The sequence below is a fragment of the Sus scrofa genome, chromosome 18 (genome assembly GCF_000003025.6).
Source record: "Sus scrofa isolate TJ Tabasco breed Duroc chromosome 18, Sscrofa11.1, whole genome shotgun sequence".
Lineage (NCBI taxonomy): Eukaryota > Metazoa > Chordata > Mammalia > Artiodactyla > Suidae > Sus > Sus scrofa.
The window spans coordinates 18,462,863-18,600,110 of record NC_010460.4 but is presented as its reverse complement, the minus strand read 5'-3'; the positions used below and the strand labels follow the sequence as shown (position 1 = coordinate 18,600,110).

The following is a 137,248-nucleotide window of genomic DNA, read 5'->3' as shown; positions in this document are numbered from 1 at the left end:
AAGATTTTGAGATAGCTATGTCAAAGAATGAGAGTATACAGGAGTTCAGGTGTGTCTCAGTAGGTTAAGGATTCAGGGTTGTCACTGCGTGGCTCAGATGGCTGCTGTGGTGTGAGTTTGATCCCGGGCCTGGAAACTTCTGTATGTGACAGGTGTGGCCAAAAAAGAAAGAAAAAAGAGAAGTATGAGAGTATATACATAGGAAGTGTTTGAAGAGGGGCTGGGGAGTAGGGGAACTGGAAACCATGGCTACTTGGTAGATAGTCTCAAACTCTAAACCTCTGCCCTCCAAGACTGGGTGGTGTGGTTCGGGTGGAAAGAGAAACCAGTAGAATAAATTTAAACCAATAATAACAGCAATAATAATAATACTGATAATACATGACATTTAGAGCTCGCTATATGCGAGGCACCAAAGTAGGCCTTTTACAAGGATTAATTTACCCTTCACAAGCCTGCATCCAATCTTACGGGTGATGAAACTGAGGCTCAGAGAAATGAAATGATGTAATCAAGGTCATACAGCTGGTGTGTGTCAAGGACCGGATCTTGGGATTTGTCTGATCACTAAGATTTTATTTTTGCCACGATAACACATTATCCATGTTCTTTTTTTTGTTTGCTTTTTGTCTTTTCAGGCCTGCACCTGCGACATATGGAGGTTCCCAGGCTAGGGGTCAAATCAGAGCTACACTGCCAGTGTACACCACAGCCACAGCAACGCCAGATCTGAGCTGCATCTGCGACCTACACTGCAGCTCACAGCAACGCTGGATCCCTAAACCCACTGAGCGAGGCCAGGGATTGAACCCGCAACCTCATGGTTTCTAGTCAGATTTATTTCCGCTGTGCCACGACGGGAACTCCATATTATCCATGTTCTTTTTTTGTTTGTTTTTTTCTAGGGCTGTGCCTGCAGCATATGGAGGTTCCCAGGCTAGGGGTCTAATCGGAGCTGCAGCTGCCAAGCCTACACCAGAGCCTCAGCAACACCGGATCCCAGCTGCGTTTGCAACATACACCACAGCTCATACAACGCCGGATCCTTAACCCACTGAGCAAGGCCAGGGACCAAACCCGCAACCTCATGTTTCCTAGTCGGATTCGTTAACCACTGCGCCACGACAGAAACTCCTATCCGTGTTCTTAATGGAGAACAATTAGATAAGAACTTGAGTTTTCTCATGGTACAACAGGGTGAGGATCGGACATTGTCACTGCTGTGGCTCAGGTTCGATCCATGGCCCCGGAACTTCTGCATGCTGTAGATGTGGCCAAAAATAAGAGAAAATAACTTGAAAGACCAGACACGAAATACCAAACTAAGCCCAGAGACTAGCGAAGGACTGTTAATGGAAAATGGAGCCAAGAGTCAGAAACTGAGCCGAGATGGGAGCAGTTGAGTAAGGCTGGGGAGGGTTCACGCTGTTGAGTGGAGAGGCCTTACAGGATCATCTTGCCTCATCTGCAGTGGTTAAGCCTGGTCAACTATCGGTAGGTCAGGCAGAAACACAGCCTGGGCTTTTGAAGAAAAAAGGGGAAATGGAAACTTAGCTGGTAGGGTTGGAGAAGGCAAGAACGAGCTTTGCACTGAATGTTGAGGAACAGGAGGCAGTCGTGACTAGAGCAGTGAGAGAGATGGCCAAGAATTTGAGAGGAGAATGGGGAGGGCACTGTGGGAAAACAAGATAGATACATCTCTTCCCCACTGTTACTGACCCTCCCGAGTTGGGCCCCAGTTAAGGGTCCTTGTGTCGGGTGTCGTGTCGTCGGCGCCAACAGAATGAGATTGAGTTTGGTTCAGAAGGAGAGCTTTACTCTTTGATCAAGGAACGGAGAAGTGCAAATCGTGCTCTAGAGTCCCCACGACCGTAACAGGCCGTGGGCGGGGCTGCTTTATAGGGATCTCTCCGCAGGGAGGGGGTTGGAGAGCTTGCAGCAGGGCACAGCTGCTCGGCCTAAGGCTCCACATTGCGGTGCCGATGCCGGGCGCAACGTCTCTGTGCACCGCCCAGCGTCTCTGCGCACGGCCCGCCGCCGCCGCCGCCGCCACCGCCCTGTTGACCTGCGGTTCGTGTGCAGCGCTTCTTCACACGGCCCTCCGAGCTGAGGCATCCCTGCTGCCGTTTTGTACTTGGAACTCTGGGCTGAAGTGCTGGGTGCGAGGTCCCTGCAAGCGGCGCCCTTTGAGCATTTGAAACTAGATTAAGCACAGCACAAAGGAAACGAAAGGAAAAAAAAGGTTAGACTTTATTACCCAGATTCTATTTTCATTTCCCGCGAATTTTTAGTGAGCTTTCCTGGTGACACCACCACCAACTCTTTCTCTGACGAAAAATCGCCCAACAGATTCTAGGGTAGTGTTTTCAAAACAGCGACCCGTTAATAGGTTGTGAAATCAATTTAGTGAGTAGTGACTAGCATTTATTTAAAAATAAGTAGAAAATAACAGACCATCGCACGTAATAAGGATTAGTTTTGTTTCAGTGTGTGTGTACGGAGTCTAATCAGTGTAAAATGTGTTTCTGACTATGGTAGGCTGGAAAAAGTCACTGCTCTGGAGTTGTTTTCTTTGTGGACTTTCTGTAATAGCCAACTAGTCCATGAAGTTAGTGAAGGCAGGTGTGTCACTCCATGCATCCCTGATGGTTGTGTGCTAGTAATTAGTAAATCCTCACCCACACTGTAGGATGGACTGTCTAGATTAGTGAAAAGTTTGAATTAAATTGTACAACTTTAAAAGAACTTCAGATTTATTATTTTCCAATAAAGTGGAAGCAAGCTAACCAACTGTTGCCTGGTACACAGGGGTGGATTTTGCCTTGGTGAATAAACAAGAGTAATTTGTAAGTGACATTTCAAAGAAGCCTTAGAAACAGGCCAGCCTTTGTTTAAATCATAATTACCCTGTTTGTATGTAAAAGGATACTTCTAAAGCTTTTCAAAACAACTGGTTCTTTTAAGTAGATAATTATTCCCTTTCCAATCTTGTTTACACTATTCAGAACTGCAGTGAACTCTTTTTTTTTTCCATAGATAGTACAAAGGTTAAGTTCAGCCAGCCCTTCCTCAAATTATCACAAATTCCCAATTAGTGAATTCTAAACAGGGTTTCCCTGTAACAATATACCAAAGACTTGTATGATGTGTTCTTTATTGCTTTGAATAACATCTGACAAGTTTCCAAGTACCAGGCCACCTGGATATTCTCTATCTGTCAGGAACATGTGGTCACGGAGGCGCAAGAGAGGGTAAGGAAATACAGTCGGGCACAAACATGCAGGGACAGTGAAGGAGACAAAAGGGAGAAAATGCCCCTCTTTTTTTTTTTTTTTTCTTCCCTTTTAAAGTATCTAATACTTGTCAACTGAATAGTACATTTATAGGCACTTTTTAGTATAAAAAGAGCTGCCCTTTCTATCTAAATTTAACAAAGCTACAGATGAAAATAGAAAACTGAGCTTTTTTGTATGTAGACTGGAAGTTATTAGAGAGGCCAGAGAAGTTGGCAGAAAAAAGGTGTAATATGAAAAAAATTATAATTGTCTTTTTTGGCTTAACTTATTTCCCACTGCAGATTTCCACTCAGGGCACTCAGTGCAAAAGGAAATGCATGAAATACTTAAAAAACAAAACCAAAAGTGTTATAGTCCCAGGTAATAGTGTTTTCTAGTTCTTTTATCTTCTGAGCTTGGCCTCTTTCACAGGCGGATCCTCAAGCTTCCTGATTACAGGGGCCTGTTGTCTATAATTGTCTTTGTTTATTAGGACTCTCTGTCACTATGAAGTTTCATGTACTCAAAATCTTGATTTAACATCGAGAACATCAGGCAGGGAGCCAACTCTGCTGCTAATTAGTGTAAATCAAAAGGGGGAAGCAGGGAGATAAAAACCAGGTCCCAGTGGAGGGGTCTGCAGCCAGGGTTAGTAAGACCAAATGGCAGGTCAGAGAGTTGAATGAGACAAAAGGGCTTGGAGAAAGGCGATTTAGGGCCAGAGTCTTTTTTGTCTCTTTTCTCTGAGCACACCCCCTTGAGATGCAGTAAGGGTCTGTGGTAGCCTCCATTGATTGTTTTCCTTCCGTTCCAGCAGCTCCCCCTTTTGTTCCATTGTTGCTCTTCCCTTCCAAGACTTAGGTCCCTGTTGGTCTAAGTCAACCAAGGCAGTGCCTTCCGCTTGTCAGGAAGTTGTTCATGCATGGGCATGTCATCTCATTCTGGAAAGTGAAGTTTGATGGTGGGGACATTCTGAGAAAAGTTTTTTCAAACTTAAAAAAGACCTGCGCAGGAACAAAATGGTCCCTTTTGATTTGGTGGATGATATTGAGTCTGCACATGATAACTGCAACTGTGACAGCTACCTGTGTCCATGAGGGCGTTACTCTAAACCTGTTGTAGAGAATATGGAAAAGCCTAGGTCCTGAGCTATTGAATTAGCAAATTCTGGAATCATTCTACTTTTGTTTTCTTTTTTCATGGGCACTCCTGTGGCATGTGGACATTCCCAGGCAAGAGGTCAAACTGGAGCTGCCGCTGCCAGCCTACGCCACAGCAACTCGGCATCTGAGCTACATCTGCTATCTATGCTGCAGCTTAACCCACTGAGTGAGGCCAGGGTTCGAAGCCAGATCCTCATGGACACTATGTTGTGTTCTTAACCTGCTGAGCCACAAGAGGAACTCCAGAAATCATCCTACTTTTATTTTATTTCATTTTATTTTATTTTATTTTATTTATTTCTTTTTGCCATTTTCTTGGGCCGCTCCCGCGGCATATAGAGGTTCCCAGGCTAGGGGTTGAATTGGAGCTTTATCCACTGGCCTATGCCAGAGCCACAGCAATGCGGGATCGGATCTGAGCCACGTCTGCGGCCTACATCACAGCTCATGGCAATGCTGGATCCTTAACCCACTGAGCGAGGCCAGGAATCGAACCCGAAACCTCATAGTTCCTAGTCAGATTCATTAACCACTGAGCCACGACGGGAACTCCTCATCCTACTTTTAGACTTCTTGTTGGGCAAGAAAATTTCCCTTATTAATAGTATTTTAGGAGTTCCTGTCATGCCTTACTGGTTAATGAATCTGACGAGCATCCATGAGGATGCAGGTTTGATCCCTGCCCAGTGGGTTAAAGATCTGGTGTTGCCGTGAACTGTGGTATAGATCGCAGATGCGACCCGGATCCTGCATTGCTGTGGCTGTGGTATAGGCTGGCAGCTACAGCTCCCATTCGATCCCTAGCCTGGGAACCTCCATATGCCTCTCTCTTGGCCCTAAAAAGCAAATAAATAAATAAATAATTTAAGTTGGCTTTTCTGTTACTTGAAGCTGTTATGGGGTCTCAGTCATCTTTTACACTATAATTTTTAGAGCAGCTCCTTTCACCTATTATAAGGTGCTCAGATGTTAAATACTGAAAAAGTACATGTACTCCTTTGATGGGGCCTGTGGTGCTTATGGTGAGAGCTGTTAATAACTGAGAAAAGGTCTTTATAAATGTGGACTTTTTGGATCGACTGCCTCATCCCATTTCTTTTCCAGGAGCTTCCCCCTGACCCCCCACCCCTATTATCATGCATGTTGTTACAGTGTGTTCCTTCCTATTTCCATCCCTTCCTCCTGTCCAGGCATTGATTACAGTAGGACTTTCCGAATTTCCTTCCTTTCACATAGATTGGGGACCGGGGAAAGCAGCAGCAGAAAAAAGTAAAGCAAAAAAGGACAGAGAGATGCCATGGAAAAGTTCTGATGGTTTTCAAGTCTCTGGTTCCAGTTAATTTCTAAGGCCCATCTCTACCCACTAGTAGGCATCATGACACTTCACTAGCAGACTCTTCTAAGTCCCCCTTTTGGTTTATGCTAGCCCAAGTGAATTTCTATCACTGGAAACCAAAAGAATCCTTAAAACAGTGGTGTGCTGGTAAATGTTTAACAATCAGTTCTGATTGTTAAAAGCCCTGATTTTATAGCCTTTGCTGATTTCTATGATATAAATACTCCCACTGTTGCTTATTTCAAGCTACCAAAGTGATAGCACTGAACGTGGAGCTGGGAAGAGACGAGCACATTGGCTCTGCTGAGCTGGTCTGAGACAGCTCTAGCACACCACTGCCTAAAGAATACAGCATACAACATGCTTTTCAGAAAGTCCATGTTAAATGAGAGCTTCAGAAATATATACTGATGGCTGCTAAACTTGGAATTCTGGTGTTAAAATCTTTTAATGAATATTAAATGTATAGCGTCTTGGGGCTCAGGGAGTAAAGGAAATAGGATTAAATTTTTAAGTATTGAAAAAATACTTTTTTTTTTTTTTTAGTATAATAATAATTTGGGTGTATTGGGAATAGGTGAGAAGTATGGATCTTGGACTAAGGAAAGGAAAGAGGCTGGGAGTGTAGCCTAGAAGATGTGGAAGAAGGTGGCCAGGCCTTGACAAAAAGGAGAATATCACCTTCTGCAGGTGAGGAGGGACATTCTAGGGGTTTCTCATCCTAGCCGATGCTACCTGGTTGGTACCCCAGGCCACCACACCAGACAAAGGACTAAATTAAGTCATTTGGCTATCTCCTATAAAATCTCCTGCCCTGCCCTGCTTTTGTCTGGAGTTCCTTTAAAGAGGGAAAAGCCTTTTTTTTTTTTTTTTTTTTTTTTGGTCTTTTTGCCATTTCTTGGGCCGCTCCCGTGGCATATGTAGGTTCCCAGGCTAGGGGTCTAATTGGAGCTGTAGCTGCCAGCCTACGCCAGAGCCACAGCAACCAGCAACGCTGGATCTGAGCCACGTCGGCAACCTATACCACAGCATACGGCAACACCGGATCATTAACCCACTGAGCAAGGGCAGGGATCGAACCCGCAACCTCATGGTTCCTAGTCAGATTCGTTAACCACTGAGCCACGACGGGAACTCCGGGAAAAGCCTTTTTATTACACAATTAAAGATAAGAAAGTGTTACATGTATATGCAGAGTTGGAGTAACACTTTATTGTTAATGAAATCTAATCATCAGTAAGTTTGGCATCAGATCCCTCCTTTTGAAAAGAGGAAGTTGGGAAGGGTGGGGAAAGATGGTATCAGGATCTTAAGAAGCCCCTGCCAGCCTAGCCTCCTTCCCACATTTGATTCCTCTGCCTGAAATGCCAGTTACCAAGTCTTCAAATGTAGGACTCTTCAAATGTTGAACCGATTCTCAATTTTAAGACGAATCTTGAAGATCACCTTTCTAACATTTTCTGTAGATCTCCTAGAAAAGTTGGGTTCCCACAGTTGAGAATTCAAATAACACAATTATGTTAAAAATATAAAAAAAATTCTACCCCAAATATGATAACTGCTGGCAGTTCAATGTATATTTATTTCTTTAGCCTATCATATCTTGTTTTTTTTTTTTTTTTTTGTCTTTTGTCTTTTTGTTGTTGCTATTTCTTGGGCCGCTCCCGCGGCATATGGAGGTTCCCAGGCTAGGGGTTGAATCGGAGCTGTAGCCACCGGCCTACGCCAGAGGCACAGCAACGCGGGATCCGAGCCGCGTCTGCGACCTACACCACAGCTCATGGCAACGCCGGATCGTTAACCCACTGAGCAAGGGCAGGGACCGAACCCGCAACCTCATGGTTCCTAGTCGGATTCGTTAACCACTGCGCCACGACGGGAACTCCTATTTCTTTAGCCTATCATATCTTGTTGTCATGAACCCTAATCCTTCCTCTCATGCTTTTGCTGTTCAAAAACTGGAATGTTTGAGGAGTTCCCGTTGTGGCTCAGCAGAAACAAGTCTGACTAGTAGCCATGAGGTTCTGGGTTTGATCCCTGGCCTCACTCAGTGGGTTAAGGATCCGGTGTTGCTGTGAGCTGTGGTGTAGGTCACAGATTCGGCATGGATCCCTTGTTGCTGTGGCTGTGGTGTAGGCCCCTAGCCTGGGAACCTCCATATGCGTGGGTGCTGCCCTAAAAGGCAAAAACAAAACAAAACAACAACAAAAAACTGGACTGTTTGGACATTATTCACTGACACTCATGAATCCCAGAACTCGGATTTTTATATTTGGGCTCATGAGTGAAATTTCAGATAATTGCATTGTTTAGTTTCAGTGACATCAATAACTTTGTGCCCTAGTGTTTGTACCTCTATTTGAATAGTTAGTCCTTGACATTTATACGTAGAAAAATGAATGTGTTGATGTTAGTGATAAGGAGAGTAGATTTTATAAATTTAGTTCACTTGAGACAAAGCTGGAAATCATTAGACATGCTGGAAGGGGTGCATTTTAATATCACATATTTGGCCTTAAGCCTATAGACTCTGCTCATTTGTGGGAAAAAAGAAAGATAAAAATTAAAGAGCATATATAATATACTGAAAAACATATTCCTGAAGAATACATCTGAAAGGCAATGTGAACTAATTCCTTATATAAAAATTAATTCCAGATGGAACAACATTGAGAGATTAAATAAGGAAACTATAAAAATACTAGAAAATGCACTAGTTAAAAGTTTCTTGGAGTTCCCGTCATGGCTCAGTGGTTAACAAATCTGACTAGGAACTGTGAGGTTTCGGGTTCGATCCCTGGCCTCGATCAGTGGGTTAAGGATCCGGTGTTGCCGTGAGATGTGGTATAGGTTGAAGAGGTGGCTCGGATCCCGGGTTGCTGTGGCTCTGGCGTTGGCCGGTGCCTACAGCTCCCATTAGACCCTAGCCTGATGGTGCAGCCCGACAAAAAGACAAAAAAAAAGTTTCCTAATCTCAAGTAGGGAAGACTTTTCCAAGCACAGTATAAATATGCCGCAGGTGCAGAGCAACAAAAAGACAAAAAAAAAGTTTCCTAATCTCAAGTAGGGAAGACTTTTCCAAGCTCAGTATAAATATGCCGCAGGTGCAGAGCAACAAAAAGACAAAAAAAAAGTTTCCTAATCTCAAGTAGGGAAGACTTTTCTAAGCACAGTATAAATAAAATCCCAGAAGCCTTAAAAGAGAAGACCAATACTTGGACTGAATAAAAATATTTAAACTTTTGGAGAGAAAGAGGATAAAATAAATCTCAGTAAATGAAGTGAAAAGACAAACTGGGAAAAATTTTTGTAACAAAATTGGGGCAAACCCTAATATCCCCAGTATATAAAGAGTTTTAAAAATAAAACCAAACCAGTTAGTAGAAGAATGGTCAGGGTATGTGAAAAGAAAGTTGACAGAAGAGGAATGACAGATGACCAAAAAATACATAAAAAGGTGCTCAACCTCACAAAGAAATACAAAATAAAATGGTAAAATATTTTTATTTTAGATTGGCATAGATCCAATATTTGATTATACCAGTTTTGGGAAGCTGGGGGAAGCAGGCCCCTGCAAACAATGTTGGTGGGAAAGAAAATTCATATAATCATTTATATTCCTAGGTTTATTTGCAGTACAACCTAGGAATATAAAAAAAATGCTCACACTTTGTGACCTAGCAGTTCCATTCATAAGAATTGGTCCAAAGGAAATATCCTTTTATATGTACAAAAAAATGTGGATACATACTTAAGAAATTTTTTTGTGTGTGTGTCTTCTCTAGGGCTTCTCCCGTGGCACATGGAGGTTCCCAGGCTAGGGGTCTAATTGGAGCTGTAGCCGCCAGTCTACAGCTGGCGGGATCCCAGGATCTGAGCTGTATCTGTGACCTACACCATAGTTCACAGAAACGCCGGATCCTTAACCCACTGACTAACCCATGGATGCCAGTCAGGTTCATTAACCGCTGAGCTACGATGGGAACTCCCAAATAATTTTTTTTTTTTTTTTTTTTTTGTCTTTTTGCCTTTTCGAGGGCTGCTCCCTCGGCATATAGAGATTCCCAGGCTAGGGGTCTAATCAGAGCTGTAGCTGCCACCCTATACCAGAGCCACAGCAATGCAGGATCCGAGCCAAGTCTGTGACCTACACCACAGCTCATGGCAACGCCAGATCCTTAACCCACTGAGCAAGGGCAGGGATGGAACCCGCAACCTCATGGTTCCTAGTCAGGTTTGTCAACCGTTGCGCCACAAAGGGAACTTCCCCAAATAATTTTTTTAAACAAATCAGGAGATTGTTTTTATTCTTCAAAAACAAGTTTCTTGACATTAAAAAAAAATCTTGATGAAAATCTTCAAAGGAAATTGCTAATTACAAGCCATGTCACTATCATCTTTTTAAAAATTTTGATTCTGTAAACTGCATATTCAAATGAAATGACTGCTAAATTCTACAGCTTTTTAAAATTACATACCTATTGCTATCATTTGGAAAATTCATTGAGAGAGTATAGATGAGAACTTAGCCAAAAATTTTAAAATACATCTTTTTGGATTTTCTCAGGGAAAATAGCCTTCAGCATTGCATTTTCTGTTTGAGCATATATGGTATCTCCCCTGGGCCTGGTATTCTCCATGTATGACAGGAATAAGTGTGAAAAAGTAAATGTAGCAAGTATTTGTTTTATTGAAACCTTTAGAATCTATATCTGAGGCTAGGTTGACACTAAGCCCAGGGATTTGTAAAGGCCAAGCCTTCCCTCTCAGGTTTCAACCCTTGGTATTCCCTATGAGTTGAGAAAAATCATGATTTTGCCTTTGTGTATACGTAAATGTATGTGTTTTTTCCTCTCATTTTAAAATTATAGTTGATTTACAATATTGTGTTTGTTTCAAATGTACAGCATAGTGATTCAGTGTTTTTGGAGATTATATACTCCATTATAATTAATTACAATATAATGGGTGTAATTCCTGGTGCTGTATAGTATGTCCTTGTTGCTTACTAAATATATTTTTAAGTTAAAAAGCAAGTTGGACATTATGTATAGTCTCAAATTTTGTAAAAGAAGAAAATAAGCTAATTAATATAGGCACGAAACAATTTTGATAAAAATATATATACCTAGCTGGTAATAATCATCAGAGATACAGATTGGGACCGGGAGGAGGGGCAACAAGAGAGATAGTCACTTTTTTGCTGTAATTTTCTGCAATATTTGAATGTTTTAACCATGAGAATATTACTTTAGAAGAAGAAATATAAAAATTATACAAAGGTAATACAGGAGTGTTCCTTATGCTTTAAAATAGTGAAAAATTAGATGCTATAAATAAGGAATTGGTTCAATAAATTACAGTATATCCACATTGTGGAATATAATTTAGCTCTCCCTAAAATATGGTGTCATTTTGCACTTATAAAAATAACCGGTAATAACAGTATGTTTTTTTATAGCTCAAATTATTAATTATCTCTGGGGATAACTTAACATTCTGAGTTATTTCAGTAATGTTTCAATTCTTTTTTTTTTTTTTTTTTTTTTTGGTCCAGTCTGTCACTCTATGTCTTTTGTCTTTTTTTTCTTTTTTTGCTATTTCTTGGGCCGCTCCCACGGCATATGGAGGTTCCCAGGCTAGGGGTCTAATCGGAGCTGTAGCCACTGGCCTACGCCAGAGCCACAGCAACGCAGGATCCGAGCCGCGTCTGCAACCTACACCACAGCTCACAGCAACGCCCGGATCGTTAACCCACTGAGCAAGGGCAGGGATGGAACCCACAACCTCATGGTTCCTAGTCGGATTCGTTAACCACTGTGCCACGACGGGAACTCCTTTCAATTCTTAATGAACAACATGAATTACTTTTGTAGTTGGAATAAAGGGCCATTATTTAATGCACACTGAAATTAGGGACTTTGGAGTTCCTGCTGTGGCTGAGCGGGTTAAAAACCTGACATAGTGTCCATGAGGATGAGGGTTCTATACTTAGCCTTGCTCTATAGGTTAAGGAGCTGGTGTTGCCACAATGCAGATTGGATCTGGCATTGCTGTGGCTGTGGCATAGGCTGGCAGCTACAGCTCTGATTGGACCCCTAGCTGGAGAACTTCCATATGCCACAGTTGCGGCTGTAAAAAAAAAAAAAAGATGAAAGTAAAAATAAATATAGAGAAGAAAAAAATAGGAAAAAATATCAACAAAACCAAAAGTTGATTCTTTGAAAAGATTAAATAATCAGAAAACCATAAAAAGAAAAAAATTAGGGACTTTTTGGTACTTTTTGGCTCTTGAGAATGAACTACCTCACTGTTTTATCAGGTTAAGTCTATTGTTTAACTTTTATGTATTAAGCTTTTATATACATTTCCGGGAACATATAATGTGTTTGTTTAGATAGCACTTTCTTTTTTCTCTAGACCAGTGCTGTCCAATAGAAATTTAATGCAGGAGTTCCCGTCATGGCGCAGTGGTTAACGAATCCGACTAGGAACCATGAGGTTGTGGGTTCCATCCCTGCCCTTGCTCAGTGGGTTAACGATCCGGGCGTTGCCGTGAGCTGTGGTATAGGTCGCAGACGTGGCTCAGATCCAGTGTTGCTGTGGCTCTGGCGTAGGTAGGCTGGCAGCTACAGCTCCGATTAGACCCCTAGCCTGGGAACCTCCATATGTCGTGGGAGTGGCCCAGAAATGGCAAAAAGACAAAAAAAAAAAAAAAAGAAAGAAATTTAATGCAAGCCACATAGGTCATTTTAAATTATCTAGTAACTACATTAAAAAATGGTAAAAGGAAACAAGTGAAATTAATTTTAATAATGTAATTCATTAACTCAGTATATCCAAAATGCTATCATTTTGACATGTAATGAATATAAAAATTATTAATGACATATTTTACCTTCTTATTTTCATACTCTGAAATCTGGTATGTATTTTACACTTGAAGCATATCTCAACTTGGATGCTAAATTTTCAACCGTTAAGATGCCCTACCAAAACATTAAATTGTTTTTGAAGGAAGAATATTTTAGTCTGCTTCAGTTTTTAAATTTGAGTTAAAGGTAATTAAAATTAGTCATATTTTATTTTTTTCACTTTTTAATGATTTTTATTTTTTCCACTATCGTTGGTTTAGTGTTCTGTCAATTTTCTACTGTACAGCAAAGTGACCCAGTCACACATGTGCGTGCACACACACACACACACACATACATACATATATATATACATTCTTTTTCTCACATTATCCTCCATCATGATCCATCACAAGTGAAAATTAGTCCTATTTTAAGTGGTCAATAGCCATGTATGACTAGTGGCTACAATCTAAAAAAAAAATTTTTTTTTAGAGTCGAGTTACAATGTTGTGCCAATTTCTGCTGTACAGCAAAGTGACATATATATATGTCACTCTACACATTCCTTTTCTTATAATATCTTCCATCATGGTCTATACCAAGAGACCAGATATAGTTCCCAGTGCCATGCAGTAGGACCTCATTGCTTATCCATTCTAAGTGTAGTAGTTTACATATACTAACCCTGAACTCCCAGTCCATCCCGTTCCCTCCCCCCTCCCTTGGTAACTGCAGATCTGGTCTGAATATCTGCGAGTCTGTTTCTGTTTTGTAGATAGGTTCATTTGTGCCATATTTTAGGTTCCACATATAAGTAATATCATATGGTATTTATCTTTCTCCTTCTGGCTTATTTACTTCACTTGGTTTGATAATCTCTAGTTGCATCCATGTTGCTGAAAATGGCATTATTTCATTCTTTTTTATGGCTGAGTAGTATTCCATTGTATATATGTACCATATCTTCTTGATCCATTCACCTGTTGATGGACATTTAGGTTGCTTCCATGTCTTGTCTATTATGACTAGTACTGCTATGAACATACAGGTGAATGTATCTTTTTGAATGAAAGTTTTGTCCAGATATATGCACAGGAGTGGGATTGCTGGATTATATGATAGTTTTGTATTTAGGTGGTTTGCTGGTGGCAGGTGAGGGCAGCAGAGAGCTGCAAGGGCGGCGAGCTCTGGGGAACCCCAATCTACAGGAAGGTGGGAAAATGGAGTGTTAGGGTGAACCCACACTGGGGACTCACAACCAAAATGAAAGCCAGGCTAGAAAGCACAGCATCAGAAGGGAATGACAGACCCAGCAGGGACCAAGGTATAAGGAAAGATGCCAGGATCTGTGGTTTTCCACCCCACCTTAGAGGGAGGTTTGGTCTTTTCTTTCCTTCTTTTTGTGTACATTATAAGCAAGTTGAAGAAAATTAAAGTTACTGTTAACCACACAGAAAGGTATAGACAAATCATTTGTTTAAATTTTTGTTGTATTTCTTTCCTTTATAATCATCCTTTTGAGTGCAAGTTTTATTTTGAAAGTGACTTAAAAAAAAACCTTAGTATTCTGTAACCATCTTCCCATGCTTTTACATATTCTTAGTATTCTTATAAATTATTTTTAATGGCCCCTCATCTTTGGTTGGTATGGATTTGTTCTGTTTGATTTAACCAGTTGCTAATTAGAAGACACTAGCATTTTTCTGATTTTTCACCATTTGAAACAATATAAGCATTAGGTAAATCTTTGTGTGTATCCATGATGATCTCCATAGAATAAATTCCTAAAAGCAGAATGGGTGAGAGACTCATATCTGTAAGTTTATGGATTTGAATTGCTAAATCCCCCTCTTGGAAGGCTGTAACAGTGTACATTACACTAGAGCCCATTTTCCCAAACCCTCATCAATTCTGGGTGATATTAAAAACAAGCAAACAAAGATCCACTATAAACAAAAAACTGAACAACTTTACCAACTTAATTGGTGAAAAAAGAATGGCATCTCATTTTAAAAATAGCATTTCTTGGAGTTCTCATCGTGGCTCAGTGGAATCAAATCTGACTAGCATCCATGAGGACACAGGTTCAGTCCCTGGCCTTGCTCAGTGAGTTGGGGATCTGGCGATGCTGTGAGCTGTGATGTAAGTCGCAGATGCAGCTTGAATCCTGCATTGCTGTGGCTGTGGTGTAGGCTGGCAGTTATAGGTCCAATTGGCCTGGGAACCCCTCTATGCTTGGGTGTGAACCTAAAAAGACAAAATAGATAAATGAATAAATAAAAGTATTTCTTGGGAGTTCCCATTGTGGCTCAGGGTTAATGAACCTGACTAGTATCCATGAGGATATGGGTTTGATCCCTGGCCTTGCTCAATGGGTTAAGTATCTGGCATTTCCATAAACTGTGGTATAGATCGCAGATGCAGCTCGGATCCTCCGAGGCTGTGGCTGCAGCTGTTATATAGACTGGCAGCTCATAGACCAGCAGCTGTAGCTCTGATTTGACCCCTAACCCAGGAAGTTCCATATCCTGCATGTTCGGCCCTCAAAACAAACAAAAAAGCATTTCTTTGGTTACTATAGATGTTGGACTTAAAAAAACCAATTTTTCCATCTATTTGTGTGTTTGTGTATGTTTGTTTGACCTGCTTTTTTTTTTTTTTTTTTTTCCTTTATCTTTTTCGCTTCCCTGTGGCATGTGGCGTTCCTGGGCTAGGGATCAGATCCGAGCTGCAGTTGTGACCTAAGCTGAAACTTTGGCAATGCTGGATCCTTAACCCACTGTACCAGGCTGAGGATCAAACCTGCATCCCAGTGCTCCCAAGATGCCACTGATCCTGTTGCACTACAGCAGAAACTCACCTGTTTTTGTTATTGCCCATTTTCTTCAAGGTACTTTCTTGTGGAGTTTTGTAAGTGCCGTCCACATAGTGAGAATATTAAACCATTCGAGTACATGCTGCAGATGTTTCCCACTTGCCCCTTGTTTGCCTTTTCATTGTTTTTGCATGTGACTTCCACAAGTTTTTTTATACCCTTTTTTTTTTTGCCTTTTAGGGCTGCACCTGCAGTATATGGAGGTTCCCAGGATCGGGGTTGAATTGGAGCTGCAGCTGCCGGCCTAAGCCACAGCCATAGCAATGCAGGAGCCTAGCAGTGTCTGCAACCTACACCACAGCTCAGAGCAACACAGGATCCTTAACCCACTGAACAAGACCAGGGATCAAACCTGCATTCTCATGGATACTAGTCGGGTTTGTTACTACAGAGCCAAAATGGGAACTACCCAGAAGTTTGTTTTTTTTTTTTTGTTTTGTTTTTTTTTTTTGCTTTTTAAGGCTGTACCCACATCATATGGAGGTTCTCAGGCTAGGGGTCCAGTTGGACCTGTAGCTGCTGGCCTACACCACAGCCATAGCAATGCTGGACCTTTAACCCACTGAACAAGACTAGGAATCGAACCTGTGTCCTCATGGATGCTAGTCAGATTCATTAACTGCTGAACCAAGATGGGAACTCCTCCAGAAGGTAGGTTTGTTTGTTTGTTTGTTTATTTATTTGTTTTTAGTTTATCTATTTTTACTTTTTAGGGCCACATCCTTGGCACATGGATGTTCCCAGACTAGGGGTCAAATAGGAGTTGTAGCTCCTGGCCTGTGCCACAGCAATGCCAGATCCTAGCCGCATCTGCAACCTACACCACAGCTCACAGCAATGCTGGATCCTTAATCCACTGAGCAAGGCCAGGGATTGAAGCTGTGTCCTCATGGATACTAGTCGGGTTGGTTAACTGCAGAGCCACAAAGGGAACTCTGGGGGTTTTTTTGTAAATAAATGTTTTATTTTGGAGTAATGTTTGGAATAATTTTAGCTTTACAGAAAAGTTTCTGAGATGGTATTGAGAGTTCATGTGTACCTCTCATCCCACTTGTTCTAGTGTTAATAGCTTACAGTAGTTCTCCCCCACCCTTATCCATGGGGGATATGCTATAAGACCCCCTGTGGATGCCTGAAACTGTGGATAATACTGAACCCTTTATATAGTATGTTTTTTCCTGTACATACATACCCATGATAATTTTTTTTTTTTTTTTTTTTTGTCTTTTTGCTATTCCTTGGGCCGCTCCCGCGGCATATGGAGGTTCCCAGGCTAGGGGTCTGCCTACGCCAGAGCCACAGCAACGCAGGATCCGAGCCGCATCTGCAACCTACACCACAGCTCACGGCAACGCCGGATCCTTAACCCACTAAGCAAGGGCAGGGACCAAACCCGCAACCTCATGGTTCCTAGTCGGATTCGTTAACCACTGCGCCACGATGGGAACTCCCCCATGATAAAATTTAATTTACAAATTAGGCACAGTAAGATGGTAACAATAATTAATAATAAAATAGAAAAATTATAACAATAGACTAATAAAAGTTATGTGAATGTGGTCTTTCTCAAAATATTTTGTAAAATTTAACACTTTTTCCATCTCAGCTAAGCACTTATTGTGCACTGTGGCCTAGCTTTGAGGTGCAGCATCAAAACTAGCAGGAATTTTCCTTTTTCCTTTTTCACAATTTCATGGAGAGAAGATTCATTCTTACTGTAGACCTTAGCAACTTCAGCACACAATTTATTTCTCTCCTTATTAGGTTGAGAACTTTCATTTTTTCGCTTAAAGGAAGCAACTTTCATCTTCTCTTTGGTATATCCCAATTGCCAATAGCACTCCTGTACTTTGGAGCCATTATTAAGTAAAATAAGGGTTACTTGAGCATAAGCACTGCAATGTTGTGACAGTCCCCCTGACAATTGAGGTGGCTACTATGGGACTAACGGTCAGGTTGTCCTGGACCAAGGGGTGATTCATGACCTGGGTGGGATGGAGCAGAATGAAAAGAGGCTTTTCTAGCTGCTCAGGATGGCATGCAATTTAAAATTATGAATCATTTATTTCTGCAAATTTCCATTTAAAATCTTTGGGTCTTGGTTGACCTCGGGTAGCTGAAACCTTGGAAAAAGAAACTGCAGATAAGGGGAAACTACTGTACATAACCATGGGATATTTGTCAAAACAAAGCAATACTGTAAGTTCTAAATGTTGCCTTGTTCGTGTGTGGCAGAAAATCAAGCAATTCTGATATAATATTCATTTTCCTTTGGTGGAAAATTTGTTTTAAAGTTTGGTTGAAACTTGGAAGACATTTTTTTCAGACACTGATTTTGTGCATTTTCTAGTCAGAACACAGAAGTCTATGTAATCCATAATGTTCTAAAATGTATCATTAATAGTTTACTGATAGAGTTGTAGAACTCTTTTTACTATGAGTAATAATGTTTCTATGTCCAAAGGTATTCAGAGTTTTGATTTTGAAGTACTTTGGAGTCTGGTAACTCTACTGAAGGGTTTAATTTATAGTCCTGTCTCCTATGATTCCATTCAGTGTCTTACTTTCCTTATTAGGCTACTCACTTTCTCCGGTTAAAGGGCAGAAGTGAGAAGTGTGCCTAACATCGTCCTTAATAAGAAGTAACATGCGGTGAGAGCACTTTTCTACAGAGAGCTATCATCTTTCTCTTTCTGAATTGCAGCTTCCCCAGGGATAGGCTGATAAAGCGGTGTTTGGTCTAAAATGGCCTTTTCCTAGAGCTGAGTGGAAATACCTTGGATGAATGGATAGCCCAGAGTGCCTGAGTTGTGACCCCTGGGTCTGAGGATGCCTGCTCTCCCCCTGATCACCCCAGGGCTTTGTACAAGTCACTTCTCACCCTGGGGTCTCATTTCCTCATCTGCAAAACAAGGGAGCTTCAATGATCTCTCTCCATCTGGAGAGTTTCTCAGTGATTCTCAAAAACAGATCTTATGGGGGTTGATGGATATATTCGAGATGTGTGGATTGTGGTGATGGTTTCCTGGGGTGTATACATGTATCAAAACTTTTCAAATGGCATATTTAAAATATATGCACTTTATTGTATCCATATATATCTCAATATATCTATCTAAAAAAACCTGGAAGTTCCCTTTGTGGCTCAGCGGTTAACTATCCCAGCTGGGATCCATGAGCATGAGGGTTTGATCCCTGGCCTCGCTCAGTGCATTAAGGATCTGGCATTGCTGTGAGCTGTGGTGTAGGTCATAGACGCCGCTCAGATCTGGCGTTGCTGTGGCTGTGGCGTAGACCGTAGCTGTGGCTCCAGTTCAACCCCTAGCCTGGGAACTTCCGTATGCCGTGAGTGCGGCCCTAAAAAGCAAAAATAAATAAAAAATAAATGATTTCAACCCATCTTTTAAAAAGATGAGGCAATAGAAAAGATGAATACTCTATTCTGGTAAGGATCTGTTAATATTGTCAGTAACAGAAGCAATAGTGATTTCTGGAGTTTTCCCCACAGCCTCCTACTAAGGCTTGTGCTTTCTCCTCCTCCAATTTCTTTTTCTTTTTTTTTTCTTTTTAGGGTCACACCTGCAGCATATGGAGGTTCCCAGGCTAGGGGTCTAATTGGAGCTACAGCTGCCAGCCTATGCCACAGCCGTAGCAACATCAGATCCGAGCCATGTCTGGAACCTACACCACAGCTCATGGCAAAGCCAGATCCTTAACCCACTGAGTGAGGCCAGGGATCAAATCTGTAACCTCATGGTTCCTAGTTGGATTATTTCCACTGTGCCATGAGGAGAACTCCTAAAATTACTATTTTCATCCATTCCAGGAAATGTTTATTTTCTTCATCTCAGGAATCATCTCTGGGTCTTCCTTCTTTTTTAGAATGCCTGAGGCTCAGGAATGAGGGATCACCCCAGGGCTTTGTACAAGTCACTTCTCAAGAGATCCAAGCTTCAGTTGGATCCCTACTGTGGCTCTAGGCTCATTCCCACTATCTTTTTCAGGGAGAAAAGAGAGCTATCACGTTCCTAACACTTATGGTGAACTCAACTCATTGGGTAGTATCTCTTAGTAAAAATTTCCTTTTGAAAGTGTATTGTAGGGGAGATAAATTCCTATAATGTACCGTTAAACCCCCACCCCGAGTTCTCTACCTTTCTCATAGTTTCTTACCTCCAGAAATCCATACTCTTCTCAGCAAACCATACCTACCCTAAGACTCAGTTCAGGCTCCATCTTTTCCAAGAAGATTTTATTGATTCTCTAAGTTAAATTAATTTCAGTGACTACTGTCTACTTGATAGGTGCTGGGGACATGAGGATGCATTATGACCTCTGCCTTTTGGTTTCTCCTTCCCAATACCCAAAAGAATGAAAAAAACCAGAAACATCATATGTATACCTTTCTTCAGGTACTTCAGATTCTAACCTAGGGATTTAAAATGTGTGCATATAAAGAATTTAACACACAAAGGACAGATGAAAATTTCCTTGTGTCTGTTGGTTGATACTTGCTAGGCTGAATATAATGTATGTGAATGACTAAAATACAATGAAGTATGATTCCTAAAAACAGAATGGTGTATTTTCTATTTTCTCCTTTTGCAGTGAAGAACAAGTCAGATTAATGTAGATCTGTGTTTCCAGACAAGGAAAAATCACACTTATTTAAAAAAATTTTTGCCTAAAAATCAGAATATATGTTATTGTCTAATCTTTGTTTAAGAAAAAGCTCTAAAACATAGAAGTTTGGAAAGATATATACCACATGACTTTCTTTGAGTGGAGGAATTATTGGTGATTAAATAAAACACTTCCTTTTAATCCAAACTTTCTATAACAAGCAATTTCATTATCATAATTAGAAAGACATTTTCATTTTAGGAAAAAGCACAGAAACAGGGACATCAATTTAGTACAAATGCAGATGGATCACTTTAGAAAGAGTTCAAAATTGAATATTAAAAGGCCTTCTGTTTTGTTTTAATATTGAGTGAGGACTGGAACAGCCATATCTACAGGGAGATTCAGCAGATGTGGACTAAGTGATTGCAGTGTTTTAGGGTAAACATTATAAAAATAAACAAATGAGCCAACTAATGGAATGTGATAGACAGGATGCCTGAGTAATTACTATAAATGCTGTGCCCTTTTTCTGTCAGAGACCCAGAAAGGACTTTAACCTCTAGGTCTATTAATCTGGTTTCTATCACTGGTCAGAGTTAGTGGCACTTTGTGTTCTAAATCATATATGCACGATTGCCCTTGATATGCTCTAGCAATTTTGTTTTCTTTCCATCAAAGTTTGTTGTCTCATTATAGGAATGGAAAATGTATGGATTGGTGATATCACACAGGTGGGTGTCTACAACCTTGAGAATTTGATGTGCAGGTGGGAATTTTACCATGTGGTAATTGACTTGTGTTCTTTGACTGCCAAAAGATCTGCTCAGCCATGGTCCCTATAAATCAAGTTCAGGAGTGACACTGAATTTTGAACTCTTAGAAGACCCTTGACGATGAGATTAATCCTGCTTTTTTGGTGCCCTTTTGGGGCACATCTACTGTTGAGAACCATTTGTGGGGTAAGTTGTGCTTACTGGTGTCTGCTTGAATTTTCCACATCTGATTTACAGAGTCTCTCACTGGATTGTTGCAGAATAGTGAGTGTAAGTGGCATTTTCAGAGTTCTTTTAGATTCAGAGAGGGGATAGAGGAAATAATAGGAATGAGTGACTTTAAAAAAAAGAGAGCTGGAGTTCCCGTCGTGGCACAGTGGTTAACGAATCCGACTAGGAACCATGAGGTTGCGGGTTCGATCCCTGCCCTTGCTCAGTGGGTTACGATCCGGCGTTGCCGTGAGCTGTGGTGTAGGTCGCAGACGCGGCTCGGATCCCGAGTTGCTGTGGCTCTGGCGTAGGCCGGCAGCTACAGCTCCGATTCAACCCCTAGCCTGGGAACCTCCATATGCCGCGGGAGCGGCCCAAGAAATAGCAACAATAACAACAACAACAAAGACAAAAGACAAAAAAAAAAAAAAAAAAAAAAAGAGAGCTGAATGACATTTAAAGAAGGAAAGCAAAAGTGAAAACTGCATCCTATTTCTCTTTGTTCTTAATCATTTTCCTGCTGATGATCCAGAGAGACATGTGTGAAAATAAAGCTGTTTGGTCATTTGTCTCAGTGTCATCTCAGCAGGTGATGGGTTATTCCCCCACCCTCCTCCCTAGCTTTCTGGGCTTCATCCTCCATGTCAGCCCAGGTCCTCGTCATCTTCAGATCTAGCGTCCAGGCAGTGGGAGTTCATGAAGTGGGAGGACAAGGGCTGCAGACTTCAGCCCAAATCCAACCCTCATGGATCCATCTTTGCTCCAAAGTACTTTGGTTTCAAAATTCTACAGAGCTTTAGGCAGCATTTCTTGAAGAGTGTCCCAGGGAACTAATGAAGTGGCCAAATAAATTTGGACCCCCAAAAAGTGGACATTCCCAAAATAAATTTGGGAATCAGAGGGTTAAACAAATTACAGAATTTCTAGGAATGTTCACTAAATTAATGTGCACTGTAAATCTATAAGAGGAGATATCTATGTGGCTGCAGCTCTCTTTTTTTACTTTTTTTTTTTTGATCATTGAACTCGCCCCACCTCTTATTTTTTTTTTTATGCTGAACAACCCAAAGGGCTACTACGCCTTAGAACACACACCAGGAAATATTAGCCCGCTGTATTACTTTTCCCAGTGCCTTCTCATTTTAAAGGAGGACTCCTGGGAGTCTGTGCATTAACCAAAAGGAATGAGACTCAAATGGAAGAATTTTCAGACCATCTGTGGCCGGTGGATACTGGGAGGCAGGAGAGCCTTGAAGAGCTCACTTGTGTATTCTGCAGGAGTTCACTGAAAATTGTGTGGTACTTTGTTTCAGATGATCGGGATTCTGGTCCTTTATTATGGCTCTTTGTACCAGTTCCTTCTCCACTGCACATACGGGCAGGGCAGTGACTAGGGAAGTCAGCCTACTCAGAGAAGGGGAGAGAGGAAAAACCGTTGCCATCAAGGAAGGGCTGCAAGAATCTAGCTCTACCACTCAACTTTTTTCTAAGAATGTGTATTTGCTTATTTTACAACTTCTCTTTGCTGCCAAGGTGTCTGTCCTTGATATCCTTTATTCCTCATTGTGTGTCTCTCTCTTTCACACACACACCCACCATGATTTATTGTCTTTAGCCATATCACAAATTTGGGCCACATGAATGGGATTTAGAGATGGAACTCTGATACACTTTAGTTAACAACAAAAACACCTTAGGTCTACCCAGATGTAAATTTAATTCTTTGAACACTTATAAGCACCAAATTAATTATTCTACTTTTTTTTTAGTTCTGGAAAGCAGGAACAGACAAGTTTTAAAAGCCAATGCTTTATGAGCAGCAGGTGTTGTTTGATAAATAATCATTAACTAAAGGAAAGGTAACTTTACTGCAAACTTCCTGCTAGAATTAGTTACAGCTTTTAATTATTACTTAGATAACATTTCCTTAGGGGAAGTAAAGCCGTTCTATTAACTGCTCATTCTGGGGGATGTGGGTCAGTACACTATTTATTAGTTTCTCAGTTGTCAAAGAGATTATTGACTGCTGCATTAACCTCTTATATGTAAAAACTAATAGGAGCAGAAGGCAGCAGGAAACAGTGTCTACGTTTTGTTTTCAAGGTCATGTCTGTGGTTAATATTCTTTACAGACCAAGTTCTTGAGATTATACCAGGGAATGAAGAACAAATAAAAAGTCTGGTGGAACTGGAGGCTGAAGAACATCTTCAGGCTTCTGTTTTCCAGAGTAGATACTCCCCTGTTAGACATGACGATTGAGGTCTCTTACTTTGCATTGTGCCTTGTCTTCTCTGATGAGATGTGTGGATTGCTAACTCATGGAGCTGGACCTCAGAAAATCTAGGCTGTAGGCCCAATTATGTGAAATCGGGCAAGTCACCTACTTCCCTGTGTCTCACTTTCTCAATATAGAGAGGATAAATACACCATTCTTCTATCTCACATGTGTTTTGTAAGAATGACAAGCAAAGTTGAATATGAAAGTTATTTTGAAAAATTGTTGAACACCTTTAATGCATTATTTTCCTCCTAAATAATTTAGAGTATTAATATTCTTGTTATGAAATGAATTGGATCACTTGAATGTCAGTTGTTTAAAAAAAAAACTGCCATAGTTTTAAATAATCTTTATCTTCTGCCAGTGTTAATACCTAACCATATGGGAAAAAACAATATAACACATATGCTGATGCTTGGATATTGAAAAACCCTTTTTGCAATATCATAATGATTCCACAGTGATTCTAGTCTTGAAGGCTTGCCGTAAAGTAGATAGGAACTGATTTCTTGACATCTGTCCATGTCTATTTTCCTGGAATGACCCAGCGATGCCTTGGCCTTTCACCCCTTTCAGCTTGATTTCTGGAAATCACCACCATCCCAGGAGAGACAACCCATGTCCAAGTTCCCTTTGTCAGCATCCAAGCAGTCAAAGGTTTCTTAGAGTCCCAGGGAATTGTTTATTCCATCATGATTGAAGATGTTCAGGTAATTATCCCACAGCCCCCTGTTCAGAGGCTTTCTGGTCCATATACAAAAAAGGTTCACCCTCTTTTACCTTTGGGTACCCTCTGCCAGGGAAGGGATCTGTGGGTGCCACTATGGCCTTCCTACGGTTTGGGCTTCCCTGCAGAGTGGGTAGGAGGGCTTGTCCCTCTTTTTCGGCATTTGGCACAAAAGGGATACGGTGATAAAAAAATGTAATGGAAAGGGCAAAGAGAGTATCTGACATGAATAAAAGTACAAACTGAAGGGTGTTAGTAAAAGTGGGTAAAACTAAGATACTATTCACTTAGTTTTTAATTGGAGGTTACCTCAGACCCTGGGTTCTCAGAGAGGGAGAATGAGCCATAAGACAACCACAGGACTGACTGTCATCCTATATTTGCAGCATCCGGCTAGATTAGAGTCCCACTAATGCCCCATCTCCTTTCAGGGTGCTGCAGAATAAGTGAAAGGTATGACCCCAAAGTCTTTGGGACAAGAAGAAGAATGCTTGGGACTGGACACGTGAATGTCACCATTTCCTTCATGATTGCAGATTCAAATGCATGGCCATAAACTAATCACATGGATGATTGATTTATCCTAGGTTCTGCTGGACAAGGAGTATGAAGAAATGTTAATCAGAGAATGGAATGGTAACTTCAACTTTGAGGCTTATCTTATCTTGGAAGAGGTAGGTGTTTCAAAATGAACATCAGAGAAATGGGCCATACTCTCCTCTGATTCCAAGGCCTATACTTCCACTTGCTGATTTAGTGGAAATTACTGTCATATTATTTCCAAACTTTTCCAAGTTCTCCTAGGATTTCACAACCAATATCTGTGCCACTGCCTTAAGGCAGGATCTAAAGTCCATCTTCCCATCCAGCAGCCACCCCATTATTTGGAACTGTCCAGGAGGGGTTAAGTGAGCACAAAACAGCCTCTCCCTCGCTCCTCTCAAGGCCCCCCTTGCTGATTTCTTACCTGCGCCACCCGTAAAGCCATTTGAGAGCTGTGCTTCATGGCTGCCATTGATGATGGAATCAGGGAACACCCTGATAACCTCTTACTTCCAGCCAAGGGGGGGGGGTTGTCTCCCAACCTGGCAAATGCTCCTAGATGTCATGGCACTAAAGTCTTATGCAGTCTCTCTGCTGTCTTTCCCCAGTTTTGGTGTAAAGAATGCCCCCTTCCTTCTCCTGGGTCACCAGGATAGTGCTGTGCTTGCCTCTTTGTGACACAGAAGTTTTCTTGGGACCCACAGTGGTCTACATGCACTGATTTGGAGGGGAGATTGGAGGGGAGGGGCTAAGGAGATGGGGCTTGGAAAATTAAGGGGAGAGATGGAGGAGTGGAAAGAGCCAGAGAGGAGATATTTAGTAGGTACTGATTACCCAAATCGGCAATTCTAAAGTGCAAAGAACTCTGAAAACAAAATTTGGTGGCAAACCTTGCTCTGACCTAAACTCATTTAGGGGCAAAATCTGACCAGAATTTACTTGCTACTCATTTGTTTCACTGCCAGAAATATTAACATGCTTCAATTAGGAGCACTGCCACATGTGTAAAATACAATGTATCTTCCTACCTTCCTAAATTTGCAAAAAAGAAGAAAAAAATTTTTTTTTTTAAAAATTTGAGCTATGTATGGCCCCTAAAGGTTTCAAATTAGGGATTCTGGACCAGTACAGAGAGTCAGGGAGAAAAAGGAAGTGAAGGAAACAAGATGCTCTCTCTGCTTTGCCTGGCTTCACAAATTGCTGTCTGTGTCCCACGGAGAGCAAGGCTGACAACAGCTGGAGGAGCACTTTTCATGCTGGTCATTCTCCACACACGCCCAGACGTGTCTCCACCCCAGCAGTGGGCACAGCTTGGGTGCCCCAGCTGCAGAGAATTGCAATCAGCCCTGAAAATAGGAGCCGGAATAGCTGGTGGCAGAAGTGCCTGAGGCAGCACTGCATTGTCCCAGCCTGAACCAGCACAGCTGTTTTGCAGCGCCTGCCTCTAAATCCACTTTTTTTTTTTTCTTTTTTTGGTGCCACTACAATTTGTGTTCCTCTGCTAGTGAATGCAGGAAGCTTTCTGGCTGGGGAAGTTCCACCTCAGGACTGGGCTGAGGCAAACCACGGGCAAACCAGAGCAGTGCCATTTTGTGTGAAGCATAAAACTGGAAAGAACCAGCTCTGCTGTAGCAAAATGGCTTCCCCTTTTCCAGCCCCTGCAGATGCCCAGTGATCATCTCTTAAAAGCTCTAATTCCAGCATCCCCAGTCCCACAGCATTTGCCACGCTGTCCTCTCCATCCCCAAGGGGATGGAAATGGAGGAGAGAGAAAAGTCACTAACGGATGCATCAGATTATTTATTTGCAAATGTCTATTTCATCTTAAACATTTCAGATTTTCCAAGAAATGAATAACCTAATTACGGACCACCCTGGTCTAGAGAGCAAAGTGAACATTGGCTATGCTTTTGAAAACTGGTCCATAAATGTGTTCAAGGTACACAGGTGCAGTGGTGATTTTTCCTCTAGACGCTTCTAGAATTCCGCTCCTCCCAAGCGGGCGGTTTGTCCCGGCTCTGCCTGCGGAGCTGTTCCTCCCTCCCCCCACCCCAACCGGTCCTTGCTGGTTTTGAGTATCCGCCCCCACCCCAAAACCCCCAGCCCCCTTTCTTTTGCTTTTTCTCTTAACTGCGCAAGCTGACGCAGGTCTGCGGGAGTGAATTAAGGCTCTCATCTTGATAGATTTGCTCACAGGGAAACAGAGGAATTTTCGCCAATAGGAACAGAGGAAGGGGAGGTGGTGTGGGCCCCAGGGTGAGCGGGGGATGGGGTATTCTGTAATTAATCAAGGTAGGAGTTATGTGCTTTGTTTTTCTTTCTTTTCCTCTTTTCTTTCCTCTTTTCCCCCTTTAAAAGGCAGGGTTTTTTTTTTTTTTCCTTTTTTCTTTTTTTCCTTAAAGAAATGCTCCAAGTATTTGCTGGAGCCGCATTTAAAACCATGAGTTCTCGAGATTTGCAGGATGAAGGCCAACTAATCGGCAAAGGCGAATGCTCAGAAACGCAGGCTTTTTTTTTTTTTAAGGTGCTAGTTTGTAAAGGTTATGGTTTTACTCCAACCTGTAACCTCTGACAGCAGTCTTAGCGCTGATAATTTCAAGCTTTTTAAACCTTGCTTTGAGAAAGAGTGAAAATTATTTCCTCAGATTTCCTAGAAAGAGTTTAAGGGAAAAAAAAAAAGATAATGTCACAACTCTTTGCTAAATTTGGAAATGTTATGGCTGAGCGCCAGCGGACTCACTGGGACAGATGGATTTCTCCAGAGCAGTTCCCTCAAAGCAGGCTTGCGAGGAGTGGTGTGCCTACATTGTGACACCGTGGCACATGTGCTCATATTTACTACCTTCTTTTCTTTTTATTTCCTTTCCCCTATTTCTTATACAACTGGGTCAGGAAACCCCAAATTCTCCTCCTGCTTGGATTTTCCTGGCCTTTCCTTTTCCCAGGTGGTTTGGTGGTTTGTGGTTGAGAATGTTGTTTTCCAAAGTTCACCACTTTTTATTTTGAAGCTCTTTGAAGGAAAAAGAACAAAACACTTTAAAACTGTCAAAACGTGTGAAAAGTAATTTTTAGCAAGGATTTGCATTTCTCATTTACCTTATCTGTGATGTTTAGAGTGCTGCACAAAGATAGAAGTTGATGGTGCAAAAATAATCTTTTCCTCCTCATTTACTGATCCAATTGGCAAAGCTGCTGTTCCAAATAAAACTAAGTCACTTAGATCATAAAATTTAAACTCTGGAAAGCACCCCCAAAGCCTGCCATCCTGATTTTATAAAGGACTCAATAGGTTATCACAAGAATTTTTATTACAAAAATAACACAATCATTGCAAAAAAATGAAAAAAATCCCTGTTTTACCAACTCTACAACTACAGGATGATAGCTATTAACATTCTGTTGTATATCTATTTCTCCTTCTTTTTTCTTTTTTCATCACCTTTCCCTTTTTCTCCTGTGTGGGTGTATGCGCGCACGCGCACACACACACACAACACAAGCTAGCCTTTTAAAAAATAAAAATGCCGTCATACTATTCTGTAATCTGTTTTTAAAAATTTACATGTGATGAACATATTTTCATGTCATCGCATTATCCACAATGTTTTTTTTACAAACATCAAAGGATGCCTCTCATGTAAGTGCATTTAAGTTCCCATTAAAAGAAGGGGACCAAAAAAACCCCAAAAAACCTTTAAATGAGAAGAGTTAATCAACAGCACCAGTGGCTACACCTTCTCCCTCTCCCCTATATCTAGTACAAAAAGAGGAACCAACAAGGGGTCCTCGGTGGTGGAACGGTTTGCATTTCCACTCTTGTTTTGCAGTTCAGCACCGGAGGAGACAAGCCGGCCATCTGGCTAGATGCTGCGATCCATGCCCGTGAGTGGGTTACACAAGCTACTGCGCTGTGGATCTCAAATAAGGTCGTTTTGCCTGGAATTTCCTGATTTGTCTTTCTGGGGTCAGGCCCCACCTAACTTGACAACAGTCTCTGTGGTCCTAATGGTTGATGCTCTCATTCCCAAGCCCTGTCACACAGGCAGGAAACAGACCCATTCAAAGCCTTTTTTGGTCTTGCCCCACCAAGTACCCTAGCATACACCCCCTCCAACCCCCTACCCTGCTGGCCATTGTGAGCTCTGTTAAAAGATAGTAAGAGTTAGAAGAGATTGAGAGGGTGGCAAGTAAGGACCCCAGGAGTCAGATTTCAGCATGAGAATGGACTAGGGAAAAATTGCTTTGCTGCCTGGAGCTCTGAGAGCTGTAGCATGATGTACTAGAAATCTATAAAATCACAAAAGGGCTTCAAGATATAAATATAAACAGGTATTAGAATAGTTTACTTTGACCTGCAGATCCAAAGTGGAACTTGTTAAGGGTTCTGGGGTGCTTCTGAAAATTTTCCATATCTGATTTTGAAGTTAAGGTGTAGCAATATCTCCCTTCCAACATGTTCATTGGAATTAGAGTCAAGATACCACGCTGGGTGTGACCTAGGCTGGTATTTCTTAAGTAATTCAAAAATGACATGCTATAAATCAGAATGTTAATTCATGAGCAAAGGAAATCAATCCACATCAGATCATTCAAGCATGTGCAACCACGTGCATACTGGCTGATAGATTTTTCCCTTCAATTAAAATGCGGTTACCTTTAGGGTATTATGAAATGGATATTTAACAGTTGAATAATAATGCCTTAGGATGGCTGAGCACAGGAAATGAATAAATTTTAATCCGGCAGAAACTTCAACTCTGCTGCAATTGATCATAAGTAGAAATGTAATTCCCCAAATGGAATTTAACCGGTTCTCTGGATCTTTAGAAAAGTCTCTGCATATTTAAGTAATCTGATGTTGGTCTGGAGTACTTTTGGGAAACTATAGCTTGTGTGGTGATTAAGGAAACTGAAAATACTTATTCGGTTCATATCCCTAATAAGCCACATACACCGTTGCCCACCATTGCAAAATGCATCACCAAAATTAATAGGAAAAGTTCTGCTTTTGAGAGAGAAAGAGTAAATGATATTCATTTTTACTTAATGTAAGTGAATTATTCTGACTGGAAATTAAAGTATCGACACTGGCATATTAAACTCATTAACAGGAGATTGGGCCGTAGTCTTGGACCAGACATGATATCTTGTGCATGTTTGGAAAAAACACATTGCCTTAATATCTCTTCCGTGTTTCCTGGTGAAAGGGGAGTGTGAAACTGACATACATGTTGTTGTCTCTGCTCAGATTGCCTCTGATTATGGAAATGATCCGTCCATAACTTTGATTTTGGATGTGATGGATATCTTCCTGCTGCCAGTCACCAACCCTGATGGCTCTGTGTTCTCTCAAACCCAAGTAAGCCTGGACTTTGCTCTTCCACAAAAATCTAAGGAGATGTGTAGGAACTTCAAAACAAAATAAAGTGGTCTTTGTGTTCTTGATTTACCCTAAACGGAATGCCTAATCTCTCAGTAGTGGCCCTGAATGGAGGCATAGAGTGGTGTTTATAATCATTTCTTTTTCCAACACACGGTATCTTTCCAAATTGCCTCGGTCAGAGCCCATTTCAATTGTTAGGCTGGGCTGTTAGAGTTCACTGTTCACCGTGAGTCACCTAGGAGATTTGTTCCAATTATCTCTGCGTTTTTGTGGTAGGATTGATAGAAAAGAGGAGGCGGATGTTACCTGCTGACAATTAGATTGCTGTAGGATTTAGGTAGGCAGTACAATGCATCTGGCATTTTACTTAAAATCTGTAGAAGAAATCCTCGGTAATATCACAAAAAAGAGAGAGGTTTTTTTTTTTTTTTTTTTTTTTTTTCTCTCCTTTTAAAATCTCATTACGCTACACTATTACGGCAACTGTGACCACACATATATTTAAAAATGAATCAGAGCTTCAAGTTTATTTTTGTGGAGAGCCGACTACAGTAGCGTTTTTCAACGTGTGATCAAAAGGAACTCGTACAAACACTAGTACTCATCTCATGAGATACCCTGTGAATAAAGGGTTCCACAGTCAAGTTTGGGAAATATCACCTACTATACCCCTCTCTTGGCGCTTCATAAAAAATATTAAAGCACTGAAAAAACCTTTAGAAGTTACAAAGTAAATTAGCCAATTTTACCCTATATTTCCCCAAAATATTCTATTACAGAACCCTTACACTCTTCACACGTTTTTGTGTTTTTAAAATTTTGTTTGTGACGGTTAACATTTAACAGGACTGGGTTTCTATGGAACATAGTTTGGCGGGTATCCATTTGAGGAGGATGGGGGATTATTTACTTCTCGCCTCAGTGAGACGGTGGAGAAGCTCCAAGCTCCTGTGTGAGGACGCTTGATCACCTCTGCGGGCAAGGAAATCAGTGCAATTCCAAAGGGGCCTTTCTGGGAGGGAGCAAAGGAGATTAACAGAATTCTAAAGGGTCCTTCCTAGTGGACTGAATGACCATCTTTTTTTTTTTTTTTTTTTTTTTTCTTTCCTTCCCCCATATTCTCTTTCTGTTCCATTTTAAAGAATTGTATTGGCAGAAGACCCAGTCCAAGGTACCTGGCAGCCTCTGTATTGGTGTTGATCCTAGCCGGAACTGGGATGCAGGTTTTGGAGGTGAGCACAGGGATGTGTCCCCAGCGACCCTCGGACGTTGTCTGGTCAACCAGTGTGGCTCTGCAGTGTTATCAGCCTACTAAGCCCATTCAGGATTGAAGCCATTTAAAAACCTATTTGAAAAACACTTAGACTGAATTCCCTTCATAGGTGCCCAGAGCTGTCACTGAGCTCTGAGGGGCATTTAATATATTTTGTCTCACATCTTGGTTTTCCCACAAGCTGTATCCAGGCTCAGCTTCTCAGCTTCCAGAGCAAGACTGCACTGAGGAGGGAGGCCTCAGGAAGCCCTGAACCAACCACTAGAGGGGGTTGGGATCTAGTCAGAGGAGAAACATTACATCATCTATGGATGCTTCGAGAAAGAAAACTAAAATGAAGTATAAATAAGATCAAGAAATTGATTTTCAAGATAGATTCAGAAAGAAAATACTCACTTCCTGCTCTGCCTTTGTTGACCTGCAGCTCTAATTTTTGGGAGTCCAGTGCCAGGCTGTTTGGGAGGATCCTTTATGCTTTCAGGCACTGGTTGAAACCTCTTTTGTTTCTCTAATCACAGAATTGAATTTTGTTTGGTTTTCCCTTATTAGGTGTGATAACAGTGAGGTTAGAAACTGTCTTTTTCACTGTAGTATTCCTAACACCTAGCTAGCACAGTTGTCTGGCACATAGAAGGTAATCACTAAATATTTGTAAGACAAACGAATTAATGAGAATCATTGAACCAAGAAAGGACACACTAACGAACTGTGACAGGTTGTGGATGCGTGGCAACTTCATTCATTGCTTTTACAATAGTATGTGTATGTGTTTGTGTGTACACAGGAAAGAAGAAAAATCAGAAGCCTCGGATCCAAAATATTGAACAATGTCTAGCAATTCAAAGCCAGATTTTTCCTAGAATCTTGTTGTTATTAAATAATCTTAAAATGAGGTGACAGGTTGTATATGTACTTTGTTGATATCATTTAGAGACCCTGCAGAGTCCTAACTCTACCTGTCCCTTCAGAGTTCCTCTAGCACTCAGAGCCCTGGCCAGACCACAGTGTGCCCACTTGAGTGTCATGATTAACTCCAGTAGCTGAGAAAATGAAGGCCAAAGGTGGCTTTCTTTCTTCTGTGACTTCTTTACCACAGAAGGGGTATCAGAGGCTCCTTGCATTTGTAGCTTTGTGACTTAGAAGTACAGACACATAGAATCTTCTACTCTTGGGCTCTAAGAATTGGAAGAAATCCCAGAAAATCAGCTTGCTTAACTCCTACCCAATTCGGGAATTCCATCTATAATATTAAATCTAACTTTTCTTCCAACAGCTCCCACAGAGAGGAGATGATCTAATGTGATAACTCCTTCTGCCATAGAGAGGAACTTTTTTTTTTTTAAAGGCTGCACCCAAGGCATATGGAAGTTCCTGGGCCAGGGATTGAACTCGTGCCTCTGCAGTGACCTGAGCTGCTGCAGTTAGATTCTTAATCCACTGCACCACAGTGGGAACTCTGGGAACACTATGTTTTTCGAGAAGAGATATATGTTCAGAATCTCTTGTGTTAGATCTCCTGATTGTGTCTTTAGGTAGCACTTCAATCTAATACAGTGACAATCATGCTCTGGTTTCCACAGGAGGACTGAGTGAAGCATGGTAACTGCCTGTATATGTTGTCTCCTTAAAGCTCACTGTTCCTAATAGGTTTCTTCTGCATTCCATTGGGACCTGGAGCCAGCAGCAACCCTTGTTCCTATTCATATCATGGACCCGGTGCCAACTCTGAAGTTGAAGTGAAATCCGTAGTGGACTTTATCAAGAGTCATGGAAATTTTAAGGCCTTCATTACCTTCCACAGCTATTCCCAGCTACTGTTGTTCCCCTATGGGTATACATGTGATAGGGCGGTATACATTTGATGAGCTGGTAAGTTTCTGAAACTTCATTTCAGCTCAGACACAAGCATCCATGGTGTGGACAGGTGACTTTCAGCCGTAAAGATAGGTATTGAGGTGGAGGTGTTCTAGTGATAGGTTACAAAGAGGAATGACACATAGCATATTTAACCACTGAGAAGATTGTGACACAGGCAAAGGTTTGAAAGACTGGTTATGGATTTTCCTAAATTAAGTTTTCTTGGGAAATAGAATTCATGAAATCATTGTTGCCTTAATCTAGATGAGTAGGAGCCTGATTTGACCACAAATTACCAAGATATGTTTTCTGTTGCTTAGAAAATAACCACTTGGATTTGGAGCTGGGGCTTTTGGATCTGTTGTCAGTTGCTCTGTGCTGAGCAATGCTGCCTCCCAGGGTCTTTGCCTCATACCTTCCTGGTGTCTTTGGCTCTGTGATCTGTCGTCATGCTGCACTGGTGTATGTTGGGTGTAAAACACTCACTTTCTTAAGGTATCATTTGATATCCCCTGTCATCTTTCCTGTTTCAAGAATGAGCAAACTGGTGGCAGCCTTAAGTCAGATGGTGACATCTTTGGGGGGCTGCTTAAAATTGAGCAAGAGCTATCCCAGCTGAAGAGAATGTGCATGTATTTCCAATTTGGCTTTTAGGCTTGGTTTTTGAAACACATATGTTAAAGATAAGCCCTGGGATGGGAATTTTTGTCAATTTACTGTTAAGTAGACTGTTGTCAGCAGCTAGCAGAAATAGAATATTCCAAATTTAGGTGTATCTTTCATCTCATCAGTTGCATTTTAGCCCCTGTTAGGTGGTTTTCAGGGTTTTGATGGTGAATATTACCATTCAGGGTTGAATCAGGGAAAAAAAGAATGTCAGGGTTGAATGTCAAAGGTACCTTCAGTAGATCGAGATAAGCTTAAATTATCCAAACCTGGTGCTTAACTCTCTGCCAGATAGTCATCCAGTGAATAGCTCCTTGCCTCCAAGGGAGCCTATTCAAAGTCGGGGCAGATTTGATTGTTTGCATTCTTTTTTTTTTTTTTTTTTTTTTTTTTTTGTCTTTTTGCTATTTCTTGGGCCACTCCTGTGGCATATGGAGGTTCCCAGGCTAGGGGTCCAGTTGGAGCTGTAGCCACCGGCCTACACCAGAGCCACAGCAATGTGGGATCTGAGCCACGTCTGCAACCTACACCACAGCTCACGGCAACGCCGGATCGTTAACCCACTGAGCAAGGGCAGGGACCGAACCCGAAACCTCATGGTTCCTAGTCGGATTCGTTAACCACTGCGCCATGACGGGAACTCCTGCATTCTTGATTATAGAGAGCTCAAACCTTCTTCTTTCAGTTTTCACATACCAGCCCTGGTTTATCATCTTGCTCCAGCAAGTTTATTTCCTTTAGAGAAACAAATTCATTGATTACTTGAAGATGAGTCATCTGCTTCTCTTAGGTTTTTCCTTATCCCTGCTAAATACCCCCATCCCTTCAAGCACTCAGAATATGGCCCCGACTTCCTTACTCTTCTGGCTGCTATTTTCCCACCATGCTTTGGTTTGTCTGTGTTCTTCAAGAGTGGCTCCCAGAAGTAAATGTAAAACGTGTGGGTTCACAAGCACAGTGCAGAGCGTAACCACAACTGCCCTCATCCAGACTGTGCACGTCTGCTTATGCAGTTGAGGGTCACATTAGTTTTTTGGCAGTGGTGTCATGCCATTGACTCATGCTGGGCTCAGTGACAACTGAAACCCCCAGGCTCTCTGAGGATTCTGCCGAGCCAGGTTTCCCCATCTGGTAATTGTACGGTTGTTTTCCTGGACCCAAGTTCAGGACCTTACATTTATCCCTAGCAAGGACAGTAAAGCCTCAATCAGTCAAATTGGAACCCTCAAATAATGGAAAATATTTTGCTGAGCTCTACTTTTTGTAAAAAGAGACAATCATAGGGAAAAAAGCCAATGTGGGGATCTGGTTTAAAAAAGAACAAACTCAACTTCCTGGGTACGTCCTTGGGTCAGTACACATTCTCTTTAGTGCCTCATTTCCACCCACCCTCCTGAACAAGGAGAGCTGGTGGCAGAATGACCCTGGTGCATTTACTGCAAATACCTGGATGTTCAATAAACAATGAGGGTCTTCATTTTGTATTTTCGGTCACCAGAATTGAACTTGTGCTTGCTTCTCAATGAAAATGTTTGTAATAAAAAGGGCATTGTGCTTAATTAACCAGAAAGCAGTTCATCAGACTGTCCCATTCTGTACTCTGCTCTTTGGCTCTGTTCTTCCAAGAAACACGCACCATCCATCCTCCTTTCCTTGGTTCTCTTGCTCAAGAATAAAGTGGCCCAGAAGGCTGCCCAATCTCTGACAAGCCTGCACGGCACCAAGTACAAAGTGGGACCTATCTGCTCAGTCATCTCTAAGTATCTAATATGTTTTTACAAATGACCCACTCAGATAGCAGGCACCATGTGATTTTGGGTCAAAGCCTTTAAATGTCCTGATGTGAAATGGATAGACCTTAAAAATGCACGGAAGCCAGCCTTACCCAATTTTCCTCAGTGAGATTACATCTTCCCCATGAGGTACTTACTAGTGGTATGTAGAACAAAGGACTTCTTAAATATTTGAGCTGTGTGCTCTCTGCTCTCCTGATCTTTACAACTCACTCTCAGGTGGAATCTCTTTGCCTGAAAACGGGCCTTTATCAAGACTTGGTCCTAAGCGATGACACTTGTATTAACAATCCATTTCTTGGTTAAGAGAGGCTCATACTTTAAGTAAACTGTGTGTGGGAATAGAATGACCCAGAGGTTTCAGTAAATAGACTCTGTTGCAGCCATGTGTCCACGCAAATTTAGGAAGACAAAGAGGAGGCCAAGTCAGGGATAATGACAATGGCAGGAATAAAGCTGGGGACCCTGCTGTCAGATTTGCTGAGGCTCCTCTCTTCCACAGCAACTTGGGATAAGAAAAAGAATGACCACCGTTCTGTGGGAAATCCTAATGTAGACTCTTAGTCCCTCACTTCCTTATGGACAAAGCCACAGAATTAGGACCCCACAGTTGAATGCCCAGGAGTTCCTTAGTAGCTCCTATGCCTGTGGATCCTTTGGAAACAAATGCCTGTTGTAGGCACCCACTGTGTTCAGCACACTTTTATTGAGCATATACTATGTACTTATCACTGTATATGATTATATATATGTCTCCAAGTTCTGGAAGCATAATGAATGTACAGAGGACTCACTGTTTAATATGGGAGGTGAAAGGGAAGACAAATTAACTTCAGTATATATGTGTAATAGTAGGCTATATATGGTACGAAAGTATTAGAAGTTGGGATTTGATTTCATCTAGGAATAGGGAAGGATTTTTTTTTTCCTTTTTATGGCCACACTTGCTGCATATGGAAGTTCCTGGGCTAGGGGTCGAATTGGAACTACAGCTACTGGCCTATGCTCAGCCACATTAGATCCAGGCCACATCTGCAGCCTGTACTACAGCTTGCGGCAATGCCAGATCCTTAACCCACTGAGTGAAGCCAGGGATCAAATCCGTGTCCTCATGGACACTATATTGGATTCTTAACTCACTGAGTCACAACGGGCAGCAGGATTTTAAAGGCTAGAGAAACGGAAGAGGAATGGGGCATTCTGGCTCAATAAAGACACATGCAAAAGCTCAGATGTATGAAACTGCAGGGTGGGCTCTGTGAACTACAAGGAGGAATGCAAGTGGTAATAAGAGTAGCGGGGGAGTTCAGGGTTTTGTGTGTCATGTTAAAGAATCTAGGTTTTAATCCTAAGGATTCTGGAAGCCGTTGGGAGAGTTTTCAGCAGGGCAGTGAGCACATTGAGGCATTGTGTAGATGCGGTGATGACAGGCTAGAAGTAAGAACATCCCACAAGGCGAGTGGAAGAATTCAGAGGAGAGATGATAGCCTACCCCACAGCAGTGCCAGCGAGGATGGAAGCGGGGAGACATTTAGGAGGTTAAATCAAAAGAGTTTTGTCCTTTACCAGAAGTGGGGAGTTTCTTACTGATGGTCGTTGAAAGGTGCCATTAACTGAGGGAGACAACCAGGAAGGTGCAGAAAGGGTGAGTTGGAAATACAGTGAGTTCAGCTCTGGACATATTGAGGGTGAGATAACGGTGGTGTTTTTAAGTGGAGATGTCCTGTAGGCTTTGGGCTCATGGCTCTGGGATGTTGCAGAGGGAGAGAGATTTTGGGGCAGTTGTCATAGAGGGGATGGTTGGAATAGGAGAGTAAGGAGATCATTTGAAGTGGGAAAACCCTTGAGTGGAGGAGGGGAGCAAGATGTTAGACAGCAGAAAGAGTTAGCCAGAAGGGAGGACACACAGTAGGGCTGGGCAGAGAGGCTGAAAAGCTCGCATTTCAGAAAGCAGGGAAGGAAAGTTGTTGGGAAGAAGGCAGTGGTTAACGACAAAAAGTTCACAAAAAGGTCAAATGTGACAAGGACAGAACATTTACCATTGGATTTTCATCACTAGCTATGGTTGCCTTAAGCAGAGCAGTTTCAGAGGAGTGAGGTTAACTGGAGGAGCATATGGGGTGGGAGAAAGGGGAGGCCCGGTGAGTGGATTCCTCTTTAGGGGAGCCTGGATGATACGGGAAGGAGAGGGAGGAATGGAGGGAGGGTCATGTTTTGTGATAAGAGGTTTTTTTTTTTTTTTTTTTTCCCCCTGTTTATGGCATGTGGAAGTACCTGGGCCAGGGATTGAACCTGTGCCACAGTAGTGACAACACTGGGTCCTTACCTGTTGAGCCACCAGGGAACTCCAAAAGATTTGTTTACTGACTGTGAGAAATGGATCAATAGTGAGGCGGAAGAGAAAGATACAGGAGAGAGAAAAAATGACCAAGGCAGTGCTATTCCAGACAGAGGGAGAAGAGGACAGGAAAAGGATAAGCAGAGGTGGGCAGATCGATCCTGAACAAGAGGCGAGAGTCAGCAGATACGTGGGGGCACCGACATAGCTCTGTCTGTAGGAGGATGGCAGTGGGAATCTGGGAGAGTGTGTACTTACTAGTCATGGTTTTTTTTTTTTTTTTGTCTTTTTGCCTTTTCGAGGGCCGCTCCCTTGGCATGTGGAGGTTCCCAGGCTAGGGGTCTAATTGGAGCTGTAGCCGCCAGCCTACGCCATAGCCATAGCAACGCGGGATCCGAGCCTCGGCTGCGACCTACACCACAGCTCACGGCAACGCCGGATCATTAACCCACTGAGCAAGGGCAGGGACCGAACCCGCAACCTCATGGTTCCTAGTCGGATTCATTAACCACTGAGCCATGACAGGAACTCCACCACTAGTCATGGTTTTTTAAATGGAGTCTTGGAGAGCAGAGGAGTAATATCTAGTAATGTCTAGTATCTAGAACACTTAATGGAAATCCCAAAACTACTGATCTGGTAGTATTTCAGATCATGAAAGTTTCTTTTTTTTTTTTTTTTCCTCCAAATTGTGGTTTCCCTTCTCTCTTTCTCTTTGTGCTATTATGATGCATTTTAAAAACTTCCTAGATGGAGTTCCCTTCGTGGCTCAGCAGTTAATGAACCCAAGTAGTATCCATGAGGATGTGGGTTCAATCCCTGACCTTGCTCAGTGGGTTAAGGATCTGGACTTGCCGTGAGCTGTGGTGTAGGTTGCAGTCATGGCTCGGATCTGGCGTTGCTGTGGCTGTACCATAGGCTGGCAGCTGTAGCTCCGATTTGACCCCAGCCTGGGAACCTCCATGTGCTGAGGGTGCGGCCCTAAAAACAACAACAAAAACAAACCAACAAAAGGTTATAGAAAAAAAATCTAATAAATAATCATACTTTATTATCAGTTTCAGTTTCGTTAATGTTTTGTTGATGAACTCATACACGTATTTATCTAGTTGTATTCAATGTTTGTGTTCTATTTTGTGTCCAGCTTTTTTCATTTAACATCATTTCCTATATAGTTTTATGTATTTCCACCCTAGGTATTTGTTATTATTTTCTATTGCTATGTCCCAGTTGTTGCGCCTTTGAATTGTTTCAACTTTTTGCTGACTAGTACTACTGTGAACATATTGGCACAAACTCCTTTTTCTTTTAGGTGACCCCTAGCCAAATGTAATGTGCAGCTTTGGAGCTCTTGCTACATATCTTTTTTTTTTTTTTTTTTTCAAGGGCCACACCTGCGGCATGTGGAGATTCCCAGACTAGGGGTCTAATTGGAGCTGTAGCCACTGGCCTATGCCAGAGGCACAGCAATGCCAGATCCAAGCCGCATCTATGACCTACACCACAGCTCATGGCAACACCAGATCCTTAACCCACTGAGTGAGGCCAGGGATCGAACCTGCAACCTCATGGATACTAGTTAGGCTGTTAACCCCCTGAGCCACAATGGGAACTCCACAGAGGGCCTTCTGAGTGGTAGCAGTGGTGTGGAAGGCTGTGATAGCCACTTGAAACTGAGGAATGCGTGTTTTCTCTGGTTGGCGGACTCTGCGTGGAGGCTGGAGTTTAGAATATCAGCAGAATGGCTTCAGTTGCCCTAAGACGTGTACTTGGGGTCTCTGACACTTTTTTTTTACAAGGAATCCAGTTTTCCACCTTCCTTATCTGAAGTGTTTACAAGTAAAGTAGACCTTGAAAAGCTGACATTTAGTGTGTTTTTCTGGGTAAAGTCGCAGATGTTGAAGGTGTGGATAATAAGCAAATGTCAGACAAGTATAGTGCTGTCTAATACCATTAATGGTCAAGCAAGTTCTGGCCGCATCTCTGTCCTGAGCCTACTCTGTTATCCTTTCTTTTTTTTTTTGTCTTTGTCTTTTCTGTCTTTTTAGGGCCACACCCATGCCACATGGATGTTCCCAGGCTAGGGGTCTAATTAGAGCTGTTGCCGCTGGCCTACACCACAGCCATAGCAACACCAGATCTGAGCTGTGTCTGTGACCTACACCACAGCTCATGGCAATGCCAAATCCTTAACACACTGAGCGAGGCCAGGGATCGAACCTGCAACCTCATGGTCCTAGTCAAATTCATTTCCGCTGCTCCACGGCGGGAACTCCATACTCTGTTTTCCTTGATCCTGGCCTTTTTACAGGTTGGACAAGGACTGCCTCTTAGAACTATTCCCAATTAAGTACTTTTTGCTTCCTGCCCCAGATTGGTATGTAGCTCTGGGCTAAATACCTGCTTTACTCCACCCGAGAGGTGGCTGGACCTCTGATGGGTGAGACATTTCCTGGACAGTTTCTCATCTGGAAAGGGCTGTGAGGAACACACAGCAGGTGTTTGGTTCAGGAGAAGTTGTTACTTGACTTGTTTCTCAGAGAGGTGTAGGGGAAAAAAACAGACCTTGGGGAGAGAGGTCTGAGTTTGAGTTATTGTTTTGTCACTTTGGAACTAAGTAACCTTGGGCAGGGCACTTGTCTTCCCTTTAGTTCTTCATTTGTGAAATGAGTTGTCGAGATGCTCTGAAGATAGACTAAAAGAGTTCACTAACTCCAAGGCACTATATAAATATTGCTTGTTAGTTTTCTGGTGAATTGCTCTCCTCTAGATACTTCTGATCCTGCAAGTGCTTCAATTTTTTGATGGAATTCTAGTCATTTATTGATAATGATGATTATAATCACAGCTGACATTTATTGAATGCCTATTCCACATGTTATCCCAGCTTCTTCACTTAATCTCTCTGAACCTCAGTTTCCTTATCTGTAAAAGGTGAATAATGCTAATACCTATCTCATGACCCAGGTGGGGATTAAATGAACCAAATTAGCACAATGTCTAACACATTTAATAAGCACTCAACAAGTATGGAATCATAAACATTATCCCATTTAATTCTCACTGCCCTATGAAATAAGTAGTGCTGTTATCCCTATTTGATGGATGAAGCATTTGTGGACCCAGATTAGTGACTGCTGTAGGTCACCCAGCTAATGATTTGCAGTGAGGATTCAATCTGAAGCCAATTATTTGGTCCACTAGGGACCTTTTAGTGGGATCATCTGTGTTGTGTGGCCACAACCAAATAATTTTGGTATCCAGGAAGATTCATTTCAAGTCAGCAACAATTTGGTGTTTGTTATTTACCAGGTGATATCACAGCTGCTGTGGGTGAAGGCAAAGACAGACATGAGAGTTCATAGTGTTAATTCCTAATATTAACCACTAGTCCTTCTTTTCCCTGGTTTAGGCCCCCAGTCTTCTCTTTGCCCAGCACATCCTTAGGAACTGTGTGATTTCCTCCATCTCTGCCCCAGCCATTATTTCCTCCATTTGACCTCTACCTGCCCTCTGCAGGAGGGCCTTCAGAGCTGGTCCATTGCTCAGCTCTTCTGAGTCATGCTTACTATGAGACTTTGTGGGCTAATGCCACCTTCCTTTATTATCTGTCACAGCAGCTGCCACACATTACACAGGTGTATATTACTCTATTGGTTTAACCCATCACATACAGGTGCTGGGCAACAAAGCCTGCTCCACCCTTATGCTGAAAGTCCTTTGAGGGCAGGGACCAAATCTCTTCCTCTGTTTGTAATCCCTCCTCTCTCACAAAGAGAAAACAATGTCTATACCTAGCACTTAACTAAAGAAGGTAGTGGTGTGGCCTCCCTAAGGGGCAGGAGATGCCAGTTAGGAGAGCAGGCAGGATTCTAAATAGGTGGATGAAGCCACAGGCTCCTAAGAACACCAAAGGAAGGCTAAGTACAGTGTCCATGTGTATAACACCTTTTGCTTTTCAACTAATCTTTTATTTATTTATTTATTTATTTATAAATTTTATTTATTTTTTGTCTTTTTGCCATTTCTTGGGCCGCTCCCGTGGCATATGGGAGGTTCCCAGGCCAGGGGTCTAATTGGAGCTGTAGCTGCCAGCCTACGCCATAGCCATAGCAACGCGGGATCCGAGCCTCGGCTGCGACCTACACCACAGCTCACGGCAACGCCGGATCATTAACCCACTGAGCAAGGGCAGGGACCAAACCCGCAACCTCATGGTTCCTAGTCGGATTCATTAACCACTGCGCCACGACAGGAACTCCCTCAACTAATCTTTTATTTTTTCATATGTATGGCCCTCACTAAGCTATCCTTATGCAGATAGGGACCTGACTTACTTTTGATTGTGGTGGAACTTACTATAGAGGTTACGTAATTGTGAGAGGCCAGTGGGAATAACATAACCGGACTTTATTCTCATTTGACCTTCAGACCAAGCTAGTGGAGGAAGCATTGACTGGTCCTATGACTCTGGCATCAAATACTCATTTGCCTTTGAGCTGAGAGAAGCAGGTCAATATGACTTCCTCCTGCCGGCCAATCAGATCTTACCCATAGCGGAAGAGACCTGGCTTGGCTTGAAGGCAATCCTAGGGCATGTGTGAGACCACCCCTATTAGGGTTCTGGGGGATAAACACCATTAAAAGCTCTTTGATGTGAAGCAAAGTTGGGTTGTGATTATTCCTTTTTCTAATCATAATCTTGGAGCATTATTTCTTTGATTTATGTTCCCCTAAAACATAGCAAACCACTAAGCTACACCCTTTTTATCTTTTTTTTTTTTAAATCCCATATTGAGCAAAATGCTCCCAAAACCTTTAAAAAAATAAAAAAATATGATAAAATGTATTTCATGAAATTTATATTGTGTACAATTCAGTGGGATTAAGTACATTCACAATGTTGTGCAATCATCACCACCGCCCATCTTCAGAAATTTCCTTTTTAAAAATTTTTTTAATAATTTTTATTTTTTCCATTATAGCTGATTTACAGTGTTCTGTCAGTTTTCTGCTGTACAGCAAGGTGACCTAGTCACACATACATGTATAATTTTTTTTTTCACATTATCATGCTCCATCATAAGTGACTGACTAGATATGCAGTCACTAGATATACAGTGATATGCAGCAGGATCTCATTGCTTATCCATTCCAAAGGCAATCCCACTCCCTCTCCCTTAGCGACCACAAGCCTTTTCTCCATGTCCATGGTTTTCTTTTCTGTGGAAAGATTCATTTGTGCCATATATTAGTTCCAGATATGTGATATCATATGGTATTTGTCTTTTTCTGACTTACTTCACTTAGTATGAGAGTCTCTAGTTCCACCCATGTTGCTGCAAAAGGCATTATTTTGTTCTGTGTTATAGCTGAGTAGTATTCCATTGTGTGTATATACCACATCTTCTTACTCCATTCATCTGTTGATGGACATCCAGGTTGTTTCCATGTCTTGGCTATTGTCAATAGTGCTGCAGTGGACATGCAGATGCATGTGTCCTTTTCAAGAAAAGTTTTATCCAGATACATCTTCAGAAATTTTCTATCATCCCAAACAGAAATTCTGTACCCATTAAGCAATAGCTCCCTGTTCTCCCTCCCTCCAGCCCCTTTTCTACTTTCTATGAATTTGCCTATTCTTGGTACCATGTATAAATGGAATCATATAATGGCTTATTTCACTTAGTTTAATGTTTTCAAGATTCACTGATGTGGCATGTGTCTGCTCCTTCATCTTAAAGTAGCATTTTAACTGTAGAAAGGGAACTTTCAAATTTATTTATTTTCAATAAATACTAGTTAAGCAACTACGGTGTGCCAAGCATCATGCTAGGTGCTGTATCCTCTAGATGCGTTGTTGCCTTTTGCTTTTCCATTTCTGGTATGCTGCATTATAAAAACTAGTGGAGACCCAAACCAGTAACACTCCTTCTTCCTGGTTGCCTTGTCAAGTCTGGGTCTCAGATTCTACAGTTTCTCTTCAGACATTCATTTCCATTGGGGATTTAGATTTTCTTCATGTTGATGGCTTTCCCTGGAAAAAGGGTGGGAAATGAATTTCAGTTTGCCTAGAATTTTGGTTACTTGGTTCTTTTTTTTTTTTTTTTTTTTTTTTTTGTCTTTTGTCTTTTGTTGTTGTTGTTGTTGTTGCTATTTCTTGGGCCGCTCCCGCGGCATATGGAGGTTCCCAGGCTAGGGGTTGAATTGGAGCTGTAGCCACCGGCCTACGCCAGAGCCACAGCAACGCGGGATCCGAGCCGTGTCTGCAACCTACACCACAGCTCACGGCAACGCCGGATCATTAACCCGCTGAGCAAGGGCAGGGACCGAACCCGCAACCTCATGGTTCCTAGTCGGATTCGTCAACCACTGCGCCACGACGGGAACTCCATGGTTACTTGATTCTTTAGTTCATATTTCTTGCAGATTCAGGTCTCAGCTTTTTTTGTTACTAATTTCAAAGCTGAAATCTATCTTGGTGAAGTGAAGTGTTGGAAGGACAAAAGAGCCTGATAGAGGCCCCCCAGCTCTACAACTTCTGACAAATACCCTTGCTGAACAAACCTTAGATAGGTTTCCCTGAGTCCTCTTTCCCACTAGGCCTTTTCCTTGGGCCTTCAGCCAGTCTTAGCAGAGAATCCTGCTAAGTCATCCCCAGTCCTTGATATCTGATCAGTTCCTCATCCTCCACCATTGATGTCTAAGACCTTTTTTTTTTTTTTGGTCTTTTTAGGCATATGGAGGTTCCCAGGCTAGGGATTGAATTGGAGCTACAGCTGCCAGCCTACGCCAGAGCCACAGCAACAGCAAATCTGAGCCAAATCTGCCACCTACACCACAGCTCACGGCAACACTGGATCCTTAACTCACTGAGAAAGGCCAGGGATCGAACCTGCAACCTCATGGTTCCTTGTTGGATTGGTTTTTGCTGCGCCATGATGGGAACTCCGATGTCTAAGTCCTTGACCTGTCTTTAGCGAGAATTCTGTTAGGCCAATTAAGCAAGAATCTCCCCGTTCTTTGATGTCTCCTCTTAACAATTTTCTATCTTCTGACCCCCTTGTTCTGCTGTCTTTACTGTATTCAAAATTGAACACAGTTACTCCTATTTTATGACCCCTGTTGTAGTAATCTTGAATAAAGTCTTCCTTATAGTTGTAACAAATGTAAGAATAATATTCCTTTAACACTCTCAATCATAACCCTTTGTTGAACCCAATCCCCTTGAGTAAGTTCAGTAAGTATGTTGACAGTGGGGACAGTGGAGTGGGGGGGACTTGTGGGATTTGGGCCTTCTATGAGAGACTGAAAGGCCCTGGAGTCCTTGAAGGAGCTGTGGAAATCGTGAGTGTCTTCCATTTGTTCTGCTGTGATTTGGTGGAAAGGACACCAGACTCAGAGTCTAGTAAATGGAAGGAAGTCTTATTATTAATAATTCCTTTACCTTTAGCTCAGATTCCAAGGAAAATGGATAATTTATTCAGACTAACATATTCTTCTTATGCCATTTACTTCATGTAGTTCTACCTTTTTTTTGTGTGTGTGGAATCATAAGAATTAGGTGTTCGATTCATAACAGAAGCTACAAATTTTCATCAAGACTTGTCACCAGAGAAGAGTTTGTCAAGTGTGTGAAGTATGTAGTCTTGGAGTTGGCTTGGGGTTTCCTTCTTTCTTGCCTTTTTAGGTCCACACCCAAGGCATATGGAAGGCCAGGGGTCAAATTGGAGCTACAGCCACTAACCTACACCACAGCCACAGCAACGCGGGATCTGAGCCGAATCTGTGACCTACACCAAAGCTCACAGCAACACCAGATCCTTAACCCACTGAGTGAGGCCAGGGATTGAACTTGAATCCGCATGGATCCTAGTTGGGTTTGTTAACCACTGAACCATGAAGGGAACTTTGATGGGCTTCCTTCCTTCCTTCCTTTCCTTCTTTTCCTTCTTTTCCTTCTTAGTGTTTTTTTTTTTTTTTTTTTTTTTTTTTTTTTTTTTTTTTTTTTTTAGGGCCACACTCTCTGCATATAGAAGTTCCCAGGCTAGGGGTTGAATTGGAGCTACAGCTGCCAGCCTACACCACAGCCACAGCAACACGGCATCTGAGTCGCATCTGCGACCTACACCACAGCTCATGGCAACGCCAGATCCTTAATCCACTGAGCAAGGCCAGGTATCAAACTCACATCCTCATGGTTCGTTAACCACTGAGCCACAAAGGAAACTCCCATCTTTCTGTCTTTTTACTCTAGAGGTAATTTCATCTCAGGTTTACAGTTTTGCTTCTTCAGTCAGTGTAAATTATCAGTATAAATTCTATCTAGCACTGTGGGACTTTCCTGTTTACTAAAAAAACACTATTTAAATACCAAGTGATGAGCAATACAGCACTCTTGGCACAGACTTTTCCAGCCAGAGGAGCAAGTTCCTGACTTTGTAAATCAAGAGGCTTGGCCTCTATCATTCAAAAGGAATGGAAGAGGCATCAGTAGGGGCCCACCTGTTGTACTGTCAGAGTTGCAAGAGTGCTTGGGAATCACATTAGCATTTTTGAGGACATGAGTCTGCATCAGAGTCCTTATAAATACAGCCTGACTCAGCCACTCTTTGACTGACACCCTTGGGACATGAAGTGGATACTGTTCTTTGGGGCCCTTATTGGGTCTGGCATCTGTGGCCGAGAAAAGTTTTTTGGGTAAGTTCCTTTTGGACTTAATATTATTATTACTTGGTTAGTTCGAGATATAGGAACCAGATGGATTTGGAAATGAATAGCTGATTATTCTTCAAGTGGTATGGTGTTGGGAAGGAAGACCTGGGCTCCTGTTTCGGCTCTGCCCCTGTATCATTTTGGACCAATTACTACTCTCTCAGGCTCAGTTTTATCTGTGATATCAGGACTAGGTCTCTGCAGTCCCTCCCCAGGTCCCTAATTCATGCTTGTTCTTTCCCCTCCTAGTTTTTTTTTTTTTTTTTTTTTTTTTTTTTTTTTTTTTTGGTCTTTTTGTCTTTTGTTGTTGTTGTTGTTGCTATTTCTTGGGCCGCTCCCTCGGCATATGGAGGTTCCCAGGCTAGGGGTTGAATCGGAGCTGTAGCCACCGGCCTACGCCAGAGCCACAGCAACGCGGGATCCGAGCCACGTCTGCAACCTACACCACAGCTCATGGCAACGCCGGATCGTTAACCCACTGAGCAAGGGCAGGGACCGAACCTGCAACCTCATGGTTCCTAGTCGGATTCGTTAACCACTGCGCCACGACGGGAACTTCCCCTCCTAGTTTTTATTTGTAAGGTCAGTTCTAGGCATCTCCTACTTTCTTACTCTTTTTATTATGCACTGCTAAGAATTACCAGAAATTATTTCTAATTTCAACCATACTTAAAGGAAAACCTGGGTCTTGGATTTTGACTCCACCTCTTTGTTAACGGTGAAGGTTCAGTAGCGCAGAGCTTTCTTATCAGTATTTGGCACATGGAGATTTTGATGGGTCTTGCCTAGCCTTCGCTATGAAAATGGACATACAAGGATACGCTTTGTGTATGTGTGTGTGCATGCACACACATGCTTCACACAGAATTCTTTGCAGTCTGCAAAGGATGGGACATTTGGGAGGTAGGAGAGATGAAAGGATGCCACGGTACCCTGCTAGAAGATTGAATTCTAGTAACTCATTACTGCATAATGCTTTGCCATTTGCAAAGAGCTTTCATGTACATTATCTTTTGGATCACACAACTCTGCCAGGCAGGGATATTATTTTCCTCAATTTAAACATGAAAAAAATTCAGCCTTAGAAAAGTTAAGGAACCTGCCCAAGGCCATTTAGCTGGTAAGCAGGGGAGCTGGAACTCTGAATGCAAAACCCATATGCTTTTGCTATAACACAAGTTAATCTCCAGCTAGAATGCTGTATCTCCCTGATCTATCTGTAGCTGTTAGTTTACTCTCCCTTATACTATCTGGCTAAAGATTAGTTTATTGGGGTAATTACTTATTATGTATTGGGTAGTTTTTATGGTGATGACTTCTGTTTGCACCTGGTCTGTACTGCCAAATAGTTCAGAGAGCTTACGCATAGCAGGTGGTCAGGGAAGATTTTTCCACAGGCAGCTCAGTGGTAAGTGTTTCATAACTACACTTGCTGCCATGTGGGCTGAAGTGTGGAGCTCTCAGTCCCCACTGCAGCTATTCACTTGACTGAAAAATCTTGATTTCTCAGGATACAGACTTATCTTATAATGCAGCAGACCCCTGGATTAAGACAGCTGGGCCTGGTTCTGGAGTGCTAACCACATAGTGCTTGCACAGAAAGGGCTGTGTGTGTGAGCTAATTGCGGATGGTTTTAACCAATAGCTTCATCCTTACCCCCAAATCTTTTCTTGCCTCATAGTAGAGAACCAAGCAAAAGTGGTGGAATTCTTCCTGAGATCCATAGACATGTCCTAGACACCCAGCTTGGTGAACATTTAAAGAAAGGGGAAGCTGGCCTCTGAGCCTTCAAGTGGTTGGGGAAGCCAGGATTCAGATTGACTTGGAGAAAGGACGATGCTGATGGAGATGAAGATGATGGTTTCTCCCCACCAGCCATCACCACACCCCCTAGTCTCTGTTTCTTCCACCTAACTCACCTTCTCAGTCTCTTTCACTTTGCTGATGTCTTCTGTCCTGGTCTTCACTCATCTTAAGGATAGGATGGTGATTAGGGTACCTAAAGGTTCAGGGCAAGATAACAAGAAGATAGTTGCAGAACTTGTAGCATCAGCAGTAAGATAGGCATTTAAGGGTTCTGTGAAATCATCTCTTGTGGTACCTTCTAAGCTTCACTGGGCATGAAGTGAGAAAGGCACAACGAACAGGCCACCTGGCCACCCATGTGGTAAGGGGGGAAAGATAGAAGCTTAGCACCCTGGAGACTCTTGACTATTTAGAACATGGGATGAGTGTGAGAGTGAATGAGAGTAGATCACCAGTCATTGCATTGGCAGAAGCTGGCCAGCCCTGGTATTGGAGGGCTCCAGAGTTAAGAAGACCTGTAGGAACACCTACCTGAGCGGAATAGGAGGGGTGAATGTGGCAGCTTTCAAACCCCAACATGTTCCTCTTCCCAGACCAGTCATCCATTTTAAAAAGGAGCACAAGGTCTTTGGATTTCCAGATTGTAGAGATAGGTTGTATTCAGCCACTCTCACTCTCAAGAGGGCATTTTCTGAATAGAGACACACATGGTGAGGGCAAGAGAAAGGCTGCCCTTCACCTGGCACCCACTTATGTTCTCTGCGTTTCTAGGTGTTGGTGGACTTGTGTTCATGAGAATAGCGTTAGATCCTGCCACTCCACCCCCATCCCTGACCAACTTTTAGCACCATCTAAACACTGCCCCTAACTTTGCCTTCGCTGGTTGGGGAAAACCTCATGGGTGATGGTCGTTGGTCATAAAGCCTGGGTGGTAGATTGACTAAAGAAAAGAGATGGATATCCAGGCAGAGGGAATAGCAAGTGCAAAGACATAAAACACAAAGTACCTGGTGAATTTGGGATTTCAATGATGCTGGAGCCAAGAATGTATAGAAGAGGAGAGGCAGATGGGGAAAGACTCCATTCTGCACCAGTCTTTCTACCCTACCTCTCTGCCTCTACAGATGTGTCTTTATCCTTTGGAATGGGACTAATTAGTGCATTATGAAATGGGCTGTGGGTTTCATCATCAGCAGGGCCAGTTAGATTCCCTGTGTTCCATTGTCATGGGCTGTGTACAGGAATGTGAAAGTTTCTGTTGTGAAATTACTGCTTATGGAGAATTAAAGCATGTGCTATGGATGAATGTGTAGCATTTTCATATGCCTAAGAGCCCCTTATTTTTATGTTCCTCTTTTTTCTGTTCTCTCCTGTTCCTTGTCCCTCCTCTTTTTCTTTGTGATTAGTCAGTGCTAACATTACAGATGCCTTATTTTGCTAACAGAGATGTCAATGCACAGGCCCATTCCAGAACAACCGTTTTTAAGATGCCCCTTTTTTTTCTGCAGTGTTGAGGATGGGTTGTGACAGAGCATGAGTTCTGGACATGGGTCCTGGTACTCAGCCTAGAGGAAGTTTTCCCTTCTGTTTAAAACTGGCTGCTTTTGCACGGCTACTTGTCTGCAACAGGGAAGTGGTAGTTTGATTCCCCATCTTCCCAGGGCTGCAGTCCAACCCACTAGCAAGCCTGTGGCTTCTCCACTATGGCCTAAGCAGCTCCCATGCTCACCTCCCAGGACCCTGTGGAGACCGGATGAGCTGGGAAAAAGTGAGGATTTGGCACTGGCATTTCCTCCATATCTGCCACCTGCAACGGAAACAACTGTGCAGTGGACCTTGCTTCTTTGGGGCCGGACTAGCCCCCCCCCCCCCCTCAAAAAAACTCCCAAAGAAAAGTTAAAGTCTGAAAGTCCATCCGGATTGAGCTGGTTTTCTGAAGAGGAGATGGTGATCTGCCACGTGAGGCTGCACGTTTAGCTCCCTGTGACAGAACCATTTTCTCTGTCAACAGGTCCTTCAGCCCACAGCCCTCTCTAGCAGCTCTTCCTGCATTCATTCGTGTCAAAGGGATGAAGCATGTGACAGTGTTGAGTAGGAATTCATTCTGGCCGTCACCTAGCAACAGCCTAATGGCTCCCCTGGCTCTCTGAACCGGCTGAGAGCACAAAAGCAGCTTTTCAGGCTTGGCCTTCTCCCACTCACACAGGACTTTGGGGGCCTCTACCCCTGCTGCTGCCTCAGGAGCTAAGTGGTGGTGTATAGGAAACAAGTGCAGGACAAACAACAAAGGGGGGCTCGGGACTGGCCGGCTCCCTTCTGGGCTCTATCAGGGCCCCCTTGGGAGGATGAATCCTTAAGTTTAGCCCCAGCACCATGCGTGTGTATAGGGTTCTGGAGGTGGAAGGGGTTGGGAGAGCACCCAGCCTCTCCCCTTTGTGCAAAGAAGAAAAATAGCTAACCTTCCAGCGATGGAAGGCTTGTTCTCTTTTCTACCTCTTTCCGGCATGGACATTCAGCCAGAGTTTCAGTCCTAGACCCTGACAGTGAAGAAGTGCTTCTTTATGTCTTGAGTTAGCTTTGCGTGTAGCTCAGGAACATTCCTTTCTGCAAAATATATATGTTTTTCATTATAAAGTAATATGACCACATTACAGAAAACAGATACGGGGGGGAAAAAGTAAGTCATCCATAATCCCATGACCCGAACATAAGCACTGTCAGCATTTGCTATATTTCTGTTGTCTGTTTTTCTTCCAATGCATCTGCTTTTTCCATACTTACAGTCATGGCATACATACAATTTTGGGTCCTGGTCTTTCACTTAATATTTCCCTTAAAGTTATACCATAAGCACTTTTTCATATTTGCCACGTAGTCTTATTTTTAATGGCTATACATTATAACCCAAGACTAGACCATTTCCGCTCATTCAGCCCTGTTATATCTGGGAGAGTAGGCTTGGGTTTTGTTTTGTTTTGCTTTGTTTTTTGCCAGCCAAAAGCTCACGATTATCTTTTGCTTTTTTTCCCCACTTTCTCCAGGGACCAAGTTTTCAGGATTAACGTCAGAAATGGAGATGAGATCAGCAAACTAAATCAGCTTGTGAATTCAGACAACTTTAAGGTACATAGTTCTCCTTAGTCCTCTTGGGTATCAATTAACCTTGGGGGGAGAAGACTCTTGCAGCACTGGTATTGCTCTTCCTGAAGAGTGTCTGTGAATAATCCTGTGTTAGTCAACTTGTGTTTACACAGTTGAGAAAGTCGGTGGGGAGAAGTACAGCGGTGCTGTCTGGGGAGATGGGAGGCCTCAGCAGAGAGCCCCATCATTCTCTCTGCTGTGGACATATTACTTGCTGCACTTTGCCAGGTATTGCCTGCTGGGAAACTGAACCAGATACAATTGTGAAATGGCTTAAGTTTTCCCTGTGTGGAACCCAGCCCCTCAGGGATCACCCAGGCTTTTGGCAATTGTTCTAGAAGAATGAACTCATTGTGCCTTTTACCTGAACTGTCCTATAACCCGGGTTTTATTTCTGTTTTCTTCAGCTCAACTTCTGGAAATATCCTTCTACCTTTGGTCGTCCTGTGGATGTCCTGGTTCCTTCTGTCAATCTGCAGCCAGTCAAATCCTTTCTGAAGTCCCAGGGGTTAGAATACTCGGTGACTATTGAAGACCTGCAGGTGGGCAGGCCAAGGTCCCTCACTGGTCTTGCATAGGACTAAGCAGCCAGAGTGGACTGACTTGAGGCATTTTCAAGTACTGGTCTTACCCTTCTTCATGTAACAAATGAAGACACTGAGGCTTATGAAAGTAAAGTACAGTGATTTGTTAGAGTCTGTTGTACTGGAAAGGGCTAGGAAACCAGTCAAATCTGGATCCAAGTCCTGGTTTTGTTAACTGCTAGCTGTGTGACTTTGGATAAGCTGTTAACCTCTTGAGACACTTTCTTCACTGGTAAAATGGTAATAGTTATACCTACTTCATAGGATTTATTGAGAAGATTAAGTGGTTAAATGTACATAAAATATCTAATAGTGCCTGGTATGTCATAGATGCCCCAGAAATATTAAGTCTCTCTCCCTTTTCTTGTTTGAAGTCAGGAGGAAGGACAGCATGTGGTGGGTAGAAGAAGGTGGGACGCTGGTGGGGAGGTGCTAAATAGCATCCTTTGAGAAAGGGAGTATGTCACCAGTAGCCCCCAGCGGAGGGAACATCACTGCCCCAGCCAGACACCAGCCTCACAAGCTGTATCTGAACAGCAGGACAGTGTCTGGCTCATGTTCTCTCCTTTACCGAGGTGGGTTGTGGACTAATTGGTGATTTGGCCTGGGAGTTTCCTGATGGCGTGAGCAGCTGTGAGCTTATTAATCATCCTCACATGTCACAGACATCTGCCAGGAACCTTCAAAGTATGAGTAGTTATAAGAATTTCTTTGTTTCTGAATGGTTTCCCAAGCTGGGTAGTTCAGAGACGCTGGATACCAGAATGCGGACTGATGTCTAGAAAATTTGTAGTAAAGAATAACCAGATAGCACATATGCTGCTTCAGGGAGTAAGTGGCTTTTGAATGAGGTGATGTACATTGAACTCCAAGAAGTAAGATTTTATAGATATGTGGAAGAAACCTGGCCTCCTTTTCCACCTTGACATTTGTGTTTCTTGATATGTGTGCTGAGGGTGCTGCCATCTTGGCCAGCCCATGTCCCAAGACGTGAACCTCCATCCCCAGTGGGTCACTTTGTAATGTTGCCATGTCGGTTTTAGGCCCTTTTAGATAATGAAGATGAAGAAATGCAACACAATAAAGGTCAAGAACGGAGCAGTAATAACTTCAACTATGGAGCCTACCATTCCCTGGAAGCTGTAAGTATTTCAGAGCAGGTTAAGATCAAGGTCACTGGCCTCTTGAGTTTTATAACCCCTCTTGTTTCTTCCAGGAGATATTAGTTCCTATGACAATACCCCTACACTGAGAGGTTAAAATGTGTGCACTTCAATTTCTTTCTAATTCTTGGGTTATTTATCTCCCACTAGCACCTAAGAGCATAGGGAAACACAAAGCAAACATTTTCTCCTGCGTGCATCCTTCCTTTCTTAAGCAACCTCTCAAAGAAAACCATGAAATAATTGCAGTCATTTCCAGTCCTTGTAATTCAGCCTTCTTCTATCCCACCATAATCCCTGTATTTTATTTACCCAGATTAAAATGTTACTTATTCCAGGCAACTAGGCAAGTGATTATTTCCAACGTTAACCAGATATTTCCACTCATTTATCATGACTACTTATAGCAGATATTTATTTCATAAAGCATTTTGGTGCTGTGTTTAGTTAGAAATCACTTATATAGATGACTGACTTTCAAGGTAAGCCAGCCCTTCAGATAAGAAACATGGAGCAGAATACTTTAATATTGGAATTTGAGGAACCAAGAGGGACTGGAATGGAACTGAATCACATAGTATACAGTTTTCTTAAGTCCCTCAATGTCTTCTTCCTTAGTCCGGAAACTCCGCTAGCTCAGGAACACACCCCAAATCTAAATTGGTATTCTCCTTCCTGGATATATGTTGGGTATATGTTGGTCCTTATATCTAAAGATAGAGTTCCCGGCATGCTTTCTATGAGGCATATACTTCGAATTTTTTTTTTTTCTCGATGAAAGTTTTTTTCAAAGTTTGACTAGCTAGTTCCACTTCTTTCCCAGGATTGTCAGTAGCTTTGTTTATTGTGTACACTTCCAGCTGCACTGCCCCTTGATCCTTCTTGTAACCAAAGACAGACATCTGCAAAACAGCTGGATATAAAGTTAGGAGTTCAGTCCAGGGCCGTGGATGAAAGCAGAGCTGAGGACCCACACAGGGCTCACACCCATGACGTTAGCTTTGCTAATATGAGACGCTCTCTAGCTGAGCTAACCAGTTGCAAATGTCACCCAAGACTCTGGAAACTCCATCCCGTCATCTACCTGCTGCATACAGGAGCCTCACGTTCCCATCCACTCACTTTTGTTCTCTGGCTTTAGGTGTCAGTGTCCTCTGGCTCACAGCTATCTCTTGTTCTTGCAAGGCCTTTAGCTGTGGATTGGTGTACCATCTCCCTCCTGACTTGTTCATTTTCAGTTCTTTCTAAAAACAGCTTTTAAGAGCTCATCTCCCACAACCACTTAGGCCTTCTTAGGTCTCTATAGGGAATGTCATGTTTGTGTGTGCCATGGTTTCTAGTTTCACACCCTTTGTGTGTATGGTTATAGTTGCTGTTATTTTTGTCAGTTTTGTGGGTGACTTTTCTCCTGATGTTGGCAGCATGAATTTGGATCCCGCATCTGGAGACAGCTTAGTGTTTTAATTTTATACTAGGTGAGTGTTTCCCCTTATGGCTCAGGCCAGACATTCAGCTTTTGCTACTCTGTCAGCATTGGCGGGTAGAGTTTCCAAACCCCTTTCATGGCCAGAATTACCAGTTCCCAGCTCTCAAGTTCCAGCTTCTTGCCCTACACAGGGTGCAATGCCCTCTTCTCCTATTCCTGGTTGCTGTAAACGCTCAGTGCTGAAGGCCTTATAGCTGGTTCCGGGCTGCATCTTCTGCCTTCCACGCTGCTAGCTTAGCTTTGATCCCTCTTTACTTCTGGCACCCACAGTTTTTTTCCTTTTTTGGCTTGGAATCATTTTCATTGTATTTTATCTGGTTTGCCTATATATTTAGGAGGTGATTTCTTGTTTCTGTTCGGTCTCCCATATTGGCTGCAAGTCTTATAAATCCTTTAAGCTTGATTTCACTCTATATTGATTGCACGTTTCCCTTCTCTGTGAAGCTGCTTATTTTGGTTTTAAGGTCCAAATAAAAATTTGTTTATTTCCTTCTTTTGACCCTTAAAAGGTTTGAACAACTAAGGTGGATGAACTCTATTTAAATCAAAATTTTTTTTTTAACTGAAAGCAAACGGAAACATTCATCGTCATGATTTATACAGCTCTTGCCTTCTCAAAGCCTTTAGAAGACTCATTTATTATTATTGTTTTTTTGGGGGGGGTCACTGTACCCACTATATGGATCTAACCTGCACTTCTGCAGTGACTAGAGCTGCTGCAGTCGGGTTCTTAACCCACTGCGCCACCGTGAGAACTCTTACTTATGTTTATTATTAATGCAATGATTTTTGTTTCTATTTTTTTGTTTCATAGTGTACATAATATATTTGTTTGGTATTATGTATATTTGTGATGTATGTTGATTTTTTTTAACTGATGTAGAAAGTGATCAAAAAAGTTTGGAGAGCAATGCTTTCAAAGAACCTTCTCTAAATGGGGCCCTTGCTGATGATCCAGCCTTGTATGGTGCAAAGGGCCACAGTGTTGGAGCAGTATCTGCACAAGTCTCTCTACCCTAGTTTAATAGAATATACTTTTGTGGGCAAATAAAATGTGCTTTTTTTCCTAGAAAACTAAAAATGGATTCTTTAGGCAGCTCCTTAAGAACAAACATTCCGTGCCGATAATATTGTCAACCCCAAGGTTAGAGGACTGTAAGAAATCATTGAGGTCAAGATAAAGTTCACAGATACCCACCCAGAGCTGAACAGAATTTAATTTAATTAATTTATTTATTTAGGGTTGCACCTGCAGCATATGCAAGTTCCTAGGCTAGTGGTCAAATTGGAGCTGCAGCTGCTGGCCTTTGCCACAGCCACCACAACACCAGATCCAAGCCACCTCGTCTGTGACCTACATCACAGCTTGTGGCAACACTGGATCCTTAACCCACTGAGTGAGGCCAGGGATCAAAGCCACATCCTCATGGATACTAGTTGGGTTTGTTTCTGAGCCACAGTGGGAACTCCCTGAACAAAATTTTAAAATGCCTCTCTTTTACTTTTTCACCCTTCAGATTTACCATGAGATGGAAAGCATTGCCAGAGATTTTCCTAACTTGGCGAGCCGGGTGAAGATTGGGCATTCATTTGAAAACCGGTCCATGTATGTACTGAAGGTAAGGCCCATGTACTTTGAAGGGCCTGACTGGACTCAGGCTCTTGGTTCCTTGTGTCCAGGACTCAGCCCTCACGCCTCTTGAAAGAGGCAGCTTTGTAGGACCTCCTTGATTTTAGGGAGAGGCTGATGTTGGGAGACATCTACCTGGGTTCAAATTTGGTCTGCCAAAGGGTCTCTTGCTTGTGCCTAATGTGTATGGGGGGAGTTAGAAAGCGCACAACCCCATTCCAAATTTTGGCCAAAAGGCAGGATCAAGAAAAAGCAGCAGATGGTTAAAGTGCACAGATTGGCTGCTTTCGCCTCCATTCCCATCTTTCCCCCAACAAATTGGGGTCAGTCTACAAATTCTGTTCTGCTTTTTAGGGGTGCTTATTGGAAAAGCAATCTAGGAAGCTAATTTTAGGGTTGATAGAATTTTAAAGCCAGGTCTATATGATCCTTGGCTGTGCAAAGTTCTAATTTCCAGATATTTATAACAGATTTCAGCTCTGTATTGGCAAAAGAGGTAGAGAATTTATGGCCATGACATAAATTATATAAATAATCCAGCCAAAAGAGTAAAAAGGAATTTGGAGATACAAACCATGGAACGGCTGATGGTGCCTTAGCCTTAGCTCTGTACAAGCCCTGAAGAACCCAGGCCTATAGCAATGGTGAAATTACCAGTAGGAGAAGACCTGGCATCGAGCTGTTTGCTATAAAGTAATCTACATAAATTTATATTATTTGCCAACTGATGGAGACCCTGGCTTGCTTCATTAGCACCAAGCTCTGACCCAAGGGGGCCCCACACTAAAAGGCAGCAGCCAGAATTCATTTCATGCTGTTTACAAAGAGCTATAGTGAACCCTCCCTTCTTCATTTTAAAACTGATTTCATTTATTGCATCAACTACAATAGGCTGGTTCATGCACTTTTGTGTCTCTCTCTGTTGGGGTACCATTTGAGGTCTTTCAAGAGACATAATATTATCTCTAATCACCCTGGCATTATAATTCACAATAGCAATTGTTTCCCCTTCCCATTTGCTTCAAACCCTGGAGCGGCTCAAGCTTCCCAGAGCTGCGGAGCTGCGGCTGGGCCCTGCCAGCCAACCAATTAAGCTCCCTGGTCACGGAGAAGCCTGATAAATAGATGGTGCCCTCAGGAACATTTGGTCTCTGAATGATCTTAAATGGATTAAATGAATAGGGGCGAGCTGGGAAGAGGAGAGGAGAGGTGAGGGGAGACGCGGGCGGGCAGGAGGGTCATTTTCTGGCCTCTTTTTCTTTCCACAGTTCAGCACTGGAGAAGGCAGGCCACGGCCAGCCATTTGGCTGAATGCAGGCATCCATTCCCGGGAGTGGATCTCACAGGCCACAGCAATGTGGACCTCGAGGAAGGTCATGTCGCCTGGTATTAGCCCAGAATTCTGGTGGACCCAGGGTGTCCCTGCAGTGTCCCATGTGGCTGAGCTCCTCGGACAAGTTGGGAAAGCCCTCTGCACAGATGCAGTAGGCTGGGAGTCCTTTCTGATCAGAGAAGCAAAAGATCAGAACCCACAGTCAGGCCACTGTGGCTAAATGACAAAGTACATTTGTGGCAGCGAGCAAGCTAATGAGCTACAGAAGTGGCCCCGAAACACTGACCCGTAGTGAGACCCACAGGAAAGGAGCTGGGCCTTCTCAGATAAGCTTTGCCTTCAGCCCCTTCCAGGCCCCCTAGACCCCCAGAGACCTCATGCTATCTCCATATCCCTCTGGAAAGTCTGCTTTAAGCCAGCACTGGGGGAGGATGGGTGGTGCAAGCGGAGGATCCATCTTCCCTACCCTTCGCATGGAGGCTCAGATTCCTAGTAATCACTGTGATGGGTGGCTCTCCCCTCCCATGTTCCTACCCCCTGGAAGGAATAATAGACCAGGCAGGCCAGGACTCATTGAATTTGATGTCATTAAGCAGCCAGGTTCCCCCAGGTTTGGACGTGCTTCGTGGGCTTTGCAGAGAGCTGTACCCGTGAGGGTGGCAGGGAGGCAGCAGAGGGTGGGTGCTGTTCCGGGAGCTGGGCATCTGGGGAAGAGCCACAGGCTGAGACCCAGCACCCCAGCCTGCAATGGCATTGCTGACAAGCTCGTTGTCCTGCTCAGATTGTATCTGATTATGGGAAGGATCCAGCCATCACCTCCATCTTGGAGAAAATGGATATTTTCTTGTTGCCTGTGGCCAATCCTGATGGATATGTATACACACAAACTCAAGTGAGTATTACTGACAGAAGTTAGAGTTAAGACTTGTTTGTTGAATTCCTTGCTTTGCCGCTGAATTGTTGCATGACCTTAGAGAAAACTTCTACAAAATATGAATGTTAGACGTTTCCTTGGGGACTCATTTTGTAGTCATTCTCTGAGCTGAAAGGCACCAGAGAATATTTTTTCTTAGAGAGAGTAGTCTAATGAACTCCCTGTTATGGATCTTGCACAATTATCAACACTTTACCAATCTTCTTTTCATTTCTTTCCCTCCTACACACTTTTTTCCCTGACGTATTTTAAAGCAAATTCCAGACGTCAAGTTTTATTCCATTCAAAACTTCTTTGGTATTCATCTCTGGCTGATGATAATTAAAACAACCAACAATATACCACTATCAACTGTAAAAAAATAATGGAAGTTCTTTAACATTATCTGATATCCCTAATTATTTTTAAAATTATTTTTAAAATGTCTTTGAGTCAGTTTGTTGAAATCAGAATCCAGATAAGTTCTGTATCTGCCTTTGGTTGTTATGGCTCTGCAGTTTTCTTTTTATTCTACAACAGTTCCCTCCTTCCCCCATCCCTTGCCCCCATGTATCTTTTTTTTTTTTTTTTTTTTTTTAATTTAATGGCCACACTTGCAGCATATGGAAGTTCCTGTGCCAGGGATTGAATCTGAGCTGCCACCTGCAGCAATGCTGGATCCATAACCCACTGCACTGGGCTGGGGATAGAACCTGTACATTTGCAGTGACCTGAGCTGCTGCAGTCAGATTCTTAACCCACTGTGCTATAGCTAGAATTCCTCCCACATATCTTTTATTTTTATTTTTATTTTATTTTATTTTTTTTTTTTACTTTCTAGGGCTGCACCTGTGGCATATGGAAGTTCCTACACTAGAGGTCGAATCAGAGCTGCAGCTGCTGGCCTACTGCAGCCACAGCCACAGCAACGCTGTGGGATCCAAGCTGCGTCTGTGACCTACACCATAGCTCATGGTGAGGCCGGATCCTTAACCCATTGAGCAGGGCCGGAAATTGAACCCACATCTTCATGAATACTAGTTGGGTTCATTACTGCTGAGCCACAATGGGAACTCCCTCCCACGTAGCTCTTAAAATACCATTGTTGGAGAAACCAAGTAAATTGTCCTGTAGAAGTGTCACATTCTGAATTTCCTGGGTGGCTTCTTTGTTGTGTGGCATTTAATTTATCCCCATCATCCTCTGTATTCTCTGTTCACTTGTGGTTAGATCTAGATGCTTGATTGGATTCAGGTTAATTTTTAAGGCACTGTGCCTTTTTAGTTGCTGTGTTCTCCCTGTCACATCCGTGATCCATAATGTCGATTTGTTCCTCTTTTACTGAAGCCCCAAATTTTTTCAGTGGATTTAGGTGGTGTAAGACTAGATCTTGCAATTATCAGCTTCTCATCAGGACATTTTGGAGAAGTCCTTTTTATGGAGCCAGAAGGACTAAGCCTCCTCCCTCTGGGGGATGAGAGGAGTAAGTGAGGGCTGAAACCCCAATGATCCTCCACATTTCTGGAGTTGCTTCCAGAAGTGCAGGCAGCTTGCCCCATCCATGGTGCCATCTCCAGCATAAGCCTCCAAAGAAAACCTTCACCTCTCCTGTGTTCTGACCCACCTCTGAATGTTGTTTCTTCCTTGGTGGATTTTTCAGAACCGTTTTTGGAGGAAGACACGGTCTCTCAATCCTGGAACCCACTGCATTGGTACTGATCCAAATAGAAATTGGAATGTTAGTTTTGCAGGTAAGTGAGGGGACAGTTTTTAAATCCTACTACCCCTGGGTGGCCTGGTCCACAGGACTTTGAGCTGGCAGTCGGGGAGCTGGTTTCCAGGCTAGCTCTATTGCTGGTTCATTGAGAAACTTGGGTATATCCTTTACTCTCACTATGTACTGTTTTATTATTATTATTTTTTTGTAATTTTGAAAGGGGATGACGCAGCAATTCCTGTCCTCCAGGAGAATGCTAGTATTTTAAAAACTGTTCTATCTTAAGTATACAAATACACGGGCCTACCTTAGACCCTGGTCATCCTGGCTTTTGGGCAAGTTACTGGGTGGGTGGAAGGCTCTTGGTGGCAACTCAGAAGAGCAATTAGCACTGTTACCCCAACAAGCAAGATGACATTGTGAAGATTAAACTACAGTAGTTTACCCTTAGATGTGTAAATATGAACCTCAGCCCTTTGATGTCATGGAAAGGGAAGGAGAATTAGGAGAGCTGGATTCTCAGTTCCAGCCATTTAAAAATCATCCCCACAATAGTGCCAACTATGGGCCAGGTACTTTCCCATATATTATCTTATTTATTCTTCTGACCTAGAGAGTGAGTTTTCTTATCTAAAGTGAGACAGTTAAAGCTCAGAGACAATCTCAAGAACATATGGTTGGTAAGAATTAGGATCTAAACTCACTTACCAATTCCAGATCTTGATAGTTCACTTTCACTGTTCCACAACTGTACTGATGTTTGTTTTTAATGTAATGTTTAATGTAATGGTTTGGTTTAATGTCATGGTTTTAACTCTCTTTCTTGCATAGAAATACCACACAAACCATTGGGGGAAAAATAATGTGACGTGGGAAAAGAGCTGATATAAATGTGGGAATTGAGGGCATCAGAGTTAAGTCACAAGGGGGTGGTTTCACACACACATCAGATACCTTAGGGGGCTGTATTGTGAGGTAATACAGAAGGCAATAATTCTAAATACCTGTCAAATAATCAAGAGATTTAAGCTACAACAATAGATTACTTTTGGCAGCACTTGGCCAATAAGATCTGAACCAAGAGACTCAGCTGACACCAGAATAAATGGAGTCATTTTCATTATTAATTGGTATTCATATTAATTATCTAGAATACTTATTAATTATACCTCACTGTCAAGGATGATATTAATTATTTATGACAACTGTTAGTAATACAATACAAGGTCAGCTCTGTCCATTTAAAGGAGTCCTACCAGTTTTCCTGCTCAGCTGTGGTAGATCCAACACTCTGACCACCCACTTCCACGCCCTCCCTACAATATACACACACTGTGAACCGAGTTCTCAGGGGACAGGGGCGTCCAGCAGTGGCCTACCCATACCTTCTCCCCCTCCTCTGGGTTGAGTCTCCTGCATTTCTGTTTTCTTAGCCTATGGGTTAATGTTTCTACTTGGGCCACCCCCACAGGAGAAGGAGCCAGTAACAACCCTTGCTCTGAAGTATACCACGGAGCCTATGCCAATTCAGAAGTGGAGGTGAAATCGGTGGTAGATTTCATCCAAGGACATGGGAATTTCAAATCCTTCATTGACCTGCACAGTTACTCACAGCTGCTGATGTATCCATATGGGTACACAGTCAAAAAGGCCCCAGATGCTGAAGAGTTGGTAAGTGGTGGGACTGCTGCCCACCCAGCCCTGGGTGCCACTGCAGTAGTGGTTCTTGAGTTTTATAGAGAAAGTCTAGGAGCTGGGCTTGTTTCATTAAAGGCCAGATCTTCTCTCCCTGTTCTTTGCCATGGGCCCTCAGACCTACTGGGAACAGGAAGAAGATGATGCCTCTTATTTCTGTGTTTCCTATGAGTTCTAAGAACCATGCCTGACCCCGTCTGCCCTTCTCACTCATTTTTCTGCCCAAAATGTATTGCGGACCCACTGCATGCCAAGAACTTTGTGTGGCATTGTGGTGGGCGAGTGGGAGGTACTCCTCACTTGGGTAAGGTAGAGTCTAAGTAGGGTGCAGGCCACAGCCTAGGGGTGCCCTGTGTCACATGCAGTGACTCACCCCAGGATGTGAGCAGGCACTTAGGGTGGACCAACTGGAGGGGGCTGGCATCTGCAGAGTGATTGCAGGCCCCTCTCTCTATGGTGGTTTGCTTGACTGTGCTCCTCTGCCCTGGGCCACAGGTAGCTCATAAGCCTCCTGGCACATGTAGCCCCACCCAGGGCTTATGGCTAGGCATGGGCTAGATTCTGGTCTCAAGCAGGTGCTCTGTGTAGGGCACAGCCATGCATGGCATTTCTGTCTTCACCATGGGAACACCCAACTGTTAGAAGATTTTTCTCTTGGAAGTTTCCACTGTGGTGCATCTGGCGTTGTCTCTGTGGTGGTGTGCGTTCGATCCCCAGCCTGGCACAGTGAGTTAAAGGTCTGGCATTGCTGCAGCTGTGGCATAGGTCTCAGTTGTGGCTCGGATTCGATCTCTGACCTAGGAACTTATATATGATGTGAATGTGGCCAAAAAAAAAAAAAAAGAAATATATGTATATTTTCTCTCGAACATACTTGCCCTTTCCTTGTTCTTGAACATGACGTTCTCCTCCCTGATAGGTGAAGATGGTGGTGCTTTTTCTTGATTTATTTTTTATTTTTTATTATTATTTGTCTTTTAAGGGCTGCAGCCACAGCATATGGAAGTTCCCAAGCTGGGATCAAATTGGAGCTGAAGCTGCTGGCCTACACCACAGCCACAGCAATGTGGAATCAAGCCACATCTATGACCTACACCACAGCTCACAGCAACGCAAGATCCTTAACCCACTGAGCAAGGCCAGGGATCAAACCTGCATCCTCATGGATACTAGTCTGGTTCATTACTGCTGAGCCACAATGGGAACTCCTGCTTTTTCTTGATTTCTAATGGGCTGATGAGCAGCCCTCCAGATCTGTGAAGAGCTTGAATATGGTTCCTCCAACTTGAGTTTATAATATGAATGCTTTCAGATTGCTTATCTGGTCCTCTTCTACCTCTCTTCTTTTCCCCTTCCCCAGAATGGAAGCCAAGAGGGTATTGGAGGAATCATGCCATCTTCCTCATTTTATAGTCAGGGCTTGGTTCTGGTTGGATGGGAAAGAAGAAGGGACCAGTAGGGAACATCGGGGGTGGGGTGGGGAATCTTCCAAACTATTGTCATACGGAACGGCTGAGGAATGTCTGGCTTTGGGATCCATTCTTTCTCACTCTCCTGATTTCCTCGCTTCTAGGATGAGGTGGCAAGGCGTGCAGCCAAAGCTCTGGCTTCCCTGTCGGGCACTGAGTACCAAGTGGGTCCCACCTGCACCACTGTCTGTAAGTACTCACTGTGGTTGTTGGTTATTAGGAAACGCTTTTGGGAGTGGGGGGAACACGAATTGGAGTGGGAGAAGAGCTGCCGGCCAGCCTTCCGATGTTGTAAGTCGGCTTTTGTTGTTAATGGTGGGCGGAACTTGTGTCTAGCCTGTGTGATGATAGCTGTCTCAGGCAGCCTTTATCAGTGTCATCATCACTCTCATGCTCACTATCATGTGTCCCTGATGAGTAAAGTCCTGTCAACATGGTAGAATCTGTGACGTGAAAGATCCTGACATTTTATCAAAAATTCCTCAACCTCCTCATTCCATCCTCAAAGGAAACCCACCTTTGGCTTGGCCAGCTAAGGTGGTGGTACAGGGGACCCCCTCACCTTCCTGTCAGAAATGAGCATGTGTTGAATTAGGGGGTCCTCTTGACAATGGTTAACATTGAGCTGAAAAAACAAAAACAAAAACAAACTCTATACCAAGACTCCAGAGTTGAAGATGATCTTGCGGCTCATTACCCAAAACTCAACCTCTATTTGAGGAAATACCTTTGTTTTGGTTTCTTACTGAAGTGTTTCATCTGAGCATTTCCCTCTGTTCCTGATGAGATCCTTCTAGTTCCCTTATTCTGTGAATCTGATCTTTAAATTTTAAGATCAAATTGAAGGGCATGCTTATTCTCTCAGACCCTAGATATAAATGGGAAGCAGAAACACAAAATGTGAGGAACAAAGCTCCTTTTAAGCAAGTTCCCTTCATTTCCCTTCTGGTGCCTCCTCTATAAATAGTTTTCTAGTCCACCCTCAAAGCCCCTGCAAACTTGCTGACACTTCTTTCCTCTTCCATACTGTACCTTGCTCTCCCATCCTACCTACTTTGTCCTCAACTCGCTGTCCCCCTCAGTCTTCTTCTGTGAAGATTCTCCATCCCACCTCCCAGGTCCTCCTCTGCACTCTGGTCTCAGCACTCCTGTCTGGTTTGCATGCCACCAAGCTGCATAAAGCACTTAGCATGGTGTTGATGTTTGTGTTGCTAATTGCGACAACAATCCATTAATTATTCATGGTTTATTATTACCAGTGTTGTTGAATGGGAACTCCTCAGAATAAACGTCTCAGGAGAGGTTCTCCACCCTTTGTTTCATTAGTCAGAACTGAGTGCTATACTAAAAAGAGCTAAAGGGACTTGGCAGGAGCCTCTAAGGAGGTCCTCCCAGAAGCTCTGCAGGTTACCAGGGGCCTGCCTTTTGGGTCAGACACCGATTTAAAGAATGGTGAAGAGGAAGGGAAATGTCAAAAATATTCTTCACATGATAAAAACATTCTTCTCCCCATTATAAGCTGTGCCAAAATCTAGAGCTACTCATCATATTCCCCCAACAAAAGAGAAAGGCTCTCCTCAGCGTTGTCCAGGAAATGGAATATTTCCTACCTTTTCAAGAGCCCATCTCATGTATTTTTTTATAGGGTTTGTCTGCCCTTCTTTCTTCCCAAAAATGAAATCAATTTTTGTATTAAATACACCCCAACTCCCTAGGTTATGGTATGTACTACATAGTTGATATTTGTCCCTTCAAGTGCTGGACTTTATCTTAGATTAATCATTTTAGATGAAAATAATTCTAAAATAGATTTTCATACTTTCCTGCCTTCTTCATGGTGGCCTTCTGAATGTCAGTTGTTGTATCTTGAAGGCTCTGTGCTATATCTGACTGTTCAATCCTTATGCTTTTTAGCCTGTTTTGCTTCTTTAATTCTTTTTTTTTTTTTCTTCCTTTTTCCCTTTTTAGGGCCACATGTGCGGCATGTGAAAGTTTTCAGGCTAGGGGTTAAATTGGAGCTACAGCTGCTGTCCTATACCACAGCCACAGCAATTCAGGAACCCGAGCCGTGTCTTCAACCTACACCATCGCTTACGGCAACGCTAGATCCTTAACCCGATGAGTGAGGCCAGGGATCGAACCCACATCCTCATGGATCCTAGTCGGGTTTGTTAACCTCTAAGCCACGAAGGGAACTCCCTGCTTCTTTTATTCTTGTGCCTGCTTTTTGGAGTTTTCATGTCTGCTTCTTTAGCCACCCTTTCCCTTCTTCTTCACTGATTCTGATCCACTAAGGACTTCAAAACAAGACATAGATCGTATTAAGGATGTTCATGACAGCATTATTTATAGTCATAAAAAATTGGTAAGGGAGTTCCCATTGTGGCTCAGCGGTAATGAATCTGACTAGTAGTATCAATGAGGGCATGGGTTTGACCTCTGTCCTTGCTCAGTGGATGAAAAACCCAGCATTGCCATGAGCTGTGATGTAGGTCACAAATGGCTCGGATCTTGCATTACTGTGGCTGTGGCGTAGGCCGGCAGCTGCAGCTCCGATTTAGCCCCTAGCCTGGGAACTTCCATTTGCTGCAAGTATGGCCCTAAAAAGACAAAAAAACAAAACAAAACAAGACTGGCAAGTACCTAAATGTTCATCAGTAAGTGCTGGTTAGAAACACATTTGGTACATTCATACAATGAAACACTATGCCCTTAAATGAACAAGGTGGATCTATGTGTGCTAATAAGGAAGAATCTTCAAATGTTAATTAAAAATACAGTGTGCAGAACAGTGTTGATAGTATGTTCCTATATTTGTATTTTTTTTTTAAAGAGTAGGTAGACTTAGCAAGGACCCAAGTAAGGTGAGGTTCATGAACTCGATTGTTTTGCTCAACATAGGGCTTCTTGCCTTCTTCCTGAATTTAAAATCTGTTCTGAAATTCTTGAGCTTGCCATATAAATAACTTCTAGAAACCCCTGGTGCCGTGGTCTTTTTTTTTTAATTCAACATTTCCTTAGGGTAGAGAAAGGCTGTGGGACCTATGCAAGGATTTCAGAGAGCACAGGAGAGCCTGTTCCATAACTTCAGGAAGCATGTAATCACAGCAGAAGCAGCATCTCTGGAAAATCACAAATGGTATCATATCATGAGAAACCCCCTCAGGAACAAAGGGAGAATCAGGGATCCATATTTTCATTTAACAGACATGTATATACTGAATGGACCAGGAGTAGGTTGAAGAAAGCATGGGCTTTGTCAGATGGATCTGGGTTTAAATTCCAGCCCTGCTAGTTTCTACCTGTACTTTCTTAGATAAATTATTCATTCTGAGCCTGGATTTTCTCATCTGAAAAACAAGAACAATAATACCTACCTCACTGGTTTCTTAAAGATTAAATGAGATCATAGATGTAAGCTTTCCAGTGTGATTATTGGCTCACAGTAGATGTTCATTAAATGATAGCTGCTATCGACGACATCATTTTATTGTTTGGTATCATCTACACTTTGCACTTTGGCCAATTTCTGCCCTAGTAGAGATCAAGTGAGAAGCAGCAGGAAAACAGGCCTCTTGCCTCTCCTTAGCTTTTTGGCAAAGGGAAGTCCCAAGGGCTATGCTTCTTTCTCTCTGTGCATCAGTTATCTCTTGCAATGTAAAAAGTTATTCTAAAATTTAGCAGCTTAAAGCAATGAACGCTAATTTTCTTAAACAGTTTCTGTTGGTCAGGGACTCAAGAACAGCCTAGCTGGGTGTCTCTGGCTCAGGGTCTCTTGGAAGGTTGTAGTCCAGGTATATTCCAGGGCTATAGTCATTTGAAGGCTTAAGGGGGCTGAGGATCTGCTTCTCAGATGGCTCGCTCAGTTACCTGGCAAGAGAGTGGTAATTATTGGCAGTGAGTTGGTCACCCCATAGACCTCTTTGTAGGGCTGCTTGAGTGAAACATGACAGCTGGCTCTCCCCAGAGCGAATGATTCAAGAGAGAGCCAAACAGAAGTCACAGTATTTGTGATGGAGCCGTGAAGGCCACACACCTTCATTCCTGTAGCCTTCTATTAGTTGCATGGGTCAGGCCAGCCCTATCCAGTGTAATAGGGCACTAAAGAGGATATGAATACCATGCGACAGGGATCATTGTGTCTGCCTAACACACTCTATGAAGATTGGCTTTGAGTGACTGAAGGAGTCTACACGGTGAGTTGGTGATAAGATGGAAATAAAGATTTAAAATTTCTTGGTTGAGACTAGTGAATACCCTCAAAGTGCAGGACAATCTGAGGATCAAGCCAAGGTTTATGTATTGTAGGCTTTTCACGAGGAACTCTGGATTGCTAAGAAACCACAGGTCAGTAGAGCTTCTGGCCCCTTCTCATCTCACCTTGAAAGGAACTAGGCTTCAAAGATGTTTTCTCTTTTGACTTAACAGATCCAGCTAGTGGGAGCAGCATTGACTGGGCATATGATAATGGCATCAAATATGCATTCACTTTTGAGTTGAGAGATACTGGGCACTATGGCTTCCTCCTGCCAGCCAACCAGATCATCCCCACTGCAGAGGAGACCTGGCTGGGGCTGAAGACCATCATGGAGCATGTGCGGGACAACCTTTACTAGATGAGGAGCCCAGCTCTATCTACATTTGTCTATCCCTGTGTACACCCACACACACACTAGGGCCACTGTCAAAGGGAGCTTGTTCCTTCACAAGTGAGTGAAGCCTCTGGCTTTGAAGAGAATGCTGGTCAGCTTCTCTCCAGCCCTATTCCTTGAAGTTGGTGCGTCCTGGTGGTGCACTGGGAGGAGCTCTCCTGTCGTCCTCTTGTATTTTGGTTCTGCCTGTTTTGTTGATCTCTTTGTGTATGTCTTTCATTCCATATAGCTAGTTGGGCAGGCCACACTTAGGGTGGCACATTTCTACCTCAGTTTTGGAACAAAAGGACTTCTGAAATGATTCTGTAGTCCATCCAGTTTAGCCACACGTGTGACCTTACTCTAGTGGGGTCCCCAAGACAAGTGCTGTGGGAGATAATGCCTTTCTTTTTTAGATCAGTTTCAAAGATGACACAGAACTTCCTTTAATTTATCTCTCTTTTTTGGACATGTATTTCTTTGAAAAATGAATCCCAAAAGGTCATCAGTATAGGTCATCCCCTCTTTTTTTTGTTTGTTTGTTTTCAGTCTGAATACAGAGTAGATCACTTTTCATCACTTGGCCCCAAAATTCCTAGCTAATATGGTCCTGATCACATTCTTCCCCTTGTTACTCAGTGTAACTGGGATCCCAGAAGGGAAACTATGTCGCTATAGGTACTGCTCACTCAGAAACCCTAGATGAAGTGGTGATCTAATAGCGGGATTGCTAAATTATCCCCATCTGTCCTAATGGGCTCACCTCCACTTTGCCTTTTGAACTTACTTCAGAGATCTTGCTCTCACCCTACTGGTCCTAAATCACTCCTCTGGCCTGGATAGTCTCACTACCCTGAGACCACATTCCTATTTTGCTGTGGTGTAACTTGTATTTCCTTCTCTTTGTTTGTGTGTGTGTGTTGTTTTTGGTCTTTAAAGTTGCCTTTTTATGTGTTGCATCCTGGACTGTGAGTACCAATGTAGAGCAAGGATTCACTGGTCAGGCTCCTCTTGTTTCATTCCTTCTCAGCATGTACCATCTGCCCTTTTTCTTTTTTCTTTCTTTTTTTTTTTAAATTTGCTTTTACCAAACATGTCTGTAAATCTTATCCTTCTGCCTAGGATTTGTGCAGCATCTGCTGTGTGCTCATAAGCCAATAAATATTCAATATGAGTCTCCTGATCATCTTCTATTCTTCATCTTCACCTCAATGGAACCAAGCCATGATTTTGAATATGCAGCTCTTTATAATGTCAAAAGTCAATTTTAATCCCTCCATATCACATGACATGTAGGAAGGCCTTCTTCATCAGGCTGAGGGGCCCCCAGGGTAATGTTACCTTGGTGATTTTGCCCCAGTCCTAGGTCTAGTTCTTAGTTTTTCAACTCAGAAGCTTGATATTCTCCATGTCCATATTGATTAGACTTGGGGATGCTGACTCACGTCTACAGAGCTCAGATAAGCAGATGATAAAATCAGAATACGAATTTATTAATTTACATCATGGCATGTAACTGTTTAGTGGATTGGATCCTCACGTCAGCCTGAACAGTACATTCTCTCCCTGTAGGCACAAATACATGGGAAGCCAAATTATAATCAAAAGGTTGTTTAGTGAGCAGGGCGTCAGAGCACGGAAAGTTAATTACAGTCTATGATTAGAATTTTTAATGGTATCCAGCTCTAATAACATGATACATCCAATTCTATAACCAGAACACACCTGCCAGCCAGCTGGTCGCTTGTGCTGGCTAGTCTGAGCTGCCTCAGACCAGATAAGGCCTCAGTAGATGTGACAATACTTGCCTTTGTGACATGCCAGTAACCTGGCTCTATTTGTGGAACCCCCTTGCCCCAAAGACTGAGCTTGTCCTTTAGATTCCTTAAACAAGACATAAAAAACCATGGAGGAATACCTGTGGCTATAATAACATTAAGTCTTCATATCTGTGACTATAATAAAATTAAGAGCTAATAAAATTCATTAAGAGACCCCATAAAAACTTGAGAAGACAAGTTGCAAACTAGGAGAAGATAGTCACAATATTCATAGTACACTCAACAAGGGACATAAAAAGAACTCCTACAGATCATAAGAAATGCACAAATAATCCAATAGAAAAACAGACAAAAGATGTGAACAAGCATTTCACTTAGGAGGTAACAGGTATTCTGATAAACATAGAAGAGATGGTTACTGATGGAAGACATGCAAATCAAGACTGCAATGAAATGCCATTTTATACTCATTCAGTTTCCAAAAGTTAAAAAGTTGGAGAGGAGGTAGATAATGGGATCTCTTATACATTATTGGTGGGTTGTGAATTAGTAAAACACTTTGGAAAATAGTTTGGCATGATCTTCTGAAGTTCACACTTTATGATCCACCTATTCCACTCCAGGCGTAAACCCAAGAAATTCTTGCAATACGCAGCAGGAGACATACGTGAGAATGTTCACAGCAACACTGTTCGGGTTTAGCAAAAACCTAAAACACTGTTTAGGTTTGGCAAAAACCTAAAAACAACTTAAAAGTCCACCGGTAGGAAAATGGGTGAATAAGGTATGTGTATATATTTTATATATATACACGTATATACACACTTATAAGGAAGACATAAAATTTGATAAAACTGAATTAAAAAGGGAAGCAGTAGTGAAATAAGTCAGCAGAGAAAACTACTGTGTATTATCACTTATATGTGGAATCTAAAAAATACCACAAACTAGGGAATATAACAAAAAAGAAACAGGCTTAGATATAGAGACCAAACTAGAGATTAACAGTGGGGAGAGGAAAGAGGGAGGAGCAAGACAGGAGTAGGAGATCAAGATGTACAAATTATGTATAAAATAAGCCACAAGTGGGAGGGGGAGGGAGTGGGAGGGATCGGGAGCTTGGGCTTATCAGACACAACCTAGAATAGATTTACAAGGAGATCCTGCTGAGTAGCATTGAGAACTTTGTCTAGATACTCATGTTGCAACAGAACAAAGGGTGGGGAAAAAAAATGTAATTGTAATGTATACATGTAAGGATAACTTGATCCCCTTGCTGTACAGTGGGAAAATTAAAAAAAAAAAAGCCACAAGGGTATTGTACAGCACTGGGAATATAGCCAATGTTTTATAATAACTATAAATGGAGTATTATCTTTAAAAATTGTATCACTTTGTACATCTAAAACTTATGCAATATTGTAAATCAGTTATAACTCAAAAAAAGGGAAGGTGGAGTTCCCATTATGGCTCAGCAGGTTAAGAACTAGTATCCATGAGGATGCAGGTTTGATTCCTGGCCTCCCTCAGTGGGTTAAGGATCTGGCATTGCCCCAAGCTGTGGCAAAGGTTGTGGATGCAGCCAGGATCTGGCATTGGGGGCAGGGGTGGGAATGGGGGAAGGAAAGCAAGATATAGCAGACATGCCTGGACCTTTTTTCCTGGTCCAGTGCACTCATACCCAGCTGCCAAGAGTGTTGGCTGTCAACAGCTCAAGGCCACATCCTTCTCTGGAGAATCGCCAAATGAGGGCTGCTTTTCCCAGAAAGCTAAGCAGCTACTTTCTCTCTATCACCTCCCCAGATGCCAGCCACTGACTGCCTGACTCAAGGGTACAAAAAGCTAGTCTTTTGCTTCAAAGTGGAGTCATTGCTGTGGTTCAGTGTATGCTCCAGAGCTCCAAATCCAGTCTCCAGCTGATTCCACATCCTTGCTTAGCTTTCTCCCTGCCCCACCCTGCTTCCCAAAACTCCCTTTCTCCTGAGAACTCCCTAAGTAAATCACCAAGGCAAGAATCCCATCTCAGCCTCTTCTAGGGAAATAAACTGGGATTCAGAATGATGATTACCTTAGATAGGGAGAGGCTGGGAGATAAGGGTCAAGGCCTTCTGATGACCCTAGCTTTGGTTTTACGTTCCTGTTCCCCCCACCACTCCAGCTATTTATTACTTGATTGAAAAAAAACCAAACAAACTAATTCAATGGCTAAAAGATAACAAAAGACGTGCTATTAATCAAAGACTATAATTAGGCTATTTCTGTGGACCTAATATCCAGTTCTCAAAATGTTTACAAAGGCATAGATTAAAAAAAAAAAAAAGATTTTACTATTCAACATGCACTTATTGAGACTTTAGTGTGTGCCAGGGACAGTTTAATATGCTGGCAATGCAGTGACAAACAAGAAGACAGAAACCCTCCTTGCATGGAATTTCAACAGTAGTTAGGAAGTTCTCAAGTAAACAATTAAATTAATTTTAATTTGGGTAATGAGAGCTGCTATTAAGTAAAAGAAAACTGGCTATCAGGAGAGAGATGGGTGGGGGGGCCTCTAGATTGGGAATATTAGAGAAGATGGCATTTGTCTTGTATTATAAATTATTCTTCTCTTCTTTGTATTTTTTTTATACTCCCCAAAGCCACATGTAAAAAATGAGCTAAATGTTATTATCCACATTTTACAGATAGAAAATCTCAAGAGCAATAGGTTTTTTGTCTAAGACAAGTAATCGATAACTTCTATTAAGTGAAGACCCCACTGAAAAAGATCTGAGTCATAAACAATCATGGACACAACTTAAGATTCTGAAACACATTTCTTATACCTCATCAAACCAGTCTCCATGGAATTTTCCACCATTAAGGGAAATGGGATAGAAAAAGAGATAATCCATTGATAGTGGAAAAAAGTATTTCGAATTCTTTTTTTTTTTTTTTTTTCTTTTTCGTTATTGGGCAGGGTTTTTGAGCTGGGTTTTTTTTTTTTTTTTTTTTTTTTGTCTTTTTGCTATTTCTTGGGCCGCTCCAGCGGCATATGGAGGTTCCCAGGCTAGGGGTCGAATCGGAACTGTAGCCTCCGGCCTACGCCAGAGCCACAGCAACGTGGGATCCGAGCCGCATCTGCAACCTACACCACAGCTCACGGCAACGCCAACGGCAACGCCGGATCATTAACCTACTGAGCAAGGGCAGGGACCAAACCCAGGCAGGGACCGAACCCGCAACCTCATGGTTCCTAGTCGGATTCGTCAACCACTGCGCCACGATGGGAACTCCCTTTTGAGCTGTTTTCAGGTCTTATACCCAGTCCTATTGGGGACCAAAAGAAGACCTTCTATGATGTAACTGATAGGATGGAGGGATACAGTCCATGGTTGTGCGTAGAATTAGCTGTCATCCATGTTCTGCCCACTTGAAACCAGAGCCACTTATTGAGCAGCAGCTACCTGGGGACTGAAAGGCAGCCCACACCCACTTCCATCTGGTTACAGATGGTGAGGAGCTGCGTAATAGCCCAACTCCTTCTCAGTCAAGTGACCTTGGGCCATGATATAACCTCTGGGAGCGCTGGTTTCCTCATTTTTAAGATGAGAATAATGACCATCTTTACAACAGCTTATCCAGAGAATTCAGTAAGCCAGTGTGTTAAAATACTCAGCACCTTACCTGGAAGTAGAAATACTCAGTGTGTGTTAGCTTGAATTGTTATTATTTTTGTCTTTTTAGGGCTGCACCGTGGCATATGGAGGTTACCAGGCTAGGGGTCGAATCGGAGCTGTTGCCGCTGGCCTGTGCCACAGCAATGTCAGATCTGAGTCGTGTCTGTGACTTACACCACAGCTCATAGCAATACCAGATCCTTAACCCGCTGATCAAGGCCAGGGATTGAAACTGAGGTGCTAGTCAGATTCGTTTCTGCTGAGTCACTGCGGGAACTCCCTTGAATTGTTATTCTTACCAAGTACTGAAAATTCACTTATGAATAAGGACATTGGCATTTTCCCTTATTAGAAGCCTTATGTACTTTAGAGTTATCTTGAGACTTAATGACAAAGATCTCAACAGTTCACGGACAAGCACTAGTTGTCATTTTTTGTATTATTTGGGTTTGAAATTTTGGGATTCTTTCTCTGGGAGCTTTCCTATGTTAAACAGGTATTGATGGCCTTTTACTGGATTAATCAAAGGAACATTGCCTGAAACTTTCACAGGTCCAGCTTCCAAGCATAACTGTGTCAAGTATGTAGGGTCACCTTTGATTTTTACAGGTGCTAGGAAGGCCGTGCCTGCTGTAAGTCTATTTTGGGTTAATCTGACGGTATGTTCCAGCTTTGGAATGTCCTGTGTAGATCGCACTTTTTTGTTTCACTATCTTAAGACCAACTATGAAAAATCTTTTTTATCATGATCATCATCCTTAACTGATGAATTCTGGAATTCTGCCAAACCAGAGAGCTTGTAAAATAAATTCTCTCTACTATTTGAATTAAGCCTTAAATCACAAAGACCAGCTGTTACTTGTAGTTGAAGTAAAGCTCCAGGTGTATTGGGGGCATTCAGAGAGCACAGGCAGTCTTTTCCTCCTCTAGAATATATGGGTACCATGGTGCAGCTGGGCAATTTGCTCCTTTAATGCAGAAAGTGAATCTCATAGTTTTTTGTATCGCCTACAAAGCTGAACTCAGCAGCTACTAAATATTTGTTGATTTGATTTGCTGCAGGGCAGCAAGTTAACAGTCGCATAAGCCATACTCTCAACAAGTTAGGGCGGCAGAAAAAGAGTACATTTCCCAACAAATATTATCAGTGGAATTCTGGAAAATAGATTGGAATGTATGTCCTTAAGTTCTAAGAGAAACAGAGCATAAATAAAACATTCAGAGATAAGGAAGACTTGATATTGGTTAAATTGCTTGCATTTTTGTAATGATTTATAGTTTTAAAATGCTTTTATAGATATTGGATAATTAAATCATCACAACCACCTAGGGATACATACAGAATGGGTATTATTATTATCCCTATTTAACTAATGAGGAGTCAGAGAATTAAAGAGGTAAAGTAACATGTCCAAATATAAATAGATGTGAATGGCGAAGCAGATTCTCAAGGCCAGCTCTGCGGATGGTTTCTGAGAAAGCAATTCGAATGCATTTCAGATGCACAGAGTTCCTCCAGTGCCTTTGGTCGCACAGCCCTGTATTATCTGCCTTGCCCCTGAAACCTTTGCATTTCCAGGTTTGCAGTGATGAGAGGGAATTTAGGAAGGAAATGAGAACCAGGTCTCCCTCTCTGGCTCCATTGCTGGCTGATGATGACCACAATTGAGAGGTATTTGCCTGGTTCCTATGGGTCTGCCCCCTGTGTCTACACCCAACATTGTCATCAAGGGACTGTATTTTAAGTATTATGAAACATCTGGAATGGACCAAAGACCATTTCCATCCTTCAGTGACTTTGTGCCCTTTCATAGATTAGACAACCCATAGAACCACCTACTCCCATCTTTAACTATTATTAGCCCTTTGAAATCTTGGATGACAAGATACATTATTTGAATATTTAAACAACTTGACTTAATCTTAGAAATTCCCTCAAGGGCAGAGCCAAGGCTTTATTTATTTTGGATCCTCAGTGCCTAAGCCCAAATTGGCAACACCAGCAGCCATGTTAGCTTCTCATCTGATCCACTTAGCTAACTGACTGAGGCATCTCCCTTCCTAAGCTCTGAGTACCTTGCCATGGTATTGTTCTTTTCTCATGGATGTAAGAAACACAGAGGTCAGGGGAAGCAAAGACCTTCTGCTCTAATTTCAGCAAATCTGTATTGGAAAACTCAGAAAAGTCAGGCTCAGTGGGAAAGGAAGAATGACCTGTCTCATCATTGTGAAGTGGTATTTCCAAAATGCTTCTAGAGGCAGCTGGTGGTGAACAGGTATTAACAGGTATGTTAAGGAGGCATGTCAAAGAAGCAGGCAACAGATCTTCCTCCTCCCTTGCACCCCAGGGCCATCAATGGGTTGAATATCTAACAGGCATGTTTCTCTGTGTCCTCCAGTCTCCCTGGTGCCTGGCAGGAGGTCTAGGAAGCTTTCATTTACTCAGAAAAACAAATGAGGAACTCATGGAGCCAGAAAGATGTTTGTTCAAGCTGGAAAATGGACAAATTGCTAAGCTAGGGAAGGCCTGCTAATGAATAGCACTGGCCTGGAAGAGGGTATTTCCTCTCCACTCTTTTCCAGGGCTGCAGGGTGGTGGAGGAATATAGGTGCCAACCCTGCAGTCTCAGAGGCAGTAGTATCATGACCTTTGGAAATTAAACCAGAAGATTGAGAGAAGGCAGTACAGAGAGGATTTTCCTTACTCCAGACAGAAGGAGAAATAATAACAAGTTAATCAGTGTTTTCCTGAGTTGTTCAAACCTGATGAAGCTTTTGCTCTAGTAATATCAAGATTTTACTTTTTATTTCTCTGACACGCTCTGATCCAAATTTGTGGACCCTTCCTAAACTATTATCATTAATATTTGAGCAATGTAAGGTTCAGAGTAAAGATGTTGCTTAGGATGTAATGACCCTGTGTTCTAAATTTCTGTGTTTTTTTTTTTTTTTTTTAACCACCCCAAAGTGTCTGTCCAGTTTCTTGGGATCTCAACACCCAAGGTGTTTCTGTGGTCCTGGAAAGGATAGGCCTCACTCTTACTGTAAAACCATCTTCCAGAGTCAGGCTGTCTTCTCATTTCATACATGATAAATTCCTGAGCATGTATGTATATGAAAGTAATCAGTAGACACAGATTATAATTCTCCGTGAGCCAAAACCTTTCTACTCGGAGTCAAATAACAGCATCAGGCTATACCAGGAAGATTGTCAGAAACAGAATCTCTGGCTCCTTTCCAGACATACTGAATCAGAATTTGCATTGCACATGATTCCCAAGGAATTCACATGCCTAGCAAACTTTGGGAAGCACTGAGCTAAAAATATATATTACTTATCACACTTTGCTGCATCATCTTTTAGACAGGTGTTCTCCACCCTGCTATACATTAGAATCACCAGGGGGCTTTTGGAAACTACTGATGCTTGGGTTCCATCCCAGACCAATTGAAACAGAATCTGTGGATATTGGTTTGTAAAGATTTGCTTAGGCGATACTAAAGGACAACCAAGGCTGAGGGCACTGTTTTAAACTCAATTTCCAGTGCCATTTTCCCAGTGTTTTATATATGGGTAAATTCTCCGTGGATCTCTTAAGTTTCTGCACATCCAGATTTTTCCAGATTATCTTTTCAAGGATGTTTACACAATAAATAGCTCTGTAAGACAGAGATAATCTTCTCTCTGGAGTGAAGGGAAGATTTGTTTACTGGTCAGTGTAATAAAAATATCATATATAAAATGCAAAAAAAAAATGAAGACAGAAAATTTTGAAAGAAGCTGCGGGGGTAGGGGTTAACTTACTACGTACAGTAAGGAAGAAGATAGCGGAGTGAAACATGTAAAGTGTTGAAGAAAAAAACCCCACATTTATAGAATTCCTACTCAGTGAGGTTATCTTTCAAGGCTGAAGAGATTCACATAGCCAAAACAATCTTGAGAAAGAAGAACCGTGGCTAGAGATATCACACCCCCTGAATTCAACCTTTACTACAAAGCTATAGTAAACATGGTACTGGCAAAAACAAACTTGCAGGTGAATGGAACAGAATTGAGAGCTCAGAAATAAACCCACACATGTAGAGAGAATTAATTTATGGCAAGGGAGCAAAGAACATAAAATGGAAAAATGATAGTCTCTTCAATAAACAGTGTTGGGAAAGCTGGACAGTCACCTGCAAAAGAATGAAACTAGATCCCTGTTTCATACTGTACACAAAAATCAACTCAAAATGGATTAAATACTTGAATGTAAGGCCTGAAACCACAAAATTCCTAGAAGGAAACATGGGTGGTAACCTCATTGACATCTTACTTAGTGATATCTTACCCCAATGTTTTTGATGTTTTTGTGGATCGACTCCAAAGTCAAGGGAAACAAAAGCAAAAATAAACAAATGGGACTATATCAAACTAAAAAGCTTCTTTACAGTGAAGGAAACCATCATCAAAATGGAAATGCAACCTATTGAATGGGAAAAGATATTTGCAAGTCATATATCTTAAAAGAGCTAATATCCAAAATATGTAAAGAACTCATATAATGCAACAAAAATAGACAACTTTGATTAAAAAATTGGCAGTGGATTTGAATAGACATTTTTCCCAAGGAAGACATACAGATGACCAACAGGCACATGAAGAGATGTTCAACATCACTAATTACTGGGGAAATGCACATCAAAACCACAATAATAGATTACCTCACATCTATTAGAATGGTTGTTACTGAAAAGACAACAAACATTGCAGAAGATATGGAGAAAAAAGAAACCTCATACACTGTTGGTGGGACTATAAATGAGTGTAGCCATCATGGGGAGCCATGTGCCATTTTCTCGAAAATTTAAGAATAGAACTACCATTTAACCCAATTGGTTCACCTCTGGTTATTCATCCTAAGAACATGAAAACATTAATTCAAAAATATATATGCGCCCCTATGTTCACTACAGCGTTATGTACAATAGCCAAGATATGGAAACAACCTAAGGGTCCATGGATGGATGAATGGATAAAGATGATGTAACAAATGCAAAAAAATGAAATATACTCAGCCATGAAAAAGAATTAAATCCTGCCATTTGCAACAACATAGAGGGACCTTGAAGGTATTATGAAATAAGTCAGTGGGAGAACAATAAATACCCTATAATTTCACTCACATGTGGAAGCTAAAAAAATAAATGAATGAATGAAACAAACCTAAAACTCATAGATACTGAGATCAGATTGGTAGATGCCAGAGGGGAAGTGGATTGAGGGGTGGGTGAAATAAAGTGAAGGGGAGTCCACTGTATGATGATGGCTGGTAACCAGACTTGTGGTGATGATCATTTTGTAGTGTTGTATACTGATGTTGAATTATAACGCTATATACCTGAAACTTCTATGATAAAATATAGTAATAAATATTAATATTAAAAGAGAGTGAAGAACAAATACTTTCTTAAATGAAATAGGAGGGAATTCATCCCAGCAGATCTGTTCTGTGAGAAATATTAAGTTTTTCAGGGAGTAGGAAAATGACATAGGTCAAAAATTTGTATCTAAATAAAAACAAGAAAGGGGAAGGAACAAATGAAGGAGAAGTAAAATCTTTTATTTTTCTTAGTTGATCTAAAAGATAACAGTTTAAAAATAGTAACAATGAGGTTATAGTTTACAGGTAAAGGAAATATACTGTATTTCAGCAATTTGGGGGGTAAGAGAAAGGAATTGGAAATGTTCTATGGTACCCACACCACATGTAAAGTAGTGTAGTATTGTTTGAAGGCAGACATAGATTAGTTAAAAGTGTACTTTGCAGATTTTAGTGCATTTACTAAAATAATTTTTAAAAGAGGTGTACTTGATATGCCAAGGGAGAAGATAAAATGAAATTGTTTGAAATATTCAATTAAAACTTGAGAAAGCAGGAATGGAAATGAGAGAAATAAAAACAAGTATAATAAATAGAACAGTTACAAACAGATACTACTCCAATATATCAGTAATAAATTTAAATGTGAATGGTCAAAATACACCAATTAAAAGAATGAGATTGTCAGACTGGATAAAGAAGACCCACCTCTTAAGTTATCTCCGAGAACTCTACCTTAAATGTAAAATTTCATGTATGTTAAAAGTGAAGTGATGGAGAAAGCTGTTCTATGCTAACACCAATCAAAAGAAAATTGTAGTAGCTATCTTAGTTTCAGACAAAGCAGACTTCAGAAAAAGGAAAATTATCAAGGACTGAGAGGGGCATTATATAATAAGGGATTTAATTCTCCAAGAATATTAAACAATTCTTAGCATGTTTATACTTAACAGAGTTATAATTCATGAGGCAAAACCTGATAAAACTACAAGGAGAAACAGACAAGTCTACTATCTGGTTGGAAATTTAAGCACCCTTCTTTCAGTAATTTTTAGGTCCAACAGGCAGAAATGCAGAGTGTAGTTGACCTGAACAGCACTGTCAGCTGACTTGATCTAACTGACATTTATGGAACACTCCATCCAATGACAGTAGAATACACTTTCTTCCCAAGTGCTCATGAACTTTCACTAAGACAGACCACATTTGGGGCCATAAAAAAAAATCTTAACAAAATTAAAAGAGTAGAAATTATAGAAGGTTTCAGGTTCCCTACACTCAGGATTCCTTTCCAGTAATTCAGCCTATGGAGTGGGCAGGTGTCACCTGGTCCTCTTTGTGGAAAATAGGGCTCAGGGAACTGGCACCTGACTCAAAGGCTGATGTTGCCATGAATGATACAAAGTCCTTTCTCAGTGACCCAGGATTTTTGTGTCTTCTGCTGGCATCCATGAAAAGGTGGCAAGCCAACTTATTGAAGTCGGGGTAAAAATTTTGACCTTTTAGAGTTCTTGACAACATCTTCTATAGTTTTACTCTTTTCATGTCCAAATCAATACCTAGCAACCTATGCTAGTCCAAGTGAGGCTGTTTATTTTCAGAATGTTTATTTCCATCTTTATTTCAGTTACGTCATTTATCTCAACTCTTTAATCGTTGACACTAATAATTTCAGTTTTCCATTTTCCACTAATTTTTACCAAATGTGGGCAAAATGGTCTTTTTGCTGTTGCACAGAAGTCTGCTGTGGTACGAGAGACTGAGCGTAGGAAGTGCTAGTGTGTAATCCATGTAAGTCAAGGAGAGCTTGAGAGTAAACATGGACCCAGCTGTAGTATTAAAATTCTTGATCCCAAAGGTTTGTTGTTGGGGGGGAAGATGGTTCTGACTCGATGTGACAAAAAAGAGCAACAATGATTGAAAATCTCAACCAGACCTCAGATTCCAAAGGGAGAACCTTGCTCGTAGCAGTGTTCAAATGGCCTTTCCCCTCCGTATTACATTGGGTTTTTTTTTTTTGTTTTTTTTTTTTTTTGCCCCTGTCTTTTTTTAGGGCCACAGCCACAGCATATGCAAGTTCCCAGGCTAGGGGTCAAATCAGAGCTGTAGCTGCCAGCCTAACACCACAGCCACAGCAACGCAGGATCCAAGCTGTGTCTGTGATCTACACCATAGCTCATGGCAACACCAGATCCTTAACTCACTGAGTGAGGCCAGGGATGGAACCTGCGTCCTCATGGATGCTAGTCAGATTCATTTCCACTGAGCCACAACGGGAACTCTTGTTTTTTCACATTGATTTCAAAGATAGGGAAATTCTTCAGTATCTGTCAACACTAATTTAAATACATTTTAATTATAAAAATCAGATTTTGCCACTCAGCACTGTGAAAGAAGAGGTATTTAGAGAAACAAAGGCATGACAGTGTGAGACTTTTCAGAATTGACTGGTGCCAGATCATTAGGCCAGCATTCTTCAGGTTTTTTTTCCATCCTGTCCTCCTACAGTTAAAAAAGTTTTAGCATGTCACACTCAACACATGTAATTGCGTATTTACAGACTCTGTATAAATACCATTGTACTCATATGTATTTTATAAAACACAAAAATTGAAATAAAAAAGAGTGAGATAAAAATATATACTAGAAGTCATTAATTTCTTCCTTTACCCCCAGTTGGAGTGAATACTCACTTTGGACATCATTGGTTAACTCTTGTCTCTGATTTCCCTTGAGCTCTCTAGTAGTTTCTAATAGTCTTATAAATGAATGAATACCTGCCTCTTCAACTAGACCGGAGGTGGGCAAACTACGGCCTGCTGGCCAAAGCTAGTTCTACTTACTTTTTTATTTTTTTGCTTTTTAGGGCCGTACCTGCGGCATATGGAGGTTCCCAGGCTAGGGGTTGAATTGGAGCTACAGCTGCTGGCCTACACCACAGCCATAGCATGCTGGATCCTTAACCTACTGAGCGAAGTCAGGGATCCAACTGGCAACCTCATGGTTCCTAGTTGGATTCATTTCTGTTGTGCCACAATGGGAACTCCTAGTTCTACTTGTTTTTGTACAACGCAAAAGCTAAGAATGAGTTTTATATTTTTAAATATGAGAAAGACTATTCAGGAGTTCCTGCTGGGGCCCAATGGGATTGGCATCGTCTTAGGAGGGCTGGGACATTGGTTCGATCCCTGGCCTTGGCACAATGGTTAAGGATTTCATGTTGCTGCAGCTTCGGTATAGGTCATGACTGTGGCTCGGATCTGATCCCGGGCCCAGGAATTCTATATGTCGTGGGGTGGCCAAAAAAGAAAAGAAAAAAAAAAAAAAAAAAAACCCAACAAACTATGCAGTGAGACTACTTGCTCATGTTACTTTTGAGCCCCCCAAAACCTAAGATATTTACTATTTGGTCCTTTCTGGAAAGATTTTGCTGGTCCGCAGGGAAAAGGCCTGGTTGCCTTTGCCTTTCCTCCACACAATGGGGACTTCACCAGCTCCTCTCAGGGCTGTAGGAATGGCTTCCCTGCCCCAGAGGCTGGCTTTGGCTTCAGCTGTACCCCTTGACCTCCAGAGAGTAGGAAGGGACTTCTTGGGTGGTGGCCGCCAACCCTCTCCCTTACTGGGAGCAGGTTCTAGGGCTGGGGTCTAGGGTACCTCATCATTATCAGCTGAATGGTTCTGGTGTGGCCAGTCCCTCAGCCAGAGTGTGCTGAGACCTGTGGGCTGAAGGCCAAGGCATGTTTCTGGGCAAATCCTCTCCCACTCAGGGACTGGGTGGAGGTGGGCTGGAGCTGGCAGCTCCCCAGTAGGTGTCTGGAACAGTGAGGAGGAGGGTGGATTACTGCAATAGAGAGGAGGCCACTTGTGGCAGAGGGTGGCCCAAGAGCCAATTACTGGGCCTAGGTTTGGGGATGGACACCAGTTCTAAGGGAGGGGAAGGCAGGACACTGGCGTTGGAGGGCTGCACTTAAGTATGACACCACATGAGGTCTCTGACTTGGGTGGTGAGGAAGGGATCCAGCAACTAAAAGTGAGAAGCAGGACAGCAGAGATTTAGGAGCTCTGAGCTGGTGGGTGCAGGGCTGGTGGGAACAGACAAGGGCAAAAGCCTAGAAAGCAAAGGTTTGTTCCCCTGGGCTTTGGAGAGTGTTAGAATGAGTGGATCAACAAATCAATCAGTAAGTAGGTCCTGGGAAGTGCTGGGGCTGTATAGAGGGTTCCTGGGGGGTCACACAGAGGAATGTGACCAGCTCCAGCCCGTGATGAGTGTTTCATGTTAGACTGATGCTTGTGAAGAATTAGACTTTATAAAATGTGTGACCAGCCCTAGCCCATGATGTGTGTTCCATGTTAGATTGATGCTTGTGAAGAATTAGACTTCATAAAATGTGTAGAGGGAGGCATGAGGTGTGCTCAGCTAAATTGGAGATATGGTCAGACAACTTACAGCTTCCCCTGCTGGGGTGGCCCGAATGTGGGATTTTTGAATGATGAAGTTGATTTAGAAACTCTAGTCTAGAGCAGCATTAGCCCACCTTTTGGTGGGTCATTGTTTTCTTGGATTTTCATTTTTCAATTTCCTTTGTAAGCACCTGTTTGGCATATTTCTGGAAGGTAGGAAAAGCCTGTTTTGTGTTAATTAAATCACATTTTGTATATCCCAGGGGAGGTAAGTTAAGAAACTGTAGTAAATCCTCTTGTTAGTGAAAGAATCCTTTTGCAGTGTGAATGATACCCTTATTTTTATGTTTTTTAAGAGTACACTTGATATATTTATTTCCATTAAGCACCCAAAGGGGACTTTTTGGAAATTAAACATAATTTAGTTTGGGAGTTTTATTTGCAAATATTGGAGCACCTCCTGTGATCTCTGGAAACCCTTAGGGAGGTCTCCAACCAGAAGTGGGAATTAATACCTTTAATGAAGAATGGATTCAGGGCAAGAATCAGATTTCCTGCAACCTCTTCACCCTGCCTTGGATGGTTAACTCCTTCATACCTTGCCTAACTCAGCTCAAATGCCACTCTCTTTTTCTTCTGAGCTTTAATTTTTTGTGTGTGTGGTAAAATGTACATTAACATAAAATTTACCACTTTAATCATTTTAAAGTGTACAGTTTGGTAGCATTGGATACATTCACATTGTCGTTCAACCATTAGCACCATGCATCTCCAGAACTTTTCATCTTCCCCAACCGGAACTCTGTACCTGTTAAACACTAACCCCTTCATGACCCCTTCCCCCCACCAGCCCTTGGCAACCACCACTCTACTTTCTACTGCTATGCCACTGACTAGTCTAGGTATTAAACTTCACTGTTATTTAAATCAGTTATATGCACACTGTTTAAGGAGTCATATAGTTCCCATAAGACTGGTTATAAAAAGCTGCTGAGTCCTGCTCCTGGATCCTTCTCCCTGTGTCTTGTTCTGCAACAACTGTATTGAATTCTTTTAGCCTGGATATTCACATCCATAAATCTAGATATAGCGTTTATGTTACTACTTCTTGCTTTTTTCAGTTTTAGGCATTTTCTATTGATTTCTCACTATCAAAAATAAAAGTTTAGCTTTCCCATATTTCCTTTAAAGTACGTTTTATTGTGAAGTTTATCATCTGTATAAGAGGCTGAATAAAACTTTCATAACCTGTTAAAAATACAATTAACTCTCTTTTACCCACTAATCAGCTTAAGAACAAGACATACCTCAGAAGCCTACAGGTGGCCCTCATTGCACTCCCTTCTCTTCCCCAGATGAAACCACAAATTCATGTTGATAATACCCTTTTCCTTGTAATTATCATCTGTGCACATATTCCTGACAACCTGTTGTTCAGTCTTATTGTTTGTGAACACGGAAACGTTCAGTGTGCATTGTGATTTGGCTTCTTTGATTCAACATCATGGTTTTGAGGTTTGTCCGCTGGATGCACGTAGCTGGAGTTGGTTCATTTTCTCTGCTCTGTTGTATTCTATATGAATACAATCACATCTCCATTTAAAAAAAAACGCAATCTTAGAAATATATCTTGCTGCACATGCCAAGGACATCTTCAGAGTGCATAGCTGTGAGTGGAATTGTTAGGGCATAGGCTATACAACTTAGATAGGTAATAACTATTTTCTGAAGTGATTTCACCAGTTTAAAGCTCCACCAGGAGTGGATGAGAGGTGCTGTTGCCCCATCCTTGTTAACTCTAGATATTGACTGACATTTAACACTTGACATTTCATTGTGGTTTTAATTTCCTTTTCCCTGATTACTAATTACAGTTTTCGTATGTTTAGATCATTTGTGAGTCCTCTCCGTGAAATGGATTTTTTTTTTTTCTTTTTAGGACCACACCCACAGCATGTGAAAGTTCCCAGGGTAGAGGTCAAATTGGAGCTGCAGCTGCTGGCCTATGCCACAGCCATAGCAACACTAGATCTGAGCCACTGTGACCTACACCACAGCTTATGGGCAACGCTGGATCCTTAACCCACTGAGCGAGGCCAGGGATTGAACCCACATCCTCAGGGATACTAGTCAGTTTCATTGCTACTGAGCCACAATGGAAACCCCTGTGAAATGGATTTTTGTGTCTTTTGCCCATTTAAAAATGATTCAGAAGTTCCCATTGTGGCTTAGCGGTAACAAACCCGACTAGTATCCATGAGCATGTAGGTTCCATCCTTGGCCCTGCTCAGAGGGTTAAGGGTCCGTCATTGCCATGAGACTTGGTGTAGGTCAAAGACACAGCTCGGATCTGGCGTTGCTGTGGCTATTGGGTAGGCTGGGGCAGCTGTAGCTCCAGTTGGATCCCTAGCTTGGTAATTTCCATATGCTTCAGGTGTGGCCCTGAAAAGACCAAAAAAAAGATTCACAGATATTCTTTATGTATCATAGATATTGTTTTCCAGCTTTATGTGTTACAAAAATGTCCTCTCAGGTTGAGGCTTACTTTCTACTCTCTGTTGAGAAGTTCTTAATTATAATGCAGTAGATTTTATCCATTTTTTCCTTTATGGGCAACTTTATAGTTGTATTTTATTTTATTTTTTGCCTTTCATGTCTTATTTGGAAAAGTTATGACCAATGCCATTGTCATAAAAATATTCTCTATGTTGTCTTCTAAGAGTGTTCTAGTTTTGCCTTTTACATTTAAGTATTAAAAAATCTGGAATTAATATTTTTTGGCCATGCCTGAGACATGTAGAAATTCCTGGGCCAGGGATTGAATCCATGCCACAGCAGCAACCTGAGTGGCTACAGTGACAATGCCAGATCTGTAATCTTCTGCTCTACAAAGTAACTCCTGGAACTGATTTCCATATATGGTATGATTGAAAGTTAATTCCATTTTTCCCATGTAGTTCTACAGTTTTCTCAGCAACATTTATTGAATAGTCTTTCTGTTCTACCATGATCCGCTATGCTAAGTCTGCAAAAAATGAAGTTTCCAAATATGCTTGAATTTGTTTCTGTACTGTGTTCTCTTTGTTTATCGGTGCCAATACTGTACTGCCTCAATTACTGTAGCTTTATAACATGTTCTAATGTCTGATATAGACATTTCTCCTACTTTGTTCTTCTAGGATTGTTATGATTCTTCTTAGGATTTGTATTTTTTCACTTGTATTTATGTCAGCTTATGAAGTTGTGTGGGCTATTGGGTTTTTGATTGGAATTATTGCATCTCTCAGTCTATTTTGGGAGAATGGATAATTTTATGACATTGAATTCTCTTATCTAAGAATAAAGTATAGCTTCAGATTTATTTAGAATTTTCTCATTTTTCAATAAAGTTTTATACTTGTCTCCAGGAGGGATTGTACATTATTTGTTTTGTTTTTGTTTTTGTTTTTTTGTCTTTTTGCTATTTCTTGGGCCGCTCCCACGGCATATGGAAGTTCCCACGCTAGGGGTCAAATCAGAGCTGTAGCCACCGGCCTACGCCAGAGCCACAGCAACACGAGATCCGAGCCGCGTCTGCAACCTACACCACAGCTCACAGCAATGCTGGATCGTCAACCTACTGAGCAAGGGCAGGGACCGAACCCACAACCTCATGGTTCCTAGTCGGATTCGTTAACCACTGCGCCATGACAGGAACTCCTGTACATTATTTGTTAGAATTATTCCTGAATGTTTTTATATGTTAAATATTCTTGGTAAATTGAAAGTAGTAGTGTTATATAGGGACCTTTTTATTTTCGATAATGCCTTTTACTTTAAAGTTTATTTTATCTTATATGAATAAAGCTACAGGAGTTTTCTTTTGGTTAACATTTTTTGGGCATATCTTTTTCCGCCTTTGTCTTTTAGTTTCTCTTTGTTCTTACGCTTTAAGCATAGCTCTTGTGAATACATATAGCTAGGTTAAAAGAGAATCTATTCTGATAATTTTTGTCTTATACCAGAAAGTTAAAACCATTTACATTTAGTACAACTGAAAAAAAAATTATTTAAGTTTCTTCTTTTAATGTTCTTTCTACTTGTCCTACTTTTAACCCACACCCACACCCAGTTTTTTTAAACTTTCCTGTCTCATTTTTGTTTATTTTTCCCCATTTTTCATTTCATCCTTACTCTTTCTGTTTGGAAATGATTACTCTAGCAATTTGAATATGTATACTTAACCTAAGTCAGGAAATTATCACTATCTATCCTTCCAACAATTCTGGGACCTTAAGACTCTGATTACCTACTTGTGAATAATCTGCTATTATTGTGCAGGATTTAAAATCTTGGTTGTTAGGTGATCTAGAGAAAAATATCTCCTGAGAATTCATAACCACATGTATGCCCCTACATTAGTTTGTGGTCTAAATTTATACCAACTATGTAGTCCATAATAACTCAAGCAAATAATTTAATTTAGATGGTCTCAGGTTTGTAGTGCCCCCAGGCAACTTATAAAACTAAACGCAAATCCTTTCTGGAAGAACTCACCTTCAATCTGGGCCTCAAAGGACTTCCACAGATAAAGGTCCAAAGAAAATGATGGGCTCACACATAAGTAGCACAAGAAAATAATGCACCATGAATGAGAACCAGCAGAAATAATATGCAACAGAAATAGACTTGCACGGTCTGCAGATATTGTGCTTATCTGACACAGAATGTAAAATTAATTACTGTTTTATACATTAAAAAAAAAAGTTCTAAAATAGGTAAGAAATTCAAGTCATTTGGGCCCAAAAAGAATCAAATAGAACTTCCAAAAAAGAAAAAAGAATATCATATTATGTTGACTATAAAACAAGATTGATTGTAAGATGTGCCATAATTTTATGTGCCATCAAAAACACTGCCAGTTATCATTGAAGATGCTAGTGATTGTAAGATGCTCCTGGATTTCAGGGATGTTAAAATCAGAAAAGAGTTGTTTCAGAATTGATGAACTGTAGAATTTAAAGTTTAGCAGATTGATTAAAGTACAGATTAAACTGAGCTGATGAATTAGTTAACTGGAATAAAGAGACAAATATTTGATACAAGTAAATTATCCAGATTGTAGCCCAGAGAGACAACAAAATACAAATATAACAGAATGACTTAGAGCCTTGGAGGATAGAATTAGAGCACATAACTTATACCTAATCAAATTTCCAGAAGGTAATAAAGAGATTGGACAAAAGCCAGTGTTGGAGTTCCCACTATGGCTCAGTGGGTTATGAACCTTACTATTATCCATGAGGATGTGGGTTCAATCTCTGGCCTCCCTCAGTAGGTTAAGTATCTGATGTTGCCGCAAGGCTGTAGTGTCTCAGATGTGCCTTGGATCTAGTGTTGCGGTGGCTGTGATGTAGGCTGGCAGCTGCAGCTCCATTTTGACCCCTAACCTGGGAACTTCCATATGCCATGGGTGTGGCCCTAAAGAGAAAAAAGAAAAGAAAAAAGCCAATATTAGGGAGTTCCCGTCGTGGTGCAGTGGAAACTAATCCAACTGGGAACCATGAGGTTGCAGGTTCGATGCCTGGCCTCACTTAGTGGGTTAAGGATCCAGCGTTGCCTTGAGCTGTGGTGTAGGTCATAGACATGGCTTGGATCTGGTGTTGCTGTGGCTATGGTGTAGGCCGGCACCTGTAGCTTTGATTAGACCCGTAGCCTGGGAACTTCCACATGCCGTGGGTATGGCCCTAAAAAGACAAAAGAAAAAAGACAAAAAAAAAAAAAAAAAAAAAGAAGCCAATGTTAAAGAATATAATGATTGAAAAATTTCTGAAATTTTGTGGAAAGAGAGCTACCCCCAGGTATAGGAATCCAATCGCAAGCAGGATAAGCTAAAAGAAATTTATACCTGAACACATTATGGTGTATCTGAAACATACATAAAGATAAAACTGCAGAACATCAGAGACCAAGAAATCTTCAAAGCAACCAAGGATAAGAAAAGATCACATACTAAAGGAAGTAAATAGACTAATTGATTACCTTTTAACAGCAAAAGTGGAATTTGGATGACTGGGATAATGTTTTTAATGTACTGAGAGAAAAACTATAATCAACCTCAAATTTATATCCAGTACAACTGAATGAAATAAAGGAAATAAAGAATTTTCAAGCTAATAGAAACAGCTTCACTAAAGCAAAAAATTTAGATATATACTTCAAGCAGGAGGAAAATGATCCTAGATACAAGATGTATTCTTCTAGGAGGAATATCAAGAACTCTAGGGTTCAGAGAACTCTTCAGGGGTTCTTTTGGGATCTGTAGATCCTTTTTTGTCAACCCAGTAAAACATTTAAAAAATTATTTTAAAAATTATTTTATCTAGCATGTTATTTCATTTAGGTAGGATTAGTTAAGTATTTAAGCTACTCACCTGCAGGAGATGAAAGTCCTTTGCACAACTTCCTTAGGCTAACTCTCCTTGCCTCTTCATCTATATGGAGGCCACGTTACCTGTCCTCATGGCATGTTGTACCTTTCCTTTGAGCGCATACATCAGCTATATTTTCACATTTATTTGGAGCTCCCTGGGATCTCAGAGGGTTAAGGATCCAGCATTGTCACTGCTGTGGTGCGGGTTTGATCCCGCAGGAACTTCCAGATGGCACAGGCATGGTCAAAAAATACATTTGTTTGTATGCTCTTTTTTTTTTTTTTCTTTCTTTTCTTTTTCTTTTTAGGGCCTCACTGCTGCATATGGAAGTTACCAGGCTAGGAGTGGAATTGGAGGTGCAGCTGCTGGCTTACACAGCCACAACAATGTGGGATCCAAGCCACATCTGCAATCTATACCACAGCTCATGGCAATGCTGGATCCCCAGCCCACTGATCGAGGCCAGGGATGGAACCCCACATCCTCATGGATGCTAGTCAGATTCATTTCTGCTGCATCACAATGGGAGCTCCTATTTGTATGTTCTTTAAATCAGTTGTCTACTTACTGCATTAGAAATCTAAGGGCCAGGGAGTTCCCATCCTGGTTCAGTGGAAATGAATCTGACTAGCATCTATGAGGACGCAGGTTTGATCCCTGGCCTGGCCCAGTGGATTAAGGATTTGGAGTTGCCGTGAATTGTGGTATAGGTCGCAGATGCGGCTTGGATCTGGAGTTGCTGAGGCTGTGGTGTAAGCTAGCAGCTACAGCTCCGATTAACCTGGGAACCGTCATATGCTGTGGGTGTGGCCCTAAAAAGACTAAATAAATAAATAAACTAAATAAGAAATATAAGGGCCAGGTCTATATTACTCCATATTTTATTCTTAGACCCTGGAAAGTACACATAGTAGGTATTCAGTAAACATTTAATGTCTACTTAATTAGATATCTTATAATGTCTAAAAATAGCAATTAATTAATGAGTAATTAATTTTTGAGTGGGAAGTCACTATTAGGTATTGTTAGATCAAACACAGCTGTGTGTCTCTGGGTTTGATCCAGCCTTAGAGGCAGTCTTTGGGGGCTGGTGAATTCCCATAGAACTTTACTGTTTAATATGACAGTCATTAGCCACATGTGGCCCTTTAAATTATTTAAATTAACTAAAATTAATTAAAATTAAAAATTCCTCAGTCACACTAGCACTGGTGGGTGTCCTATTGGATAGCACATTAGCACATAGAACGTTTCCATTATCACAGAAAGTTCTACTGGAAGTGCTGCTATAGAATTCTCAAGAATTCTTAACTGCTCCTCTCTCTCTTTTGCTCTTGCTCTCCACCTCTCTCTCTCACTCTCCCCCGAACCCTAAACCAACTACAGGGATAGTTGTCTTATTATTAGTGACTTAAAATGATGCTTTTGAACAAGAGGATGCTGGGTACTTTGGATGACTAGCACCATCCCACTATTTTTCCTTTTAAATTCCTAAGCTATTGTTTACTAGTACATTCTTTTATCCCTATTTCTCCTGAAGCTGAATGTTACTTGGGTGGAAAGCCTAATTGCTTTCTTTTCTAGGTCTTTAGCCCCTTTGCTAACGTTTCTGTCTGAGAGTCCCCAAAGCCAGGGTTCTAGGAGAGTTTGGCGTGTCTGAACAGCTGAACTACGAGATAATGGAGTAGGTCCAGTGGGGTGTGGGAGCAGGGCATTCTCTCAATAAAAGAGCTCCCCTCTCTGCACACATGGCCAGTTAATTGGCCTTTCTGGGAGAGCATGGATGGGGAGGGGGCTTCTGAGAATTGCCGGTGACAGTTAAGTGGCCTTTTGTTGATGTCCTCTGCTGAACAACTTGGATTTAGTCTCTGCCTTTCCTCCACCTCCTGTGGATTTTCTGTTAAGATTCATCATTTACCATTCAGGCATCATCTTTCACTTTCTCCTTCTAATATGACTGCTTTGTGTGCTGGCCTCTGCTTTATTCTTAGTGTTCCCAGACCGTAAAGGGGGCTGTGTGGGGCTTCAGCAGCATCAAGAAATTGACTGCTCTCTGTTGAGAAGCATAATAATGACCAGGGTGCCCTTCATGTCTACAGAAAGTGCACTCCCTATCCCGGCATAATGATGACCACCTGAAGACTGAAGATGGAGAGAAGGGACCCTTCACTGAATTCCTTCTCATAGAATAGACATTTCCTTTGTTCCCCTCTCCATTCTCTTCTCTCCCCTTCCCCCCACTGCAACTAGAGCCCTGAACTGAGATGCAGCTGTGACGAAGAGCTACCGCTTTCAGTTAATAAGACATTCTATTTTGCAGGCTTTGCCAAGCCACTTGACCCAGGTTGCCTCATCTAATACGCACCGCCCTCCCCAAACCCTGTGAGGTGGGGAGGGGAGGTATTATTAACCCCATTTGACTGATGAGTAAGTTGAGATTTAGATCTGGTCAGTTGCTCCAGATCTTTTAGACAGGAAGTGAGCACCCAGCTCTCTGTGTCTAAACCTGGCCTTTTTTCAGTGGCATCCACTCCCTTATGTGTCAGGAGGATATCTGTGAGTGGATGGGGAGGGAGAAGAAGAGCAAAAGAAAAGATCAGGAGGAGGGAGGAAAGGAGTGGCTTCCTTGGGCCTCTGGCTTCTCTCTTCTTTCCCCGATGCTGGAGGATTTGATGTTCACGAGAGGCTGGCCCAGCAAAGCCCCAGGGAGGAAAACAGCTGAGGGCCTTGTCTTCCCCTTCTCCTCTCTCCCTCCCAGGAGAGGACTTGGCCAGAAGTGGGGAGGGGTGCCCCAGCTCTCCAAGGCCCAGTGTGTGCTGGGAGTCACACGCAGGGTCTCCCTGGAGAGAGCCTAATGCACGTTCTCAGGCCGGGCCTGCCGGCCTTTAGGTGCTGTGCTGTCCTGAGACCTGGCCATGCCTGTAGGGGAGGAAAACGCCTGAAGCTCACCTGGAGGAAGAATCATGCCAGGTTCCCCCAGAGGAGGTGCGGGCCACGGGCTGTCCCCAGTGGACAGGCGAATGCTCCTGGTCTGCAGCTTTGTCCTAGCAGCAGCTTTGGGCCAGATGAATTTCACAGGGTGAGTGGCTGCTCCAGAGTTGGAGGGAGGCTTGCTGGGAGCCAGGTGACCGGGTGATCCAGTGGGGAGGTGGCTGTCCTCTGGGACCTGATCAAGGTGGAGAGATTCAGGATTTCTTTTCCCATCCTGAACCCATTTCTAACTCTGCCATCTCCCACTTTCATGTGCAAGGGCATGACACACAGCGGTATTATTATCCCTCCCTAAAACTGGAGTTCCTAGTCTGGGGTCCACGGGTAAGCTTTCAGGGCTCCATAAATCTCCTGAAATTATATGTAAATTTTTTATGTACTTAGTTTTTTTCTGGAGAAAGTGTTCATAACTTTCCTTCAATTCTTAGGAATGTTATCCTGTTACCCACCCCCCCAAAGACCCCTAATGTATGGGTGTGGTATTATCCTCCATTGAGTAACAATAAGCATGAGTAGTATACATCAGGCCCTCTATGGACATGATTTCTTAGCTTCCCAAAGATCCCTCAAGATACTACTCCATAGTATCTGCGTGGTAGAGAAGAGGAGACACAAGCTTAGAGATGGGGTTCATCGTCCAGGGTATCAGAGTCGGTCAGGGAGGGAGCCATCAGCATCCCAGGCTCAGACCTGGCTCAGATGCAGAGGTCACACTGGTCAGTTGTGCCACCTCCCACCCCCTCTAGCAGGACTGGCAGGAGCTCAGCTTCCCCCTGTAAGGTAGGATGGACTAATCTCTTCCCTGTCCTCTAGCTCTTGGGAGAAAGCAGGAGAGGGCACAGGGTTGGGGCAGACTTGGCCTTGGGCCCTTGTATAAAGAGCATGTGGGGCCACCATGATGCTGCTGGCTCCCGGTATGTCTTCCTTTATCTCCATCATTCCTTTTGTTCTCCCTCCCTCCTCCATCCCCACATTCCTTTCCCATCATTGCCCCCTCTCTTGGCACTGGGTTCTTCAGCAGCACTGACAGGCTCTGCTTAGTCCCCTGGGTGGTCTGTCCTTGGGACTGGAGAGACCGTTGTCCCCAGGCTGAAGGACTTTCATGCTTCCCAGAGTTACAGGTCCTTCTGCTGAGGAGTCCTCTAGCCTCCAGCCACCCGGCCAGTCCCCACTGTCTGGCCTCTTTTCCACTCTGTCTTCTCCAAGCAGCACAGCCTTCCAGGAACCCCTCTCAGCAGCTCCCTCTGCCCTCCCTGTGTCATTCCAGAGACCAGGTTCTTCGAGTCCTGGCTAAAAATGAAAAGGAGCTTTCACTTCTCAGGGATCTGGAGGGCCTGAAGCCCCAGAAGGTAAGGACCCCTCAGGGTTTGGGGACATATCCACCCTTCCCTCACAGTGGCCTGCACCTTTGGCTCCTTGTCCTGCTCCCCCCACCCCAAACCTGCCCTCTGGATGTCTCTGCCAAAGATCTCACTCTGTGGGAAAATCAAGTGTGGTTCCCCTTTAGGCAAGGCTGGTAACACTCGCCCTGGAGGTTGGGTGGCCCTCCTTGGCTCTCCCCTCTGTCCCAACATGGGGGCTTGCTCTTAAAATGGCTGGAATTTTAAGGAGGTACATGTATCTCTGGGTGGGATGCCATACAGCACAGTGGGCTGGACTCAATCTGTTTCCCAATTGAAATGGCTTAGCTTGGCAAACCTGTGTTTTATTTGGGTTCGTCCCTGTCAGCCTGCGCATTGGTTTCTGAGAACATTTGTCCTTTGCAAGTATTCCACAGTGGAAAATGTTTTCTTCAGCTATTGTAATAGAAGGGTTTTGTTTAAGGGCTGTTGAAACAACCAAGTGTTTCAGGACATGGCTCCAAGTTCCCGTTCCTGTTTGTGCGAGTGCCGCACTCAGCTAGGACTCAGAAAGCTTTATAGTGATTCTCTCCAGTTTTCGAGCTGAAAAATTCAGGTGGCAGGGGATGGGGATCCAGGTCAGGCCTCTCCTGTTCTTTGGGGTTGGGGAGGGAATGTTTCCCTCTTCTCACCAGGGTTCTTGTTCATGTTAATGTCCCAGATGATGAGCTGTCTCACCTTTAGAAACTGTTTTGGGCTCTTTGGATCCAGGTGAAGTTACATTGTGTGAGGATGGGAGACAAAGGTGCTTGATGTTAGAGAAGGCATCTCAGTGACTTGGTAATTTTGTTTGTCCCTGTCTTTATGCTGGGCCTTAGGGGTTTCATTTTGGAAGTGGGGCCCCTTTTAAAAACTGTATAGGAGAAGATCATGGGGCTCTCCAGGGTGTCCCCAGGACTGTGCGATAAACCTGCCCATTGTTCTTTCCTTTGATCAAGGTGGACTTCTGGCGTGGCCCAGCCAGGCCCAGTCTCCCTGTAGATATGCGGGTTCCTTTCTCTGAATTGAGAGACATCAAAGCTTACCTGGAGTCTCATGGCCTTGCTTACAGCATCATGATAAAAGACATCCAGGTGAGGTCCTGCCCCATTGCTGTGCCTGGGGTCTCACCTTCCATATCCCTTTCTGGTTTGGGTCTGACATGGGGGAAAAATACTCAGAGTTAAAATGGACATTTTCTTTCTGGAGTTAAACCTAACATTTTTGTGAACCTGGAAGGAATGAAACCTCATACTTCTCGAAGAAAATTTAAATCTAAGGCAGAGTTCATAACTCATAATGTGGTTGTGGCAAGGTGGCTTGTGGAGTCCGCTTTGTTTTGTTTTTGTTTTTGTTTTTTTTTGGCCGCACCTGCGGCACGTAGGCATTCCTGGGCCAGGAATCAAACCCGCGCCATAGCTGTGATCTGAGCTGCTGCAGTGACAATGCTGGATCCTTAACATGCTGCACCACAAGGGAACTCCTTTCTCTCTTTTTTAATTAAAAAAATTGAAAAGAAATTTTTATACAATTTTAAAGATTACTTTCCAATTGCAATTATTACAAAATATTGGCTATATTCCCCATGTTATACAATACATTTTTGAGCCTATCTTCCACCCAGTAGTTTGTGCCTCCCACTCTCCTACCTCTGTTTTGCTCCTCCTCCCCACTGATAACTACTAGTTTGTTCTCTATATCTGTCCGTCTGCTCCTTTTTTGTTGCGTTCACTCATTCACTGCATTTTTTAGATTACTCGTGGAGTCCTCTAATGGAGGGATTTGCAGTTCATGGCAAAGGAGGCGACAGGAGAGAAGGGAGAGAGGAGGAAATAACTCCAGTCTTTCCTAGGCACCATGGGGAGGGAGGCAGCTCTTCTGGATAGCTCCCTTTGCTTTCCCAGCTGCTCCCTCCTGTCTCTGATGTGTCTCAGACTTCCTTCATTCCAGAGAAGCAGAAATGAGAGAAGCAGAGTGAGAGCCCTGCTGTGGTTTGCCTCCCGCCACCTCCACCACAGGCCCTCAGTTCTGGGTGCCTCTCCCAGAGGAACGGCTCTGTGAGAAGCCACTGCAGGCCAGCCCTGGGTCTGGTGAAGGGAGATTTCATCCCTGGCACCCATTCTCCCCACCCTTGCTTGTGGCTGCATCTTACAGCATCTTTTCTGAATATCATGAAATTCCATTTTAAAGATATCCCAAGGAGCCTCTGTCCTAAAATGATTCTTTTGAGCATCACTGGGTTGAATCTCTCTGGCTGCACCCCTCTGCAGATGCTGTCGTGTACCTGTAGATTTGTATCCACGCAGATTCCTGCCCAGCTGCAGTGCACTGCAGCTAAAGTCTTGTAAGGGCTCTGAGTGTGGGAACACACAGTCCCTGGAGCGCACACACTTGATGCTGCGTGCCAGGAAATAAATGCATTAGGTGTGTTCCTTCCCATTGAAGAGCAGGCTGGGGCACTAAGGTCCATTCAAAGGTCTTTCTTCCTCCTCAGCCAAATATGTTTCCCGATCAACATGTGGGGGTAGGCTCTTTCTCTAATGAAATCCCCCACAACAAAAGTGGGGAAACTTTCGCAGGCAAGAGAGGCTACCACATCGAAAGAAATAGTGCTCAATTCTCATTTTTCACCTGAGCCTGCATTTTTTTTTTTTTTTTTTGTAACTTAGGCCTTCACCCACGGCATATGGAGGTTCCCAGGCTAGGGGTCACATTGGTGCTGCAGCTGCTGGCCTATGCCACAGCCACAGCAACGCCCTATGCCTGCATTTCGAAGTTGGCATTTCTCTGCTCCTGCCCTGCCCTGGAGATCCTGCAGCACTTGGAAAACAATTATGAAGAGGTCTCTAACATTTTTCTGTTGATTTCTTCTTATTAGGAATGGCCCAGAGGCACCTGTGAGCTTCCCCCTTCACTGGCTCCTCTGGACCTGTCCTTTCCTGCCATTCTCAGCCCTGGATTCCATCAAGGGTGGAGTGGGGGAAGGGAAGGGGCTTTTCACTCCCTCACAGTAAGATGCCCTGGCCTCTGGGCCCTGACTTAGTCAGGCACTATTTTCACCAACAGCTCACTCTGTCTGCAATGCATCAAACTTTGTCATATTTGAGATCACATTTTGGCTTCGAAGGAGCTGGGGCTGGGAGGAGGCTGCTGGTTGAGTTGCTGTGTGGCGACGATGGGGGAAGGTATCTGGGAGGAGGGAAGCTCAGAGGCACTAATAGGAAGGAAGGGCTTTGCACCACTCAGGTTCTTGGCCTCCAGCCTCATGTTTTAGTTGTTGACATACATGCCTGATTGCTCCCTGTCTCCTGCATCTTCTCGCCCCAGTATTTGGCATGGCGTCTCCTGCCCTATGGGCCCTCAGCAACTTGTGCTGAATGAGTTGCTCTGTTGGCAGGTTCAGGAAGAGCACTGGGGGAGAGATGGGACTGATATCTTGGTCTCTGTCTCCGGAGGCTGCCCTATGCCCCTCAAGGTGCAAGATCATTTGCCTTAGTTCTCTTTATATCCCAGTGCCTCCCACAGGACCTGCCACTTAAATGGGCCTTATTAGTAAATATTATTGACTTAATGGATGTGAGAAGGAAAGGAAAAAGGAGGTGTGTTTGCTTGTTAGTATCAGGCTAAGAGAAAGTGTGAAAAACCTTGGTGTCAGCTTTCACTTTGGCCAGAGACACTGGAGATTTTTGAGGAAGGGAAGTGCTCCCTACCCCAACCCCCATCTTGTGATCAGAGGGATGCTTGAGATAGAAGAGGTGGGTACCCACGGATACAGAGATACCTACTGTGTGCTGGGTATTGGGCAAGGCAGTGGAAATGGATGAACAATCTAGTCTCTGTATCCGCGGGGAGCTGGAGTGCTGTGGGGGTGGGGAGCGGAGGGGAGTAAATCAGTGATTACAATGGAGTGGATGATGTGCTGATGGAGTGGAGCAGGTTGCTATGGGAGCGAGTACAAGAGGCACCGCACGTCGCTCTGAGGCTCTGAGAAGGCGGTAATTACGGTGTGGCTGAAGAGCAGGAGGAGGGGTGGGGAGGGGAGGGGGCCCATGATTGGCGATGAGGCCGGACCAGAGCACAAAGGGCATCCTCCGCTGGGTGAAAAGGTCGAGATTTTATCCTGAAAACCGTGGGGGAGCCATCGGAGGGCTCTGACATGATCGGATTTGCATTTCAGAAAAATCCCTCTGACAGTGACAGTGTTGACAATGTTGAGTTGGGGACAGGCGCGGGGAGAGACTGACAGGCAGGAGGGTGGTGAGGAAATTGCAGTGGGCCAGGGAAGAAATTATCTGATTCCGAGTGAGCTCTATTTGCATTTAATTTTTCTTCACCTCCTCATTCTTTTCAGCCCTTTGGTTTTTTTTTTTTTTTTCCCTGGGATGAGTCACCATGGAAAAGCTTCACTTGAGCAATCAGCTCTGTGGATTTTAATGGCTTTTTTCTGATTACAAAATTAATAAATATTCATGGTAGATAATTTGGAAAATAGGGGAAAGCACAAAGGAGAAAACAAAAATCACCCATGCTCCGAGCACACTCTAGAGCAAAATATAATTTAGTGTAAATACTGCTTCGCCAATTTTCCCCTCTCTCCTGGATCATTTCCATTAGCATACAAATATAGAGTTATTTCTCTCATCTTAAAAAAAAAAAAAATCCTCTCTTGATCCCTTCCCCCTACCTCCCCCTATCCCCCAATTTCTCTTCTCCGTAGAGCTAAACGCATAGGAATAGTGGCTGAACTTGCTGTTTCTGTCCTTTCCCTCTGACCGACTGTCCACCCCCTGCTTCCCCACAGCTGCCCTCAACAGTGTCGCACAGCTCCCAGGTCCAGCTCAGTGGTCAGCTCTGAGCGCTCTTCGCTCTTTCTCTCCTCTCTGGCACATGGCTCTTCTTTTGGCTTCCAGGACACTGCACTCTTCTGGCTTGTCCCACTTTACCAGCTGCACGTTTGCCTATTTTCATGTTTCCCAGCTGCCTTTCTACCTCTCCTTTATCCCCTCATCTAGGATCATGGCATTGAATACCTTCAACCTCCTGAATTCTCCCACATTTATAGCTCCAAGTCAGACTCAATATATCCACCCTGAACTCCAGACTCATGTAGCTGACCATGTACCACCATCTGCGTGGCATTTCCACCTGGGTGTCTAATAGGCATCTCAGACTTGCCAGGTCCAAACTGAGCTCCCCTGGCCTGCTCCTCCACAGCCTTTGCCAACTTGGGAAATGACAACACCCTCCTCTGGTCACTCAGACAGGAAACCTGGAGTTGTCCTTGCCTTCTTACATCCCACAGACAATCCCTCAGCAAATCCTATCAGTTCTCCCTTCAAAATATATCATACCATATCCTATGCTACTACCACAGGCCAATACCCCATCAGCCCTCACCTGGATTATTCTAGTAGTTTCCTAACTGTTCTCCCTGATTTCATCCTTGCCTCCTTATTGCCTAGTCTCAAAACAGCAGCCAGAGGTGTCTTTTTAAAAATATGCAAGTCTCAGAGTTCCCATCATGGCTCAGCGGAAACAAATCTGACTAGCATCCATGAAGATACAGGTTTGATCCCTGGCCTTGCTCAGTGGGTTAAGGATCAGGTGTTGCCATGAGCTGTGGTGTAGGTCACAGACATGGCTCAGATACCCTGTTGCTGTGGCTGTGGCATAGGCTGGCAGCTGCAGCTCCAGTTTGACCCCTAGCCTGGGAACCTCCATATGCCATGGATGCAGCCCTAAAAAGACAAAAAAAAAAAAAAAGAAAAAAAAAAAAGGCAAGTCTTATTATGCACTACTCTGCTTAAAATCTTCAGTGACTTCCCATCTCATTTAGAGTAATAGCCAAAGTTCTTGTAATGGCTATAAGGCTCTGTATGATCCATGCCCTGCCCTGCATCACTCACCATTCTCCCCTTGCTCAGTCTCCTCCAGGCACTGGAGGATGCCTCCAAAATCCAACTTGCCTGACCCATTCTTGACTAGGTTCATGCCTCAGGGCCTTTGCACTTGCTGGTCCTTTATAGCTGGAATGCTGCTTCTGCAGATATCTGTATGGTTTATTCCCTCACTGCTTTCAAAACTTTTCACCCTATTTTAAGTTGTACCTTTCTTCTCTCACACTCCCCCTCATCCCCCTCCCCACTTTTCTCCTTGGCACCTTCTGCCTTCTGATATCCCCAGTGATTTACTTCTTTGTCTTGTTTATTCTCTGTCTTCCCTACCAGACTGTGTGCTCTATGAGGGCAGGCAATTTTGTTTCTTTGGCTGCTGTATTTTTTGCGCCCAGTGTATGCTTTACAAACTCTGGTGTGCCGAATAGAAGAGATTAAAACGTGGGAGTGCTGTTGGGTTGCCTGGGGGTGAGTGGCAGCTCTAATGGGGAGAAGAGGATAGGAGTAGGTGGGGAAAGGCAGGAACAATTGTGGGTCAGGCCCTGAGGGAGAGGCAGAGGCCAGCTGCACAGGGGTAGGTGTGGGGAGACAGGGACAGAAGAAGGACTGGTTCCTCTATTGGTCCCAGGAAGGGGCAGGGGCTGTCTGACTTACCCAAGTGACTGCTAATGGGGGCAGTCTGCTGTCCAAGTCCCGCAGACACCATTTCCCTCTGGAGGAATCCAGATTTCCTGGTCATGCCTTGTAATGCTTATTCCACCACAGAGTCCTGGACTCACCCCAAGAGTTACTATTGTTGTCCTATCATTGTCATCATCATTGCAGGTGGCATTTACTACGTGCTAGGCAATGTTCTAAGCATTTTACATAGATTAACCCTTCCAATCCTCACAAGAATAAAGTATGTGCAAAAGTACATGAGAACCTGATCCCTATTTTATGAAATCACAGAGAAATTCATAATTTGGTAAACTGAGGCACAGAGAACCTTGTCATTTGCCCAAGGTAGTGATAACATCAAGATTTGATCTGAGACAGCCTGGCTCCAGGCCCTGGACTCTTTACTCTTGTGCCATCTCCCTCCTCAGCGTGTGTGGAGGTTATTTATGTGATCTTTTCACTTTGCCTTTGGGGCAGTGAAGCCCGGGTTCCGTCTTAAGTTCTGAGGAGTCCCTTCAAACAACTCCAGATCTGGACTCCCCACCACCCCAAAACAGGCATGGACCTTAATTGCCCCCAGCCGTGCCCTTGCTACTATAAACAGGAGGCCTGGAAGAGGAGGCCAGGGACTCATGAGGAGAGCTGGCTGCTGTCGTCACAGAGTGGCAATGAGAACCCTTCTCCTGCTCCCCACCCACTGTTTCCCTGAGCTGCGTCTACTTTTCTGTGGTTGGAGCAAGCTGTAAATGCAGAGTCCCTTCCAGCATCAACTACACCTTTGGGGACCTTGGTCTCCTGCCTCCTCCATCCTGGAGTGCTGTTCTTTGCTTAATGTCCCCATCCTTCCTTACCTCCATCATAAATTAATTTACCCCAAAGTATTACTTTCTCTGTCAGGTTGTGGCTTCCAGGGAGGCAAATGGCTTACTTCTCAGTCTTTTTTTTTTTTTTTTTTTTTTTTTTTCCTGAGAAGCCTGACAGGACTGTAATTAGGCATTCCTGAGCCTGTGGCAAGACCGCATTTTTAGTTCTCCCATCCCCTTCCCTTAGTCCTGTGAAGGGAGCAAACATCTGCCTATTTTTCAGGCCAGGGCAGATTAGTGTTCCTGGAATCGGGGCCCAGCTGTGAGGGCTGAGCATTCCCAATTTGTTGTCGGTGTTGTATCCATTCACAAGGCTGTGAGGGTGTTTGGAAGGTTCTTTGCAGTTTGGTGCCGACTTCCCATTTGCCTCCAAGCTGTTGTGTGGAACAAAGGACAGGCTTATGGGAACTCTTCTTGTGGGTGTCCTTAGGCTGTGTGAAAAGAACTGGTCCTTTGGTCCTGTCTTCCCATTTTTTCCTCCTGTCCTCCACCTTCACCCAGCACTTCTATCCCTAGGAAGTTAGATTTATGGACTCTTAACCTTCATGGCAGGTGGGGCCATGTGGGCACCAGACTGGCCATGACTACAGGTACACTAGCCCAACCTGCTCTCTCCTCTGCAGCTGCTTGCCACAGCTGATGGTGCCTGGCCCACAGTGATGGGCATGCTTTAGTCATGGAGAGCTGTTTAGATTTCCATTGATTTCCTGGAAAGAAGACAAATTCCCTTTGTTGGAGTTTCAGGGTGGTGCTTGTGCCAATGAGGATCAGAGCTCCTCCAGCCATCTCTAACTAAACCAGCAATCCCAGCTTTGCCCAAGTGGGAATGTCCTCACCCTAGCCAGTTCAACTAGAAAACATTGCAATTACAATTGCCTAGTGTGTGGTTGGTGCTCAAAAAGAAAACCAAAATGAGCTTCAAACATCCATTTCCACTTCCATTTAAAAATCTGTGAACTTGAGGGTTGTGAGCAAGCTGACAGGGGCCATAAGGTAAGATTGACACCTGGTAGTGGCCTTGGCTACAGCAGGTGGGAGGTGGGGAGGGGCTCTCTTCCAACCCTGGAACCAAAAACTCCATGGCTGCTACTTTATTTTAGCCATTGGGGCATTTTGTCTTTGTTTTACTATTATTTATTCACTTAGAAGATTTTACTTGTGAAAATAGTATGATCACATTGCCAAAAGGTGAGAGTAAAGGAAAAATCGCTGAAAATTGTAATATTTCTATCCTAAGAGGTATGTTAACATCTTGGTGTATTTTTTGGCTTTTTAGTGTCTTGTTTTCTTATGCTTGGGGTATTACTTTTTCATTATTTTAAAATACTTTTTAATTATAAGAATAGTATGATGGACTTTTTACCTGTCGTTAATGTTTTATACATGTGCTTGCTCTTTCTGTTTATACACACACACATAAGCATATAGTTATGTTTATCTTTGTGTGTCACATACACATAAACATGTAGTTATGTATATTTGTGTGTGGTGTGTGTGTATGTGTGTGTGTGAGAGAGAGAGAGAGAGATAGAGATTCTGATTAGATTTTAGTTTTGATAGCTAGCTAGCCTTAAGGAACCCAGCACTAGAGACTAAGATATCCATATTTTAAATCTCTCCTCTACCCCTTGTTAGCTTTTCTATTAAGTCCCTTTACCTATCTAATCTGCTTTATCTCTAAAACATGAATAGTTAATTCTTGCCATGTCATCGAGTCATCTGACCAGATCAACTGAGATGATGAGGATAGAGATGCTTGGTGAACTCAAAGACTCTGGCCTGAAACAGGGCATCATCAGGATTTATTTGTGACCCAGAGCTGCAAACCAGGGTGACTTTGGGTTGAAGGTTTCTGCTTTCCCAGCATGGACAGTGCTGAGTCCTGGGGTACCGCAGCCCCGGGTGCCAATGTAAGGGTGTGAGCTGGGGGTAAAGGGCACCTGCCCACCCCACTGAGTCCCAAGCTGGGGCAAATGCCCCAGAATGGTGTGGGGGGTCAGTTCAGCCCAGGCACTATACTGCCTTCTCTGTGGGAGGACCACCTGAGGATTGAGTGCCAACTTGAAATTGCCATCCAAGGAAGGGCATTGCTTTGGCTCACCTGTACTTGTGTTTAGGAGGCAATTAAAATGAGAGTGAAAGACATTAATCATAAAGATTTGGATTGGCTTTCTGAATGGCTTAGATACCAATTGTATGGGCTACTTCCTGGGGTAGAGTGAATGCTGTGGGTCAGGGGAGCCTTCTTCTCCCCCAAGTTCAAGCTGTACATAGTTCAGCTTGAACTTGGGCTCAACAGAGTGTTTACAGAGGGCAAAAGCAATGTTGGCGATAACCCATGAGCATCTTTTCTGAAACACTTTTCCGAAACACTTTTATTATGTTTTGTCCTATTGAGATGGGCAAGGCGAGTCCCACTTTTCAAGCTGGGAAATACCAAGGTCAGGGTTTCAATAGCAAGTTAGTGGCAGTGACAGACTTGGAACAAAGTTCTATGGACTCCTTGCTCTGTGAACATTTGGAAAATGGTGGTATGAATGCCATCTTGCCAAGCAGAAGATCACCCAGCAACCTGGCATCTTCCTGTTGCACAGCTTACACTCATGGTGGCTCATTCTCCTGTGTTGATGCTATCTTTGTGCAGCAAGCTGAGGCAGGACTCAGAAGAGGAATGCCTGGCCCAGCCTCCCCTTTCTTCCAATATGTGCTCCTGCCTCCTAGGTGCTGCTGGATGAGGAGAGAGAGGCCATGGCAAAATCCCGCCGGCTGGAGCGCAGTGCCAGTAGCTTCAGTTACTCCTCTTACCACACCTTGGAGGAGGTAGGTCAGGCTCTAGACTGTTTTCCTTTTGAGCCCTCAGGGTCTCCAGACTCAGGACTCTGGGGTCTTCAGAAGACTGTGAGCTGATGCTTGAGGAGTGCAGAGCATACACTGGGGATAGGTCTGTTATGTAGACAGTCAGCTCAAAGAGGTCCAGAAGCCAGGATTCAGGTAGAGGAGACTGTATCTCAACAGTACAGCCTGTAGCAGGTACAGGGCCAGAGTATGGGTCTATTAGGTGGAACACTAAGGCAGGGACCTATCACCAGCCAGAACAGAGCAGGTATAGACACCTTCATATCCAGTACTTTGGCAAGGGATACAAGGGTCTTACTTCTGTACAACCACTCCTGTGTTTAGTGGCCCCCACTGTGGGTATTAGAGCATAGAGGGGCAGGAGCTAGGTGCTTTAGAGAGCCATTTGTAGAGTAAAATAGAGTTGCCTTAAGTTGGAGAAAATTTATGATCACAGAGCCAGCAAGGGCTGGCATGACTGATTGTCACTTGTTTATAAAGAAGGAATATGCAAAGAGAGCATAGTGATGCCCAGTCCAGACAGAAACTACAGGCGCAGGTTCTATTTCTAGGTAAAGGCTGACTTGATTGATATTGTCCATCTATTATTCTCATCATCACTCTCCCCTTTTCACGAAGCCCATAACAGAGGATCCATTTTCTTTCATAATATTCGTTAATTCAGTTATACGTATTGGAAGAATAAGAGAATGAAGTAATATATTCCATTAGTATTGAGGTCAGAGATAAATAATCCTGCCTTCATGGAGCTTAGAGTCTAAAAGCGGCAACACTGTGGGGTATCTGAGATCTATCAAATGGATTGAAGGTGCCAAGAAAATAGAAGCAAGAGAAACTTCAAACCAGAGAGTCTTGGATTCTGACCCTGGGGACTGAGTAGGCTCAGCACATGCTGCTCTTCCAGGAAAAGGCTTAGTTCTGCACAGAGGTGAAAAGCCTTGGAATCCAGGCTGACCACAGCTGCTGCCTTAGGCTTGGAGAAAGTCTTTGATTTTTTGCAGTTTTTGTAGATCCTCAAGGGAGGTCGGAAAGTATTGAAGAGGGTGGTATGGGGGAAGGAGACTATTCAGAGAGATCCTGTGGTTGCCCCCTTCCTGTTTAACTGGCCATCTAAGAAACTTTATTCCTTTCAGATATATACCTGGATTGACAGTTTTGTAACTGAGCATTCAAATATTGTCTCAAAAATTCAGATTGGCCACAGCTTTGAAAATCGGTCCATTCTTGTTCTGAAGGTAAGAGCTGGCGGTGTTGACCATTAGACTGCCCAGTGAGTGCCTCTGGCATAAAGATTGAGCTCATGTGGGGTGGGGTTGTGGCTGCGTGGAAGTTTTAGGGGCAGGGAAGTATGCACTACTGGTCTGTGGTGAGCTACAAGCTTTAGAACAGTGGTGTTCAGGGACCCACCCTTGTAGGTGTGAACAGGTGGCAGTGCAGTGACCTGGCATGTCCTGGGTCGGGAATCTGGTGGGAGGGTTAAGGAGATGAAACTGCAGAGTGGCCGTCATCACCTTGGCCTTGGGATATGAATGTGGGTTAGTCAGCATTCTCCTGTTACCTCGGTTGGTTCATCTATTAAATGGAAAGAGAAACACGCAGAGGCCTCATTTACAAATGACTGAGGTCATCTGGTTCAGGTATCCCCACAGGTATCCCCACAGATAGGCCCGAGTCTATGAGGAGAATTTCCAGCCCTTCACAGGGGCCACTGGAAACAGAGTTTGAGTAAACTTAACTGTAACAGTACCCTTAGCCATGAAGGAGGCAGGATGGCTGAGAGTGTGGAGCCTACTAGAAAATGATTCTTCTGGGCCCTAAAGGGCACTCAGGAGTGTGGACCACTCTGGGCGTTTGACATCCAGCTCTCAGAGAAGACAGGTGCTGCTGCTCTAAACAATGCCCTGGCGGACCCCTCTGAAGGATCAAGTGGTCTCACCTAACTTAGGACTTGACTTCACCTGTGCCTGCTTTGTTTCCCTAGAGGCTGTCCATGTTCTCCCTTTAATATTGTCTAAGACCTTGCTACTCGGTGTGGTCCTTGGACTTGAAGCAGCAGCAGCATTCCTGGGAGTTTGTTAGAAATGTCTAACCTCAGTCCCCTTCCAGACCTACTGAATCAGAATCTGCATTTTAGTAAGATCCCTGAATGTCCTTTGATGTTTGAAAAGCACTAGTCTAAAATGTTTCCAAACCTGGGACATTCTCTGCTGGTTATATCACTTTGTTCTCCACCAGCGTCACTGTGTTGCCAGGGCCCCCATACATGGCACTTTATGGGCTCGTGCACAGGTTCCTGCACATACAGCCCTCCTCTTAGGAACATAGGCCTGCTCCAGGTAGTGAGGATACATCTGGAGCCTCCGTCCAGGCAGGGACAGCCCTGTAAGCTGTCTTGGTCCAAACTTGTTTGGTGCCTTTTGCTTTTCCCCAGTTCAGCACTGGAGGTTCTCAACGCCCGGCCATCTGGATTGACACTGGAATCCACTCCCGGGAATGGATCACTCATGCCACCGGCATCTGGACTGCCAGGAAGGTCAGCATGGATAATGGGGGCCGGGGCTGGGGCTGGGGCTGGGGGATGCTCAACTATTTAAGGCCACCTCCAGTTGAAAACTTATACTTGGTTTGTCTAATTCAGGCCACTCTCTACCCTCCTGCCCTTTGGAACAGCTGCCATGTGCTCTGGCCTTTTGCAGCCCAGAGCCCCCATTTATCCTCTGCTTTCTAGTATTTTAAAATCCACGCCCTTGGTTCTGCACAAGATGTATCTGATGGCCTGATGCCATTCCTGTGTCCGCCATTGGCTGTACAAATGTCCTGCTCTACCTGGGAGCAGAGCCCAGTAGTACCTCCAACCCTCACCCAGTACCCACTCTGCTCTTTCTTGCAGATTGTCAATAAATACGGCAAAGACCGCATTGTGACAGATGTACTGAACGCCATGGACATCTTCATGGAGATTGTGTCCAACCCTGATGGGTTTGCTTTTACTCATAGCATGGTGAGACCACCTGAGAGGGAGGGGCCCAGGCGTCAGCTCTGGGGGAATGGAGGAAAGGTCACTGTTGTTTTGGGCCGAAGTTCCCTGGGAGCAGGCCCCTCGGGGCTTCTTGCAGAGTCTCACTGAGGCAGGCAGTCTGCTCAGGTACCGAAGCTGCAGCTCTTACCCTCTAACCTCCCTCTTGCTGCCCAGGGAAGGCCACTGTTGGTTGGCTGTGCTCAGGCCTCTTTCTACACCCCAGCTTTAACCATAGAGCATCTGGTCTGCAGCCTTGGCCCAGCCCCATGCCAGCCCTTTCTGCCCTAGAGATTCTTTCCCTTTGCCTCTCCCTCTCCCACCAGACCTCCCCTCCTGGACTAGGATGTCAGGGACTCCTACCCCTGGGAATGGGCCCAGTGAATGAGGTCACCTGCCCGGCACTTTTTCAGAACCGCTTATGGCGAAAGAACAAGTCCAGCAGACCTGGAATCTTCTGCATTGGCGTGGATCTTAACAGGAACTGGAATTCGGGCTTTGGAGGTACCGCAGCCTGATGTGCTTGGGGGCAGGGCTGGAAAGGACTTGGTCCTTGGCACGTATCCCACACAGTCATATTATGTTGACTCATAACTGGGGAGGCTAGGCAGTTAGCTAATGCAAGTGAGTCATGGCCAGGGACAGGCAGGCACATGCCTAGGATTAGCCATGGGATATGAGGAGAGGTTGAATATGTGTATTAAATATGTATGTGCGCTAGTCCTTCATGGGAAACAGGTCCCTGCAAGGGGACTAACTGTGAGGGTCAAATCCTAACTATGACAGAGAAAGGCTTAGAGGGTCCAAAGTAGTCCTGCTCATTGTTCAAATCCCACAACGTATGTGTGCCCCTTGCCCCAAACCTCGAGCTCTTCCTTAAAGGGAGCATGCTATAAGAAAATACCTCCAAACTTATTCCCTGAGACCCTGTGACCTAAATTTTGTTCTGGGGAGGCCAGAACAAAATTTCAAATGTAGGATAGGCTAGTTCTTATCATCAACATTGACCTGAGCCTGGCTTTTATTTTTGACCCAATTACTTTGTGACCCAGGGCTGTTGGACTGGTGTTTATGTGCAGGGCTGTGTGAAACAAGGGAGGGGTGAACAGCTTCCTCCTGAGTTCCCTTGGTGTTCCTCCTGATTATCTCCTTGCCACTCCAGGAGCATAGGAACTAGATGGGGAGACCGAGGGCTCCAGAAAGCCCTGAGATGAGTATGTGGACCCTGGGAATACAGCAGTTTGATGGGTGGGGTGCTGGGTCTAGCCAAGACAGTCTCCAGAGCAGAGAGTTGTATGGGCACAGCCATGGGCCTCCAGATGTGGCTCCCACACTATACTGGGAGATCAGGGTTTGGCTCTACAAGAGGTGGTGCCATTGTTGTTGAAAAGAACATCTGCAGATGGTGGCCAAACCAACAAGACAGAACATTCGAGATCTGGGTACCCATTGCCTTGAAAATCTGTCTTGAGTCTGTTTTCATTGAAAAATAAGGATAGTTCTGAAGCATCTAGAGTGTGGCTAGCAGCCCACAGTGTGGGGGTTGCCTAAAAGTCTGTTTTTTTAACTGTTTGTGTAAAATTAGGTGTTTTTGCCTTCAAATAACCATACATTGCATCCATGTGGGCCCCTCAGAACTGGCTAAAGTGTGTGCAGTGCCCATGGACACTGAGACAGACTGGCTAGAAGACAAATTACCTCTTAAAGAAAATAACTTTTGTGGGTTTCACCACAGGAAAAAAAAAATTGGTATATACACAATGTAAAAAAAAAATGTGGAAAAAAAGCCCAGAGGGGACAAAAAGCTCCCATAATCCCACTACCCAAAGATTACTGCTTTTAATAATTTACCACGTCCTTCCAGCAATTTCCCCTTGCTACAAATTACATTTTTAGAGAAGGAAAAATAAATAGCTAATGAATCCATTAGCAGGTACTTGTGAAACAGGCAGGCTCAGAGGACTTTGACTATGAACGTCAGAGAGAGGCAGGCAGCTAATTCCCATTTGGTCAGGGGAAGATTAGTTTATTCTGCTTAGCTCAAACCAGAACTAATGGCCTGAAGTGTTTCTCCATATTTGGGCAAAGCCACCTGGTCGTTGGCAGGGGAACCGCTTTCCATGCGTGGGCTGCAAACGCAGACAAAGCTTTCAGCCTCCCCCGCTCTGCTCATCTGTTGCTATTTGTCATTCATCAAGTGTAGCAGGTGCAGAAGCTCCCAGCAGACACAACAAACAAGGCCACTGTTAGCTGGACGCACTCCAGCCTGTGAGGCCGCTTCTTACCCCCTTGTTCCTTCCAGGCACATCCCCCTTCTAACCAGAGTCCATCCCTACCCCCATCCATGAGGACTGGCAAACCAAGAGGGGGTCCACTCCCAGGTGACAGAATTGCCTCTGGGCCTGCCTGTGGCCAGAAATAGCAAGTGTCTTGTTGGTGACTCAGGCAGGAAGATTTTGTTTATAGTTTTATTATTGCCTTAATTTAATTGGAGCATAATGAGTAATTTGTAGACCAGCCCATCCACCCACACAGCCCTCACCTTCACCCTAGTGGGGACCTATTTGCTGCAGTCCTAGAGCAGCATCTGAACTGGCCCATGAGCCAGCCCCCCAGCTCTCCAGCCAGCTCATTGCCCTAGGGATCAAGTGAGGTGCTCTAGCATCCTCGGGGGCTTCTGAAATTGGGGCGATTGCTGGCCTCTGACTGGGCTTCTGTGCAGTCATTTCAGGGATAAGGCGTGAGAGCAGGACTGGGATGGCTCTTTCCAAATGTGTTTGTTCCCAGCCCACAAATCTTGAGCAGCCTAGCCTAGCCCTCCACGACATGGTCCGTAGGAAGGGGAGGAAAACAGAAAAGGAAGAAAGGAGACGGGGAGCAAAGAATCTAGTAGGAGATGGGAACAAATTAAATTTGTAAACAGCTGCTCTAGGCCCTCTCTCCAATTTAGGTCAAGAAGTTTCATTTCAGTTACTTTATTTTTTGTCTCTTCTTGTTTAAGTTTTATTTCTAGTATCTCTTTGCTCAATGCTTCCTGTAAATTATCCATCTTTGCCTCCAGTTTATTTCCAATGTCTTGCATCATCTTTAGCATCAACAGTCTGAAGTCTTTTTCCTGGAGGCTGAGAATCTCCTGATCACTTAGCTGATTTTCTGGGTTTTTTTTTTTTTCTTTCTCCCTCATCTGAGTTATAGTTCTTTGTCTTTTCATTTTTATAGGTTTTTGGTGTGGTGACCTTTTTACAGATAATAGAGTTGTAGCCTCTCTTACTTCTGACTTCTGCCTCCCTTGTGGCTGAAGTTGGTACAGGGGTTTGTTGTAGGCTTCCTGGTGGGAGGGACTGATGCCTGCCCACTGGTAGGTGGAGCTGATTCCTATCCCTCTGGTAGGTGGGTCTTTGTCTCTGGGTGAGATTAGAGGTGGTTGTGTGCCTGGGGGCGGGGCTCTTTAGGCAGCCTGATTGTTGATGGGGGGAGCTGTGATCCCACCAGGATTGTTGTTTGGCCTGGGGCTTCTCAGTGCTGATGGGTGGGGCCTGATTTTCCCAAAATGGCCACCTCCAGAGAAAGGCACACTGCTGAATATTCCCAAGAGCTTTGCTTCCAATGTCCTTCCCCCACAACAAGCCACATTCACCCCTGTTTTCCCAGGAGGTGCTCAAAGAATTACAGTCAGGTTTGACCCAGATTCCTATGGAGACTTTGCTTTGCCCTGAGACCCAGGGCATGTGAAAGTCTGTGTGTGCCTTTTAAGAATGGGGTCTCCGTTTCCCCCAGTCCTGTGGAGCTCCTGCGCACAAACCCCACTGGCCTTCAATGCCAGATGCTCTGGGGCCTCTTTCTCCCAGTGCCAGATCCCCACTGGTGGGAGTTTGATGTGGGGCTCAGAACTCTCACTCCTGTAGGTGAGTCTGTGTGAAACAGTTACTTTCCAGTCTGTGGGGCTTCCCACCCTGGAGGTATGGGGTTGCTTATATCACATAATCACCCCTCCAGCCTCTTGATGTGGCCTCCTCTTTGTCTTCTGGAGTAGGATATCTTTTTTAAGGTTTCCAGTCCATTTAGTTGAAGATTGCGCAGCCTTTGGTTGTAAATTTTGTTGTTTTTAGGAGAGAAGTTGAGCTTCAGTCCTTCTATTCTGCCATATTAATCCCATCTCCCCAAGAATTTTCAAAGACTCTTAGCATCTGTGGTTCCCAGACCAGTCATGGGCAGCTACGCTAATCTGTTATCTCTCTTCCTGGCCCCAAGTTCATGTTGCTTTTGGGGCCATGGCTGTGGTAAAGCTTGAAAAGACACTAAGTCTTAATGCTCAATTGACCCAAGCCTTCCCCATGGCAGTGGAGGGTGGTCAGAGAAGAGTCAGCTCATAGGGATCAGTGATCACAGGGGAAGCCAGGTTGGAGGCCTGGTGGCAACTGCTGACACAGGCCTGCCTTTCTCACAGAACCACAGTAAAGACTTAGCCAAAGGACAAACCAAGGGAGCTCCCTTTAAGGCCATGGATTTGCTGAGTCATGGTATATCTATACTCCTCTGATGTATTAGACTTGGGGATGCAGCAGTAACAAACATCCTTCCAAATCTCAGTGACTTAAAGTAATAAAAGTTTATTTTTCATGCACAGGAAGTCTAATATGGATAGAGCTCCTTGACAGCTCTTTTCCATTGGTGACAGAGGGATCCAGGACTCTTCCTTCATCTAGAGTTTATGCTTCAACCACACAGGCAGAAGAGAGTGTGGAGAAGCCATGCTTGCTCTTAGCCTTAAGCTAGAAGTCACACACCATTACTGCTCACATTCTCATTGGTCAACACTAGTCACAGGACATCCACCAAACTGCAAAGGGGGCAGAAATGTAGAGGAATGCAGATTATTTTGTGAGTACTAAATGTCTTTCCCATGCCTGGGAATTTGAACCATTATGGTGCTTTTATTTTACTTCCAGGAAATGGTTCTAACGACAACCCCTGCTCAGAGACTTATCATGGGCCCTCCCCTCAGTCTGAGCCAGAAGTGGCTGCCGTTGTGAACTTTATCACATCCCACGGGAACATCAAGGCTCTGATCTCCATCCACAGCTACTCTCAGATGCTGATGTATCCTTATGGCCACTCTCTGGAACCTGTTTCAAACCAGGAGGAGTTGGTGAGATTGGCTGCTTAGGGCTTGGGGAGGCATCCAGAAGACTCCCATTGGCCCGATGGTAGGCTGTTCTCACATGTGGTCAAGTTCAAAGCTGGAGGTGCTTGGGCTCCTTTCTCACAGGAACCATCTACACATTCAATTTCCAAGACTCCTAAGTTTCTGCTTCTTAGCTGCTGGTGAGGGTATGTGGGTGTGGGGAGTCCTAGCCTCTCACTCTCTGGATTTAATCTTGCAGTACAATCTTGCCAAGGACGCAGTGCAGGCCCTGTATGAGGTCCATGGGATCAAGTACATTTATGGCAGCATCAGCACCACCCTCTGTGAGTGAGCCTTCCCCTGGCTGCTGCTGCTTTAGGCACCACATCTACCTGGGGTCAAGCAGGTCTAGGCTCTTTGATGACTGGCAGGGCTGTGCCATAGATCTAGCTGGGCTGGGCCAGAGCCGATTTCCACATCTGAATAGAAGGGTGGATTGTGGTACTTTGCAGCGCTAATTAATGCATAGTTCCCAATGCCTGGCTCACTGTGATGTTCCTTGAGGGTAAATATTCTAAGTCTGGTGGTCTCCAGGAGCTTCTTTTTGTTGGGGCAGAGAGACAGCCTGGGTGAGCAGGTTGAAGCCTGGGCCAGGAAGCTTGGTATAGTCTGGGATGGGTTGGGGGTTGGCCCCCAGGGCCCACTGTCCTCTCAGGAAGCCTCTATACCTTGTGGCCACACCCTGTTCTTCCTTGGGGGGCATTTCTTTGCTCTTTCGTATCCAGATGTAGCCAGTGGGGTCACTGTCGACTGGGCTTATGACAGCGGCATCAAGTACTCCTTCAGCTTTGAGCTCCGTGACACTGGGCACTATGGCTTCCTGCTGCCGGCCACACAGATCATCCCCACAGCCCAGGAGACATGGATGGCCATTCGGACCATCATGGAGCACACGCTGAATCACCCCTACTGACGACACTGCCAAGGGTAGAGGGGGAGGGTTTGTTCTCTTACCAAGGCCTGGGGCTCCTCCTGAAACCCAAAGTATGCACCTCCCCTACCCCTGCCTAGCTCCTTAGGAAATAAAAACAAGTTTGAACCGGCTTGGCAGCCTCTGGTGTTGGCTGCCACCCCTTTGGATCAGCATTGAGGAGGGGACAGGAGTCTTAGAAATGTCTCTTTACTCCCTAGATATTCAGGAGGAAGGGGGGGGGAATAGCAGACCTTCCTTTTTCTCCTCTAACAATGTTCTTGGGGTCCAGAACAGATAATACACCCCCTGGAGCTGCTAATATACACATTGTCCCCTTGGTACTTACATTTTAAGATAACCCTGGAGGGGACAGTGTTTGATCTGAAGGAATGGATCTTCATCGTGGCGTTTCTGGCACCTTGAGCAAGAGGCAGCCTTCTCTGCTTCTTGCTTCATTTCCCATGTTGGGTAGGGGACAGGCACACATTTCAGAGCCCCTCTCCCCCATTAACAAAAGCAAATAGGTTGCTAGTCTGTGACCTGTTCTTCCTGGGCAACTTACAGTCTCCCTTGGTCTCAGGAGCAGATTTGCAGCCAATCAGAGTAGCACAGCAAAGCACATCCACCTCCAGAGAGAAATCCTCTTTCTCCTCTTCCCCATAGGCATCATGGTTGTCACACACTGAAAATTTAGTCCAGGCAAGACCATTTACCGAGGAAGCATTTTATCTCGGGGAGAGATTCTGAGATATACATGAGATGCCTGTCCACTTCCTCAGGCTTCCTGTACCTCCTGCCTTCATCATTGTGGAGCAGGGAGAGTGAGGCTGTTTGCTCTGCCTTCAGGGGAAAAAGGCAGGTACTCCCAAGAATAAGAGATCAACTGGGGTCCTGAATGGCTTTGTGTAAGTGTGAGGCAGAAACAAGATTTTGATTTGCAAAGGCTGGACTTTTGTTATTGTTGCTAAAGGAAAGGATGTGGGTACCCATGAGTCAGCCCCTGCAGGACCCACAGTGAAGGGTTTTACTGTAAATCACAGGGAAGAAAGCAAGGTGGGGCAGGGGATAAGAACAAGTCCACTTTTTCACCCAACCTGCAAAAAAAGATAGAGGCTGGACCAGTTAGTGGAAGGGGGCAGGTATCAGTGGTGATCAAAACTATAAGTATGGCCCATGTCCAGTATGGTGCCTGAGCTGCAGATTAACAGTGGCTGAGTGAGGGCTCTGGACAGGTGACTAGAGGCAGCTTATGGCTGGGTATGCATGAGTAATGGAGCTATTCAGATCTCTGAGCAAAGGAATGAGAAGATTGGCAGGTGAGGAGGACTAGAGTAGAGGCACAAAGGCTGAACCCAGGGGCCATACACCAGTGGCATGATGGCATGGTGGGCATCAGCTGGGCATGCTTGTGCCCAGGACCAGCTCTGGGAGGCCGGAGAGGTCAGGGTAATGGATCCCCAAAGAACCTAGATCATCTCCAGGGAAAAAGTCTGCAATAGAGAAAGAAAGAATCCTGACTCAGGCTAGAGTTTCCCAAGAGAGACTGAGGTTGGTTGGTTTGTCTTAATGCTAGAAATGGTCCAGGTGAGCCAGAATTTCCAAGCTGAGGTCATGGGCTAAGTTAATGTAGGCAATATAGGTAAATAAAGGAAGTTATACTTTTGTTCACTGGAGTCTGTGATTATAATTTTTATGCCGTTTGCACAAATATTTTTATTTCATCCTCATGGGGAGAACATTACTGGTATAATTAAGCTCTTTAATAAGCTCAGATAAGGAAAGCACAATTTGGAGAGATTTTAGAGGTCACAAAAGGCCACACAGATTGAAAGGTGGGTTTGAACTCCAAAACCACCACATCACCATTTGTCCAAGTGTGGCCTCTGGCAGAATCCATCGGGAGGTGTTTAACATAAAGATATTTGGGTCCCATCCCCAGACTGAAACAATCTCTAGGGTAGACCCATAAAATCTGCATTTTTACCATCTTTCCCACGAGTTCTGAGTTCCTTTAAAGGCTGAGAACCACTGAGCCCTGCTCTCCTGCCTCTCAGAAGTTCATGTTCAAGTCTCCTAGGGAGAGTTGGGGCTCCCACCCTCTGTCACTGTCCATTAGAGCTGAAGGTGGCTGCGACAGTGGGGGGCCAGTCATCCTCCAAATATTCCCAAGGGGCTGAGTTGCCCCTAGCCTAATGCAGTGTGGTCTGCATCACACAGGCATCAGCATCCTGGGCCCTTATTGGAAAAGCAAATTCTCAGGCCTCACCAGCTGTACTGAATCAGAATCTCTGAGGATGGGACTCAGGTGGTGCTAATGCCTCGTCAGAGAAGCATTGCCCTAGAGGCAAGAGTATCTGGATTGATGGATTTCCCAGTAACAGTGAAAATAATAAATTCTTTTCTGGCACTTACTATGTGCCCAGCATGGTTCCAAGGATTCAACACATTGCCTCCTCGCAGCTCCAAGAAGTAGGACTACTACTGTCCTTATTTTCAGGAAGCTCAGACTCAGAGAGGACAGTGGCTAAAAGGCACACAGCTACTGAGTGGCAGGCCTGAGACTGGCTTGCAGGTGAACCTGAATCATGCCCAGAGCCCTTCAGGACCAGGACTAGGAGCTTGTTCTCACAGCCACGCTGGCAAGATCTCTGGGCAGCCAACAAACCCACAAAAGTTGGGGCTGAAACTTCTTCCCAGATGGGGGTCTTCTTACAAGGTAACTTTTCCCTTAAAATCCTTCAACGACTTAAAATCCACCCAAGGTACCACAGCAATGGCTGGCCCTTCCAGGCTCTGTGAGGGGGCCAGACTTCTCTCACCTTGTTTCAGTATGCTTCGTTCATCAGCCCCAACCTCACCCAACCTCACCAACCTTCAGTTCCTTCCCAGCTAGAGGCCTTGGCATGTGCTGCTCCTTCAGTCTGGAGTATTCTTTCCTTAAAATTTTCCCTTCAATATCATTTCTTCACCATTACCTTCTAGGACCAACCACTGGAAGTAGATTTCTTCCTTTTCCCAGGCCTTTTTTTATTTCTTTGATAACAGTGATAATTAATTGACTTTATATGTTGTTGTCTCCACTGCTAGTTTGAGAGCCTGTGAGGGAAGCGAGCATGTCTGGGTTATTCACCCTCACTCAGTTCCTCTCAGGCACACAGTAGGTACCTGGAATTTGTTAAAAGGGTTTTTGCTTCTCCTTGGCCTAGTACAAATTAGGACTAGGTTTAGTCTACCCACCTTATTGTGGCCTAACCAGATCAAGGTTTTGTTTCTGTTACATAGCAAGTTATCTGAGGTGGGTGGTCCAGGGCTAGTTCAGTGACCCCTTGATGCACTGGAAACCCAGACCCCTCTGGCCTGCCCTGTTTTGCCCCTCTGCTATCATTCTGATCTCTAGTCTGTCACCATCGTATGAATGAATTCCAGGCAGGAAGTGCAAGAGGCCGAAAAATAGATGTGAGTCCGTGAGTTGGCCATCTGTGGACTTAAACTTACAGCTTATTGGCTGGGACTGTGTCAGATGGCTGACCCAGCTGCCAAGGGAGGCTAGGAAATTGCTTTATAGCTGGGCACATTGCTGCCCACCCCCCCCCCCCCAAAAAAAACCACAACCTGGAGTTCTGTTGGTAAGGAAGAAGGGGAGGATGGACATTGGGAAGGCAGCCAGCAGAGTCTGTGGCAGCTTCTCTGAGGGGAGGAGAGGATCTGAAGGGGCCTCTGAATCTGTTTCTTTGCTCTAGTTCAAGTGACTTAATCATAAAGCCATAGAACTTTCCAGATAAAAGGGTCTTTTGAAAGCTTCTAATCCAACCCTTTGCAGTTGTAAAGTCTTGGGGCCTCTGGATCATGCAGCTTACGCAAGGCCCCACAGGAGCCTGATGGCCGAGGAAAGCCAGGGATTGTCCTCCTAGGACTGAAGGGTCTCCTCAGCAAGCTCAGGGTGGAGCTCATGGCTGGGGGTTTACGCTCACAAGTAAAGGTGTAAAAGCTCAAGACTTATCATGCAAGTTTCAGATATATTACAGAATAATCTCTTTCATAAAACTTGAACTTTTCCCTCTGATTTCTTAGGTATATAATACTAAACAAGAATTTTTTCCCTCGCATTCTGCTTTTTTTTTTTTTTTCTTCCAACAAACTGCTCTCTTTTAGGTGTGTTTTTTCATCCTTTTCACCAGTAAAATTTATGAGAATTTATTTAAAAGAAAAAAACATTGGAAAAACTGAGGAGAGAAAGAGCGATTATACCTATGGAAAGCTATAAAGAACCACAGTGAATGTGCTGTGGTTATTGCTTTCTTAAAAAAACAAACTAGGCAGGCAGTTTGGAATGCAAAAGAGTCTTGTGGCGGGCGGTGGGGGGGGTGGGGTGGCGAGGGTGATGGGCTAGTGACTGGGGACTCAGGAGTCCGGTAAGGCGCTCTTCACTTCCCCTTCCTCCTCTCTCTCCCCTCTGACCGCCCCAGACAGGGCCAGAAAGAAAATGACTTTACTGAAAAATTCAACTTTAAAAAGCTTCTTTAGAAAAATAAGAAGGCCCCAGGCAGTCACTTAGTACAAGCCAAGGGAGAAACCGGTGAACAAGGGGCCTGTCAGTGCTTGACAAACTGTGAAGGACAACTCCAGCCTGTTTGCCTTCAGAGGGTCTCCTTCCCCCGAGGATTAGGATTCGGGGACAATCCCGGGAATGTTGATGTTTGCCATTCTAATTGTTTGATCCCTCCCTAGCCTCTCCCCAGGGCCTGTACTAGGCCTCTTGCTCTCTCCTAACCAGCTCTGCCAAGATCTGTGGTTCTCCATCCACTTCCCCGCCCTTCAGCCTGCCTCCTTCCACTCCCTGAAACATGGCCAAGGCCACAGGGTGACATCTCACAACATTTCTCTTGGGAACGCAGAAGGGAAATGCAATGGAGAAAAGAAAGCACCCAAGCTGCATGCTGGCGATCACTGATGCTGCGGTTGGTGGTTCCTGTTCCTCCATGAGGTAACCCCTACCGCCTTCACTCTCCTTGAGCCTCTGCCTGCTCCTGTGTTGCTGGGGCAGCCTCTTGTGCCCCCACTCCAGTGTAGGAATGCACCCCCAAGGCTTCCCAGCAACTCTCTCAGACTCAGAAGCAAACCTCCCCTTCACCCTTTCCCTTCTGCACATGGGACATGCCTGCTTAGTTCCTCTCTCTCCTGCATCTCTGTTCTGAGATTTGGGCTGTGACTTGACTTTCCTTCCTAAGACCCACTGGAGTGCGACAATTCCTCCAAAGAAAAATTCTGCTTCCATTTCTGAGGGCAAACAGTGCTAGCTACTTTATTCTATTATTACTACTACTATTATTATTATTATTATTATTGTGTCTTTTTTTGGGGCCACCCTCGTGGAATATGGAGGTTCCCAGGCTAAGGGTCGAATTGCAGCCATAGCTGCCAGCCTACCCCACAGCCACAGCAATGCTATATTCCAGCCACCTCTGCAACCTACACCACAGCTCACGGCAACGCCAGATCCTTAATCCAATGAGTGAGGCCAGGGATCGAACCCTCATCCTCACGGATACTAGTCAGGTTTGTTAACCACTGAGCCACGAAGGGAACTCCATGCTAGCTACTTTAAAGTGACAGCTCCACAGCTCCTCAAAGCTAGCAAATACTGGACACTCAGCTGTGAAAGCAAAACTCAAGGAGGCTGCTGACAGACTTCTTCCTCCCTGTCTCCCATGATGCCCCTCAACCCTGAGACCCCCTAGAACAGCCTTAGCAGGATGTGGTCCCTCTTGGCCTACCCTGCCCTGGGAACATTACCCATCTCAAGCCTCAGGGCCCAGAGGCCCTATTCTGATCTCCCCATAAACCTGGCAAGGCCCTCTTCACCCTGCCCAGACCTGTCACTATGGCTGTGATTTGTTTAGGGGTAAAAAATATGCATGCCCTAGAATCACATGGCCATCATTCTGACCAACTCCCTCATTTCATAGATGAGGAAACTGAGGCTCAGGGATATGCAGGGACCTGCCCCGAATTGTGTACTGGGTTTGTGGCAGCCTACTTTTACAAGGCATCTCTCATTTTGCTCGCTTTTGAAGTTAGACAATGTCTTCGTGTTAACTGGGTACTTTTTGTAGTTACGTGACAGAAAACTGACTTGAAAAAGCTTGAGGAAAAATGTAGAATTTGTTAGCTCATCCCTAGCACTGGGGTGGGGGTAGGGTGGCTAGGTCCACCTGAATCACATGGCCTCAGAGTCAGGAAGGGTGGACCCTAAGGGAAGATGATGGTGCTGTTATCAGGAGGAGGATACTGGGAGGGGCATGTAAGAGACTGAGGAGTGCTCCATCGGCTCCTCAAATTCCCACCCACTTCTCACCCCATACACACACTGTCCCATGTACAGCCTTAAACACACTTGCCCAAGGGAGACAGCTGAAGTCTGATCCATCTACTGCATCCAGCCGTTTGCACTCTCTTCAAAGATCTCCCTGGTGCGCTCTTTGATCTCTGATGTGGACATGGGGGACTGCTCCTTCTGCCCCTTTAGCAATCCACTTTCTAGGTTTTAGTTTTGGGGGGTCTCTAAGAACTGTCTTAGAGCCCATTTACCATGCTTGGGTGTTTGGCTGAATGCCCAGCAGGGCTGCCATGGATAGCTGTCCAGTTTGTGCACTGCACAAAGGTATTCTGCTGAGGATAAGGGATAATGTCTGCCCAGACTGAGAGGGGTGCCTTTCTCCATTTCACATAAAGCTTCCCCTGGGCTAAAATTTATTGTTTTCTGACAATACAAATATTTTCTTTTTCTTTTTTGTGTATGATAATACAAATATTTTAAAAGCTTAGTGCATCAGTTAGAATGATTTTTATAGCAACAACAGACATTTCAATTAATAAGAAAATTTGTATTTCTTCAAATTATGTGACCCAAAGGTAGGGCAACAGACTGGACAATATCTCGATATCCTTCTCTTGATAGCCAGAGAAAGGTACCTCCTTCTCAAGAGTAGGGAAATGTTTTCTAGAAGCTTCCTGATTGATCTCCCTTCATATGTCTTTTGACAAAACTGGGTCCCATGCCTACCTCTGAACCAGTCACTTACAAAAGAGAATGAGATTTACTGAAGATTATCTTAGACCAATCTTACCAATCTATCCCTGAGCTGGGAATGAGGTGAACTTCCTGAAGTGTGACATTTTGTACATTCTGGGTTTGGAAGGAGGGAGGGACACTGAATGATAGTTGGTGTGACAACAGCAGGTCTGTGTCTGTTTGCACTCAGGCACTTACCCAGTGACCTGTCCTTGAATCTAGATGCCAGCCTGGTGGTTTCTTTCTCATGCTATTAGGTCTTGGTGCTCTGCCTGTTCCCCCAGCTTTCAACCCTATGGCCCTTATCTTTGCCCTTGCTCTGGGCGGATGTGAAACACATCCATGGGTAGAAAGGCAGACCTGTGGCCCTCTGCCCCAGGTTCCAGTTTAGCAATTTGGTCTTAAGCAAGAGGCCATTTTCAGCTTCCTGAGGTGCTTTGGAGGGACCCAGGAATTAGGCTTAACCTCTGCCTGAGACCTACATTCCTCTGCCAGTGTGCTTTCAGCTTCCTGTCATTGCTGGCCCTAATTTCAGCTTGCAGCGTTGAATTAATCTTTTCCAGCCTTGCAAGAAAATAGGTTATATGACCCTTGGACAGCTTAGCTTGCTTACTGGAGGTAGCAAGAGACCCTCTTGGTGAGGCAGTCCCCCCCTCCCACCGCTTTTCCCCCTTTTCCAATGGGCTTGTCTTTTCTGGAAAGCACAGAAGTCCCAAGAATTAGCCAACACCCCCCTTGCCATGTGTAGTGTTTGTGAAACATTAAAAATTACAGGACAGCTTCTGATTTGGAAACAGAAAAAGAAATATTGTTTTCATAATGCAAACTAAAGAAAGGCCCTACAAAACCTTCTTTCCTGTTGGGGAACAGATTAGAATACCTTGAGAGCACTGCAGGGCACTAAGAGAGGAGGGGGACTGTGAGGGATGGGTGGGACATTGTTCCTGGTCTTAGGAAATATCTAGTTTCACTGGGGAGACAGAAACAACACTCTAGGAACAATTCAGGAGAAATGAGTTTGTGTTTAAGCAGAAAGTAATGAGAGAAACACCCTTTCCCTTCCCTGCCTGGCAAAATCCAGTCATTAAGACCCAGGTGACTTTTCACTTTCTTGGTAAAGTCATAGTTCTGAGTCCATAAGCCCTACTCGTGCTTTTTGATCTAAGTCACAGAAAATGCACTGACTGCCCAGGTCTCCTCTGTCAAGGAGAGAAGCCCAATGAGTGTCCAGAATGTTTAATTCTGTTTTGGTGACAGCTTATTGGAGACCTGCTGGAAAACTAACATATTGGTTGGTTACTTCCATCTATCCCACTAAACTGTGAGCTCCCTCAGCTCCCTGACAGGCCAGTGGGGAGCATAGTTGACTGATGCAACCATTGCCATGGTGCAACAAGGCCACACTTTCCACGGGCTCTTCCCAGCTAGTGACTGAGCTGAGCGCAGCACTAGTGCCAGCATGCCTGTGGGACATAGCGACCCCCTGAACTACAGCGTTGGCTTCAAGATTACGGATCAACCCGACTGAAATGTTCTTGGCACTGCACTGCTGCCCGAGTTCTTCCTGCCCAATCCTCCTTCCTTCCCTTTCCCCTCTCCCAGCTGTCAGACCTACAACTGGGTGAAAGCCCCTCTCTACCTCCCCTTTATCCTTCATGTTTAATCCTGTCTTGGTGACCAACAGCTCCTTGGAAATCTTGAAGAACACAAGTGTGTTGGTTACTTCTCTCTTCCCTGCCGGACTGAGTTCCATGAGATCAGGGACCAGTCTGCCTTGGGCATCAGCGTGGGTGGGACCACAGAACCTAGCCCAGAAGGATGAATGTGCAAAGAGATGAGCATTCAGAGAAGGGGCAGATATGTGAAAGAGAAAGAAGCCAGAAGGAATTTCAGAGAAGAGGTAAGCCTTGCCTGGGGGCTGGAGGGCTGGCAATGCTGCTGGAGTAGAACAGTCTTCATGGAGGCTCAACATCTGTTGAGGGTTAATTCAGTGTTTGATCATCTTCCCAGAGCTATGCTCAGGAGAGAGTTGTGGTAAATGTAACGTGGTCACTCTGCCTTGGCACACGAAGGTTGGCCAGGTAGAGAGTGGATTGGAGAGGCAGAGGGAACAAATGGAAACCAGAAAGGGCTGCCTCGGGCTCTTGTCAGTGCCTAAGAGTGAGGCCCTGACATAGAGCAGGGCCCCCAGATGGTGCTGGGAACTGCTGGGGCCCCTGTGGATTAGGGTGGATTTGTGTCAGATGTCTCTGCAATGAGATCAGCAGCCAGAGCCAAAACAAATTCCTGTTTGTGAATTCCAGTTTCTCCTGTACACTGTGCAGTCCCAACAGGGGTCTGGCCCTGGTTCCCGCCACCACCCTATCTACTCAGATGACATCTGGTTATAGTTCCCATCAAGGGCAACCCTGATCCCAGAGCCCAGAGTGGTAGGGGTGGGGTGAAACTTTTCGCTTCTGCTGCTGTGTCCTGATTCCCACAAGGCCACTGAGACTAGTAGGAGTGGGGCTGGGAAGTTCCCTTCAAGGAGCTGTACCTAGGGGCCAGGCAGCCCTGGACAAAACCAGTGTGGTGAGATGCCATCAAATTTGGAACCTGGCAGTGGGCAGATGGTCCCAGCTAAGTCTGTCATAGGGACAGAAGAGCTGGCACTCAGGGATGTGGGAGAAGGGGATGCCTTGTATGAGGCCCTAGTTAATGTGGCCACTAAAGAGTCCTAGCTCCTTCTACACTGCTTGGTCAGTAAACAGGACCTCAGGGGCTGTGGGCTACAGGGCTGTGGCAAGCGGGGTTCCAGCTTGGAGGCCTCAGCCCCAGCTGACCCTCAGGACCAGGCTGGCCCTTCATGGCCAGGGGTAGAGACCTGGCTTATCTCTCCAGCTGCCCTGTTCCCTGCCACTTTATCAGGGACAGGGGAAGGTGTCAGAGCTCAGAACTGCCACTTCTCCCTCCCCGTGGGATTGGACCCAGGTGCAAGCATAAGGACAGCTCTTGGGCACAGCCAGAAAGCCTCTGCCCTGGGAGCGTTTAAAAGGCTGCAGGACCTTCTCAGCCTCAGTTGAACTTCCTCACTGGCTTCAGCATGTGGGGGCTGCTGATTTTTAGTGTATTATTGGGGGGTGTCCTTGCCAAAGAGGATTTTGTGGGGTAGGAGCATGGAGAGGAGGGTGGATGCTCGGAGGGGAGATAGGGAGGACTCGGCCCCCAGCCAGCATCTTGAGAGATGGACAGACAGAGGCATGGGAAGATGGCCAGAGAGAAGCAGACTAGCTTATCCTGGAAGTCAGGCTGACTAGGGACCTGGGCTGAGAAGGGAGCTGGTCTCTTAGGACAGCCTTCTGGGCTCTGGAGAAATTTAAGCTCTGAGGAAGAATTTTCAGGAGAGGTGGCAACAGGAGGCTGGCTTTGGAGATGAGTTTAAACTTGAGTTTAAAGAGTTTGGGATGGGGATAGTAGCAGTGTCCAGAAGATTCCAAGGTGCTCAGGCCTCCCGTTGCTAGGATCCCTTGGCCCAAAGGACTGAGGCCCAGCCACCCTTCTCTCTCCTGGGGAGTGTGCATGGCCAGTGAGAGCTGCTGAGGCCCTCAGTCTCCCCTCTCACTCTGCCTAGGCATCAGGTGCTCCGAATCTCTGTGGATGATGAAGCCCAGGTACAGAAGGTGAAGGAGCTGGAGGACCTGGAGCACTTGCAGGTCAGAGGAAGTGGGAGTTACCCTGAGGCCCCAGGGTACCTTTCTGGGCTGATGGGCCTGTCCCAGGCCCCCACCCACCCAGGCCAACTGCGGTCTTGGCTCTCCCTAGCTACCCAGGAAGGAGCCATGGGGCTGATTAGGAGGTGACTTAAACCTCCCACTTGCAGAATCTTGCTGCCCTTGAGCATCTGCATAAAAGAGCGCATATACACCCCCTCTCCAGCCCTCACTTTCTAGCTCTTCTCTCTCCCTTGCTGCCTCAAAGCCTCTCCACTCTGCTCCCTGGGCCATTTCGCTGACCAAACAGGACTTTGTCCAGTGCCCAGGGTTCCCTTCCTCCTCTGCTCCTAACACCTGTGCCCCATCCCCAATGGTATGGGAAATTGAGAAATTCCAGCATCAACACCCCTCCCAGGTGGGCCCTTTCCCAGCCTGCTGTGACAGTGCCGGCTTTTGTCCTCCCAGCTGGACTTCTGGCGGGGCCCTGCCAGGCCAGGCTTCCCCATCGACGTCCGAGTGCCCTTCCCCAGCATCCAGGCTGTCAAAGTCTTCCTGGAGGCCCATGGCATCAGATATACAATCATGATCGAGGATGTGCAGTTGCTGCTGGATGAGGAGCAGGAGCAGATGTTCGCTTCCCAGGGCCGAGCCCGCACCACCAGCACCTTTAACTACGCCACCTACCACACCCTGGAGGAGGTGAGGGTCCCGGGGGCCACTCCCTACAAACACCAAGCTCTTTATCAGACTGCCAGCGTGCAGCCAGAGCTAGCTAGGGCCAGCCCAGGTGTGCATGGCACCTGCTCTGTCTCCGCGGGGCATGGAGGCTCTGGGTCGTGGCTCCTCTGCATGCAGCGCTCTCAGTAGCTAGCTAACGGAGCTGCCAAGGGAGGTAGCCTGGTGTCTGGGAGCCATGAAGGCAGGCTTCCCTCCTCTGCCTCCTCAGATCTATGACTTCATGGACATACTGGTGGCCGAGCACCCACAGCTTGTCAGCAAGCTCCAGATTGGCAGCAGCTATGAAGGCCGCCCCATCTACGTGCTGAAGGTAATGGGCACCTATAAGTGGACGCATGTGGACACATCTGCAAGAATGGGCACGCACATCTGTGCTTAGGCTCCCATGGGTGACCCCGAGGTTACAGAGAACACACTGTCATGCTACAGACTCCCTGTGTAGCATAGGTGTGTGCATACCTATACACATACAATTTAAACTTTTAAGTGACCCAAGTGTTTCCAATCAAGTGTCATGTTGTGGAAGGTATTGCAGAGTCTAGTAGTCCAGATAAAATATTTTGTTTGTGGCATCCAACAGAGAACTATGTATGGGCATCAGAACAGGTGGGGCCTGAAAATCTGGCTGAGTCATGTTTGCCCCAAGCTTGAGCCAAGGGCAGAAGGCCAGGCTCTGCAGGATCCCTGTCCAGACCCACCGACACATCCCACCTGAGTAATGGCCTCTCCTCATAGAGCCTTAACTTGAGATACCAGAGAGTAGACAGCTTCTGGTATGGGGTGCACTCCCCTTCAAGGAGGCAAGACATGGTCCCAGCTGAGCTATTTGCTGCTCTTCTCTTTCAGTTCAGCACTGGGGGAAACAACCGTCCGGCTATCTGGATTGACACGGGCATCCATTCCCGGGAGTGGGTCACCCAGGCCAGTGGGGTCTGGTTTGCAAAGAAGGTAAGCCTGGAGAGGTGGGGAGGGCTCTTGACTGGTGGGGCATTGGTATCCAAGACCCACAAAAGCTTGACGCCTGCTTCCCATCTAGAAGCAATGACCACAGAGGGAGGCTGAAGACAGGCATCTGTTGCTCTAGCACGACAGATGCCTGGCCTGGCTCACTCTACCCATCTGCTCCCTAACTCCTATTAGATCACTGAAGACTATGGCCAGGACCCGGCTTTCACCGCCATTCTTGACAACTTGGACATCTTCCTGGAGATTGTCACTAACCCTGACGGTTTTGCCTTTACCCACAGTGAGGTATAGGACTTTCTCATTCTCGGGGAAAGCAGGGTAGACCTTGGGCCCAAAGCTGCTGACCCCTAATCTCAGCCCCCAGGAGCTGAGGGAGGGGCAGACAGACCTGTCCTCCTAGATCAGGGGTTCTTGACCTCGGCATTCTTCATATTTGGGGCAGATAATTCTGTGTGTGGAGGGGGAGGGCTGTCCATTGCAGTCAGCATCCTAACCTGTTCAACCCCATAGTTGAGACCAAAAATATCTTCAGATATTGCCAGATGTCCAGGTGTGAGGGGACAGAACTGTCCCCAGTGGAGACCCACTGTCTAGATCTTATTCTCTGGTTCTGTTTTATTTTTATGGGAGAGCAGCTCACCAATCAATTGTGTAAGGGGTTGGGGAGATGTCACATACCCTCTTCACTTTGCACTAGTAGAACCCGCTGGCCAAATACCATCCATAGTCTCCTCCATTCTCCTTCATCCAAGAGCCCCCCCTTGCAGATCTTGCTCCTTGACAAACAGCTGAAAGTGGTTTCTGATCCCACGTCATGTCCGCACCCAGGCTTTGGATTGTGCCTGCTGTGGGGTGGCTAATCCACTTTTCCTTTCTCAGAATCGAATGTGGCGCAAGACTCGATCCCGCACGTCGGGCTCTTTCTGTGTTGGGGTGGACCCCAACAGGAACTGGGATGCCGGCTTTGGGGGTAAGGCCCAGTGTGGTTTGGGGAGCAGGGATGGGACACCCTGGAATGGCTCCTTGCCATCCTTTGTCCTGCTGGCCCCACTCCTCTCCTGCCCTAACAATGGGGGCACAGGGGGAATGTTGGCCCCTCCTCCAAGGTGCCCAGTGAGGAAGGTGGCCCTCTGAGATCTGCTTGTCCCTTGCTTATAAAGTCCCTCCCAGTGGAACCGAAGTCTGAAACCTGTCTGGGGGTTTTCTAGCATAACTTCAGCTCCTTCCATCTGTGGTCACTTCACTACAAGAACTGGTCTCACATGAGGAGCCCTTCTTACCTCTCTGGGCATGTCCATTAGCTTTGTTTAAGCTTGGCTGGGGAGGGAGGCAGGACCCCCAGGTTATAAAAGCCTTCTGCCCTTCCCTAATCCAGGGTGGGGGTGAGCCTTCTTGCATCTCATCTCACCCCGAATTCCATGCAAAGACCAGAGCCATGGAAGCCACATTGCTTGGGTGTAAGGAATGCAGACTACTCCCCTCCCTTCCCACAGGGGCAGGAGCCAGCAGCAACCCATGCTCGGAAACTTACCATGGCAAGTTTCCCAATTCTGAAGTGGAAGTCAAGTCCATCGTGGACTTTGTGAACGACCATGGAAACATCAAGGCCTTCATCTCCATCCACAGCTACTCCCAGCTCCTCCTCTATCCCTATGGCTACAAAACAGAAGCACCTGCGGACAAGGATGAGCTGGTATGTGCTGACCCCTGCTTCTCCTCCCACCCCCAGAGCAGCTTTGGGCAAGCCTAGGTTTTCATCCATCAAAGCTGTTTAAGCCAAGAGGGTTTACACTGTGCCTAGCATCCTTTTTCCCATGGACCCCCTTATGGCTTGGGAAGACCAGCAAGGCAGGCTAGCCTTTCTGTCTTCAAAGCTGAGGCACAGAGTAGTTGAGTCACTTCTGTCACATGACAGAACAAGGGGCAGGGCTGAACTTTGAGCTTGTACCACAAGTTCATACTTGGAACTGCAGGGTGACCAATGGGCAGGGAAGTACCAGCCAGACATCCTGAAAGGTCAGAGGATCATGGGGCTGCTGAGTTCCCGGGGTTGAATCTGCAGGCCCTACCCAGCTCCTTGCTGTCTGCTGGGGGCCGACTTCTGCAGGGTATTTGCTCCTAGGTTACCTCCCAGCCCCCAGGACACCCTGGCTCTGCTGCTCTGGGGGGTCTGGTGTTGCTGGCACTTACAAGTGGTCTTGCTTGGTGTTTTCTCCAGGATCAGATATCTAAGTCTGCTGTTGCCGCCCTGACCTCTCTGTATGGGACCAAGTTCCAGTATGGCAGCATCATCACTACAATTTGTAAGTGGGTGCATGGTCTCTGTGGGTGGTCTTGGGAGGAAGCTCAGCTGGCTTTCCATGCCCAGCGGAGTGTCCCTCCTGGAGGAGGTGCCTTGATCTGGGAGCATGGGCAAGAAGAACGGCCCTAGCTGTGCCTGACAACTGCTGGCTTGGTGGGCAGTTTCCTCATGTGAACTCTGCCTTCCTCCATAGCTTCAAACACTTCAGCTTAACTTCTTCTAAGAACCTCTGTCCTCTTATCTTGCGGTTAAGTCCAGTTTCATGCCTAGAGGGGGTGGAGAGTTTTGCTGGCCTTTGTAGATCCGCAAGAAATCCAACTTAAAAAAATGTTCCTCCTCCAAAGCCCTTCAATTAGAGGATAGGTAGCCTGTATTTTCCCCTGGGGGAAGCACTGCTATATCAAAATGGAATTAGGCCAACAAATGTTTACTGAACACCTACTATGTGCCAGGCATTGTTTTGTGTGCTTGGGATACAGTTGGGAATAAGGTAAACAAAGACCAGGAAACTGTCATCATAGCCAGGGAGACCGACAATAAACATGAATAAGGAAATGATACGGTATGTTAGGTGCTAAGTACTAGGGAGGAAAAGAACTGCTAGGACAGGGTGAGGGGCCTCAGGAGTACTAGGGGTGCAAGCAGGGCAGGTGGGCTGGAGGGAAGGCTTCCTTGAGAGAGCAGCATTTGGACAAGTGCTGAAGGAAATGAGGGATGGAGTCAAGAGGCTATCTGAGGAAGAGTCTTCTAGATGGAAATCTTCTAGAATGAAGGCCCTACCATGTGCCCTGGCCTAGCAGGAAGAGCACAGAGACCCAGTGGCTATAGCGGAGAGGTGGGGCGAGTGTGTGAGGGGCTGACAGGAGTCAAGAGAACTGACAAAGCAGGGGACGGGGACACATACCTCAGACTTCCTGGAGCACCTGGTGTTGGGGGCTAAGCAGGCCACAGTCTTACTTGGGGCTGGCCTTGGTTTTGGCCTCCAGGCCTTCTTTGGAAACTGTTTCAACCCTGGTCAAAAGGTTTTTGCTTCGTTCAATATTGTCAGGTTAAATTCTGACACGCAGCTACTTCCCTCTCCCCAGCCTAATTCCACAGCATCGCATTACCTACTGCAAATCTGGGCAGACAGACGAGGGGCTTTTGCTTTGACTCTGGCCCCTGCACTTTTGCCCTGCAGACCAGCGCCCTGGAGGACAATCCCGGTTACCAAAGTGGGCAAGTCTGGTATATTTAGGGCCTTGACCCAAGTGGCTGTTCAGTGGAGGTGGTTTTCAGTAGGGCTTTCAAAATCTCGGGAACTTCCTGCATCCCCAGTGAGAGGAGAACCATTGCTGGTCTGCCTCTCTGGGCCTCTTGGACTGAGATCCTTAGGGGAGCTTCTTGGGCAAAGCCAGGCTGCTTGATCAACATGAGGAACTCAGCAGATGCTGACTCCAGCCAGCACTGCACAAGGCTCTGGGCTTTGGACCATTAGCCTGGCCCACACAAATGTTTCCAAGGGAGTGACCTTTGTTCTCCTGTTTCTACTCCTGCCCCAGACCAAGCCAGTGGAGGCACCATTGACTGGACGTACAACCAGGGCATCAAGTACTCCTTCTCCTTCGAGCTCCGGGACACTGGGCGCTATGGCTTCCTGTTGCCAGCCTCCCAGATCATCCCCACAGCCCAGGAGACATGGCTGGCACTTCTGACCATCATGGAGCACACTCTGAATCACCCCTACTGACCTGGCTCTCCTCCTCTCCAGCCCCGTGCAGGCAACCAAATAAAGTTTGAGTGTACATGGAACAGAATGGGGCTCGTGCATGAGAATGCGTATGGTGTGTCTGCCTGTTAAAGCTGTGGCAGAAGTGATTTAGTTCTTGCAGGTCTCACTGGAAATGTGTGGGTGGTTGGACTAGATGACCCCTAAACTCCCCTGCATTCCAAGGTCCTGTGAAGTTGTATCCAAGTGGTGTCTGTTTTAATTAGACCACCCTGAGCTCAGCTCGTCAGTGGGGTGATTTGTTCATACCTTAGCAGTAAGCAGCAGCCACAGCTGCTAACCAAATGCCCGGCACCCCACAGCGATGAGGAATTCAGCTTATACAATAGTCTAGCTAGCTGGATCCATCCATCTACTAAAGCAATAACCTTGAGTATGAAATAGAGTAATCCTGGTGGCCACTGTTGTCCCAAATCAGTGTTGCAGCCAGGCAAAGCAAACTTTTCTAAAGCAAAGTATGGTCTACTCTTGAATAAATTGGAAGAAAACAGTTGGGGTAAATGGAATCATTTAGTGAGGATAAAGAACAAACACCAATCCCAGGACATTTTATTAATTGTAGTATATCATGATGACTTTGTCTTTAGGGACAAAAGTAGTTTACTTTTCATCACCACATCCTTTCTAGCATCTCCTGGTACACTGTCTCCACTGCCTCCTTTCTACCCGCCAGCACTCCTTACTCTGTGCAAAATTTCTCAAACATAAGGCTCCCCTCTTGATAACCCTCCACAGCTCCTAGAATTTGGCTTCTCTCCTTTGGCTTGGTGATTCTGATGCTGTAGTATCACACATGGTGGCTAGCACCACAAGAGCATATATCTCAACTTTTTTTTTCAAAGCAAGAACCTACATTCTGTTTCTTCCAAATTTCTTAAGTTGTGACTGTGGAGCAGGGGGTTACTCCCATGGAAGCTGCTGGTGATGGATGGGGGTGTCTTGGTAGCTCTGGGAACAGGGGTGCTGGGGGGAAGGATGGCAGTCTCTCCCTGTATCAGCCAGATGAAGTGTCAGAATGCATCTAACTCCGCTGAATTAACATTGATGCCTTTTCCACATAAGATACCCTGAAAGTCAAGTCCTCTTAAAAAAAAGGGGCCCAATGGGGAATTTTCATCTTGGAGCGTTTTAAAAAATAATTTTTAATTAAAAAATTGAAGTATAGTTGAATTATATATTAGTTTCAGGTGTACAACAACAGAGTGATTCAAAGTGTTTATACATTATACTCCATTCATTAAAAAAATTTTTTTTTGGCTACCAAACATTCTAAAAAAACAAAAAGATGGAGTTCCCATTGTGGCTCAGCAATAATGAACCTGACTAGTATCCATGAGGATGCAGGTTTGATTCCTGGCCTCACTCAGTGGGTTGGGGATCCAGTGTTGCTGTGAGCTGTGGTGTAGATTTCATACATGGCTCAGATCTGGCGTTGCTGTGGCTGTGGCGTAGGTCGGCAGCTGCAGCTCAGATTCAACCCCTAGCCTGGGAACTTCCATATGCCTATGTGTGGCCCTAAATAAACTGTACTCCCCTGATACAGGACCACTTGGTTTTACATTTGGATCTCTAAAAACATCAACAATACTTGACATAAGATGCCCAGTAAATATTTACTGAATGAATATTACTAGAGAACTCATACATTTTATATTCTCTATTTTGTAGGCTTGCAAGTTGTGAATTTCCCTGAATTATAGTTTAGAAACTAAGCTTCTGAACAAGTAAGAGTCTTAAGAAAGCTGAAAAGACAAGGAATCACCAGAATGAAAATTCCATGAGGGCAGGGATTATGTTGTTTTGTTCAACACTCACTTCTATTGGTTGGCTCAAGTACGTGACACACAGCAGGCACTTAATTAATGCCTGTTAAATAGAGGCATGGAAGTTGTTAAATTTTTTTTGGTATTTTCAGCTATAGAAGGAATTTTACATTTTGTTTGCAGATATATATTTTTATAAATCTATAGGTAAACTTCATTTTATAAATAAAAACAAAGCTAAAAGAGAAAGTAATGCAGTTTATATAAAAAAAGTATTAATAACCTTGAGGGGAAAAATTAAAAAAAAAAAAGACTAACTTTTCAAAAGAAAAATAGGCAATTCCCCAAAGAAGAAACAAAAACAGCCAATAAACTTATGAAAAACACTGATCCTCTCAGTGATATTTTGTACATTAAAGAAAAAATATTTTTATTAAAAATTTTTTAAAAAATAGAAATAAATAAAGAAAAATATATTATTTTTCTCCCATCAGACTGACAAAGACTAAAAAGACTGACAACTCAGTATTATCAAGAGTATGAAGAAAGAAGACCTGTCATCTACTGCTGGTGGGAGATGAAATTTACACCACCTTTCTGGAGGAGAATTCTGGCAATATAAATAAAAAACTTCACTGGATTGCCACTTGGACCCTGTAAGTCCACCTGGAAAATTGATTTTATAAAAATATTCGGACAATTTCAAATAAATGTATTACAAGTTTGTAATAATAAAATCTTAAAAGAACCTAGATAGACACTAGTATTGATATGGATATGACACATTTACACAATGGAATATCCAAAAGCCATTGTGGTCTGTGTTGATACGGAAAAACGGTCACAATATGCTAAGCAAAAGAAACTGGCCACATGATGGAAATATTCTAAAATGGGATTGTAGTGATGGTGGCTCAATTCTGTAAATTTACTAAAAATCACTGAATTGTATCCTTAAAATGGTGAATTTTATAGTATGTGATTTATATTTCCATACAGTTGTTAAAAAAAAAAAAGCAGGCTACAACATAGTATATTGAGTATGAATCTTTTTCGTTTGAAAGATACATACCACTATGCATGGAAGTAGATATCCCCCAATAATAATTGTGGTTATCCTAGGCAGCAGAGATGATTTTCCTCTTTATATTTTTGTGAATTTCTTGCAATGAGCTTGTATAATCAGGGAAAAGGAAAAAAAAAAAAAAAAAAACTATTCCAAATACACCAGATAACTTGTGGGTAAAGTTATCTACTATCAATGTGTTACCAAAATCAAATATCTAAATGGCTGTCCTAATTTATGCCCAGATTCCTTTTCATAATTTGACTAATTTCTGCTGTTGTGCAGAAAATGCAGTTGTCTTATTTTTAGAAAAATTTACATTCCAGATAGAGCTGAAAGCAAGTGTTTCTACCAAGGGAAGGGTGCTAAGTTCTTCCCTTGGTAGAAATACTACCAAGGTCCCCTGGTTGGGGGCATTCCCAGGGCACTCTACAGGAGCTCTTGCTGCTCACATTCAGTTCCCCCAGCAGTCTGGGGAGTTGATTTTGCTAATGTCTATTCTCCAGGACTTTTCAAAAAATCTTTATTTTAAAATTTTTTTTGACTTTTTAGGGCTGTGCCCGTAGCATGTGGAAGTTCCCAGGCTAGGGGTCAAATTGGAGCTGCAGCTGCTGGCCTACACCACAGCCACAGCAACGCAGGAGCCAGGCCACATCTGTGACCTACACCACAGCTCATGACAACACCTGTGTTCTCATGGATACTAGTCAGGTTTGTTAACTGCTGAGCCATGTCAGGAACTCCTATTTTTTTAATTACAATTTTTTTTATTATAGTTGATTTACAATGTTGTGCTAATCTCTGCTGTACAGAAAAATCTTTATTTTTTATTTTTATTTTTTGGGTTTTTTTTTTGTCTTTTTAGGGCCACACCCATGGCATATGGAGGTTCCCAGGCTAGGGGTCTAATTGGAGCTGTAGCCGCCAGCCTATGCCAGAGCCACAGCAATGCGGGATCCGAGCCGCGTCTGTGACCTACACTACAGCTCACAGCTACACTGGATCCTTAACCTACTGAGTGAGGCCAAGGATTGAACCCGCAACCTCATGGTTCCTAGTCGGATAAAAAAAATCTTTATTTTTAAATTAACTCATTTTACTTTGTTTTCAGACCATTCTCTATGGTTCTCAGAGTGGCCTGTGGGCCATTGGTGGTCCATGAGAATCCTTCAGATAGTCTTTTGAATTAACACTAAGATACATGTCCAGCTTTCTGGCTGTGGCCTGAAGTTAAAATTGAAATGTCATTGAATTCAATCCAGATATGACCTCACTGGTCCCTCATCCAGTGCAGGGCTATTCCTCATCTCAGCAGTTGTTTTGCAAGGGCAAATGGGACTAGGTGAATGTGAAGATGCAGATGGACTTTTGCTCTAAGGACTCTAAGGACAGAAACATCATTCTGTGAACACACTAAGACCCAGATGCTCCTTACAGGAAACTGATGTGACCAACCATAACATTCAGATTGTCCAGGTGAAGGAAGAACTCTGAGAAAGTAGCACAGAGCACCTGTCAAATCTGAAAAACTGTCAGAGGGTAATGAGTTCTCCCCAAAGCTCTCAGGATCTACATTAATTTGGCAACTCAAACTGTGAGCGCCATCTAACAACCCCAGATATGGAGACTGCCAGATGTTTACTGCCAAACTAAAGGAAGAAAATTAAAAGTCTTCTGTTTGACCACAGTGGTGTGTTCAGCAACGTTTTTAGAAGAGTGAAGTGGAACAAGAGCTCTGCTAACGTGGACTGAGGCACAGGAGTTTGCTGCTGCTTCCCTCCCTGAAGCCCAGGCCTGTGGCCATGAGCCAAAATCACACAATTTATGTTTTAGCCTAAATCAGAAACATCACCACAGAGGAAAGAGAAGATCAGACACAAATCATATCAATAGAATTTTATTGAAGGACTAGTTCAACCAATCAGGAAAACAGACTGCCTTTTTCTCCTATGAAAAGTCTGTAACTCTCATTCCCTATGTGGTACACCTCATTAGGTGCTCATTAAAAAACAAAACAAATCTCAGAAACCCAGAGCACTTGTCTTCAAGATAGGTCACCAGACACAGACCATGGAATTTGGAGATATATGTTCCCAGGAGCAGATGTTTTAGTCCCTGATTTCTCAGGTAGAGAAAGAAGGCTTTCAGTGGGCTCTCTGGGAACCAGGAGGGAAGGGAAGCCAACAGCCAAGGGAGAGTTTCCATTGGTGAATTAGCAGCCTGACCAGGGAGAGAGTGGCTGTGTCCACCCAGAGTGGAAAGCACAGAGCAGAGTGGCTTTTCCACCCTCCAGCTGAGTGACTCGGGGCAAGTTGGTTAATTTCCAGTTAACCCTCAGTCTTCTCACCTGAAAATGGGGGTGCCTACCTCATAGGGATGTTGTGAGAATCACAACATAAAATGAATCTAGGTACACTGCCTAACACATTGTAAGCTCTCCATAAATGTTTGCTAGTATTGTGACCTGGAAATCTTTAAGAACTGAAACAAAAGAGAAAAAATAACCCATCTCAGATGGGGATGGTGGATGGTGTTCAATCTGTAACCAATGAGTTCTGAAGATGACTTTGAGTCTGAGGGGACCAGCAAAACAGACTGCAGACAGCCAGGGTAATAATGATGGCCCAGACAGCTTCCTGCAGAGGGTAGTCTAACAATCTCAGGGTTGTGAATGCCTCTCCTACAAAAGTAGGATGTACAAGGGGACAAGAGATAAGAGGCTTTCCGGGTCTCCAGAATGGCAAACCAGTGCTGAGTGGCCACCACAAGGGGCTTTACAGCCCAGACTTCAGTCTCGACAGGTTCAATTCATTTATTTGCACACCCTTATTAAGGGCCACTGTCATGTAGCTGCTGATTTTCACCCTCTGGGAGCTTAGAGTCAAAATAATTTTAAACAATTAATAAATGTAGCCCATCAAACAACAGTGTTTAATAAGTGACCTCTGTTTGCCACACATTCACCAGGTGCCCCGAGATGTTATGCAGGTGAAGAGACTTTGCGTCTGCATTTGGAACAAAGGAGATCAACATCAGAGAGTGAGAATGGGGTGGGGGTGGGGCAGTATAGTTTTGTAAACACATAAAATCATGCACTGAATCCCGTTCTGTCAGAATTTTCAATGCTGACAAATTGCCACCATTACATATTTTATGCTATAGCTGACCTGTGTACCAATTTAAGGACGTGACAATAGCAATTTCAATAATTACTGCAATTTTAGGAAAATATTACTACCCAAATGTATTCTGAACACTTTGGAAGCACACTGTGTCTTATTTATTGGTTTTATAGGAAAAAATATTTTAATTAAAAAATTGAACCGCCAGTAAGCATATCATCATGCTCACATAAACTGATGTATTAAAATCTACATTTTTGATGTTTCTTGAAAAAAGAAAAAAGAAAGCATTATGGGAATTACAGCTTTGAAAAAACTGTGAAAAAAATAATTGCACATTAAAGACACTGGGAATATTTTGGAACCAGGGAAAGAAAGGTTCTTAATGATTATCTTCCAAGTAGAACAGGAAGGGAGTCATGCATTTAAATCCAGGTGGACAGAAATTAATTATCCCCCTTAAAAAAGTCAGATAGCATAAAAGACAGAATCTATAACCAGTATATAACATGACAGAAACCAAAACCAACACAAGAAAAACTGCCTACATATTTCTTCCTAGCCTAGGCTTCTGATTTCACTTATATTCCACAAGGGAATTAGAGAAAAGAAGGGTTTGTGTTGTTCTGTGCTCTTGGTGAGTAGCCAAAGGTCTTACAAATTTTTGCACAATCTCAATAGCACCACAGGAAAAATCTCTCAGCAACTAATGAACATTATTTGTTCTCTTTAATTCTGAGTTACATCCCAGGTTCAATATGATTGTGCTAGTTCTGCTTTTCTACTAAAGGTAAAAAATAAAATTACTTTTAGGCCATTTGAATCATTCTGTGCCTTTCAATAGATTAAACCTGATGTTATTACAGCCAGGATGTTCTTTTTGTTCTCCAGTGAGTAATGTCATCTTGCCATTCTTCCCTCCCTCCCCACTTCTTGCCGCTTTGCTTCTCTCCTTCCTTCCCTCCTTTCTTTCTTAAATACATACCCCTTTAAAGTACTGAACGTATTATTTAGACCACGGCCATCACTGTCACTCAGAAGGAGTGGTAGGCACATTGATAAGGCACTTTCCATCTAGGGGGTTATAGGTTCCCAGGCAAGCTGCTCATCAACCCCTGCAACACCGA

The 137,248-nt window shown here is 44.0% G+C and overlaps 4 protein-coding genes across 6 annotated transcripts; all 4 read left to right on the top strand.

Annotated features, from left to right (window-relative positions):
- On the top strand, window positions 18,154–42,593 carry CPA2 (carboxypeptidase A2). Its single transcript, XM_021078736.1, is given in 14 exon segments — window positions 18,154–18,158; window positions 21,013–21,040; window positions 21,042–21,108; window positions 23,248–23,327; window positions 23,971–23,989; window positions 23,992–24,104; window positions 24,709–24,795; window positions 26,502–26,603; window positions 28,492–28,590; window positions 29,913–30,027; window positions 31,190–31,279; window positions 32,968–33,170; window positions 35,515–35,614; window positions 42,406–42,593. Coding segments are annotated over 14 exon segments (1,296 nt in total).
- Window positions 46,167–71,113, top strand: CPA4 (carboxypeptidase A4). Its single transcript, XM_021078825.1, has 11 exons — window positions 46,167–46,674; window positions 51,538–51,619; window positions 52,045–52,179; window positions 53,265–53,363; window positions 56,388–56,489; window positions 57,769–57,873; window positions 58,615–58,725; window positions 60,407–60,497; window positions 61,935–62,134; window positions 63,732–63,816; window positions 68,056–71,113. The coding sequence occupies exons 1-11, from the start codon at window positions 46,607–46,609 to the stop codon at window positions 68,241–68,243; spliced, it is 1,266 nt and encodes a 421-aa protein (XP_020934484.1). The 5' UTR covers window positions 46,167–46,606; the 3' UTR covers window positions 68,244–71,113.
- CPA5 (carboxypeptidase A5) lies at window positions 63,735–117,225 on the top strand. The gene is made up of 12 exons (XM_021078824.1): window positions 63,735–63,816; window positions 92,744–92,954; window positions 94,134–94,215; window positions 95,205–95,339; window positions 104,384–104,482; window positions 105,652–105,753; window positions 106,950–107,051; window positions 107,409–107,519; window positions 107,948–108,038; window positions 112,484–112,683; window positions 112,919–113,003; window positions 113,445–117,225. Exons 2-12 carry the CDS (start codon window positions 92,839–92,841, stop codon window positions 113,630–113,632), a joined length of 1,311 nt encoding a protein of 436 aa, XP_020934483.1. The 5' UTR covers window positions 63,735–63,816; window positions 92,744–92,838; the 3' UTR covers window positions 113,633–117,225.
- CPA1 (carboxypeptidase A1) lies at window positions 118,012–133,547 on the top strand. Of its 3 annotated transcripts, XR_002340207.1 has the most exons (11): window positions 118,012–118,616; window positions 124,315–124,396; window positions 124,862–125,095; window positions 125,343–125,444; window positions 125,981–126,082; window positions 126,275–126,385; window positions 126,980–127,070; window positions 127,594–127,793; window positions 128,319–128,403; window positions 129,944–130,225; window positions 132,428–133,547. XR_002340207.1 is itself a non-coding variant. In XM_005673165.3 (10 exons), exons 1-10 carry the CDS (start codon window positions 118,540–118,542, stop codon window positions 130,129–130,131), a joined length of 1,272 nt encoding a protein of 423 aa, XP_005673222.1. In that variant the 5' UTR covers window positions 118,012–118,539; the 3' UTR covers window positions 130,132–131,466.

Coding starts and splice junctions, on each gene's coding strand:
- CPA4 (XM_021078825.1), top strand. CDS start 46,607: ATGAAGTGGATACTGTTCTTTGGGGCCCTTATTGGGTCTGGCATCTGT. Junction 62,135..63,731: donor CCCCAGATGCTGAAGAGTTG/GTAAGTGGTGGG, acceptor CCTCGCTTCTAG/GATGAGGTGGCAAGGCGTGC. Junction 63,817..68,055: donor TCCCACCTGCACCACTGTCT/GTAAGTACTCAC, acceptor TTGACTTAACAG/ATCCAGCTAGTGGGAGCAGC.
- CPA5 (XM_021078824.1), top strand. CDS start 92,839: ATGCCAGGTTCCCCCAGAGGAGGTGCGGGCCACGGGCTGTCCCCAGTG. Junction 112,684..112,918: donor TTTCAAACCAGGAGGAGTTG/GTGAGATTGGCT, acceptor TTAATCTTGCAG/TACAATCTTGCCAAGGACGC. Junction 113,004..113,444: donor CAGCATCAGCACCACCCTCT/GTGAGTGAGCCT, acceptor TTTCGTATCCAG/ATGTAGCCAGTGGGGTCACT.
- CPA1 (XM_005673165.3), top strand. CDS start 118,540: ATGGAGAAAAGAAAGCACCCAAGCTGCATGCTGGCGATCACTGATGCT. Junction 125,096..125,342: donor CCTACCACACCCTGGAGGAG/GTGAGGGTCCCG, acceptor CTGCCTCCTCAG/ATCTATGACTTCATGGACAT. Junction 127,794..128,318: donor CTGCGGACAAGGATGAGCTG/GTATGTGCTGAC, acceptor TGTTTTCTCCAG/GATCAGATATCTAAGTCTGC.